Consider the following 144,179-nt stretch of genomic DNA (forward strand, 5'->3'; position numbering starts at 1 on the left):
TCTTTGTGAAAATGGTACGAACTTGTTCCTGATTGGGGTCGATGTGGTGCACTCACATAAAGTTGAACTTGGGGGGTCAGACCAGACGCGTTTCGGGGCTAGAGTATCCCCTTCCTCAGTGGCTATCTGACCACCCCAAAAGACCTTTCTTTTATACTCTACAAAGGAGCTTTTGCAAAACCCGGTTCGTACTTGGTTCCGGAAGTCCTATAGGGATAATTATCCTATCAAAGAAATGTTTTCATTATTTGTATAAAGAAGCGGCTTGTTTGTGTTTATTATAAAGTTCCATTTGTTTCAGCCATCGATGATATGAATCCACATCTTTAGATCGGTGGTATCATATAGTTACTAAAATAAAGTCAATATTCTTGCGGTTCCTTTGCGGTTTTTTGGGTGTGTGTTGTAACTACAAGAACGTCTAAACAGTTAAATGTCCGCATATCTACACCATATATAGAGAACATTCCATGAATATTACCAGTACATATATATATTTTCTTCTTGAATGATGAATTGGAAATGTTGTTGTAGGGAATTATTTATAAAAGTTTTTTGTAAAAATTTGTTAAAGTTTTTTCATACAAATTTTATCAAAAGTTATGGAAAATAGAATAGAACAAAAAAGGGTTACATGATCATACAAATAATTAAATAGCATAAAAAGTTCAAAACTTATGTTATGTATACATTGCAATGATAAAAGATACCCAGTAATATATCTAATAGAATGTGTGTCAGTATATTAATAAATTAATAAAGGTAAAAATAAAAATAAAAATAAATAAAAAGATATTAATATATTAGAAATAAAAATATATTTTTTATATTGCTCTATAATGAATTTTCTTTAAAATTCCAGAAACATTAGGTATTCCAATAGTTTATGTTAAATAGTGTCTAAAAATATTGAAAATACCTGAAAAGTATCTTAAAAATGTATAGATGTATTTAATTTCATATGAGTCTAAAAACAGTCCTATGGGAATACATGTCATAAAAATACATAAAAGTTGATAAATATTCATAACTTTGCCACTAGAAGACATTTTGTTGTTATTATTATTATTGATAGAAATAGAGGCAATATCATGTACAGTCGGTCGATGTAAATGTTAGGGGACTGCTATCAAGGGGGAGCCAGCCGCCCCGGCAAAGCCCACCCTCAAAGGCAGGCCCCAAACAAATATTTATAAAAAGCCAAAAAGTTCATATTCAGCATTTAAGCCATCGGGAATCATGGTTTCCATTTCAAAGATTCTCTGTGTTTCTAATCTTGACATTTTACTGATGTGGTTACCTTTTCTCCAGCTCTTTGGAACTTTATCTATGGCTGCAAATTTTAAATTGGATGGGTCACTATTATGCACAATTTTAAAATGTTTAGAGAGTGAGTGGGTGTCTACGCCTTTTTTGATATTCGATATGTCTTCGGAAAGGCGTTTCTTAAGGGTTCTTTTAGTCCTGCCTATGTATTGGCGTTTGCAGGGACATTCTATTATGTAGATCACATTTTCTGTGCTACAAGTTAAAAATTCTTTTATAGTATGTTTGTGTCCATTTGTAGTAGCAATTATTTCCTTTGTTTGTTTTGTAAAAGATGTTAATTTGCAAACGCCACATTGGCCGCATCTAAAGAAACCCTTAAGGTCCATCCATTTTTGTATTGACGGAGTGTTTTTACTTTGTTCGTCCTCCTTGACTGTAGGGGCTATTTTGTTTCCTAATGTTGGTGCTTTAGTAAAAACAATCAAGGGTTTTAATGGGATTATTGTACCTATAGTTTTTTCTTTTTTAATAATGTCCCAATGTTTATTGATAATGTTTTTTATTTTACCATGTTCGCTACTGTAAGGCAATATTATTTTAACTTGGTTATCTATTTTATCTTTGTGGTTTTTAATTTTATCTTTGAAAAACTCCTCTCTATCCATTTTAGTAACTTTATCCAATGCCGAATTTAGGATTTCTTCTGGATATTCTTTTTTTAAAAATTCTACTTTCATTTTTTCGGCCTCCATTTCGAATTGGTCTATCATTGTGCAATTGCGTCTCAACCTTTGGAACTGGCCCTGCGGAATATTAGTAAGCCAGCTTGGCAGGTGGCAACTGTTAAAAAGTATATAACTGTTCCGTGTTGAGGGCTTGATGAATGTACATGTTTTGAGTACGTTATCCTCTACGTAAATTTTTAAATCTAAAAATTCTAAAATTTCTTTACTATTTGTTCCTGAAAATTTAAGATTAAGATCATTATCATTAATATTCCAGACAGATATATGCAAGAACTTAGACAGAATAGAACAAGAAATAATAGAGAAAAAAGTAAAAAAATTGAACTTTAAAAGAAGAGGAAGAACTGATAGGGAAACTAACAATAGGGAAGGACATGATGAACATGTTCCAACAATAAGAGCAATCAGTAACACGATAAATGAAAGAGACACGATTGAACAAGAACCAATAACAAGTGAACACTTTAATATACCCACATATAATAGATTCGAAATGTTAGAAGAAACGAATCATTTTTTAGACCGCACTCCCCCACATCACCGTTCACGGATAAGACCAAGATCACCTCCACTGAAAGCACAAACTACACAGAAAAACACACATATAGATCACCAATACAATCTGAGAAACAAAAATCAGAATGCGTCACAGATACACAAGACCCCAAATACGAGGAGACACAATTCACAGAACGAGTACCACAACCACAATTACACACACAGGGTGAGACACTACGACACAGAAAGGGGAAGACACGAAGAGGAACAAGGAGAAAAAGGACACCATCACTACAGATATCACCCATAATCACAAATGACGCAATCATTAACCTAAGCTCAGTAACCCTATCAGATACACAGAAACAACTTCTCAATAAAGGCTTAAAATTCGCACCCACAAAACCACTCAACAAATTTGAAACTTTTATTGGAGTGGAAAAATTCATAAGGAAATTATGTCTAAAAAAGTATTTCCTAAAAAATCCAGTTAGCGGAGTATCTACTCCACCAACAAACAACGATCCAATCATACACACTTCTTTGAAAAATAAATCAAAAAAATATCCGAGAAATGAACTCAGTCAAGAACTGATCACATTCAAGGAATGTGTAATGAAGGACGTAAAAAAGATAAAAAGCAATTCGAAATACAAACGTAACAATTTGACACAAAAAGAAATTACAGCACTCAAACATTTACAAAAGGAGAACAATATAATAATCCGCCCAGCGGACAAAGGTGGTTCCATAGTGATTCAAGACATTGAAAAATACAATGCGGAATGCCTGCGTCAACTGGCGGATACCAGTACCTATCAACTTTTAAAAAAAGACCCAACAGATCAATTTTATATGAATTTAGGGAACCTTTGCAAAAAAGGAATAGACAGTGGAATTTTAAATAATGAAGAACACGATTTTATTTTAAACAAATACCCCCGAATTCCGGCTTTTTATTGCATTCCAAAAATACATAAGGATAAATCAAACCCACCTGGACGCCCCATTATCTCAGGGATTGAATCATTAACTGCAAATCTCTCAATGTATATTGACATTTTACTCCAAACTAAAGTTAAAAATACACCTTCTTATGTCAAGGACACCACGCAAATAATAAAGAAAATAGAAAATATGCAGTTTGAGAAAGACTGGATAATGGGGTCTTTGGACGTGCAATCCTTGTATACGGTCATCGACCATGTACAAGGTAAAAAAGCAATAAAAAAACAATTAACAACGGAAGGTAGATTAACAGATAAACAGATAAACTTTTTAATTGAGGGTATTGATTTTATTTTAAATCATAACTATTTCTATTTTAATGGATCCTTTTATCTGCAGATTCGGGGCACTGCCATGGGCACCAGGTTCGCCCCCAGCTATGCAAACTTGTTTATGGCCGACTGGGAAGAGCAATCTGTGGCCCCCAGACTGGGGACGGACCTGGTGCTCTGGCAAAGATACATAGATGATGTGTTTTTTATCTGGAAATCAGGCCCCGATTCACTCAACCAGTTTTTAGAAAATATTAATGATAATGATCTTAATCTTAAATTTTCAGGAACAAATAGTAAAGAAATTTTAGAATTTTTAGATTTAAAAATTTACGTAGAGGATAACGTACTCAAAACATGTACATTCATCAAGCCCTCAACACGGAACAGTTATATACTTTTTAACAGTTGCCACCTGCCAAGCTGGCTTACTAATATTCCGCAGGGCCAGTTCCAAAGGTTGAGACGCAATTGCACAATGATAGACCAATTCGAAATGGAGGCCGAAAAAATGAAAGTAGAATTTTTAAAAAAAGAATATCCAGAAGAAATCCTAAATTCGGCATTGGATAAAGTTACTAAAATGGATAGAGAGGAGTTTTTCAAAGATAAAATTAAAAACCACAAAGATAAAATAGATAACCAAGTTAAAATAATATTGCCTTACAGTAGCGAACATGGTAAAATAAAAAATATTATCAATAAACATTGGGACATTATTAAAAAAGAAAAAACTATAGGTACAATAATCCCATTAAAACCCTTGATTGTTTTTACTAAAGCACCAACATTAGGAAACAAAATAGCCCCTACAGTCAAGGAGGACGAACAAAGTAAAAACACTCCGTCAATACAAAAATGGATGGACCTTAAGGGTTTCTTTAGATGCGGCCAATGTGGCGTTTGCAAATTAACATCTTTTACAAAACAAACAAAGGAAATAATTGCTACTACAAATGGACACAAACATACTATAAAAGAATTTTTAACTTGTAGCACAGAAAATGTGATCTACATAATAGAATGTCCCTGCAAACGCCAATACATAGGCAGGACTAAAAGAACCCTTAAGAAACGCCTTTCCGAAGACATATCGAATATCGAAAAAGGCGTAGACACCCACTCACTCTCTAAACATTTTAAAATTGTGCATAATAGTGACCCATCCAATTTAAAATTTGCAGCCATAGATAAAGTTCCAAAGAGCTGGAGAAAAGGTAACCACATCAGTAAAATGTCAAGATTAGAAACACAGAGAATCTTTGAAATGGAAACCATGATTCCCGATGGCTTAAATGCTGAATATGAACTTTTTGGCTTTTTATAAATATTTGTTTGGGGCCTGCCTTTGAGGGTGGGCTTTGCCGGGGCGGCTGGCTCCCCCTTGATAGCAGTCCCCTAACATTTACATCGACCGACTGTACATGATATTGCCTCTATTTCTATCAATAATAATAATAACAACAAAATGTCTTCTAGTGGCAAAGTTATGAATATTTATCAACTTTTATGTATTTTTATGACATGTATTCCCATAGGACTGTTTTTAGACTCATATGAAATTAAATACATCTATACATTTTTAAGATACTTTTCAGGTATTTTCAATATTTTTAGACACTATTTAACATAAACTATTGGAATACCTAATGTTTCTGGAATTTTAAAGAAAATTCATTATAGAGCAATATAAAAAATATATTTTTATTTCTAATATATTAATATCTTTTTATTTATTTTTATTTTTATTTTTATTTTTACCTTTATTAATTTATTAATATACTGACACACATTCTATTAGATATATTACTGGGTATCTTTTATCATTGCAATGTATACATAACATAAGTTTTGAACTTTTTATGCTATTTAATTATTTGTATGATCATGTAACCCTTTTTTGTTCTATTCTATTTTCCATAACTTTTGATAAAATTTGTATGAAAAAACTTTAACAAATTTTTACAAAAAACTTTTATAAATAATTCCCTACAACAACATTTCCAATTCATCATTCAAGAAGAAAATATATATATGTACTGGTAATATTCATGGAATGTTCTCTATATATGGTGTAGATATGCGGACATTTAACTGCTTAGACGTTCTTGTAGTTACAACACACACCCAAAAAACCGCAAAGGAACCGCAAGAATATTGACTTTATTTTAGTAACTATATGATACCACCGATCTAAAGATGTGGATTCATATCATCGATGGCTGAAACAAATGGAACTTTATAATAAACACAAACAAGCCGCTTCTTTATACAAATAATGAAAACATTTCTTTGATAGGATAATTATCCCTATAGGACTTCCGGAACCAAGTACGAACCGGGTTTTGCAAAAGCTCCTTTGTAGAGTATAAAAGAAAGGTCTTTTGGGGTGGTCAGATAGCCACTGAGGAAGGGGATACTCTAGCCCCGAAACGCGTCTGGTCTGACCCCCCAAGTTCAACTTTATGTGAGTGCACCACATCGACCCCAATCAGGAACAAGTTCGTACCATTTTCACAAAGATAAGTCGGTCTGAAACTTTAGTCCGGAAGGCTGCGATACTGCAACCGCATTGAAACAAGCGGAACCACGTGCAGCAAGTCGAACGGGTAACAGGTGACCCAATTCATTTACTCATTGCGGGATTCACCTGACCGTAACGAAAAATCCGGGAATAAAGTTCCGAGAGACGGCTGAGGCTTCTTCTATATGAGAGAAACCCTCCAATACCGGTAAGACTGTTCCTTAATATATTTCTATCATATTGTCGGATCCTTCTCTGACTGAAAGCGGGACGCCGCCAAGTCAGCTACGGAGTAAGTCAAAACTTACAATTCCTGCACTTTTGCCATACCAAGGCTAGTTTACTATCCCTAACTAACATTTGTCTCATTTGGACTCCCATGACCACTACGGGGCATTGAATTCCTATGTCAAGTCGATTATTACATTTCATCACCTGACCGCGGCTTATATTTGCACATAGTTATATATCTACTAACTACTGTTTGCATTGAACTTTTATTGACACCAGATCGCTGTTTTGATATTAGTCCAATTATTTTGTATTTCAGCTGTCCATTTGTGTTTGAGGTGTAGCTAGCAGTCACGGGCGGTACCGCTACCATCTAGTGACTGGTCTGCACATTAACCACAAATGTACAGAACTTTTTACACAGATTTTTATATGAACCTTTTTATGAATCATTGTTCAAGTGCGTAAACTTTATTAATTTTATTAACTTTTTACCGCTCAATGTTTCTGCATTTATATATCTGATATTTCAATTACCGCAACTTACTTGTCTTTTTAACTTAATAAATTGTTGGTCACTAAATATCCTTAGGTGTGCCCAGTCATTTCCTTTTCAAAGTTTCAGCATAGCCTTTTAATAACAGGTCTTTCCCCATCTCAAACAATGGGGGCATTGTCTTATAGGTGTGTGTCCCAATGCTGGGACCTAGACCTATCCAGAGAACAGAGCCCTGAAATTGAACGACAGCACACTGCACATGCGCAGCCACCCTCCATTCATTTCTATGTGTCTGCGCTGGCTCAGCTATTGCCGTCTGCCCTATAGAAATGAATGGGAGCATGAGGCGCACATGGGCGGCACACTCCCATTCAACTTCTATATGGGAGAGGAGGGGATTAGCGCTTGGTGGTGGACGGTGGCCAGGAAATCTGGGCTCCTGCATTCCCAGCGCTCCCCGATCCTTATCGATATAGGTGCGGGTCCCAGCGGGGGGACCCACACCTATCAGACAATGGGGGCATATCCTTGCGATATGCCCCCATTGTCTAAGATGGGAATACCTCTTTAATACATTACTTTCTCGTATGTTCTAAATGTATAACTAAAATCAAAGCCAGAAGCTAGGTTTAATTTTTTTGTGTACAGTATAAATTACAAATATTACAAAATAAATATACTCACGTCCTCACATCCAGCACTGGCCTCAAGAAGTTCAGTTGCCGGGTGTATATATAGGGCTTCTTTCGGCGCCCACCCTTGCCACTATGTCCAAGGCTCTGCACGTGTTCCCGCCGGTACTGGTCTCGGCAGGACTGCCAGCGGGTCTTCACACGTTGGACTGTCGAAATATGACATAACAACCTTTCAATAGGATTATATACATACACAATGATAACGGCACATAGAAAAGACAAAATACTAAAACATATATTAGCAATGCATTTGAATATAAAGGGCTTTAGGCCAAAAGTCGTTAGGTATCATTTATTAAAGTATGGGACATTCATAAAAACAGTTTTTATAATATATGTTGTTTAAATAAATTACGCCATAATCTTGTTACCAACATTTTTTAAAATAGCGTCAAACAGTTATTGTCTCAATGGTTAAAATAAAACCATACAATCCATCTGCAGTGACCATGCTTGCACAGTACAGGTACATTAGCGGATTTATCCAAGCTATACTGTTACCAGCCAAATGATCGGGTGGCACGTTTTCACAATACTAACCAAGCATGTGCACTACTGATGTATCGCAGGGTTGGTGTAACCACGGACACGTGACAGGGATTTAAATGTTTATCCTACATTTTTATGTTTACATACAGGGACTAAATATATGCAGATATACTGCTGTTTATTAAGAATCTACAACACAAAGCATGTCCAGACATAATATAGCTACCTGCTTACAGCAGGCCATGATGGAAATGATACTATCCCTACAGCAGGACATACTACAGTGGTCAAGGCTGCTGTCATCAATCAGTAAGTGACCAGTAATAAAGCCTTTTCATTCCATACAGAAAAAAAGGTTGCTTTATATATGGAAAAAACAGTTATTGCATCAATCATTTACATGTGCTTTTTACAATGCATTAAAATATATTCGTAGTCCCCCAAAATATTACTAATAACGCATACAAGGACGGTGATTAAAACATTGTTTGAAACTTAATACATACTATTCTAAATTAATACACATATGCATGGGTTACCTTACCTAATTTTCGGCGTTTGGCAGAATTGCCCTTCTCCCACTCTCGGGCCAACATCTCCTGGGTCACCTCATCCCAGCCACGCTGCTTCAACATTTTATCATGGTATTGATCACACCGGGTGTCCCAGAGCTGGGGGCGCTCTTGGATCAAGGACAGAAGCTTTTCAACATCCATCTTTCCTCTTGGTTTGCAGCCAAGCCAGACAGGTTCAAACTGGTTTCAGCACCTGTACATGTGCTCAGCCAAAGTTTGGCAACAAGAAACACATGGCCACAGTGGGCTGGGCCTAGCATTTGTTAATTACGGATCCGCAAAAAATGGATGACATACGGATGCTTTCCGTATGCATTCCGTTTTTTTTGCGGACCGATTGACTTGAATGGAGCCACGGAACGTGATTTGCGGACAATAATAGGACATGTTCTATCTTTGAACGGAACGGAAATACGGAAATGGAATGCATACGGAGTACATTCCGTTTTTTTTGCGGAACCATTGAAATGAATGGTTCCGTATATGGACCGTATACGGAACGCTAAAAACGGACCGCAAAACGGAAATAAAAAACGGTAGTGTGAAAGAGGCCTTATATAATAGAAACCACTCAAAAATGACCCCATTCTAGAAACTACACCTCTCAAGGTATTCAAAACTGATTTTACAAACTTTGTTAACCCTTTAGGTGTTCCACAAGATTTAATGGAAAATAGAGATAACATTTCAAAATTTCACTTTTTTGGCAAATTTTCTATTTCATTAATTTTTTTCCAGTTACAAAGCAAGGGTTAACAGCCAAACAAAACTCTATATTTATGGCCCTGATTCTGTAGTTTACAGAAACACCCCATATGTGTGGTCGTAAACTGCTGTACTGGCACACGGCAGGAATGCCATACGGTTTTTGGAAGGCAGATGTCACAGCCACTATCTCTGGCTGTGACCTTTCGTCCTTGCTCGTTCGGCGCTCCTCGCTGAAGTTTCGTTTCTGTGTGTTATTTGTGGTTCTGTATGGGTTAACTCCCCTGTGTTCCTATTAGGAGTTAATCCTCTCTGTCTGCTCCATGGGTGTGGCTTCTCTGCTGCACCCATGGAACCTGTATATAAGGCTGAGGTTTCCTCAGTTCTGGGTCAGCTCTCCTGGTGTGTGTTGTCTTGTCCTGCTCCTTGTTTGCACCCACTCTCCCATGCTGCTGACCCATGGGATCTGTGTCTGTCTGTGCTCTGTAGGTTTCCTACTTGTTCATTCCCGTCCTCTTTGATGTCCTCTTTCCTGTGTTTCTGTTATCTGTTCTGCCAGTTATGTTTTAGTTACCTTGTGTGTATTCATGTCTCTGTTCAGCAGGCCCTTGCTGCACCTTTCTTTGCAGCAGAGTGCCATGGGTAAGGCCATGCAGTTTACTACTGGTGGAGCAAGTCCTTCTCTGCTCATTGTCACTCCTGCTTGTGTTATAAGTTGCCCTGTTTGTATTTGCCTGTCTGTTATGTATGCCTATGTGCCGTCGGTACCTTCTGGTACCTGTTGTCCATTCGTTCCTGCTGTCACTGTCTAGTTCACACTCCAGAGTGGACCCTGGAAATTTCCTGCTGCAAAGTCTAACCCTACCATCTGGGGCCCTAGTGAATACCAGGATTTGCTTAGTCACGCCCCTCTGGAGTATTACTAGACAGTGGCACAGTGGGGGTTATCTCCCACTGTGCTGACGGTACATAGAGCTCATGTTTTGTCTGTGCTGCCTTCCCTGGTTTTTGTTTGTGCAATAAACTATTATGTGTCTGTACCTGATTTCAGTTTGTTTATTGCTTGATGACGCGGTGGTCTCTCCTGGGACCTCCTACTCGTGACAGCAGATTTTGCTGCACTGGTTTTTTGACACCATGTCCCATTTGAAGCCCCCCTGATGCACCCCTAAAGTAGAAACTCCAAAAATGTGACCCCATTATAGAAACTACAGGATAGGGTGGCAGTTCTGTTGGTACTAGTTTAGGGTACATATGATTTTTGGTTGCTCTATATTACACTTTTTGTGAGGCAAGGTAACAAGAAATAGCTGTTTTGGCACCGTTTTTATTTTTTGATATTTATAACATTCATCTGACAGGTGAGATCATGTGGTATTTTTATAGAGCAGGTTGTCATGGACGTGGCAAAACCTAATATGTATACAATTTTTTTATTTATGTAAGTTTTACACAATGATTAAATTTTTGAAACAAAAAAAAATCATGTTTAGTGTCTTCATAGTCTGAGAGCCATAGTTTTTTCAGTTTTTGGGCGATTATCTTAAGTAGGGTATGATTTTTGCGGGATGAGATTACGGTTTTATTGGCACTATTTTGGGGTGCGTATAACTTTTTGATCGCTTGCTATTACACTTTTTATGATGTAAGGTGACAAAAAAATTGCTTTTTTTACACCGTTTTTTTTTATTTTACGGTATTTACCTGAGGGGTTAGGTCATATGATATTTTTATAGAGCAGGGAATTACGGACGCGGCGATATCTAATATGTATTTATTTATGTGAGTTTTACACAATAATATCATTTTTAAAACAAAAAAAAAATCATGTTTTAGTGTCTCCATAGTCTGCGAGCCATAGTTTTTTCAGTTTTTGGGCGATTATCTTGGGTAGGGTATGTTTTTTGCGGGATAAGATGACACTTTGATTGCCACTATTTTGGGGTGCGTATGACTTTTTGATCGCTTGCTATTACACTTTTTGTGATGTAAGGTGACATAAAATGGCTTTTTTTACACCATCTTTTTATTTTTTTTTACGGTATTTACCTGAGGGGTTAGGTCATGTGATCTTTTTATAAAGCAGGTTATTACGGACGCGGCGATACCTAATATGTATACTTTTTTTTATTTATGTAAGTTTTACACAATAATATCATTTTTGAAACAAAAAAAAAAATCATGTTTTAGTGTGTTCATATTCTGAGAGCCATAGTTTTTCAGTTTTTGGGCGATTATCTTAGGTAGGGTCTAATTTTTTGCAGGATGCGATGACGGTTTGATTGGCACTATTTTGCAGTGCATATGACTTTTTGATCGCTTGCTATTACACGTTTTGTGATGTAAAGTGTAAAAAAAATGGCTTATTTACACCGTTTTATTTTTATTTTTTTACGGTGTTCATCTGAGGGGTTAGGTCATGTGATATTTTTATAGTGCAGGTTATTACGGACATGGTGATACCTAATATGTATACTTTTTAAATTTACTTAAGTTTTACACAATAACAGCTTTTTTAAAACAAAAAAATGATGTTTTAGTGTCTCCATATTCTGAGCTATAGTTTTTTTTTAATTTTTTGGGTGATTGTCTTAGTTAGAGGCTCAATGTTTGACAGTTAGATTGGTACTATTTTGGTGGGCATACCCCTTTTTGACCGCTTGCTGTTGTACTTTTTGTGATGTATGGTGACAAAAAAATTGTTTATTTAGCACAGTTTTTATTTTTATTTTTTACTGTGTTCATCTGAGGGGTTAGGTCATATGATATGTTTATAGAGCCGGTCAATATGGACACGGCGATACCTAATATGTCTACTTTTTTCTTTTCCTATTTTTTACCAATTTTTTTTACTTTATTTGGGGGAAATTAATTAATTTATTTTTTCTTTAAACTTTTAATTTTTGGGGGGGAAAACTTTATTTTTTCTACTTTTTTTTTCACTTTTTTTTTTATCCAACTTTGGGACTTCAACTTTTGGGGGTCTGATACTTCTGTATTGGAATGCATTGGCTGTATGAGTAATACAGTGTGTATTACTCATACAGCTTCCTGCCTCACAATCCAGGGGGCTGGATCTCACAAGCTCTTCACCGGAAGACAGCGCCGATGCCTAAGGAAGGCATTGCGCTGCCTTCCATGCCATCGGGTCCCCATTACAGCAGCACGGGGACCAGATGGCACCGCCGATCCCCGCCGCAACGACCCCCTAAACGCCGCAAACCCCAGGTCTGAATTGACCTGCGGTTTGAGGCGATCGCTGACCCGCCCGCACCTTGTCCCAGGGTGCCAGCTGATTGATTTCAGCAGGCACCCAGTTTCGATCACCGCCCACCGCGCGGCGGTGATCGGAACTACACATGACGTACTTAACCCCTTCCCGACCGCAATCTGTATATATACGTGATAGCTGCACATACCCCGTGCAGCTATCACGTCTATAAACGTCAAGACAGTTCTTTAATCCAAGCGCTGCAAAACGCTTGGATTAAAGCTTCTGCCCGAGCCCTGCTGCTGTCACGGACAGCATACAGGCCAGTAATGCCGGCAAGGGACCAATCAGAGTGGCCCCTTGCCGACAATCGATCCGATTGGTTAGTCTGTACAGACTAACCAATCGGATCGCGGCAGTGAAAAAAATGCCGGTTTCATGCTCTGATCTGCGCTCTGCAGATCAGAGCATGAAATCAGGTAGGGTCCTCGTGATACCCCCCCCCCCCGATCTGTGCCCCCAATCTGTGGCTGTGCCCCCCCCTTGTGTCTGCCTGCAGCTCATCTCCAAGAGGCAGCTGCCCTGATGCGGTGCGGTCCGCCCCCTCCCCGCCCCCTCCCCGCCCCCTCCCCGCCCCACGCATTCAGTCTCACCCGCACCAGTCTCAGCCGTACCCCCCGACCCCCCCCCCCCTTTTCCAGTGCTGCCCCCGATCCCCGCTGCCCCCGATCCCCCTGCTGTGTGTGTGATGGCGGCGGCTCCATTACTGAGCCGCCGCCATCAGCAGAGAGTGTCAGCTCTATGCTGACACTCTCCAGTAACCCCATAGATGCTGCGGTTGCAGCATCCATGGGGTTAACAGAGGGAGGGAGCTCCCTCTCTCCACCATCGGGGCTGCAGCGCTGTGATTGCAGCACCCGATGGTTGCCATGGCAACCGGACGCTTTGCAAAAGCGTCCGGTTGCCATGGCAAAAGCGTCCAGTGCTGCCACCTACAGGACATCTGGAAGTATTATACTTTGGAATGCAAGAGCATTGCAAAGTATAGTACAACTATCAGCCCCACTGGATCTTCAAGATCCAAGAGGGAACTGATAAAAAAAAAAGTGAAAATAATAAAAGTAAAAATAAATAAATAAAAATGTAAATTCAAAAAAGAAATTGCCTTTTCCTATAAAAAAAATGAAAAAATAAAATACACATATTAGGTGTCACCGCGTCCGTAACGACCCTCTCTATAAATATATCACATGATAGACCTTGTCCGATAAACACCATAAAAATAAAATAAAAAAAACAGTGCCAAAAAAGCTATTTTTGTCACCTTACATCACAAAAAGTGCAACAGCAAGCGATCAAAAAGGCTTATGACCCCCAAAATAGTACCAATCAAACCGTCACCTCGTCCCGCAAAAAATGATACCCTATTTAAGACAATCGCCCAAAAAATAAAAAAGCTATGGCTCTCAGACTATAGAGACACTAAAACATCATTTTTTTGGTTTCAGAAATGCTATTATTGTGTACAACTTAAATAAGAAAAAGTATACATATTGGGTATTGCCACGTCCGTAACGATCTGCTCTATAAAACTGTCACATGACCTAACCCCTCAGATGAACGCTGTAAAAAAAAAAAAAAAAAAACTGTTCCAAAACAGCCAATTTTTTGGCCACCTTGTCCCATAAAGTGTAATAATGAATGATCAAAAAATCCTATGTACCCAAAAATGGTACCAAGAAAAACCTCAACTCTTTCTGCAAAAAATGAGCCCCTGCACAAGACGATCGGTAGAAAAATAAAAAACATATGGCGTTCAGAAAACCAATCCAGCAAAATCTGCCTTCCAAAAACCATACGGTGTTCCTTTCCTTCTGCGCCCTGCCGTGCGCCCTTACATCAGTTTACGACCACATGTGGGGTGTTTCTGTAAACCGCAGAATCAGAGTAATATATTGAGTTTTGTTTGGCTGTTAACCCTTAATGTGTTAAAGAAAAAAATGTAATAAAATAGAAAATCTGCTAAAAAAGTGAAATTTAGAAATTTCCTCTCCATTTTCCTTTAATTCTTGTGGAACACCTAAAGGGTTAATAACGTTTGTAAAATTGGTTTTAAGTAACTTGAGGAGTCTAGTTTCTACAATGGGGTCATTTATGGGGGTATCTACTATATAGGCCCCACAAAGTGACTTCAGACCTGAACTAGTCCTTAAAAAGTGGGTTTTGGAAATTTTCTTAAAAATTTTAAGAATTGCTTCTAAACTTCTAAGCCTTGTAACGTCCTAAAAAAATAAAATAACATTTCCAAAATGATGCCAACATATAGTAGACATATGAGGAATGTTATGTAATAAATATTTTATGAGGTATCACTTTCTGTTTTAGAAGCAGAGAAATTGAAATTTAGAAAATTGCAAATTTTTATTTATTTTTGGTAAATTTGGGATTTTTTCATAAATAAAGGTGATATATATTGACTCAAATTTATGACTGTCATGAAGTACAATGTGTCACGAGAAAACAATCTCAGAATGGCGTGGATAAGTAAAAGTGTTCCAAAGCTATTACCACTTAAAGTGACGCATGTCAGATTTGTAAATTTTGACCTGGACACTGGGGCATCAATGACCCTTGGTCATGAAAGGGTTAAGTACCAGGACATCATGACGTACCGGTACGTCATATGTCCCCAAGAGGTTGATACCAGAATAGAACAACAGTATCTAACACGTGTATTTCACACTGACAGATGCAGCAAAGGCTGCAAATTTATTATTTTGCCCAAAATGGCTGTTTTTTTTAAACCCAGAATATTATTGCAGTATTTCAAGCTTGTATCTCACACTGATAGATGCAGCAAAGGCTGCAAATTTAGTATTTTGCCCAAAATGGGTGTTTTTTTAATCCCAGAATATTATTGCAGTATTTCAAACTTGTATCTCACACTGACAGATGCAGCAAAGGCTGCAAATTTAGTATTTTGCCCAAAATGGGTGTTTTTTTTTTAATAACAGAATATTATTGCAGTATTTCAAGATTGTATCTCACACTGACAGATGCAGCCAAGGCCGCATATTTAGTATTTTGCCCAAAATGGGTGTTTTTTTTAATTACAGAATATGACAGCAGTATCTAACTCTTGAATTTCACACTGACAGATGCCACAAGGGCTGTGAAATTTAGTATTTTGCCCAAAAAGGGTGTTTTTTTAAATAACAGAATATGACAGCAGTATCTAGCGCTTGTATTTCACACTGAAAGATGCAACAAGGGCTGTTAAATTTAGTATTTTTCCCAAAAAGGGTGTTTTTTAAAACCCAGAAAATTATTGCAGTATTTCAAACTTAAACTTCACACTGACTAATGCTGCATAGGCCCCAGATGGAGGGTATTGCCAAAAATGGGTGATTTTTTGAAACCTAGAATATAATTGCAGTATTTCAAGCTTCTATTTGACTGTCGCAAATGCACATATGCTGTGCTGGTGCACAGAACTTGCATAAAATAGCCGCCGCCACCGACCTAACTAACAGACGGGCACTGCATCCACAAAACAAAATCTAGGTAGATCGCTGAGTTAACAAGCACTTCTGATTAAAGATTCTGTCCTATTCTCTCCCTCACAGCAGCAGCATCCTATCTCTACACTAATCAGAGCACAGTGACGTACAGTGCTACGTGACTCCAGTTTATATAGAGGATGGGTCACATGCTGCACTGGCCAATCACAGCCATGCCATTAGTAGGCATGGCTGTGATGGCTTCTAAGGGCACACGAGTTAAACGCTTGTTGATTGGCTGCTCTGCAGCCTTTCAAAAAGTGCCATTAACTTGCCGAACACCGAACCCGAAATTTCACTGAAAAGTTCGGGTCCGGAGTCCAAAAATCCTAAAGTTCGGTATAAACTCGAACTTTACAGTTCGGGTTCGCTCAACCCTACTTACAGCCACATCTAGTCTCTGCAGAGCTTGTCACACAGACATGAAATCAGAAATCATTGAGCCACCTGCAACGTCACCTGATAGACCACAGGCACTAGGTCTGAATCCTATTCGTGTGAACGGCAGGGCAGGAAGACATTGGCTCCCATGCCCCACCACGGCATTCAGCTATATCACTGTCCTGAGGATGGGAATACAATTAAATATTGAGAAGCCCTAGGAACCAGCAATGATGCTAGAGCACTCCTGCATACTCTTTGTGGTACTCGTACCACAGGTTGACAGTCAAAGGGATGCTATTACCGAATTAGTGTAACACATCCATTAACAGAAACTGAATTTGTATATTGATTTATATTGAATCACGGATGTGGACCAATTGTGCCAACCAACCGGAGTAGTTGGCTGCTGACCCACAGGGGTCAAAGAAACTGGAACAAGCAGTCAGTCTGTAGCCTGCAACGTGGGACAGGAGTCTGGCAGCCAGGCAGAGACTAGGTGAATGATGCGTTGATGTGGATAATGGGGTAGCAGCCGGCATAGAGCGCTGCCATGGCAGCTAATATGCTTGTTTAGTGATAGTCTATTGAACTGCGTATAATGCTTCTCAGGGAATAACCCTTTAACTTTGCCCAAAAGCATAGGGGTCAGAATTTATATATACAGTACAGACCAAAAGTTTGGATACACCTTCTCATTCAAAGAGTTTTCTTTACTTTCATGACTATGAAAATTGTAGATTCACAATGAAAGGAATCAAAACTATGAATTAACACATGTGGAATTATATACATAACAAACAAGTGTGAAACAACTGAAAATATGTCATATTCTAGGTTCTTCAAAGTAGCCACCTTTTGCTTTGATTACTGCTTTGCACACTCTTGGCATTCTCTTGATGAGCTTCAAGAGGTCGTACCCTGAAATGGTTTTCACTTCACAGGTTTGCCCTGTCAGGTTTAATAAGTGGGATTTCTTGCCTTATAAATGGGGTTGGGACCATCAGTTGCGTTGAGGAGAAGTCAGGTGGATACACAGCTGATAGTCCTACTGAATAGACTGTTAGAATTTGTATTATGGCAAGAAAAAAAGCAGCTAAGTAAAGAAAAACGAGTGGCCATCATTACTTTAAGAAATGAAGGTCAGTCAGTCAGCCGAAAAATTGGGAAAACTTTGAAAGTAAGGGCTATTTGACCATGAAGGAGAGTGATGGGGTGCTGCGCCAGATGACCTAGCCTCCACAGTCACCGGACCTGAACCCAATCGAGATTGTTTGGGGTGAGCTGGACCACAGAGTGAAGGCAGAAGGGCCAACAAGTGCTAAGCATCTCTGGGAACACCTTCAAGACTGTTGGAAGACCATTTCAGGGGACTACCTCTTGAAGCTCATCAAGAGAATGCCAAGGGTGTGCAAAGCAGTAATCAAAGCAAAAGGTGGCTACTTTGAAGAACCTAGAATATGACATATTTTCAGTTGTTTCACACTTGTTTCTTATGTATATAATTCCACATGTGTTAATTCATAGTTTTGATGCCTTCATAGTCATTAAAATAAAGAAAACTCTTTGAATGAGAAGGTGTGTCCAAACTTTTGGTCTGTACTGTATATATATAATTTATTTATTTATTTTTATTCTATATTACATAACAGTTTACCTTTGTAAGGTCATAGCCTGCACTTTAAATCAGAAGCACTGAAAAGTGGGACACAAATGTTCTATTGAGATCAAAAACATAGGCAGTCATTTATGAAAAAGAAATATGCCTGTATTAGGCATATTTCTGGCACAGATTATGGCAACTTTTCCCCACTCACGCCAGGTCCAAAAAAAGTGGGTGTGGCGTGGGCGGGGACAGGCTGGCAGGCCCTTATCATTTACCATTTTCTATGCCAGTTTTAGATGTAGAAAATGGTCTAAATTTAAGATGGCTAGGAAGTTGTCTTATATTTAGAAGCAGGGTGGATCTGCCAAAGTTATGTAGAGGCCTGCGCCTCTACATAACTGCGGCAAATCCACCGCCAGCTCTAGAGGTTATTAGGACCGGCGTCTAAAACGCTGGTCTTAATAATGGTGCCCCATATTTTCTTAACTCATAAACCACTGCTGCCACCCAATATTATTTTACATAATTTCTTTTTTTAATTTACAGCAAACGTATTTCTCATTGATATCACACTCTAGAATACACTCAACACTTTCATACCTATAGGATTCCAGAAGTCAGTGTAATAATGACTCAGTTACTGTCTCTGTTTCTACCTATTATGCCAAAGCCCATTGTTAAAAATGTTCCAAAAGATAATAATTGATAAGTAAGGTTTGCTTTATAAGCATCCCAACACCCCAGGATTCATTTTGCCCTCTATCCTTTCAACTCTGCAATAAATATATCCTCTGTTGTCCCTTAAAATGGATCCGAATTTTCATTCAATTTTTCCTCTTTATGAGTTACTTCACTCTTCCTTCAACACCTTCTTATTTCAAAAAATTTGTCTTTGTTCCTAATTATAATTGCTAACTGTAATTGACAGGTTATTAATCATGTTACATTAAAGTTCAAGTTATATGAAACCTTTTTTTTTTTTTTTACTTATGGATTTTTATGTAATATTTGTAATATGCCTCTAGGCAAATGAAAAATGAATAGAGATTTGAAAAGACGTATAGTTAAATGCTGCATCTGTAGTTACCAAGGAAAAGAGATAAATATCAGAACAAGATACTTCTGTGTCTAAATAGGTCAATACCCATTTAGAGTATGAATGTGGCCTTGTACTTCGACATGATTAGCATCTAAATAAGTGTAGTTCAGTTATTTACAAGAGGCAGCGCTAATTAGAACTTAAGCTTTTCTTGAAGACATCATTAGCAAAGCAAATGCAGAGGCAGCACATCTTATTATTTAGCTAGGAATAAAAATGCCATTGCAATTCTGCAGAGAAAGTTACATTTCCCTCAATATAGCAAAAAAAGAATGATGAGATTAATGATGATTTTTGAGCTAAGAAGAGATTAGAAGAAAATGTTCTTCATTAAAGAAAAACTGACTTCTCTGCAACTTCTCAACAGAAAAAAAACTTGCTCTCGAGATAAAGAGGACAAGAGCCTCCTTGTATATTTTTTTCCAGCAATTGAAAAAATGACTGTTTGAGATAAGAAATGAATACATACACAAATGCGCTTTGATAGAAAAATGAGTCATTAAGAATAGAATTGAAAGATTCTTGAGAACCTTGTGAATTGTAAGATCTGAAGATTCAGACACTGGAAAAGTACAAAATGGAAATTGCGATATCATGTTGAGCTGATGCACAACTGTGATTCCTTTACTGATAGTAAAAACTGACACCTACCAAATTTATTATATGCCCGGGAGAGATAAAATAATAATAGTAAGTATTTGAAAGCAATGCTAAAACTGAACATATTTTTCCATCTGTAACACAAGCAGAGCATATCAATAAATTAAACATTTAAATAGTAACTATGATTTATTTTTCCATTATCTGTAAAATAAGAAAAGATCGGAGCCTTTGTAATGTATTTTATCACAGAAAAGTGCACTTATCTCCTCTCCTCTTTTCCCTGTCTCATGCGGTAATCACTCACTTTCAAGTCACTGATACAATCTGTTCACAGAAGTTCATGCACTGAGAGATCAAGTTACTGTTGCTGCCCTGGAAGAGAGAGAGGCATGCAGACACACAGAGACATTGCTGCTTCTTCTAGTAAGTGTTCTATCTAACATCAATGCTGGATTACGGTAACTGCAAAACTGCTTATTACAGTTTAATGTCCTCAGTGTTACTGCTGCTTATGAGAGGATGCTACAGAGAGAACTGGGGTGGGATATCCTCTTCTAAGTGTGCAGTGTATGGAAGATGCACTCAAAACAATAGCCATAAGTTTATATTAATTCTGTTTAAGGTCTACATTCTTTATTTTGTCTCTTTTTTACACAAATAAAAAATTACTTTTATTGTCTCCATTTAGAAATCAGCACATACCTAAATCTAGTATCTTGAATGTTATGTTATTATCTTTTTCTGTGTTAGATAATTTACAATAAAGCCAATAGTGAAATTTAAAAACCCAAAATAACTATTAGTGTTTCTTTTATTACTTTTTTCTGAATATTGGCAATACTAGTAACTGGGTATGGGAAAATAGTAACAGTGGCTGTGTTCTTTCCAATACACCACTGCTACAATGTTATCAAGTAGCAAATAGGAGTGATTAACTTTCCATCAGCAACCCTTATGTTGCTACTATAGTATATTACATTGTTCTCGTATACCACTTACTTTATTTAAATGTGTCCCTACACTCATAGCTGCTATTATTTAAAGGTGTTGTCCGGGATTGGGAAGATTGGTGTGCGTGGACAACAGTGCCCTAAATGTTACACTCATGCCTCTCCTACCTTTACCAGACAATTATTATGCCACTTTTGCCATTGATAAAATCCCAGCCGGAAGTGCTGTTTTTCTTACAGTCAGTGACATACCGGGTCCCTTTCTGCCGATCGAAGCCTCTTCTTCCGCCCAGTAGTGAGCCCGGTGACGTCACCGGCACTGATGGGCAGGCTTTAGCGCTGCCCTACCCTGTAAAATGGCTATGGCAGAGCTAAAGCCCGCCCATCATAGCCAGTGACGTCACCGAACACATTGCTGGGCGGAAGCCTCCACCCGGCAGGGTGTTATGGTAAACAAAAGAGCCCTTGCCCTGCGCGATCCTGCTCAGGGCAAGGGAGAGCATCGGAGCAGGAACTGCTCCGATGCTAACCTCAGGTGGGCTGCCTGGATAAAATTATGGGTATGACTGGGTTCAGCTCTGAACTATAGGCACTATAGGCACATCCTCTGCAGATGCAATGTGCTGAGGCAAATTCACAGTGTTTCCATATGAGACACAGGTATCATGTGTTGTTCATTAAACAAAGCAGTGTGAAATCTTTGTTAATATATTTGGCAATTTATATACTATATGGTCCTCCTTCTCTTCTCATGTCAGAGGTTCGAAAATGAAGTGTATCATGGAGATGCAGTAGCGTGTTAAGCAGTAGTAGACTCAGAAGTTGCACTTTCATCATACATTTTTAACTTGGAAGTTTTTTTTATTCTGGAGCAGATCACTAAAAAGAAGTTATCAGTTCTAATATCCACTGCCTATTGTAGGTAGCACTTACAACTGACACCTCCTCATATTTTTCAAATACTTTACATCTTGAAGCAGGCCTTCTCTCTTTAAAATTATAACATGTATTAAAATGTTATAGCACCCCTGTAAACTTCCATGCTGTCATTCAACAAAGAAGAGGTAGCATCTGTGGCAATAGAGGACCCATGCTGTCTTAAAATTTTGTAGCTGCCTTAAAATTTTGTAGACACTATCAAATATGGTATCAACATTTGGAAAGTGATAATTACAAATGTTTTCTGCAACAAAATGAAAGTGATGCGGTGGAGGACTTGAGTGGTAGTGTAACTTTTAGAGCAGAGGTGGTAACTGTAGAGGAAGTAATACTACAGGGTGGGCCATTTATATGGATACACCTTAATAAAATGGGAATGGTTGGTGATATTAACTTCCTGTTTGTGGCACATTAGTATATGTGAGGGGGGAAACTTTTCAAGATGGGTGGTGACCATGGCGGCCATTTTGAAGTCGGCCATTTTGAATCCAACTTTTGTTTTTTCAATAGGAAGAGGTTCATGTGACACATCAAACTTATTGGGAATTTCACAAGAAAAACAATGGTGTGCTTGGTTTTAACGTAACTTTATTCTTTCATGAGTTATTTACAAGTTTCTGACCACTTATAAAATGTGTTCAATGTGCTGCCCATTGTGTTGGATTGTCAATGCAACCCTCTTCTCCCACTCTTCACACACTGATAGCAACACCGCAGGAGAAATGCTAGCACAGGCTTCCAGTATCCGTAGTTTCAGGTGCTGCACATCTCGTATCTTCACAGCATAGACAATTGCCTTCAAATGACCCCAAAGATAAAAGTCTAAGGGGGTCAGATCGGGAGACCTTGGGGGCCATTCAACTGGCCCACGATGACCAATCCACTTTCCAGGAAACTGTTCATCTAGGAATGCTCGGACCTGACACCCATAATGTGGTGGTGCACCATCTTGCTGGAAAAACTCAGGGAACGTGCCAGCTAGATGAACACCATTGTTTTTCTTGTGAAATTACCAATAAGTTTGATGTGTCACATGACCCTCTTCCTATTGAAAAAACAAAAGTTGGATTCAAAATGGCCGACTTCAAAATGGCCGCCATGGTCACCACCCATCTTGAAAAGTTTCCCCCCTCACATATACTAATGTGCCACAAACAGGAAGTTAATATCACCAACCATTCCCATTTTATTAAGGTGTATCCATATAAATGGCCCACCCTGTAGAATAGAGTGTGGTTGTGGTGATGATAATGATTTTTATTTGTTTTTAGTTAGCAAAAGTGATAATGGCGAGGGTGATGATAAAAAATAGCTAGTGTAGATAAGAGGATATAGGTTCTACTGCATAGATATTTGGGGATTATATCATGAAGAAACATTTGTTAATAAATGTGGTAGACTCAGCTTCTTATGTAGTAGGAGTTCAAGGAAATTTTGACAGCATTGATTCTGACTCTTAGAGTGCCAAACCTGCAGTTGCAAGAGCAAAAGTATGGAGAGTATTGTACCCATTGGCAACCCATTTTCATAACTTAACTACAGTAGATGATCTGTTGTGGCCATCTGCAAGTTGTTCAAGCAATATCTTAAAGTAGTGGAGCACACAATTTGATACATATGTCTTCTGAGTCATTTATCAAACTGATATAAAGTCGAAATGGCTTAGTTGCCCATAGCAACCAATCAGATTCCACTTTTACATTTTCACAGCTCCTTTGGAAAATGAAAGGTGGACTCTGATTGTTTGATATGGTCAACTAAGCCATTTCTACTTTATACCAATTTGATAAATCTCCCTCTTAGTTTTTATTCTTACAATAGGACCACTCAGAACTGTGCCTATAGTGGAGCCTGAGGAAAAGGTGGAGGATGAGGTAGAGGACAATATTGGTGCCAGAATAACAGCATGAGAACGCAGAGGCGGCATTTCCATTACCTGGCCAAGTTGCTAGTGTGTCTGGGCAGGAACCACATTTACCCAGTGGACCGTAAAAAAACATATATTGTCCTTGACCGTAGTTAAAGCTCCACACATCGGCGCTGCCTTTAACTGTACCAGACACTGACAGGCTCAAGGACTGGCCCACATTCTGCTGTACATACAGGGAGTGCAGAATTATTAGGCAAGTTGTATTTTTGAGGATTAATTTTATTATTGAACAACAACCATGTTCTCAATGAACCCAAAAAACTCATTAATATCAAAGCTGAATATTTTTGGAAGTAGTTTTTAGTTTGTTTTTAGTTTTAGCTATTTTAGGGGGATATCTGTGTGTGCAGGTGACTATTACTGTGCATAATTATTAGGCAACTTAACAAAAAACAAATATATACCCATTTCAATTATTTATTTTTACCAGTGAAACCAATATAACATCTCAACATTCACAAATATACATTTCTGACATTTAAAAACAAAACAAAAACAAATCAGTGACCAATATAGCCACCTTTCTTTGCAAGGACACTCAAAAGCCTGCCATCCATGGATTCTGTCAGTGTTTTGATCTGTTCACCATCAACATTGCGTGCAGCAGCAACCACAGCCTCCCAGACACTGTTCAGAGAGGTGTACTGTTTTCCCTCCTTGTAAATCTCACATTTGATGATGGACCACAGGTTCTCAATGGGGTTCAGATCAGGTGAACAAGGAGGCCATGTCATTAGATTTTCTTCTTTTATACCCTTTCTTGCCAGCCACGCTGTGGAGTACTTGGACGCGTGTGATGGAGCATTGTCCTGCATGAAAATCATGTTTTTCTTGAAGGATGCAGACTTCTTCCTGTACCACTGCTTGAAGAAGGTGTCTTCCAGAAACTGGCAGTAGGACTGGGAGTTGAGCTTGACTCCATCCTCAACCCGAAAAGGCCCCACAAGCTCATCTTTGATGATACCAGCCCAAACCAGTACTCCACCTCCACCTTGCTGGCGTCTGAGTCGGACTGGAGCTCTCTGCCCTTTACCAATCCAGCCATGGGCCCATCCATCTGACCCATCAAGACTCACTCTCATTTCATCAGTCCATAAAACCTTAGAAAAATCAGTCTTGAGATATTTCTTGGCCCAGTCTTGATGTTTCAGCTTGTGTGTCTTGTTCAGTGGTGGTCGTCTTTCAGCCTTTCTTACCTTGGCCATGTCTCTGAGTATTGCACACCTTGTGCTTTTGGGCACTCCAGTGATGTTGCAGCTCTGAAATATGGCCAAACTGGTGGCAAGTGGCATCTTGGCAGCTGCACGCTTGACTTTTCTCAGTTCATGGGCAGTTTTTTTGCGCCTTGGTTTTTCCACACGCTTCTTGCGACCCTGTTGACTATTTTGAATGAAATGCTTGATTGTTCGATGATCACGCTTCAGAAGCTTTGCAATTTTAAGAGTGCTGCATCCCTCTGCAAGATATCTCACTATTTTTTACTTTTCTGAGCCTGTCAAGTCCTTCTTTTGACCCATTTTGCCAAAGGAAAGGAAGTTGCCTAATAATTATGCACACCTAATATAGGGTGTTGATGTCATTAGACCACACCCCTTCTCATTACAGAGATGCACATCACCTAATATGCTTAATTGGTAGTAGGCTTTCGAGCCTATACAGCTTGGAGTAAGACAACATGCATAAAGAGGATGATGTGGTCAAAATACTCATTTGCCTAATAATTCTGCACGCAGTGTACATATGTAGAACTGGTACAGATTTTTTAGACAAGTAGTAATGGTTTGGGACTCTCCTCCTTGGCTCGGCGCAAGCCATCAGTTCTCTGAAATGTGCAGAGTCAACCACATGGAAAGGTAGGGACGGCACCACCAGAAATTTAGCCAGGAGTTGTCTTTTTGCAATCGCCTCTGTGATTGATTGCTGGTGAAATGAGTGACGAGAAGTAGGAGGAGGAGGAGGAGTAGCATCAGGACCAGTAGATGATGGGAAGGAAACAACTCCTTTCTGCAGAGATGGTGCAGCCTTGACTGCTGGAGAAGGGGAGTGGGCCAGTGGGAGATGCAGCGGTTGCTGCGGCACACTGTACCACTACATTAGCACTACGGTTTTCCCAGGCCACTTATGTGTTGATGCAGGGCCGTGGTGCCAACATCGGCACCCTGGCCACTCTTTAACTTCTGCCCACAGATCCTACATACAGCCACACTGATGTTCTCAAGTGATTTGATGAAAAATTCCCACATCAGCGAGTTTGGCATTTTACCCCCACCAATGCATGATGACTGCCTGACACTGCTTCTTTGAAGCCGTGCACCACTTGTTCTTTTCAGACAGGTAGGCTTCTGAGTAGCAGACAGTCTACCCTGGGAACATTTGGCTCCAGATCTCACACTGCTGCCACCGTGCTGGCTCACAACCACGCTTGCACCCTGCCGCTATCTAACGAGCAAGCTGCCACCCTCACCCCCTGATGATGGCGATGAAGCCACCTCTTCACCTGGCTCCTGCAATCGATCAGCTACATGATTATCCATTACTCTCTGCTCGTCACTTATGTCATCCTCATGGCTGCGTCCCTGACCGCTCGCAACATCTGCTACCATGCGACTGTCATTGTGGCTACCTGCACGCCTGCAGGAGGAAGCAGCGGACCTCTCCACCAAATCTGGGCTGGACAGTAGCTGCTGACTGTCCTCAATAATATCCTCCTCGCTGAAAAGGAAGGAATTTTTTTCCCCTAAAGTGAGGAAAATTGGCTTCTACCTCACTTTTTTTTTTTTGCCTTCCTCTGGATCAACTTGCAGGATAACAGTGAGAACTGGATAGACAGATGTCTTTTTTCAGCCTTATAAACTATGTTACTATGTTAAAAATGGAGCAGAGTCAGCTGCATTCATCACTTGCCTGTGGGAAGGAGAAGAAAAAGAAAGCAGCAGGTTCAGGACAGGTAAGGACGCAGAGCTTGTTTAATGGCCATTGCAACTAAGTGTGGTGTCAGAGGACAGTTCTGACCTGTTGCTGCAGCTGCTGCTACCCCCTCCCACCCCCCTTCTTCTGCTGCTACTTCTGCCAGCTACAGCAATATTTCTGACACTGCCTGTTCCTTTGAGAGCCCTGGCACCTCTTTGTTGGACATACTGTGCAGTAACAGTAAGTGTACAGTCGTGGCCAAAAGTTTTGAGAATGACACAAATATTAGTTTTCACAAAGTTTGCCGCTAAACTGCTTTTAGATCTTTGTGTCAGTTGTTTGTGTGATGTAGTGAAATATAATTACACGCACTTCATACGTTTCAAAGGCTTTTATCGACAATTACATGACATTTATGCAAAGAGGCAGTATTTGCAGTGTTGGTCCTTCTTTTTCAGGACCTCTGCAATTCGACTGGGCATGCTCCCAATAAACTTCTGGGCCAATTCCTGACTGATAGCAACCCATTCTTTCATAATCACTTCTTGGAGTTTGTCAGAATTAGTGGGTTTTTGTTTGTCCACCCGCCTCTTGAGGATTGACCACAAGTTCTCAATGGGATTAAGATCTGGAGAGTTTCCAGGCCATGGACCCAAAATGTCAATGTTTTGGTCCCCGAGCCACTTAGTTATCACTTTTGCCTTATGGCACGGTGCTCCATTGTGCTGGAAAATGCACTGTTCTTCACCAAACTGTTGTTGGATTGTTGGAAGAAGTTGCTGTTGGAGGGTGTTTTGGTACCATTCTTTATTTATGGCTGTGTTTTTGGGCAAAATTGTGAGTGAGCCCACTCCCTTGGATGAGAAGCAACCCCACACATGAATGGTCTCAGGATGCTTTACTTTTGGCATGACACAGGACTGATGGTAGCGCTCACCTTTTCTTCTCCGGACAAGCCTTTTTCCAGATGCCCCAAACAATCGGAAAGAGGCTTCATCGGAGAATATGACTTTGCCCCAGTCCTCAGCAGTCCATTCACCATACTTTCTGCAGAAGATCAATCTGTCCCTGATGTTTTTTTTGGAGAGAAGTGGCTTCTTTGCTGCCCTTCTTGACACCAGGCCATCTTCCAAAAGTCTTCGCCTCACTGTCCGTGCAGATGTGCTCACACCTGCCTTCTGCCATTCCTGAGCAAGCTCTGCACTGGTGGCACTTCGATCTCGCAGCTGAATCCTCTTTAGGAGACGATCCTGGCACTTGCTGGACTTTCTTGGACGCCCTGAAGCCTTCTTAACAAGAATTGAACCTCTTTCCTTGAAGTTCTTGATGATCCTATAAATTGTTGATTGAGGTGCAATCTTAGTAGCCACAATATCCTTGCCTGTGAAGCCATTTTCATGCAACGCAATGATGGCTACACACGTTTCTTTGCAGGTCACCATGGTTAACAATGGAAGAACAATGATTTCAAGCATCACCCTCCTTTTAACATATCAAGTCTGCCATTTTAACCCAATCAGCTTGACATAATGATCTCCAGCCTTGTGTTCGTCAACATTCTCACCTGAGTTAACAAGACGATTACTGAAATGATCTCAGCAGGTCCTTTAATGACAGCAATGAAATGCAGTGGAAAGTTTGTTTGGGGATTAAGTTAATTTTCCTGGCAAAGAAGGACTATGCAATTCATCTGATCACTCTTCATAACATTCTGGAGTATATGCAAATTGCTATTATAAAAACCTAAGCAGCAACTTTTCCAATTTCCAATATTTATGTAATTCTCAAAACTTTTGGCCACGACTGTATATGTAAAATAAGTTATTAAATATTCAATGTCAATATGGACACCCCAATAACAATAGTATTAGACAGCTTATTCACCTGATATGAGAATCAAGGTCTAATGGAATTGCTTATCTATGAAACAAAGTGGGCACTCTAATAACAGTAAAAATAGATAGCTTATTTACCCTAATTTGACAATCATGGCCTAATGGAATTGCTTAACTTTTAAACAAGGTTGGCATCTCAATAACAGTAAAAATAGCTTATCTACCCCAATTTGGGAATCAAGACCTAATGGAATTGCTTATCTATAAAACAAGGTGGGCACCCCAATAACAGTATAAATAACTTATTCATCCCTATTTGAGAAGCAAAGCCTAATGGAATGGCTTATCTCTTAAACAAGGTGAGCAGCCCAATAACAGTAAAAATAGATTTTTCACCCCAATTTAAGAATCAAGGCCTAATGGAATTGCTTATCTATGAAACAAGATGGGCACCCCAATAACAATTAAATTACGTAGCTTATGCACCTCAATTCGAGAATCAAGGCATGATAGAATTGTTTATCTATTAAACAAGGTGGACAGCCCAATAACAGTAGTATTAGACAGCTTATTCATCCTAATTTGAGAATCAAGGCCTAAATAGAACTGCCTAAATGTTCTGCCCAAGCTCAGATTGGGCTGTGGGAAAAGTACTTAACTGTTCTGCCTAAGCTGAGCTCAGGCAGAAGTGGAAGTGGGGGGTTGCTTTAGCTGCTGATATCTCCTATATTGTAGCAGCTAGAAGTATGGGACTGGTCTTGTTTGAAAGCTGGCATAGTATATAAAGCCAAAAAAAGACATTTGTCCATCCAGTTCGGCCTATTATCCGCAAGTTGATTCAGAGGATGGCAAAAAAAAACGTGAGGTAGAAGGCAATTTTCCCCACTTTAGGGGAAAAAAATTCCTTTCCGACTCCAATCAGGCAATCAGAATAACTCCCTGGATCAACGACCCATCTCTAGTAGCTATAGCCTGTATTACACTCCAGAAATACATCCAGGCCCCTCTTAAACTCTTTTAGTGAACTCACAATCACCACCTCCTCAGGCAGAGAGTTCCATAGTCTCACTGTTTTACCATAAAAAAATCCTCTTCTATGTTTGTGTACAAACCTTCTTTCCTCCAGACGCAGAGGATGTCCCCTTGTCACAGTCACAGTCCTGGCGATAAATAGATGATGGGAGAGATCTCTGTACTGACCCCTGATATATTTATACATAGTAATTAGATCTCCCCTCAGTCGTCTTTTTTCTAAAGTTATTAACCCTAATGTTGATAATCTTTCAGGGTACTGTAGTCCCCCCATTCCAGTTATTACTTTAGTTGCACTCCTCTGTACCCTCTCCAGCTCTGCTATGTCTGCCTTGTTCACAGGAGCCCAGAACTGTATACAGTACTCCATGTGTGGTCTGAATAGTGATTTGTAAAGTGGTAGGACTATGTTCTCATCACAGGCTTCTATGCCCCTTTTGATGCAACCCATTATCTTATTGGCCTTGGCAGCAGCTGCCCGACACTGGTTTTTACTTAGTTTGCTAGGTACTTTTCCATGTCAGTGTTACCCAGTGTTTTGACATTTAGTATATACGGGCGACTTGCATTATTTCTTCCCACTTGTGAGTGCAGCTCTCGGCCCATACTGAAGGTCCGCTCCTGACCAGACACGGTCTATCGGTTGGTTGAGTTGTTTATGCAGCAAGAGAACTCATAGGGAGGGAGGAAGGTTCACAGAGGACAGTCTTCTTTCCTCATACTCTGTCCTCTATGAGCCTCACACCTTGAGTCCTCAATGAGCCTCTATGAGTCCCCCCCAACCCCTAATGCCCCCCAAAATGCCCAGGGGGGAAGTTGGAGGAAAGCACATTGTCCTCTATGAGCCCCCCCCCTGAGTCCTCTATGAGCCCCCCAACCCCTAATGTCCCCCAAAATGCCCATGGGGGAGGAATAGGAGGAAAGCAAACTGTCCTCTATGAGCCTCCCCAAGTCCTCTATGAGCCTCCACAACCCCTAATGCCCCCCATTCCCCCAAAATGCCCAAGGGGGAGGAGTAGGAGGAAAGCACACTGTCCTCTATGAGCCCCCACAATTACTCTATGAGCCCCCCCCCCCAACCCCTAATGCCCTCCAAAATGCCCAGGGGGGAGAGGAGTAGGAGGAAAGCACACTGTCCTGAGCATTTTGGGGGACATTAGGGGTTGGGGGGTCATAGAGGACTCATGGGGGGGAGGCTCATAGATGACTCATGGAGGGGAGGGTCATAGAGGACAGTGTGCTTGTGGCGAAACCAACCTCGCCACTGGGTTTTGGAGGGGCCTGGCTGCTGGCCTCTTGCCTCAGGATTATGGCCCATACTAACTTTTAAACCCCTGAACCTATTCAAGTGAATTTTGGATAGGTTTGTCCCCAGGTTATAATGGTTAAATTGATGTAAGTTATATGTATGGACAATGTAAACTCACAAAGTTGTAACAATTTATAATAAGTATAACTTGTCAGCTTGGGAGATAGTTGAGTGGATAGACAGAGGGGAGGAATATGCTTGGTGTGTTTCCATTGTCCCATTGTGTGTTTAAATGGTGATGTCTGTCCTGTTGTTCCCACATGTGTATTGGCGATTTCCCTTTGTCCTGAGAGATAATTGGATTGCTCCTCGGTTGTCTCCAGGACAAAGAGGAGGAAACCATGATGCATTGTGGGGATGTGTTGTGTCTGTATCCTGAATTGCTACATATCTGTCCTGTGTCACAGTCTCCCTTCTGGTCCCCTAGGGGCATGAACGATTGGTTTCTGTACTTACATTGTATGTGTTGTAATATATTGATTGGTTGTATTTCAAAACCCTGTGGGCAGTACTATGTTTTTGGTTTGTGAATAAAAGAGGCTGTACGTGAAGTACAGTCAGACCACTGCTTGACCCTCAACACGGAGCCTTGTCTCGTTATTGGGGGGATCCACTGTATGCTGTTAGAGACCGATTGCCAGGAGTGTAAGCTGATTCCTGTTCGTCTGCTAGCAGCTATTCGTGAGGTTCCAGTTTGGAGTGCTATTTTGTATCCAGTTCGGGAGTTTGGTGTTCTGCAGTAGCTGTGCCTTTATCTCAGAAAGGGCCATATCGCCTAAACGGATTTTAACCCCTTGTCTGCTGAAACGGTCCGTTACATTGGTGGCAAGCAGCGGGATCGTTCCTACAGCCAGAAGGACAGCTACAGGAGACACCATTTCTGTGGATTCTACAATTTAAGGGCAACGCATGTCCCAGTACAGCGACCCTAAAAGCAACAGGATGGAACCAGCAGTGTTATACGAGGAGGAGGACCTGGATGGCCGGGATGCATTAAGGAAAGGCATCTGGTACCAGGCCCTGGATAATGTACAATACCAGCGGGGTGAGAGTCTCCCCAGTAAAGAGCAGCGGTTGCAGAAGCAAGTGGCCCTGCGGATGCCCTTCCTGGGAGAGCAGCCCCTGGAGGAATGGGTGAAGTAACTAGAGCACCGGGTATGGCAGGAGCTATGGCTGGAGGATGCCTACCAGGCGCTTTGGTGGTATATGGCACAGTATATACCCTGGACAGCTGAACATGACAAGCCAGAGGGAGAGGAGTTTGATGGTCCTGGCTTGTTATGGGAGTCCTTTGCAGAGCCTGTCTTTGGGAGCCCTGCGCAAACCAGACTTCAGGACATTTTCTATGAGAGGGAGGCTAGGCATGAGTGGGATGACCCCCATGAGGTAGAGCAAGACCTGGCTCACCTAGCAACCCTGGAGTGGGAACTGGAGCAGGACTACCGAGATCTCTTCCACTCCATTAGGAAGGCTCAGTAGGACAGTAAGGTGACAGACCCAGATCCAGACCCATTCAGCTGGGCATATATTGTAGAGTGTTACTGGGAAGGACCCCAGGTGGCCGGTAGAGATGGGACCGAGATCTCTCCACCGGTCCTGCAGGGAATTGGGAGCCCAGTCTCCATTCCCCAGCGGCAGTGTGAAGTGCAGGGAGAGGAGTGCAGCGTCCTCCCTCCCCAGCGGCAGGCTGAGTTACAGGGGGCAGAGGTAGTTGTTCCTGCCCCCCAGCAGCAGAGTGATATGCCGGGAAGGCAGTGTGAAAAGCAGGGAGAGGAGAGCAGCGTCCTCCCTCCCCAGCGGCAGGCTGAGTTACAGGGGGCAGAGGTAGTTGTTCCTGCCCCCCAGCAGCAGAGTGATATGCCTGGAAGGCAGTGTGAAATGCAGGGAGAGGAGAGCAGTGTCCTCCCTCCCCAGCGGCAGGCTGAGTTACAGGTGGCAGAGGTAGTTGTTCCTGCCCCCCAGCAGCAGCATGATGTTTTGGGAATTGGGAGCCCAGTCTCCATTCCCCAGCGGCCGTGTGATGTACAGGGAATTGGGAGCCCAGTCTCCATTCCCCAGCGGCCGTGTGATTTATTGGGAATTTGGAGCCCAGTCTCCATTCCCCAGCGGCAGGCGGAATTTCAGGGGGCAGAGACAGTCGGTCCTGTCCCCCAGCGGCAGAGTGTCCAGCAGGGAATAGTGAGCCCAGTCTCCTTTCCCCAGCAGCAGGACACTGTATTGGGAGCGGAGACAGTCGGTCGCCCTCCCCAGCGGCTGGAAGTATGTATGGGAGAGGAGCTCGTTACCCCTCTCCCCAGCGGCAGCGTAACGCACCAGGGAGAGACGGTAAGCCCCACAACAGTGCAGATGGGACCGTGGTCTCTGCACTTACAGCACAGGGGGTAGAGACAGTCGGTCTCCCCCTCCAACAACCAGGCTCCAACCAGGCTTCTTCCATGGTAACGCTGGCACCAGGGCAGAGTACCGCTGATACCTGCCCACAAAGCAACCTCCACTCCAAGACAGGGAGCAACACAGAGACCGGGAGTACCAGCTTCCAACATAACCTTAGTGGACTCACTGGACAGAGACAGGCTACCAAATTCAACAGGTCCAGTATTGGGTTGTGGATGGACTGCCAGACTAACTCAGGTATCTGGTTAGTCTTCCCTGGGAGGGGGAGATGTGTGGCGAAACCAACCTCGCCACTGGGTTTTGGAGGGGCCTGGCTTCTGGCCTCTTGCCTCAGGATTATGGCCCATACTAACTTTTAAACCCCTGAACCTATTCAAGTGAATTTTGGATAGGTTTGTCCCCAGGTTATACTGGTTAAATTGATGTAAGTTATACAGTACAGACCAAAAGTTTGGACACACCTTCTCATGAAAATTGTAGATTCACACTGAAGGCATCAAAACTATGAATTAACACATGTGGAATTATATACATAACAAACAAGTGTGAAACAACTGAAAATATGTCATATTCTAGGTTCTTCAAAGTAGACACCTTTTGCTTTGATTACTGCTTTGCACACGCTTGGCATTCTATTGATGAGCTTCAAGAGGTAGTCCCCTGAAATGATTTTCACTTCACAGGTGTGCCATGTCAGGTTTAATAAGTGGGATTTCTTGCCTTATAAATGGGGTTGGGACCATCAGTGGCGTTGAGGAGAAGTCAGGTGGTTACACAGCTGATATTCCTACTGAATAGACTGTTAGAATTTGTATTATGGCAAGAAAAAAGCAGCTAAGTAAAGAAAAACGAGTGGCCATTACTTTAAGAAATGAAGGTCAGTCAGTCAGCCGAAAAATTGGGTAAACTTTGAAAGTAAGGGCTATTTGACCATGAAGGAGAGTGATGAGGTGCTGCGCCAGATGACCTGGCATCCACAGTCACCGGACCTGAACCCAATCGAGATGGTTTGGGGTGAGCTGGACCGCAGAGTGAAGACAAAAGGGCCAACAAGTGCTAAGCATCTCTGGGAACTCCTTCAAGACTGTTGGAAGACCATTTCAGGGGACTACCTCTTGAAGCTCATCAAGAGAATGCCAAGAGTGTGCAAAGCAGTAATCAAAGCAAAAGGTGGCTACTTTGAAGAACCTAGAATATTACATATTTTCAGTTGTTTCACACTTGTTTGTTATGTACAGTACAGTCCAAAAGTTTGGACACACCTTCTCATTCAAAGAGTTTTCTTTAATTTCATGACTATGAAAATTGTAGATTCACACTGAAGGCATCAAAACTATGAATTAACACATGTGGAATTATATACATAACAAACAAGTGTGAAACAACTGAAAATATGTCATATTCTAGGTTCTTCAAAGTAGCCACCTTTTGCTTTGATTACTGCTTTGCACACTCTTGGCATTCTCTTGATGAACTTCAAGAGGTAGTCCCCTGAAATGGTTTTCACTTCACAGGTGTGCCCTGTCAGGTTTAATAAGTGGGATTTCTTGCCTTATAAATGGGGTTGGGACCATCAGTGGTGTTGAGGAGAAGTCAGGTGGATACACATCTGATAGTCCTACTGAATAGACTGTTAGAATTTGTATTATGGCAAGAAAAAAGCAGCTAAGTAAAGAAAAACGAGTGGCCATCATAACTTTAAGCAATGAAGGTCAGTCAGTCAGCCGAAAAATTGGGAAAACTTTGAAAGTAAGGGCTATATGACCATGAAGAAGAGTGATGGGGTGCTGCGCCAGATGACCTGGCCTCCACAGTCACCGGATCTGAACCCAATCGAGATGGTTTGGGGTGAGCTGGACCGCAGAGTGAAGGCAAAAGGGCCAACAAGTGCTAAGCATCTCTGGGAACTCCTTCAAGACTGTTGGAAGACCATTTCAGGGGACTACCTCTTGAAGCTCATCAAGAGAATGCCAAGAGTGTGCAAAGCAGTAATCAAAGCAAAAGGTGGCTACTTTGAAGAACCTAGAATATGACATATTTTCAGTTGTTTCACACTTGTTTGTTATGTATATAATTCCACATGTGTTAATTCATAGTTTTGATGCCTTCATAGTCATGAAAATAAAGAAAACTCTTTGAATGAGAAGGTGTGTCCAAACTTTTGGTCTGTACTGTATATAATTCCACATGTGTTAATTCATAGTTTTGATGCCTTCATAGTCATGAAAATAAAGAAAACTCTTTGAATGAGAAGGTGTGTCCAAACTTTTGGTCTGTACTGTATGTATGGACAATGTAAACTCACAAAGTTGTAACAATTTATAATTAGTATAACTTGTCAGCTTGGGAGATAGTTGAGTGGATAGACAGAGGGGAGGAATATGCTTGGTGTGTTTCCATTGTCCCATTGTGTGTTTAAATGGTGATGTCTGTCCTGTTGTTCCACATGTGTATTGGCAATTTCCCTTTGTCCTGAGAGATAATTGGATTGCTCCTCGGTTGTCTCCAGGACAGAGAGGAGGAAACCATGATGCATTGATGGGATGTGTTGTGTCTGTATCCTGAATTGCTACATATCTGTCCTGTGTCGCAGTCTCCCTTCTGGTCCCCTAGGGGCGTGAACGATTGGTTGCTGTACTTACGTTGTATGTGTTGTAATATATTGATTGGTTGTATTTCAAAACCTTGTGGGCAGTACTATGTTTTTGGTTTGTGAATAAAAGAGGCTGTAGGTGAAGTACAGTCAGACCACTGCTTGACCCTCAACACGGAGCCTTGTCTCGTTATTGGGGGGATCCACTGTATGCTGTTAGAGACCGATTGCCAGGAGTGTAAGCTGATTCCTGTTCGTCTGCTAGCAGCTATTCGTGAGGTTCCAGTTTGGAGTGCTATTTTGTATCCAGTTCGGGAGTTTGGTGTTCTGCAATAGCTGTGCCTTTCTCTCAGAAAGGGCCATATTGCCTAAACGGATTTTAACCCCTTGTCTGCTGAAACGGTCCGTTACAGTGCTTTACTCCTACTCCTCCCCCCCCTGGGCATTTTGGGGGCATTAGGGGTAGGATAACCCCTCTAACTCCTTGATGCTTATGCTGAGAGTGCGCATAGCCACCAATCATATTCCCCCAACCCTCCCACCCCCAACACATCAGTCACCTTTAGGGGAATATGATTGGTGGCTATGTGCACACTCAGCATCAGCAGCAAGGAGTAAAAGGGGTTTGGGCAGTGGCGTACTGCAACCATTTGGGGTAAGAAAAGTGATGACAAAATGGCACTGATAGCAAAGGGGTTAGGATGTGGGGAATGGGTTATGTCAGGCTTTAGCACAGTGGACACATGCAGGAGGAACTATGTGTATGCGGGCTCCTGCCCTGCACTCGTTCAGCTGTGCTCGCATACATATCGCGCCCTGTGTCCACTGTCCTGTGCCCACTCTGCTAAAGCCTGACATAGCCTATCTATGCCCGGCTTTACCAAAGCAGACAGGGAGGAGCAGTGAGGGGCTGTACATTGCTCACTGCAGCCCCAGTTAAATCCTTACTCCCATACAGCACTGTCATATCAGCGGTGTATGAGAGTACGGATTTTAAAGTGCTATAGGCACCTGAGTTCAGCACCTATTTCTTATAGAGAAAAAATAATAATTTGGATGCACTTACAATAGGATTTAATATTTTATTTTTTTTAAGTTTAGGTACACTTCAACATCAGAGCTTCAGTTGGTGCAAAACTAACTTGCAAAAACTTGCATGCCCTGCCTTGTAGTTGCAATAGGAGGGCTGCAGGTTGGATTAATCCATTAAACTGTGTTGCATGTGTCACCTGTATTCCACTAACACATCTTAACTTCCAGAGCATCTATTAGTGGTCAGTGAATAATGGACCAAACGCGGATGCAACATGGATGCTATCCATGTTGTGTACGTGTTTTACTCAGGGACCCATAGACTATAATGGGCTTGTTAGTTTCACATCTGTGATTTTTTACACTGACGACTGACCCAAGGTCAGTAAAAACTATTGTTCTGTGAACAAACACGTCAAAAGGGTAAAATGGAAATGTGGCCACATAATGAATATTTGACTGATGTGATTGTGTGTTTTGATGCTTCCTTAGACTTACATCTTGAATATACCCCTTTGAGCTCCACAGCATAGAGGAAGTTATTCAGAAAAGCAAGCAGAAAAGAGGGCGTCCTAGTGGTGACCTCAGCACAGACAGAAAAAGAAAAAGCTTGGCTTGTAAGTACAGCTGACTTCAGCACTGGGCGACCACATCTGTCCAACTACAACTTGCTGGATAAGAGGCAGAGGGAAGACCATGACTTCAAGAATAGGTAATAATTAAATTCTCAATTAAGTCATTCTGGATCATTTTTTCTCATAATTCACTATGACTTGTGTGGTTCCTCTGTTCTTTCTATTAGAAGGTTGTCGGATCAATGCCAACTGGATGTTACTGCTTGGGGTGAGTGGAGGGGGGGGGCGGTCCCTATACAATATGCCACTGGCAGCACTCATTGGAGAATGTCAACCCGCATAGGGAAACACCACTAGCTGATAACAACCAGTTGGCATTACATTTTCTAACTTTGAATAGGAATAATAGAGGCACAGCACAACATAGAGTAAAAGAAGTTCGAGAGTTATTTAATGGGAAATACATTTATTAAGGGTACTTTCACACTAGCGTTTCTCTTTTCCGGCACTGAGTTCCGTCATAGGGGGTCAATACCGGAAAATAACTAATAAGTTTCATCCCCATGCATTCTGAATGGAGAGAAATCCGTTTAGGATGCATCAGGATGTCTTCAGTTCAGTCACTGAACGGCGTTTTGGACGGTATTGCTGCGGTATTCTCTCCGTCCAAAATTCCGGATCAGTTGCCGGCATTAATTTACATTGAAATGTATTAGTGCCGGATCCGGCATTAAAAATACCGGCATGCCGGATCCATCCTTCCAGTAATAATGTGACATTTTTTTTAAACGGATCCGTTTGTCTGTATGACAAACAGAGAGACGGATCCGTTCTTGCAATGCATTTGTGAGACAGATCTGCATCCGAATCTGTCTACAAATGCTGTCCGTTTGCATGCAGATTGCCTGATCTGGCAGGCAGTTCCGGCGACGGAACTGCTTGCCGGATCACTCTGCCGCAAGTGTGAAAGTAGCCTAAAACAGACAAGTTAGGAGTAATGACTGACTGATTGCCTCCTTTGCTGGCTGGATTCATTTTCCCATTACAGTATACACTGCTCTTATCCAGGGGATATGACCACCCTGCAATACAACTGCGGTGGACAGGCTTGCACACTATAGAAAAAAAATGGTAGAAATTGTGTGCTCCCTCAGTCCTGGCCACCTGGGAAGCTGGTGCTTTTTCCTATATTGTGCAGGCTTGGCCACCGCTGCTGGAATGCAGGGTGGTCATAACCATGGAAGCAAAGTCCAGCCAGCAAAGGAAGCAATATGAACAATCACAATACATTAGTAAGTGGCTTATATTAACTTTACATGATAAATGCCATTTGCTAAAGTGAGACAACACCTTTAAAATTACTTTTCAGAGAAGCCTAGTAATGATTCTGTTTCCGGACATTATATGTATTGTATAGGGCATTTATTTATCATCCCTTCCGCAGTCTCTTTGTCAGATTATACGCAGGGGCGTAGCTATAGGGGGTGCAGAGGTAGCAGTTGCTACTGGGCCCAGCAGCCTGAGGGGGCCCAAAGACCCTTGTGCCGCATGTGAAGACAATGGTATTATAGAAAGTGCATGCTATTCAAGTTACACCTCTGGCTAGAGGTAAGGGGTTAGGTCAAGAATTTGCCATAGGGAGGAATGCCGTTTCAATTTTTGACTCAGGCAGCACAAAGGCTATGTGCTTCCCTGCCCTTGGCCACAAAGCACTGAGAGAAGGGGGGCCCAAGCTGAACTCTTGCACCAGGGCCCATGAGCCTTTAGCTACGCCCCTGATTTCACGGTGTGCCTGATCTGCTATATACATAAACTAAACACACAGAAAGTAGGAGAAATAGACTTCCTAAGGTTACTTTCATATGTGCGGCACAGCTCTCCTGCCGGCTGTCCTGGCAGATGATGCCAGGAATCGGCCAGTCAAAAACCGTAGCATGTAGCATTATTTGTTCTCCCAAATCCTACCATATTTGCCAGGTAGCACCTGGATCCCTTTATTGTCAAGTTAAAATTTGCTGTATAAGTAGGTTATAAGGAAGTTGAACAAGTTTAATTAAAACAACTTGGCAAGATATAAAACTATTTCTTGCTGTAGCCTTTATGTGTCTCACTCTGCCTATGACTGTTCACTCTATAGTTCACTCATGCTCCCTCACCTTTCCATAGTCCTCTATATTGCCTGTAATCTGACAACTCAATATTACCCCCAGCTGCCTTTGCAGAATGAAAACCAAATTAGGAGGTGATGGAAGGAAGAAAGGACCTGATAAATGGAGATAGGGGCATTTTTGCCTGATTATACAGAGTATATATTAAAAAGCGTCTTATATTTGCCTGTTCTATCACATTACCAAAAGTTATTAAATAGTAACCATTGAAAGTTATTTATACTGTTTCTACAGAGTGTCCTGATGTCAAGTTACCAACATCTCAGTGGCACTCAGAAGCGCAAAAAAAAAGAGAGAGGAAGCTAAAAAACTTGAAAACTTCCAAAATTACTAGTTTCTTTAATGCTCCTAGCTGTGGTGAAAGTTTTTTCTGTTACTGAAGCCACTCAGAATGTAGAAGGCATGCCAGAAAGTCTTACCCACTCAGCTGCTATAGTGCAGGAGTCTGTACAGGTCAGCGAACCCAGTACTTCAGCTGACTTGCACAGTATCCCTGAATTAAGTCCTACAGAACCTGGTGAAAGTGAGCCAAGTTGCTATGATGATGCTGAATTATCTAGCATTGATTTAGCTACTGGTGCTGATGCCACTGGTATAAATATAGATTTGGCTTCTGAAAAATATGTGATGGACAGAGCAAACTTCCCAGTAACTATTACTGATGCCAGTGTGAAGAGATTTGTTATTGCCAATGGTCCTTGTAGACCTCCAGGACCTTTCCCAAGAGATAAAGATGAGCTTTTCTGAGACCTACTATGAAAGAGTAACTAAGACTGGCCACAAATTTCCAATTACTTGGCTATGTTACACTCCCAAATTAAATGCAGCTTACTGTGAGCCATGTTGGCTGTTTGGTGATCGCAAGAAATTGGGGCTAAACCCAGTTTTGGCCAAAGGCATACAAATTGGAAAGGCTTATCCACCAAAATACAGCTTCATGAAAGTTCACAGACTCATATTGACGCTTGTGCTGTTTATGATCAGTGGCGAAGGGAGGGAACAATTGACCAGGAAAATGAAGGGAAAATTAGGAAAGAAAAAAAACTTCAGGAGGCAAGTTTTAAAACGAATAGTTAATGTCACCTTGACAATGGCAATGGCAAATATGGCATTTTGTGGTCACAGAGAAAAAGTTGGAAAAAGCAACAGTGGAAATTTCCTTGCAATCATAGAGTTGCTAGCAGAGTATGATCCTCTTCTTAAACAATTGCTACAATTACCAGAGCGCACAGCAAAATACATAAGCCCACAAATTCAAAATGAATGAATAGATATTTTATCGAAAACGGTTCAACATCAGATTTTATCGGATGTGAAGCAATCTCATTTTTATTCCCTGATTGTTGACACTTGGCTTTCAGGTAGTGCATGACCAGAGTGCTGCTGGTATAGAAAAATAAATCTTGGAATGTATTGATAGGCATGGTCTTTCTTTAGATAAGTGTCGTGGCCAGGGTTATGATGGAGCTGCCACAATGAGTGGGGTCAACTCTGGTGTGCAGACTCGCATTTTACAAAGAGAAGAAAATGCTCTCTATGTTCATTGTGCAGCCCATAATTTGAATTTAGTGCTGCAGGATGCAGTTTCGGAAATCAAGGAAATGTCCAGCTTTAATGATGTTCTACAAGCATTGTACAAATTTTTGGGGGAAAATATAAGGCGTTGGGAATTTCTTTCTTCATTTCAAAGCCAGTCTTCTGTAACTTTAAAGAAATTGTGCCTAACACGATGGTCATCTCGCTACATAACATTGCTTGCCCTTCGTTTTCGCGTTCCAGATGTTTTGAAATCATTGTCAAAATGTATTCTTACTTCCTCCAAAAAAAGTGAAAGAGGCAATGAGACTTAAAAAGAAAATGGAGTAATTTAACTTTGTTTTCCTGATTGTCCTTCAGACAAACGTTTTTCAGAGTGGTAATGCTCTGTCTATCATGCTCCAGGCTAAAAGCATGGATTTTTCGAAAGTAACAAATTTGATAAAGAATGTAACTGATGAACTTTTAAGCTACAGAAACAATTTTGAAATGGCCAAAGAAAGTGCTGTCTCACTAGCAAAGCTTGGAACATTTCTCCACATGTTGACAACAAAAGAACTCCCAAGGTAAAAAACTCAGTTTGATGAGATTTGTGTTGATCACAGATTGCGAAATCCAGAAGAGAGATTCAAAGTCACAGTTTTTTACAACTGCTTAGACATCATCACAAATCAACTAACTAACAGATTTAAAGGAATGAATAGGTTGTGGAGCACTTTAATATCATTCAGCCAGCAGCTTTGGCTGCCGTATCAGATGACACTTTGGTTGAAGCTGCGTCAAATCTGCATCAAATCTGCAGAAAAAATATGAAAAAGATCTGTCACCAGAATTTCCTAGTCAGCTCCTCAGCTTTAGGTCTGCACTTAAGGCCTCCTGCACACGACAGTATTTTTTAACGTCCCGCAAAACGTGGTTCCGTTGTTCCGTGATCCGTGCCCGTTTTTTCTTCCGTTGTGCTTCCGTGTGTCCGTGTTCCAGTTTTTTTTGCGGACCGTCAGAAAACATTGCATGGTGAAAAAAATTTTATTTTAATAACTCCACCCAGGATACTGGTATAAATGAGGGTCACCTGAGTATGCATTTGTGGCCATTTTCTGTAGTCTTCACAGAGTACAGAGATTAATTTGGCTGCTTCTCTTTGCTGTTTCACCATGTCTGATTCAGAGGAAGAGATCTTACTGCATTGGGTTGTTTCTCGGCAATGGGGACCGCACACTCCTTTGTTGAATGAGGAACCGAGTAGAAGGCAACGATTTTGGGTCCATCCGATTGTTTCCCAACGGTACCGGAAAGGACACTTTCATTCCCTCTACGAAGATCTGCGCCTGCATCCTGCGAAGTTCTATTCCTTCTGTCGGATGTCAGTGCCTACATTTGATCGCTTGCTGTCGTCTCTACGTACTGTCCTTACCTTCATGGACACCAATATGAGGCGCAGCATTACTCCTGAGGAAAGGTTCATCGTCACGTTGAGGTAAGCAGTATAGTACTTTTATAGTTAAAACAGTAATGAGCAGTGCTTCTGTCAGGAGGAACATGTGCTTGAAAATGACTGCTGTTAGACATGTGCTAATGTTTGCAGAAGTAACCTTTCTTTCCTCCTTTTTTTTTTTCATTTGTTTGTGGTTGTTTTTTTTATCCCGTTAATCCCTGGCACCTAACATCCCAATATTGTTATTTTTTGTTTGCTTTTGTGCAAGTTTCAAACTTGTGTTCAGCTAACGGCCTCCAGACAATCTATGAATCCTCTGCACTCGCCAGTAGTTTGTTTAAAATGTTGTTTGATTCAGTCAGTCAGCTATGTTACAGCAGGCTGTAACCTGCCTGTCTGAGTGAATAATTTAATATTTTTCTTGAATTACTGGCGAGTGCAGGGGATTTTTGTTGTTTCAGAAAGCATTTGGTCCCTCTGTCAGGATCTCTATCTGCGTGCACCACCCTGTTAGAAGTCTATATACCGGTCTGTACCCTATTTCGTAGGATTGTGCTGCTGCCAACCCCTGAGATTTCCATCAAACGTCCTCATCATGCCTAATGTTCACATAATTTCGAACTTGCACAACACTCTCAGCATTTTAAAGGGGCTAAACACAGTTTATGTAACTTAGTTGTGGTAGTACTGCCCACACCCCAATAGCTGTTAGTGTTTAGCTCAGATACTTATTTTTCAGTTTAATCAACCAAGGACATAGGGCAGTGATGGCGAGACGTTATCAAACTGAGTTGGCAATGTTGTTGCCAGATCCGTAGCATTTATTTCAAAATGTCAACACAGCAATTTGGCATGAATACTGTACTACAATATAGTTTAACGTCATTGCATTTTAGCATTTTGCTCTAATTTCAGGCTTAAATTCCGTGCTGCCTGTCGTTTTCATAGTGTGCCCTGTGCTGATAAATGCTTTGGAAACTCAAGGGTGTATATTTGTAAACCATAGTCTTTTCAATGGGTGTGGGTGCCCACAGAGTGGGCCTTGAGTGCCGCCTCTGGCACCCGTCCCATAGGTTCCCCACCACTAGACATAGGGTGTTTACAAACATGGAGTGTATACAACATTATACTTGAATCTTGAATCTGTTGTTCCCATTGATTTGCAGTTTACAGTTTTTTTTGTTTTTTTTTCTCAACAGATTCCTTGCAACTGGGAACTCTTTTGCATCACTGCATTTTGAGTTTCTTTTAGGAACCTCGACGATCTCGAGTATTGTACGACACACTTGCCATGTCATCTGGCAGCAACTCAAAAAGACGGTGATGCCGCAGCCCAAGGCGGACGATTGGGATCGGATTGTTGAGGGCTTCCAAAATTCTGGGCAGTTTCCAAACTGCATCGGGGCAATGGATGGCAGGCACATCCGTGTGAAGAAGCCGCCACACTCAGAGAGCCGTTTCTTTAATTATAAACAATATTTTTCGGTAGTGCTGATGGCAGTTGCTGACAGTAACTACCGGTTTATAATGGTTGATATCGAGGCCTATGGAAGCACTCCGGATGCTCGCATCTTTAGTGCTTCTAGAATGGGTGAGCGGCTTTGTGCCAACCAGCTTGCCCTGCCCGAGTCCAGAAGACTGCCCGGATATGCAGGTCCGCCGGCTCCATTTGTCATCGTGGCGGATGAAGGGTTTGCATTGACTCCACATTGACTCCACATGTTATGCGGCCCTTTCCAAAGCGTGGTTTGGATGTCAGGAGGCGTATATTCAACTACCGGTTGACTCGTGCCCGTCGGTATGTAGAGTGCGCTTTCAGGATACTTTCCAGCAAGTGGAGGGTGTTTTTGTCATCCATACAGATGGCTCCGGAGAATGCTACCCTGGTGATTAAAGCATGTGTTGTTCTACACAACTTCACCAGGATTCACGAGGCTTCCTCTTCTGTTGACATGGAAGATCTTCCTACGTCTTCAGATTTGGGTTTGGAAAGGACCCTGCATAGACCACCTGGGACTGCAGGCATTGCAGTTCGGGAACTCTATGCAGACTACTTTTACAGCCCAGAGGGGTCCGTGCCATGGCAGAGGGACGCTATTCGTGGCAGTTTTTGAAATCTTCTGGGCTCTTTAGCTTTTTTTTATTTTGTAGATAGAATACTAAAAATTATTGTGGTAGTTGAGTGTAGGGACTCGCAAGATAATGAGGACCCTTGACGTGGGCTTGATTTTTTGGACATCACATATTTAAATCTGCATATAACTTAACCCCTTAGGGACGCATGACGTATCGGTACGGCATGTTTCCCGAGTCCTTAAGGACCCATGACGTACCGGTACGTCATGTGTTGTTCCGATCACTGCCGTGCGGCTGGCAGTGATCGGAACCCGGTGCCTGCTCAAATCATTGAGCAGGCACCTCGGCTAAATGCACGGGGGCACCTCGGCTAAATGCACGTGACCCCCCCATGTCCGCGATCGCAACAAACCGCAGGTCAATTCAGACCTGCGGTTTGTTGCACTTTCTGCAGTTTCTGATCGCTGTGGTCCCTGACCGCGGCGATCAGAAACTTTAGTGTGGCAAAAATATATATTTATCACCCCCCTGCACCTCTGAACGATTTTAGCCCGGTGGGAGGTGCAGGGGGGGGTTGCGGGCGGTTGGGGCGGTGAATAATCGTTGGTGTACAGTGGGTATACCAGGTATAAACGGCTGACATCGGTGATGCGATGTCAGCCGTTTAACCCTTTCCATACAGCGGTCCGTACGGACCGCTGTATGAAAAAGGTTAACAGCTCAGGGAGCTCCCTCCCTCTCCGATTGGGGGGCTGCTGTGCCTTTGCAGCCCCCCGATGGAGAGGGAGAGAGCCCCCAGACAGCCCCCAGAGAGCCCTCCTCAGCCCTGTGCTTACCCTTCCCCATCTGCGAAGTTCTGAGCAGACGGGGAAGGTTCCCATGGCAACAGGACGCCTGCTCAGGCGTCCTGCTGTCCATGGTGCTGAACAGATCTGTGCTGAAGGCAGAGATCTGTTCAGTGTAAGTAAAATACAGTGCAGTACCCTATATAGAGTACAGTACTGTATTATACAGACATCAGACCCACTGGATCTTCAAGAACCAAGTGGGTCTGGGTAAAAAAAAAAGTAAAAAAAGTGAAAAATAAAGTAAAAATCAAAAAACACATTTATCACTGATTAAAAATGAAAAAAATAAAATTCCCTACACATGTTTGGTATCGCCGCGTCCGTAACGACCTGATCTATAAAACGGTCATGTTACTTTACCCGAACGGTGAACGCCATAAAAATAAAAAATAAAAAACTATGATGAAATTGAAATTTTGCCCACCTTACTTCCCAAAAAAAGGTAATAAAAGTGATCAAAAAAGTCGTATGTACACCAAAATTGTAACAATCAAATCGTCATCTCATCCCGCAAAAAATGAGACCCTACTCAAGATAATCGCCCAAAAACTGAAAAAATTGGGGCTCTTAGACTATGGAAACACTAAAACATGATTTTTTTGGTTTCAAAAATGAAATCATTGTGTAGAACTTACATTAATTAAAAAAAAGTATACATATTAGGTATCGCCGCGTCCGTATCGACTGCCTCTATAAAAATATCACATGACCTAACCCCTCAGGTGACCACCGTAAAAAAATAAAAATAAAAACGGTGTAAAAAAAGCCATTTTTTGTCATCTTACGTCACAAAAAGTGTAATAGCAAGCGATCAAAAAGTCATATGCACCCAAAAATAGTTCAAATCGAACCATCATCTCATCCCGCAAAAAATTAGACCCTATTTAAGATAATCGCCCAAAAACGGAAAAAACTATGGCTCTTAGACTATGGAGACACAAAAACTTTTTTTTTTTGTTTTAAAAATGAAATCATTGGGTAAAACTTACATAAATTAAAAAAATTGTATACATATTAGGTATCTCCGCGTCCGTGACAACCTTCTCTATGAAATTACCACATGATCTAACCTGTCAGATGAATGTTGTAAATAACAAAAAAAAAAAATGCCAAAAAAGCTATTTCTTGTTACCTTGCCGCACAAAAAGTGTAATATAGAGCAACCAAAAATCATATGTACCCTAAACTAGTACCAGCAATACTGCCACCCTATCCCGTAGTTTCTAAAATGGGGTCACTTTTCTGGAGTTTCTACTCTAGGGGTGCATCAGGGGGGCTTCAAATGGGACAAAAACAGTCCAGCAAAACCTGCCTTCCAAAAACCGTATGGCATTCCTTTCCTTCTGCGCCCTGCCGTGTGCCCGTACAGCGGTTTACGACCACATATGGGGTGTTTCTGTAAACTACAGAATCAGGGCCATAAATTATGAGTTTTGTTTGGCTGTTAACCCTTGCTTTGTAACTGGAAAAAAAATATTAAAATGGGAAATCTGCCAAAAAAGTGAAATTTTGAAATTGTATCTCTATTTTCCATTAAATCTTGTGCAACACCTAAAGGGTTAACAAAGTTTGTAAAATCAGTTTTGAATACCTTGAGGGGTGTAGTTTCTTAGATGGAGTCACTTTTATGGAGTTTCTACTCTAGGGGTGCATCAGGGGGCTTCAAATGGGACATGGTGTCAAAAAACCAGTCCAGCAAAATCTGTCTTCAAAAAACCAAACGGCGCACCTTTCACTGTACGCCCCGCTGTGTGGCCGTACAGTAGTTTACGGCCATATATTGGGTGTTTCTGTAAACGGCAGAGTCAGGGCAATAAAGATACAGTCTTGTTTGGCTGTTAACCCTTGCTTTGTTAGTGGAAAAAATGGGTTAAAATGGAAAATTAGGCAAAAAAATGAAATTCTCAAATTTCATCCCCATTTGCCAATAACTCTTGTGCAACACCTAAAGGGTTAACGAAGTTTGTAAAATCAGTTTTGAATACCTTGAGGGGTGGTTTCTATTATGTAAGCCTCGCAAAGTGACTTCAGACCTGAGCTGGTCCCTAAAAATTGAGTTTTTGTAAATTTCTGAAAAATTTCAAGATTTGCTTCTAAACTTCTAAGCCTTATAACATCCCCAAAAAATAAAATATCATTCCCAAAACAATTCAAACATGAAGTAGACATATGGGGAATGTAAAGTCATCACAATTTTTGAGGGTATTACTATGTATTACAGAAGTAGAGAAACTGAAACTTTGAAATTTGCTAATTTTTCATATTTTTTGGTAAATTAGGTATTATTTTGTGCAAAAAAAATAATTTTTTTGACTTCATTTTACCAGTGTCATGAAGTACAATATGTGATGAAAAAACAATCTCAAAACGGCCTGGATAAGTCAAAGCGTTTTAAAGTTATCAGCACTTAAAGTGACACTGGTCAGATTTGCAAAAAATGGCCAAGTCCTTAAGGTGAAATAGGGCTGAGTCCTTAAGGGGTTAATATAAATGATGATTTGGTCAAAATGTAAATTGACTTTAACATCTTTATATTTGTATTTTCTGGTCCAAAATTTTTTCTAATACCTCATCATGACAGTATCCAAAAATAAAGATGTTGCTCATCAAAATAAAGTGTTGCTTTGTGAGTTAAAGTGTGTGGGGTTTCTTTTTTATATAGAAATTTGAAATGTAAATGTTTTGTGGAGTGTGCGAAATAAAAAACAGTCGACTACTTTTTCGCCCAAACAACATTTATGTTGAATATTGAGATCAACGTGATCAAATGGAAGCCATGGGTCCAACATTAAGGCAAAAACATATAAAGTGCTCCAAACAAAAATAAAAAACATATTTACAAATTAAGAAGGTCCTGAGTGAAGGAAGCCGGTCCAAACGAGGACCGTGGCCTTATATGTGCCTGTTGAGGTGCCACAGATGTGAAACTGCCCGGGTAAAGGGGCTGACCCGCTTGTGGCATTGGGCCCTGGGGTAGTCCGTACTGGGGTTGTTGTTGGAAAGAAGGCCCTTGGGATGTTTGGGACTCAAACTCGAAGGGTCCTGGCCTTTGCTGCTGTCCGGCATTCTCAATGTCTAGTTTCATGCCATTTAGTTTCCCCAGAATGTCGCCATGGTTGGGTATTGAAAACATTTTTATAACGACCGCTAATGAAGCAAGGCACTCATGATGCTCCAAAGGAGTGACGTGCTTCATTAGTGCCCCTAAGCCCCGTAACATTTTCTCCTCAACACCATCACTCCTCCTCTGGGCAAGAAAATCGATGACGCGGGCGTCAATAACTTCCCGACACTATTGCCCAGAGGTAGAGGGACTTGGCGGCGACGTCTGGGCTGGGGCTGGACTGGCCAGTGGTAGGGGGTCGGGGCCAGTGTGGAGTCCTCCGGGTCCTCAGCCGGCGTTGGAGCAGGACTTGTTTGGGGGGAGAAAACCGCAGGGGTTTCACTCCCCGACGTGTCCGATTCTTGGGACGGATCCAGACTGTCCACAGTACTGTATTTGAAATAAACAAAAATAAACATTAGATCATTTGATTTCAACATTACAAAAGTACATTGATTATATTAGTTGAAAACAGCCGTGTGTATACAATATATACACTCACCTAAAGAATTATTAGGAACACCATACTAATACGGTGTTGGACCCCCTTTTGCCTTCAGAACTGCCTTAATTCTACATGGCATTGATTCAACAAGGTGCTGATAGCATTCTTTAAAAATGTTGGCCCATATTGATAGGATAGCATCTTGCAGTTGATGGAGATTTGAGGGATGCACATCTAGGGCACGAAGCTCCCGTTCCACCACATCCCAAAGATGCTCTATTGGGTTGAGATCTGGTGATTGTGGGGGCCATTTTAGTACAGTAAACTCATTTTCATGTTCAAGAAACCAATTTGAAATGATTCGAGCTATGTGACATGGTGCATTATACTGCTGGAAGTAGCCATCAGAGGATGGATACATGTTCTCATTCTGTTTACGCCAAATTCGGACTCTACCATTTGAATGTCTCAACAGAAATCGAGACTCATCAGACCAGGCAACATTTTTCCAGTCTTCAACAGTCTAATTTTGGTGAGCTCGTGCAAATTGTAGCCTCTTTTTCCTATTTGTAGTGGAAATGAGTGGTACCCGGTGGAGTCTTCTGCTGTTGTAGCCCATCCGCCTCAAGGTTGTGCGTGTTGTGGCTTCACAAATGCTTTGCTGCATACCTCGGTTGTAACGAGTGGTTATTTCAGTCAACGTTGCTCTTCTATCAGCTTGAATCAGTCGGCCCATTCTCCTCTGACCTCTAGCATCCACAAGGCATTTTTGCCCACAGGACTGCCGCATACTGGATGTTTTTCCCTTTTCACACCATTCTTTGTAAACCCTAGAAATGGTTGTGCGTGAAAATCCCAGTAACTGAGCAGATTGTGAAATACTCAGACAGGCCCGTCTGGCACCAACAACCATGCCACGCTCAAAATTGCTTAAATCACCTTTCTTTCCCATTCTGACATTCAGTTTAGAGTTCAGGAGATTGTCTTCACCAGGACCACACCCCTAAATGCATTGAAGCAACTGCCATGTGATTGGTTGACTAGATAATTGCATTAATGAGAAATAGAACAGGTGTTCCTAATAATTCTTTAGGTGAGTGCATACGGAGTGGCAGCATACATCAGAGATTTGATTTTACACAATGAATAACAGCTTCTATGTGAAAATTGCAAAATCCGATTTTGATTGCATTTAAAATCTATCGATGGGATAAGTCTTGTAAAGGCCTAATGTTACTGTAATGGGAAAACATTGTTTGCTGTTTGGAGCTGTCCAGCCCTGAAGAGGATTCCTCATTCAAGGACCAAAACCAGTGCTGATATTCAGGCCATCTCATCTGTATGTGCCCTGCTACCACCATCCAAAGATACAAGATCTAATTTTAACCTAGTAGAACATCATTTACAGAGAAACAACATGCTTGTCAAGCGTAGTTGGAACATCATTATTATCCATTTTCATAGGATCTGGTTATTGTCATTTTATATGAGCAATGTAAGGAATCCATGTTGTGTTTGGTGCAATACCATTTAAGCAATATAAATGACAATGCCAATACCAAAAGGGTAACCATTTCCAAAACATCAAAAAGTAATATAATAGGTCTCTATGGTATAAATCTCACGTCGCCCAAAAAAATTTAAAATAAAAACACTATTCAGGGCTCCCATTAAAACGGGAGGCTTTCTAAAAGCTTTTTAAAATATTAGTGTGTGACTAAGAGCCGGCAAACACGATGATCTACTGTATGAGGAAATAATGCGTGCAGTGCGCACGTGTCATCTCCATTCTCTTTTCTTGTTCCGATTGCAAACATCTATGTTCCAGGAGGGTCAATAAATTGCTTCTACACGAACAAAACATCTGCACACTACACGTGTCGTCTCATCATTCAGCTCATAAGCGGTGGCCCCTGGTTTGACTCCACCACAAAACTGATGTAGACAACCAACACCAGGCATGTACAAACTTTTGCCCACCAGCTGATGCCCAACTACAACTCCAAGCAGGACTGGTTAGCTTACAGCTATTCTGCCATGCTGGGAGTTTCAGTTGGTAAAGAGCTGAATGTAGTCAGTTATGACATGGCTGCCCTACAGAAAGTATAGGTCTTCAATACAAGAACACAACTGTATCCATTAGTTTCTTGGACACTTTAGCGCGTCAAAATTTAAACGTAAGTGTGAAAATATTTAACCTTTAGAAAAAAACATTAAAAATACTTACGGCTTCAATTCCATTACTGGCCTTAAAAAATGCAACTGGGCAGTATAAATGTAGGCCCGTTTCCTGGAGGTTCCCTCCCCACTCCGGCCTTTGCTGGTCATCTCCCAACTCGGCAGCTCGCCCAGCGGGTTTTGGTTTGTTTTACTGTTTTGAAATGACATAATAGACAATTGTGAGGTAAAAAATTTATAAAGGGGAAAAATAGACGTCTCTTTAATAAACCATGTACAGGCCTTTATGCAAAAAGAGGCTGGACCACAAAAAAAACACTATTGTGACCTCAGGGAATTTAAAACTACATTTTTTGGCCACACAGAGGGCAAGGACAGCACAACTACATTGCTATCACTTACCTAATTCTGCCCGGCCTCGGCTATCAGCTTTGGCCCATTCACTTTTGCCCATGCTCCGTGCCACTTGCTCCCACGAAGCATCCTTTTTTACTCGGTCACTATAGGAATTTGCTCGGGTATCCCATAGCTCGGGCCTCTCCTGGACCAGGGTTATAAGTTTTTCAACATTCCATCGCGGCATGGTGGATGAAAATAAAAAGCTGAAATGGCTGCCTCACCACACACAAGCTGTTTGGTACAGATGGCTAGAAATTAGCATATCCTGTGACCTTAAACTTCCTGTATATATATATTTTTTATTTTATTGCCACAAGTTTTGCCAGACAATTTTCCAATGCTATAAGTATGAAATAAATAGGCGCGGACGCGGGCGCGGATGTCAATCGGGTATACAACCGCGTTTTTCACGGCCCCATTGACTTAAATGGGGCCGCGAACCGTTAGCTGTGAAATAAATAGGACAGGTTATAAATTTTTGCGCAATCGCTTAAACTGCGCAAAAATTTTCGACTTTTTTCTGCTCTGCACTATGCTCGCCAGTTTTCTGAAAGTAGGCTTGTTTTCTTATGTAAATGAATCTCTAGACAGATTTACTATTGCGACTATTTAAAAAGTCGCAAAAAGTCACAAGAAAATGTACAATTTCACTCCAGTGAGGACCATGCTTATTTTATGAGACTTTTTAATAGAACATGCGACTTTTTCGTAAAGATGTGCGACTTTTGTAAAGCTGCTTACTGACGGATAAACTACTACCGTCAAACCACATTTATTACAGTTTTAAAGGGCCAATCATAAATCTGACTTGGCTAAAACTGACTTTGTAAAACAAAATGGGATCCGCTCACCTCTAAATCCCTCAGGACAGGTGCTCCAATCCAAAGTTTGAGTCACCCCTCAAAGGTTTTAGATAAGTATATAAAGAAGATGGATTGGTCACTCTTATATGGAAATATAGGATGTTTTATTTATCATGTACTTAAAATGGATAAAAGTGAATAAATAAAATACATATAATAATCTTAACATGAATATATTCTCAACATAAAACACTTTGTATGTAATGTTCAATATGCTATCCTGTATCTAACAAATATCACTAAAATGATAGCAGCCCCAAAGGTGAGTACTGACAGCGTCAAATGTCTCTCTCTGCTTCCAGCCGGGCTGTTCAGTCTTGATTGTGCTGTCAGCAGGTTAAATTGGAGAGATACATTGGCGCAAACAGTATCCACCTGAGGTCTTTGACACAAAATCAATTACGGAAACAATGTAACATCCAATGTTTAAAATATAAGACAACCATATGGTGGGTAAAAAAACGTCTTCTTTTTATCCTGTAAATATGTCCAAAGTCTATGTTTGGCACAGAAAATTTGCAACTTTTGTGGGTAAGTAGCAAGGTATGTCAGCTTTTTACTACTATTTTGCCCAGCAGTTTGGCGTTTGGCCAAGGTGACCAGTATGATACTTTTATGTCCCAGACAAACGATATCAGAAGTGACACTTTGGCCGCCACAAATTGATAATGTGCTGCATCCGACTGCTGTGATTGTGGCCGCGATACAAACGGATGCTTCAGTTGAAAAAGCAATTCCTTCAGTTGTTGTTTTTCCAGGGGTAATTTAGGTTATAATACCCACTACTTGTGGGCTTACCTTTGGTTGCACCGTTGAGTGAGTCGGGACTTGAGTTCGAGCTCTTGCTCTGATACAGCAGCCGGCGTCTCGGCTATAGAGCCGCTCGCGTCCCACGTGTCTTCCACAGATGGTTTAGATTGAATGTGAAGATCACTGACTTCTCTCCGTCGGCGCTGATAGATGACGTATTCGTTGCAGTTTAACACTGAATCCAAAGGGTTCTTTCTTTTCTTTATAGTGCACTTTATGGAACGATGGGGTATTTGTCCAAGGTTATGACGCCAGACGCGTTTCGGGGAGACGCTTTCCCCTTCCTCAGTGGCATACCCCAATTTTGTGAATCAGTGAAATTTATACTACTGCCAATCATTAGCAAAAATCGGGCTGGATCTTGGAAAGTCTCTTTCAGGATCAGGCTAGCAATTCGACATGCTGTTTGCACCCATGATTTCACTGTGTTTTTTCTCCAAGTGTAGTTCTATGTCAGATTTATAGTTGTCTTATTTCAAAATGTTTAATCCACAGAAAAACGGATCTCATATTCGATAAACTCTGTCTCCTCATGTATTTGTTTATTAAGGCTAAAAACTTATAACTTATACTTTAAAATCATAAATACATAAAATTATGCATACTCAAGGCTGTTTTCCCAAGCTTTTTTAGGAGGACTATTTGCCCCTTCACTCAGGTTTTTTGTTAAAACGCCTTTTGGCTTAAGACACACACTTTGCTGCAAAAAACGCAGATGCGGTTTTACTGCGTTTTTTCAATAGTTTGGTGCGATTTTCTTCTCATTCACTTTCTATCAGAAATGAGAAGAAAAACGCACCAAACTATTGAAAAAACGCAGTAAAACCGCATCTGCGTTTTTTGCAGCAAAGTGTGTGTCTTAAGCCAAAAGGCGTTTTAACAAAAAACCTGAGTGAAGGGGCAAATAGTCCTCCTAAAAAAGCTTGGGAAAACAGCCTTGAGTATGCATAATTTTATGTATTTATGATTTTAAAGTTAAGTTATAAGTTTTTAGCCTTAATAAACAAATACATGAGGAGTCAGAGTTTATCGAATATGAGATCCGTTTTTCTGTGGATAAAACATTTTGAAATAAGACAACTATAAATCTGACATAAAACTACACTTGGAGAAAAAACACAGTGAAATCATGGGTACAAACAGCATGTCGAATTGCTAGCCTGATCCTGAAAGAGACTTTCCAAGATCCAGCCCGATTTTTGCTAATGATTGGCACTAGTATAAATTTCACTGATTCACAAAATTGGGGTATGCCACTGAGGAAGGGGAAAGCGTCTCCCCGAAACGCGTCTGGCGTCATAACCTTGGACAAATACCCCATCGTTCCATAAAGTGCACTATAAAGAAAAGAAAGAACCCTTTGGATTCAGTGTTAAACTGCAACGAATACGTCATCTATTAGCGCCAACGGAGAGAAGTCAGTGATCTTCACATTCAATCTAAATCATCTGTGGAAGACACGTGGGACGCGAGCGGCTCCATAGCCGGGACGCCGGCTGCTGTATCAGAGCAAGAGCTCGAACTCAAGTCCCGACTCACTCAATGGTGCAACCAAAGGTAAGCCCACAAGTAGTGGGTATTATAACCTAAATTACCCCTGGGAAAACAACAAATGAAGGAATTGCTTTTTCAACTGAAGCATCCGTTTGTATCGCGGCCACAATCACAGCAGTCGGATGCAACACATTATCAATTTGTGGTGGCCAAAGTGTCACTTCTGATATCGTTTGTCTGGGACATAAAAGTATCATACTGGTCACCTTGGCCAAACGCCAAACTACTGGGCAAAATAGTAGTAAAAAGCTGACATACCTTGCTACTTACCCACAAAAGTTGCAAATTTTCTGTGCCAAACATAGACTTTGGACATATTTACAGGATTAAAGGAAGACGTTTTTTTACCCACCATATGGTTGTCTTATATTTTAAACATTGGATGTTACATTGTTTCCGTAATTGATTTTGTGTCAAAGACCTCAGGTGGATACTGTTTGCGCCAATGTATCTCTCCAATTTAACCTGCTGACAGCACAATCAAGACTGAACAGCCCGGCTGGAAGCAGAGAGAGACATTTGACGCTGTCAGTACTCACCTTTGGGGCTGCTATCATTTTAGTGATATTTGTTAGATACAGGATAGCATATTGAACATTACATACAAAGTGTTTTATGTTGAGAATATATTCATGTTAAGATTATTATATGTATTTTATTTATTCACTTTTATCCATTTTAAGTACATGATAAATAAAACATCCTATATTTCCATATAAGAGTGACCAATCCATCTTCTTTACAGGGAGTGCAGAATTATTAGGCAAGTTGTATTTTTGAGGATTCATTTTATTATTGAACAACAACCATGTTCTCAATGAACCCAAAAAACTCATTAATATCAAAGCTGAATATTTTTGGAAGTAGTTTTTAGTTTGTTTTTAGTTTTAGCTATTTTAGGGGGATATCTGTGTGTGCAGGTGACTATTACTGTGCATAATTATTAGGCAACTTAATAAAAAACAAATATATACCCATTTCAATTATTTATTTTTACCAGTGAAACCAATATAACATCTCAACATTCACAAATATACATTTCTGACATTCAAAAACAAAACAAAAACAAATCAGTGACCAATATAGCCACCTTTCTTTGCAAGGACACTCAAAAGCCTGCCATCCATGGATTCTGTCAGTGTTTTGATCTGTTCACCATCAACATTGCGTGCAGCAGCAACCACAGCCTCCCAGACACTGTTCAGAGAGGTGTACTGTTTTCCCTCCTTGTAAATCTCACATTTGATGATGGACCACAGGTTCTCAATGGGGTTCAGATCAGGTGAACAAGGAGGCCATGTCATTAGATTTTCTTCTTTTATACCCTTTCTTGCCAGCCACGCTGTGGAGTACTTGGATGCGTGTGATGGAGCATTGTCCTGCATGAAAATCATGTTTTTCTTGAAGGATGCAGACTTCTTCCTGTACCACTGCTTGAAGAAGGTGTCTTCCAGAAACTGGCAGTAGGACTGGGAGTTGAGCTTGACTCCATCCTCAACCCGAAAAGGCCCCACAAGCTCATCTTTGATTATACCAGCCCAAACCAGTACTCCACCTCCACCTTGCTGGCGTCTGAGTCGGACTGGAGCTCTCTGCCCTTTACCAATCCAGCCACGGGCCCATCCATCTGGCCCATCAAGACTCACTCTCATTTCATCAGTCCATAAAACCTTAGAAAAATCAGTCTTGAGATATTTCTTGGCCCAGTCTTGACGTTTCAGCTTGTGTGTCTTGTTCAGTGGTGGTCGTCTTTCAGCCTTTCTTACCTTGGCCATGTCTCTGAGTATTGCACACCTTGTGCTTTTGGGCACTCCAGTGATGTTGCAGCTCTGAAATATGGCCAAACTGGTGGCAAGTGGCATCTTGGCAGCTGCACGCTTGACTTTTCTCAGTTCATGGGCAGTTATTTTGCGCCTTGGTTTTTCCACACGCTTCTTGCGACCCTGTTGACTATTTTGAATGAAACGCTTGATTGTTCGATGATCACGCTTCAGAAGCTTTGCAATTTTAAGAGTGCTGCATCCCTCTGCAAGATATCTCACTATTTTTGACTTTTCTGAGCCTGTCAAGTCCTTCTTTTGACCCATTTTGCCAAAGGAAAAGAAGTTGCCTGATAATTATGCACACCTAATATAGGGTGTTGATGTCATTAGACCACACCCCTTCTCATTACAGAGATGCACATCACCTAATATGCTTAATTGGTAGTAGGCTTTCGAGCCTATACAGCTTGGAGTAAGAAAACATGCATAAAGAGGATGATGTGGTCAAAATACTCATTTGCCTAATAATTCTGCACGCAGTGTATATACTTATCTAAAACTGACTTTAGCCATATGTGAAAGTGGAGTGAGCTGTCAGAGGAATGATAAATCTGGCCCATAGTATGTTAGAAAAAGCGGAAAGAAAAATCCTGCATGCAGGACTTTTTTCTCCAGTAAAAAACAGGATACTGAATGGAAACGATAGTCAATGGAATCTGTTCAGCTTTGTTTGTGTCCCTTATGTGCCCAATCCAGCATTTCCATTATTTTCGTTGTTCTGCTCCTTGCAGCCCTTAAACATTATATTTTTTCCAGATATGTATACAGCTGATGTATGCTCTATTTCATATAACTGTATGCCCTTCATAAATTTAAGAGCTAGATTTATGTACATTACTTTATTTTCCATTGTTGTTTCTCATGCTACAAGCAAGGGCCCCTTGCTTGTAGAATGCAAAATAACAATGGAAAATAAAGTTATTCACATAAATCTAGCTCTTTTCAATTTATGATTCTGTAGATACCACTAATTACATTGATTAGTACAATTTGTTTTATATTAGTATATTACACACAAAAAAAAATGTCAAGCCTGTTAATTAAAAATGAGTTGTTGATTTTCAGGCCGAACTAAAATGTATTCACAAATTTATCAGTGTAAAATCTAAAAGAATAGTATGGCAATAATACCTGTCAATATTAAAGTTTTTGATGATAGGGTATAAAGCAGCCGTACATATAACATGTGAACAGAAATACGAACCTGAGAAAAGAACCTAATATATCTTATTTATGTTATTGGTTGGCCATTCATTTTACTGTTTGGAAGTTTGAAAGTTATCAAAGTTTGTTGAATTTGGAAACCTGAAGCTCTACTGTTGGTTCTGGATGAAAAATGTCACTAAGGGTGCATTCATACAACCCTATGTATTTTGCAGTCTATTTGACATCCACATTTTGATGTGGACCCATTGACATGTTCTATCCTTTGCGGAACGGACATATAGATGCGGACAGCACACCTATATCATTCGTATTTTGTAGAACTACAATTTGCTGTGTGCAAAACAGATATGGTTGTGTAAATGGTCACAAATGGAATAGATATCCTGTGTAAAATTTGTAGTTCAGAAAATCTTTTTTTAGGTTTTAAACTTTTTACTTTGCACAAAACTTGACAGGGTCATCTGTTTTGGCTAATATAACAGGAGGTAAATCCAGTATTACTATTGACAACCAGGGCCGGACTGGCCTGCCGGGATACCGGGAAATTTCCCGGTGGGCCGGCAAGCCTGAGTGCCGCAAGGCCGCGGCCCTGGTGACAAGTGGGGGCGGCCGCGGCCGGCGGCAGGGCAGAGCAGGAGATGAGCGCTTCCATTGCGGAAGCGCTCATCTCCATAGTCATCTGTATTGCCGTCCTCAGGACGGCAATACAGATGCCTGTGCTGCGGCAGAGGAGGGAGAGGTGTGTCCCCTCCTGTTCCTCTGATAGGCTGCCGGCCTAGTGCTGGCAGCCTATCAGAGGCCGGTGCAGGCGGCGCGATGACGTCATCGCGTCGCCTAACTGCCGTATAGCGAGGGACACAGACGGAAGAGGCGGTCTGCATCGCATCACATTGCTAGAGGTAAGTATAAGTGTATTTTTTTTTTTTTTAACCACCTCCGGACCGCCTAACGCAGGATCGCGTTCCGGAGGTGGCAGCGCTGCGCACAGTCACGCATATACGCGTCATCTCGCGAGACGCGAGATTTCCTGTGAACGCGCGCACACAGGCGCGCGCGCTCACAGGAACGGAAGGTAAGAGAGTTGATCTCCAGCCTGCCAGCGGCGATCGTTCGCTGGCAGGCTGGAGATGTGTTTTTTTTAACCCCTAACAGGTATATTAGACGCTGTTTTGATAACAGCGTCTAATATACCTGCTACCTGGTCCTCTGGTGGTCCCCTTTGTTTGGATCGACCACCAGAGGACACAGGTAGCTCAGTAAAGTAGCACCAAGCACCACTACACTACACTACACCCCCCCCCCATCACTTATTAACCCCTTATTAGCCCCTGATCACCCCTAATCACCCCTGATCACCCCATATAGACTCCCTGATCACCCCCCTGTCATTGATTACCCCCCTGTCATTGATCAACCCCCTGTAAAGCTCCATTCAGACGTCCGCATGATTTTTACGGATCCACTGATAGATGGATCGGATCCGCAAAACGCATCCGGACGTCTGAATGAAGCCTTACAGGGGCATGATCAATGACTGTGGTGATCACCCCATATAGACTCCCTGATCACCCCCCTGTCATTGATTACCCCCCTGTCATTGATTACCCCCCTGTAAAGCTCCATTCAGATGTCCGCATGATTTTTACGGATGCACTGATACATGGATCGGATCCGCAAAACGCATCCGGTCGTCTGAATGAAGCCTTACAGGGGCATGATCAATGACTGTGGTGATCACCCCCCTGTCATTGATTACCCCCCTGTAAAGCTCCATTCAGATGTCCGCATGATTTTTACGGATGCACTGATAGATGGATCGGATCCGCAAAACGCATCCGGACGTCTGAATGAAGCCTTACAGGGGCATGATCAATGACTGTGGTGATCACCCCATATAGACTCCCTGATCACCCCCCTGTCATTGATTACCCCCCTGTCATTGATTACCCCCCTGTAAAGCTCCATTCAGATGTCCGCATGATTTTTACGGATGCACTGATAGATGGATCGGATCCGCAAAACGCATCCGGACGTCTGAATGAAGCCTTACAGGGGCATGATCAATGACTGTGGTGATCACCCCATATAGACTCCCTGATCACCCCCCTGTAAAGCTCCATTCAGATGTCCGCATGATTTTTACGGATGCACTGATACATGGATCGGATCCGCAAAACGCATCCGGTCGTCTGAATGAAGCCTTACAGGGGCATGATCAATGACTGTGGTGATCACCCCCCTGTCATTGATTACCCCCCTGTAAAGCTCCATTCAGATGTCCGCATGATTTTTACGGATGCACTGATAGATGGATCCGATCCGCAAAACGCATCCGGACGTCTGAATGAAGCCTTACAGGGGCATGATCAATGACTGTGGTGATCACCCCATATAGACTCCCTGATCACCCCCCTGTCATTGATCACCCCCCTGTCATTGATTACCCCCCTGTAAAGCTCCATTCAGATGTCCGCATGATTTTTACGGATGCACTGATAGATGGATCGGATCCGCAAAACGCATCCGGACGTCTGAATGAAGCCTTACAGGGGCATGATCAATGACTGTGGTGATCACCCCATATAGACTCCCTGATCACCCCCCTGTCATTGATCACCCCCCTGTCATTGATTACCCCCCTGTAAAGCTCCATTCAGATGTCCGCATGATTTTTACGGATGCACTGATAGATGGATCGGATCCGCAAAACGCATCCGGACGTCTGAATGAAGCCTTACACGGGCGTGATCAATGACTGTGGTTATCACCCCATATAGACTCCCTGATCACCCCCCTGTCATTGATCACCCCCCTGTCATTGATCACCCCCCTGTCATTGATCACCCCCCTGTCATTGATCACCCCCCTGTCATTGATCACCCCCCTGTCATTGATCACCCCTCTGTAAGGCTCCATTCAGATATTTTTTTGGCCCAAGTTAGCAGAATTTATTTTTTTTTTTCTTACAAAGTCTCATATTCCACTAACTTGTGTCAAAAAATAAAATCTCACATGAACTCACCATACCCCTCACGGAATCCAAATGCGTAAAATTTTTTAGACATTTATATTCCAGACTTCTTCTCACGCTTTAGGGCCCCTAGAATGCCAGGGCAGTATAAATACCCCACATGTGACCCCATTTCGGAAAGAAGACACCCCCAGGTATTCCGTGAGGGGCATATTGAGTCCATGAAAGATTGAAATTTTTGTCCCAAGTTAGCGGAACGGGAGACTTTGTGAGAAAAAAATAAAAAATATCAATTTCCGCTAACTTGTGCCAAAAAAAAAAAAATTTCTATGAACTCGCCATGCCCCTCATTGAATACCTTGGGGTGTCTTCTTTCCAAAATGGGGTCACATGTGGGGTATTTATACTGCCCTGGCATTCTAGGGGCCCCAAAGCGTGAGAAGAAGTCTGGTATCCAAATGTCTAAAAATGCCCTCCTAAAAGGAATTTGGGCACCTTTGCGCATCTAGGCTGCAAAAAAGTGTCACACATCTGGTATCGCCGTACTCAGGAGAAGTTGGGGAATGTGTTTTGGGGTGTCATTTTACATATACCCATGCTGGGTGAGAGAAATATCTTGGTCAAATGCCAACTTTGTATAAAAAAATGGGAAAAGTTGTCTTTTGTCAAGATATTTCTCTCACCCAGCATGGGTATATGTAAAATGACACCCCAAAACACATTCCCCAACTTCTCCTGAATACGGCGATACCACATGTGTGACACTTTTTTGCAGCCTAGGTGGGCAAAGGGGCCCATATTCCAAAGAGCACCTTTAGGATTTCACAGGTCATTTACCTACTTACCACACATTAGGGCCCCTGGAAAATGCCAGGGCAGTATAACTACCCCACAAGTGACCCCATTTTGGAAAGAAGACACCCCAAGGTATTCCGTGAGGGGCATGGCGAGTTCCTAGAATTTTTTATTTTTTGTCACAAGTTAGTGGAAAATGCTTATTTTTTATTTTTTTTTTCATACAAAGTCTCATATTCCACTAACTTGTGACAAAAAATAAAAACTTCCATGAACTCACTTTGCCCATCAGCGAATACCTTGGGGTCTCTTCTTTCCAAAATGGGGTCACTTGTGGGGTAGTTATACTGCCCTGGCATTCTAGGGGCCCAAATGTGTGGTAAGGAGTTTGAAATCAAATTCTGTAAAAAATGACCTGTGAAATCCGAAAGGTGCTCTTTTGAATATGGGCCCCTTTGCCCACCTCGGCTGCAAAAAAGTGTCACACATCTGGTATCTCCGTAATCGGGAGAAGTTGGGGAATGTGTTTTGGGGTGTCATTTTACATATACCCATGCTGGGTGAGAGAAATATCTTGGCAAAAGACAACTTTTCCCATTTTTTTATACAAAGTTGGCATTTGACCAAGATATTTATCTCACCCAGCATGGGTATATGTAAAAAGACACCCCAAAACACATTCCTCAACTTCTCCTGAATACAGAGATACCAGATGTGTGACACTTTTTTGCAGCCTAGGTGGGCAAAGGGGCCCACATTCCAAAGAGCACCTTTCGGATTTCACAGGTCATTTACCTACTTACCACACATTTGGGCCCCTAGAATGCCAGGGCAGTATAACTACCCCACAAGTGACCCCATTTTGGAAAGAAGAGACCCCAAGGTATTCGCTGATGGGCATAGTGAGTTCATGGAAGTTTTTATTTTTTGTCACAAGTTTGTGGAATATGAGACTTTGTATGAAAAAAAAAAAAAAAAAAAAAAATCATCATTTTCCACTAACTTGTGACAAAAAATAAAAAATTCTAGGAACTCGCCATGCCCCTCACGGAATACCTTGGGGTGTCTTCTTTCCAAAATGGGGTCACTTGTGGGGTAGTTATACTGCCCTGGTATTCTAGGGGCCCAAATGTGTGGTAAGGAGTTTGAAATCAAATTCAGGAAAAAATGAGGAGTGAAATCCGAAAGGTGCTCTTTGGAATATGGGCCCCTTTGCCCACCTAGGCTGCAAAAAAGTGTCACACATCTGGTATCCCCGTACTCAGGAGAAGTTGAGGAATGTGTTTTGGGGTGTCTTTTTACATATACCCATGCTGGGTGAGATAAATATCTTGGTCAAATGACAACTTTGTATAAAAAAATGGGAAAAGTTGTCTTTTGCCAAGATATTTCTCTCACCCAGCATGGGTATATATAAAATGACACCCCAAAACACATTCCCCACCTTCTCCTGAGTACGGAGATACCAGATGTGTGACACTTTTTTGCAGCCTAGGTGGGCAAAGGGGCCCATATTCCAAAGAGCACCTTTCGGATTTCACAGGTCATTTTTTACAGAATTTGATTTCAAACTCCTTACCACACATTTGGGCCCCTAGAATGCCAGGGCAGTATAACTACCCCACAAGTGACCCCATTTTGGAAAGAAGAGACCCCAAGGTATTCGCTGATGGGCATAGTGAGTTCATAGAAGTTTTTATTTTTTGTCACAAGTTAGTGGAATATGAGACTTTGTAAGGAAAAAAAAAAAAAAAAAAAAAATCATCATTTTCCGCTAACTTGTGACAAAAAATAAAAAGTTCTATGAACTCACTATGCCCATCAGCGAATACCTTAGGGTGTGTACTTTCAGAAATGGGGTCATTTGTGGGGTGTTTGTACTGTCTGGGCATTGTAGAACCTCAGGAAACATGACAGGTGCTCAGAAAGTCAGAGCTGCTTCAAAAAGCGGAAATTCACATTTTTGTACCATAGTTTGTAAACGCTATAACTTTTACCCAAACCATTTTTTTTTTACCCAAACATTTTTTTTTTATCAAAGACATGTAGAACTATAAATTTAGAGCAAAATTTCTATATGGATGTCGTTTTTTTTGCAAAATTTTACAACTGAAAGTGAAAAATGTCATTTTTTTGCAAAAAAATCGTTAAATTTCGATTAATAACAAAAAAAGTAAAAATGTCAGCAGCAATGAAATACCACCAAATGAAAGCTCTATTAGTGAGAAGAAAAGGAGGTAAAATTCATTTGGGTGGTAAGTTGCATGACCGAGCAATAAACGGTGAAAGTAGTGTAGTGCAGAATTGTAAAAAGTGGCCTGGTCTTTCAGGGTGTTTAAGCACTGGGGGCTGAGGTGGTTAATATAGGTACAATACTGGGCAGGCACATGATAATGGGGGGACGGCTGGGCTGGCACATGATAAGGGGGGCTACTGGGCTGGGCTGGCACATGATAAGGGGGGCTACTGGGCTGGGCTGGCACATGATAAGGGGGGCTACTGGGCTGGCACATGATAAGGGGGGACTACTGGGCTGGCACATGATAAGGGGGGCTACTGGCACATGATATGGGGGGGCTACTGGCACATGATATGGGGGGGCTACTGGCACATGATATGGGGGGGCTACTGGCATATGATATGGGGGGCTACTGGCACATGATATGGGGGCACTCTGGCTACTGGCACATGATGATATGGGGGCACTCTGGCTACTGGCACTTGATGATATGGGGGCACTCTGGCTACTGGCACATGATGATATGGGGGCACTCTGGCTACTGGCACATAATGATATGGGGGCACTCTGGCTACTGGCACATGATAATGGGGGGGCTCTGGCTACTGGCACATGATATGGGGGGGCTACTGGCACATGATATGGGGGGGCTACTGGCACATGATATGGGGGGGCTACTGGCACATGATATGGGGGGGCTACTGGCACATGATATGGGGGGGCTACTGGCACATGATATGGGGGGGCTACTGGCACATGATATGGGGGGGCTACTGGCACATGATATGGGGGCACTCTGGCTACTGGCACATGATGATATGGGGGCACTCTGGCTACTGGCACATGATGATATGGGGGCACTCTGGCTACTGGCATATGATGATATGGGGGCACTCTGGCTACTGGCACATGATGATATGGGGGCACTCTGGCTACTGGCACATGATAATGGGGGGGCTCTGGCTACTGGCACATGATATGGGGGGGCTCTGGCTACTGACACATGATATGGGGGGGCTCTGGCTACTGGCACATGATATGGGGGGCTCTGGCTACTGGCACATGATGATGGGGGGGCTACTGGCACATGATAAGAGGGGCTACTGGCACATGATAAGGGGGGCTACTGGCACATGATATGGGGGGGCTACTGGCACATGATATGGGGGCACTCTGGCTACTGGCACATGATATGGGGGGGCTCTGGCTACTGGCACATGATATGGGGGGGGGGCTCTGGCTACTGGCACATGATATGGGGGGCTCTGGCTACTGGCACATGATGGTGGGGGGGCTCTTATTTCTGGCACATGATTGGGGGCACTCTGGTTACTGGCACATGATATGGGGGGCTCTGGCTACTGACACATGATATGGGGGGGCTCTGGCTACTGGCACATGATGGTGGGGGGGCTCTTATTACTGGCACATGATTTGGGGCATCTATGGGGGCACATCTTACTGCAGATTATTGGGGGGCACTATAGGGGCATCTACTGAGGCTAAAAAGAAGATATTTTATATGGGGGGCTCTGTATAGGGGCATTTTATACTGGGACACATTATGGTGGGTACTATGGGGAAGAGGGGGAGCACTATGGGGGTCATCTACGGGGGCACTGAGAAGGGGTATTTTATATTGGCACATTATGGGAACATTAGCTCAACTGGGGGCATTACAAAGGGGTATGTTTTGCATATTATAAGGAGAATTATTACTACTGGTGGGGCATTATGGTGGGCTTTATTACTCCCCCATGGTATGACCCCCTAGTAGCAGCACCAGCCTCTCTCTGCTCTGCTATCCCTCTGCCCCTTCTCCAAATCCTTATTATGAAATCTTTCTCATTAGGATAAAGCACAACATCAGCTCCGCCGAGCCCCCGGCCAAGTGTTGAAGTGGCGTCCGAGATCCCCAAGGGCCAAGTCAAGTAATTGTAAGTTTTTATGGGGGTTCTACAAAAGAGCTATCGTGGGGCAAAGTTCATATTCGTGTTTACACACGTGTTTTAAAATTAATGCTTTCTCCTATTATAAACAGGTAAATAATGACGCAATGCTGTGGGGCTGGTGTGCAACTTTTTCCAGGGCTGGTTTTTATCCCCAGTCCGGCCCTGTTGACAACAAATGTATTGAATACGCTGTAACAGCTCAACTTAAAGGGATTCTGTCACCAGGTTTTACCCCTGTCAGCTAAACATATGCTGATGTTCAGGGCGTCTTCACGATTCCTAATGTGGGCTTATAAATGTCATCTGTGGGCTTAGTTAGCTAAAAAACAGCTATTACCGTACTAACCTGTCAGTCAAACAAATAAGGTGCCCAAGGGGATGTTAATGGATGCAAGGTGCCGGCCGCACCCGCCGCCGTTCGTGCCCAGCGCCGCCTTTCCAGACTTCTCGCTCTCCCTCCCTCCCCCCTCCTCCTGCTGTAAGATCTCGCGCATACAGGTGTTAAGCGAAGTGCCGGCGCATGCGCACTTCACTGTAGGAAGCTAAATGGAGAAGTCCGCACGGGCGCATCAGGCAGAGCCCTGTGCGCAAGCGCGAGATCTTACAGCAGAAGGAGGGGGGAGGGAGGGAGAGCGAAAGGCGGCACAGAGGATTAGGAGGCGGCGCAGAAGTCTGGAAAGGCGGCGCTGGGCACGAACGGCGGCGGGTGCGGACGGCACCTTGCATCCATTAACATCCCCTTAATCACCTTATTTGTTTGACTGACAGGTTAGTAATAGCTGTTTTTTAGCTAAATAAGCCCACAGATGACATTTATAAGCCCACATTAGGAATCGTGAAGACGCCCTGAACATCAGCATATGTTTATCTGACAGGGGTCAAACCTGGTGACAGAATTCCTTTAACATGTGATATGCATTATGTTTTACTCTTTCAGGTTTATTTTCTGATCCCTGCCATGCTACCGTATTTCTTTTGACTTGGACATTCAGATGCAGAACCATGTCATCTTCAAAGTAAGTAAATCATTTTATTTTTTTATTTTTATGGGAATATTTTAAATATAGCTTATCTATAATATTTGATTTCTGTTTTATTTTACAGAACAAATCCTTATTGGAAAATATGCATACATTTTTTAAGTTACTGCAACAAAGTTGGTTAATAATAAAAAATTCAAAAAAAAGAAGATGTATCCCTAACGGTTTCAGTAGGTCATGTATACATTTCTTTAATGGGGGTGTGGCATGGGAGGAGCCAGGACAGGAGGTTGGATGGGCCAGGGGTGGGTGTTGGGCGGGGTTAGGGGGCCCAATTTAGATTCTTGCTATGGGGACCAGTGATTTCTATTTACACCCCTGTGCATAACCTTACATTTGTCAGTGTTAAACCTCATCTGCCACTTTTCTGCCCAAGCCTCCAATCTATCCAGATCTATCTGTAGCAGTATACTGTCCTCTTCAGTGTCAATCACTTTACACAGTTTATAAATATATTGAAGAGAATGGGGCCCAAAACTGACCCCTGAGGTACCCCACTAGTGACAGTGACCCAATCTGAGTGTGTACCATTAATAACCACCCTCTGTTTACTATCACTGAGCCAGTTACTTGCCCACTTTATAGCACCCGATGACGCATGTTTGGCTCATTCTTAGTCAGGGAGAGCTGTGCTGAGGAAGAGACAGACAGTGTAGGGAGTGATTTAAGAATATTTTTACCACCAAAACTTTTCAGAGACCCAAAAGTCATTTTAAGGACTATGGTGTGTGGCAGCAATATCTATTTTTAGGTACGCTAAATAGCATACAATACAGTTGTGTTCAAAAGTATTCAACCCCCACTGAAATTGAGTGTTTTGGCCAGTTTGACATTGATTTTGATCATTTCAGTCATCTTGTTTACAATAAAATCAAAGAGGCACTTGTAAGTCAGACAAATATAACATAACATTTATAATGAAATAACCACAAATGTCTTTTCTGTGCTCACATCATTATCAGTTTTATTCAACCCCCAAGTGACATTCAATCTTAGTACTTAGTACAACATCCTTTTCCAGTTATAACAGCTTTTAAACGTGAAGCATAGCTTGACACAAGTGTCTTGCAGCGATCTACGGGTATCTTCGCCCATTCTTCATGGGCAAAAGCCTCCAGTTCAGTCACATTCTTAGGCTTGCGCGCTGCAACTGCCTTCTTTAAGTCCCACCAGAGGTTCTCAATCGGATTTAAGTCTGGTGACTGCGATGGCCACTTCAAAATGTTCAGGCCTTTAATCTGCAACCATGCTCTAGTGGACTTGGAGGTATGCTTGGGATCATTGTCCTGTTGAAAGGTCCAACGTCTCCCAAGCCTCAGGTTTGTGACGGACTGCATCACATTTTCATCCAATATCTCCTGGTACTGAAGAGAATTCATGGTACCTTGCACACGCTGAAGCTTCCCTGTACCTGTAGAAGCAAAACAGCCCCAAAGCATGATTGACCCCCCGCCATGCTTCACAGTAGGCAAGGTGTTCTTTTCTTCATAGGCCTTGTTCTTCCTCCTCCAAACATAGCGTTGATCCATGGGCCCAAACTGTTCTAATTTTGTTTCATCAGTCCACAGAAAACTTTTGTGGTTTGTCCACATGACTTTTGGCATACTGCAGTCGACTCTTCTTATTCTTTGGAGACAGCAAGGGGGTGCGCCTGGGAGTTCTGGCATGGAGGCCTTCATTATGCAGTGTGCGCCTTATTGTCTGAGCTGAAACTTCAGTACCCACATCTGACAAATCTTTTTTCAGTTCCTCAGCAGTCACACGGGGACTTTTCTCCACTTTGCGCTTCAGGTAGCGCACAGCAGTCGAAGTCAGCATCTTCTTTCTGCCACGACCAGGTAGCGTTTCAACAGTGCCCTTTGCCTTGAATTTGCGAATGATGCTTCCTATGGTGTCTCTTGGTATGCTTAACATCTTTGCAATCTTCTTATAGCCATTGCCCTTCCTGTGAAGAGAAATCACCTCTTCTCTTGTCTTCCTGGACCATTCTCTTGACTTCACCATGTTTGTAAACACACCAGTAAATGTCTAGAAGGAGCTGAGTATCACAGTCCTTTTAAATCTGCCCAATTAGTGCTTATTATGCTTGATTGCTGCTCCTTGACATCCACAGGTGTTTTCAATACCTGATCGAAAACACTTGAATGAACCTCTGTTCTTAAGAGTGGTAGTCTTTAAGGGGTTGAATAATTGTGTCAATGAAGAAATCACAAAAAAAACATTTAATACTGTATTACAAAAACAATTTATGTCATTTTAGTTGCATTTGGTTCTTTAAAAAGTCCTTGTAAGATTTCATTCTGAACACAATTACAAATGTACACTAAATTCCCTGAAACCCTTTACAGCATTGGGGGTTGAATAATTTTGAACACAACTGTAGTTAGGTCAATGCAGACAGCGACATTAGCTGCGCCACATCTCCAGTGTAAAGTGTGCGTATCCCCAAAAAAATCTGTGACATCCACTGTACTTTTTCTGTAGACGGTGTCTGCTGCGGACAGTGACATTAGCTGCATCACATCTCCAGTGTAAAGTGTGCGCATCCAAAAAATATCTCTGACATCTAGTGTACTTTTTCAATAGATGGTGTCTGCTGCGGACAGTGATATTAGCTGCGCCACATCTCCAGTGTAAAGTGTGTGCATCCAAAATATATCTGACATCCAGAGTACTTTTTCCGTAGACGGTGTCCGCTGCGGACAGTGATATTAGCTGCGCTACAACTCCTGTGTAAAGTGTGCGCTTTAAAAAAAATATCTGTGACATACAGTGTACTTTTTCAATAGATGGTGTCCGCTTCTGACAGTGACATTACCAGAGCCACACCTGCAGTGTAACGTGTTCGCTTCAAAAATGTATCTGTGACATACAGTGTACTTTGTCAATAGACGGTGTCCGCTTCTGACAGTGACATTACCAGGGCCACGTCTACAGTGTAACGTGTGCGCTGAAAAATTATCTGTGACATACAGTGTACTTTTTTGTGTAGACGCTGCTGACAGTGACATTACCGGTGGTACCTCTCTCATATAACGTTTCCTTATCCCAAATACCTGTGACATTCCCTGTCATTTTTATTATTCGCTGATGATAGCATTGACATTATCTGAGGGATATCTCCTGTGTGACGTTTCCACATACCAAAGACCTTTTTAAATTTGTTTGCACATACATTTTCCAAATCCTACGCTACTGTACGTGTGACAGACTTTCAATCATATATAACATTTAACATGAAGAAGGCGAGCAGTAAGGGACGGGGCAGTGGCGTGATGCTGATGGTGCACGCAGAGGCCGTGGCCCTAGGCGCTGTGAAACTGTGCCTGCTGCCAAAGCACAAGAAAAACAATCATCCACGATACCTAGCTTCATGTCCCAGTTTGCAGGGCGGCGCAGGACACCACTCTTGAAGTCAGACCAGTGCGAGCAGGTGGTCGGTTGGATTGCAACAGATAATGCTTCCACCAAGTCCAGTCTCAGTAGCCAAGAGTCTGCTCAACCCAATCCTCACCCTGATCCTCCTTCCTCCCACCATGGAGAGTGGGGGCAAACAAGTGATCCCACACTCGGATATTCCGAGGAGCTCTTTTCAGAGCCATTCCTTGATCTGGCCCTCTCGCCAAGGACGCTTGAAGAGGGACAGATCTTGTGCCCGGATTTCCAAACTCTTGAGCATCCACAATCACAAGAAGATGACAGTGGGGAACAGAAATTACTGTTTATTGAGGTGGATGATGATGTGTCACAGCCAGACAGCTGAGAAGCGCTCACAGGAGCTTCTCAGATCCTCCTCCTTGAATTTCATTGTTTAGTTTCTCATCTCGTTAGTCTATCTCAGCTGTCATGCAGTTGGACTGATTGCTACCCTTTAAGTTCCTCCCCATAATGCAGTAGTGTGCGGCTGATACAACTTCCTGGAGTGTGTGTGCATGCTGTTCCCAGTTCCCAGTTCTCAGTTCCCAGTCCTCAGTCGTCAGCAAGATAAGTGCTGTTTATGTATTTATGATTTTGTCTTTTCTGGATCCAGGTGACCCTGACTCCCTCCGTGTCAGTGTAGGGAGCCGGTGGTCGTGTCCCTTCACTATTGTAGGGTCTTCAGGTAATAGATAGCCGAGGAACGTGGATATGCGGCCATCCACCTTTGGGGTGTTCGCATAGGCTGAGCAGTGAGGGAGAGCGGCAGGTCTATTGCAGGGGTCTCCCTTTGTTCCTTAGTTGTGGATCCAGAGAGACATTGTTTATATGGTATTGTCTTGTTTCCTGTACACCATCCGTGACATTATCAGCCGCCAAAACCGTCTCAAGCATGGATCCGGTTTCACTTTTGCCTGAACGCTTTCAGGGTCTTTCTTTGGAGGTAGCTGATCTCCGTAAGACTTTTTCTCAGTTTCAAGTGACCGGTTCAGCTTGCGTTCATGGAGTTTGTGCTGAGCCTAAGATCTCGCTCCCGGATACGTTCTCTGGGGGTAGTGAGAATTTTGTGCGTTTTAGAGAGGCTTGCAAACTCCATTTTCGCCTTCTTCCCCATTCTTCTGGTGATGAAGAACGGAGGGTGGGGATCATTATATCGCTGCTCAGGGGTAACGCTCAGTCCTGGGCCTTTTCGCTGCCGGAGGGGGCACGGCCCCTTCGTTCAGTGGATGAATTATTTTTAGCCCTGGATCAGATATATGATGATCCGGATCGTATTGCTCTGGCTGAGTCTAGACTACGTCTGTTATGCCAGAGTAAACAATCCGCAGAGATATACTGTTCAGAATTTCGGAGATGGGCAGCAGATACGGGTTGGAATGATGCTGCACTCCGAAGTCAATTTTGCTATGGTCTTTCAGAGGGATTGAAAGATGCATTTGCCTTTCATGAAAGACCTACCTCCTTGGATTCTGCTATGTCTCAGGCTGTTCGTATTGACAGGCGTCTTAGAGAGAGAGGAGAGATCTCTCCTTCCTGTCATACTCAGTCCCGCGACAGTGCAGCAGTCTCATTCTGTGCACAGGGGTCTCAGTCGCTGTCAGCCCCTTCTGAGCAGGAGTCCATGCAGCTGGGGTTGATTGCCTCTGACAATAGAAGATTCAGCCCGCAGGGGAGGGTTTGTTTTTGTTGTGGAGGTATAAATCATCTGGCAAATGTTTGTCCCTCTAGGAGATTCAGGCAGTTTTCTGGGAGTAATAAAGAGACAAAAAGGAAAAAATCTTTTAAAAATGTTCCGTCTGTTACTATTGGCAGGGTTGAGGCGGAAATTGAAGGTTTTCCGTTTGCTTGTAGTTCCCGTTTTGTCCTGCCTGCTAGGGTGGCGCTAGAGAGCAAGAGCATTTTTTGTGAGATTTTTGTGGATAGTGGAGCAGCTGTCAACCTCATTGATAATCAATTTGCAATAACTCATGGTTTCCAGGTATGCACTTTGGGAAAGGATATTCCTGTTTTTGCTATTGATTCAGCTCCACTTTCTCAGAAATCATTAAAGGGCATAGTTCACAATATCCGTTTAATTGTGAGTGATGCTCATGTTGAGGATGTGTCATGTTTCGTCCTTAGCGGTTTGCCTACTCCTCTAGTGTTGGGGCTACCCTGGCTCACTAAACATAACCCCACCATTGATTGGCAAGCGAGGCAAATACATGGTTGGAGTAACTTTTGCAGAGAGAATTGCCTCATAACATCTGTTTCTGAGGTTTCTACTAAGACTGTACCACCTTTCCTCTCTGAATTTTTGGATGTCTTCTCTGAGAGTGGAGTTCAGGGTTTACCTCCGCACAGGGAGTATGATTGCCCTATTAATCTCATCCCAGGCGCCAAGCTGCCTAAATCTTGTTTATACAATCTCTCCCAACCTGAGAGGGTCGCTATGCGGGCTTATATCTCTGAGAGTCTGAGAAAAGGACACATACGACCCTCGAAGTCACCTGTTGCCGCTGGTTTTTTCTTTGTTAAGAAAAAAGATGGTTCTTTAAGACCTTGTCTGGATTTCAGGGAGCTGAACAGTATCACTATTCGTGATCCTTATCCACTTCCTCTGATCCCGGACCTGTTTAACCACCTCAGCCCCCAGTGCTTAAACACCCTGAAAGACCAGGCCACTTTTTACACTTCTGACCTACACTACTTTCACCGTTTATTGCTCGGTCATGCAACTTACCACCCAAATGAATTTTACCTCCTTTTCTTCTCACTAATAGAGCTTTCATTTGGTGGTATTTCTTTGCTGCTGACATTTTTACTTTTTTTGTTATTAATCGAAATTTAACGATTTTTTTGCAAAAAAATGACATTTTTCACTTTCAGTTGTAAAATTTTGCAAAAAAAACGACATCCATATATAAATTTTGCTCTAAATTTATTGTTCTACATGTCTTTGATAAAAAAAAAATGTTTGGGTAAAAAAAAAATGGTTTGGGTAAAAGTTATAGCGTTTACAAACTATGGTACAAAAATGTGAATTTCCGCTTTTTGAAGCAGCTCTGACTTTCTGAGCACCTGTCATGTTTCCTGAGGTTCTACAATGCCCAGACAGTACAAACACCCCACAAATGACCCCATTTCGGAAAGTACACACCCTAAGGTATTCGCTGTTGGGCATAGTGAGTTCATTTTATTTTTTGTCACAAGTTAGTGGAAAATGATGATTTTTTTTTTTTTTTTTTCCATACAAAGTCTCATATTCCACTAACTTGTGACAAAAAATAAAAACTTCCATGAACTCACTATGCCCATCAGCGAATACCTTGGGGTCTCTTCTTTCCAAAATGGGGTCACTTGTGGGGTAGTTATACTGCCCTGGCATTCTAGGGGCCCAAATGTGTGGTAAGGAGTTTGAAATCAAATTCTGTAAAAAATGACCTGTGAAATCCGAAAGGTGCTCTTTGGAATGTGGGCCCCTTTGCCCACCTAGGCTGCAAAAAAGTGTCACACATCTGGTATATCTGTATTCAGGAGAAGTTGAGGAATGTGTTTTGGGGTGTCTTTTTACATATACCCATGCTGGGTGAGATAAATATCTTGGTCAAATGCCAACTTTGTATAAAAAAATGGGAAAAGTTGTCTTTTGCCAAGATATTTCTCTCACCCAGCATGGGTATATATAAAATGACACCCCAAAACACATTCCCCACCTTCTCCTGAGTACGGAGATACCAGATGTGTGACACTTTTTTGCAGCCTAGGTGGGCAAAGGGGCCCATATTACAAAGAGCACCTTTCGGATTTCACAGGTCATTTTTTACAGAATTTGATTTCAAACTCCTTACCACACATTTGGGCCCCTAGAATGCCAGGGCAGTATAACTACCCCACAAGTGACCCCATTTTGGAAAGAAGAGACCCCAAGGTATTCGCTGATGGGCATAGTGAGTTCATGAAAGTTTTTATTTTTTGTCACAAGTTAGTGGAATATGAGACTTTGTATGAAAAAAAAATAAAATAAAAATCATCATTTTCCACTAACTTGTGACTAAAAATTAAAAATTCTAGGAACTTGCCATGCCCCTCACGGAATACCTTGGGGTGTCTTCTTTCCAAAATGGGGTCACTTGTGGGGTTGTTATACTGCCCTGGCATTTTACAGGGGCCCTAATGTGTGGTAAGTAGGTAAATGACCTGTGAAATCCGAAAGGTGCTCTTTGGAATGTTGGCCCCTTTGCCCACCTAGGCTGCAAAAAAATGTCACACATCTGGTATCTCCGTACTCAGGAGAAGGTGGGGAATGTGTTTTGGGGTGTCATTTTACATATACCCATGCTGGGTGAGAGAAATATCTTGGCAAAAGACAACTTTTCCCATTTTTTTATACAAAGTTGGCATTTGACCAAGATATTTATCTCACCCAGCATGGGTATATGTAAAAAGACACCCCAAAACACATTCCTCAACTTCTCCTGAGTACGGAGATACCAGATGTGTGACACTTTTTTGCAGCCTAGGTGGGCAAAGGGGCCCAAATTCCTTTTAGGAGGGCATTTTTAGACATTTGGATACCAGACTTCTTCTCACGCTTTGGGGCCCCTAAAATGCCAGGGCAGTATAAATACCCCACATGTGACCCCATTTTGGAAAGAAGACACCCCAAGGTATTCAATGAGGGGCATGGCGAGTTCATTGAAAAAAAAAATTTTTGGCACAAGTTAGCGGAAATTGATTTTTTTGATTTTGTTCTCACAAAGTCTCCCTTTCCGCTAACTTGGGACAAAAATTTCAATCTTTCATGGACTCAATATGCCCCTCAGCGAATACCTTGGGGTGTCTTCTTTCCAAAATGGTGTTATTTGTGGGGTGTTTGTACTGCCCTGGCATTTGAGGGTCTCCGCAATCATTACATGTATGCCCAGCATTAGGAGTTTCTGCTATTCTCCTTATATTGAGCATACAGGTAATGAGATTTTTTTTTTCCGTTCAGCCTCTGGGCTGAAAGAAAAAAATGAACGGCACAGATTTCTTCATTCGCATCGATCAATGTGGATGAAAAAATCTCTGCCAAAAAAAGAAAAAGGAGGGGAAAGGCGTCTGCCAGGACATAGGAGCTCCGCCCAACATCCATACCTACTTCAGCTCGTATGCCCTGGCAAACCAGATTTCTCCATTCACATCAATCGATGTGGATGAATAAATCATTGCCGGGATTTTTTTTTTTATATATACAAAGTGTTTGCCAAAGTATATGAACACCGCCACCTCCTCAGCTCATATGCCTCGGCAAACATATCTTTTACTGCAGAGGAGAAATCTCGTCTTGCAGCGCCGCATACACCGACTTGCGTGTAATCTGACAGCAGCGCAATGCTTCTGTCCGAATGCACATCAGTGCTGCAGCTGGTCGATCGGTTGGTCCACCTGGAAGGTAAAAAAAACAAGACAAAAAAGAAAAAACCAGGCCGCAAAGCAATAACTTTATTAACTTTAGAACAGAACATATTAACTTTTTAAAACTTTTTTAACTTTTTTACTTACCGGTAATTTTTTTTTTTTTTTTTACCTTTATAGAACAAACCTCTCCTTCCCCATGGGACAATGTGCAAAGCGCAAATCGCCCAAAGATGTGGCGAAGTACGTTATGCACTTTATCCCAGGTGAAAGGAGAGGTTTGCAGCAGCTGTGAGAGAAAGGGCCCTAATAGCCCTGTGTGCCTGTCCTGGTGAGATGTGATCCCTATGCTAGGTGTACCTGTGTGTGGTACTTCCGGAAACACTCTCCTAAGCATAGGGCAGGGTGGTCCGGACAGTCAGGACAGAAATAGCGGGTGTCACGCCTTATTCCACTCCTGCTACAGACACGACATTTTTTTCGGGGTGGCGGTTGGGTTGAGGTACCAGCAACGACACTGGGGAAATGTCGCTCGTGTAGACGGCTAACTACACTGGTGGATGGGGCCACGGAACCTCCTGGGTAAAGGAGGTTCTCGATGATCTCTTCCTGGAATTTGAGGAAGGATCGTGTTCTCCCAGCCTTACTGTAGAGAACAAAACTATTGTAGAGCGCCAATTGAATTAAATATACAGACACCTTCTTATACCAGCGTCTGGTTCTGCGGGAAACTAAATAGGGAGCCAACATCTGGTCATTGAAGTCCACCCCTCCCATGAGCAAATTATAGTCGTGGACTGAGAGGGGCTTTTCAATGACACGGGTTGCCCTTTCAATTTGGATTGTCGTGTCTGCGTGAATGGAGGAGAGCATGTAAACGTCACGCTTGTCTCTCCATTTCACCGCGAGCAGTTCTTCGTTACACAAGGCAGCCCTCTCCCCCCTTGCAAGACGGGTGGTTACAAGCCGTTGGGGGAAGCCCACGCGACTAGTTCGCGCGGTGCCACAGGCGCAAATCCGTTCTAGAAACAAATGCCTAAAGAGGGCCACACTTGTGTAAAAATTGTCCACATAAAGATGGTACCCCTTGCCGAATAAGGGTGACACCAAGTCCCAGACTGTCTTCCCACTGCTCCCCAGGTAGTCAGGGCAACCGACCGGCTCCAGGGTCTGATCTTTTCCCTCATAGATCCGAAATTTGTGGGTATAGCCTGTAGCCGTTTCACAGAGCTTATACAATTTGACCCCATACCGGGCACGCTTGCTTGGGATGTATTGTTTGAAGCCAAGGCGCCCGGTAAAATGTATTAGGGACTCGTCTACGCAGATGTTTTGCTCAGGGGTGTTCAAATCTGCAAATTTCTGGTTGAAATGGTCTATGAGGGGCCGAATTTTGTGGAGCCGGTCAAAAGCTGGGTGGCCTCTGGGACGGGAGGTGGTGTTGTCGCTAAAGTGCAGGAAACGCAGGATGGCCTCAAATCGTGTCCTGGACATAGCAGCAGAGAACATGGGCATGTGATGAATTGGGTGCGTTGACCAATATGACCGCAATTCATGCTTTTTTGTCAGGCCCATGTTGAGGAGAAGGCCCAGAAAAATTTTAAGTTCGGAAACTTGGACTGGTTTCCACCGGAAAGGCTGGGCATAAAAGCTTCCCGGGTTTGCGGTTATAAATTGTGTGGCATATTGGTTGGTCTCTGCCACGACTAAGTCCAAGAGCTCCGCAGTCAAGAACAGCTCAAAAAATCCCAGGGCCATACTGATCTGAGCCGTCTCAACCCGAACTCCAGACTGGGCGGTGAAAGGGGGAACTACTGGTGCGGCTGAAGTTGGTGACTGCCAATCAGGGTTTGCCAGCACCTCAGGGATTCTAGGGGCTCTACGGGCCTGTCTGTGCGGTGGCTGCGACGGGGTAACTAGTGCACGTGCCACCGTACCAGCTTCAACTGCCCTTCTGGTGCTCGCTACTTCACCAGGTTGTACGGCAGTGCTGGTACTAGGTCCAGGAAGGGCTGCGCTGCTGGTGTATGCCTCACCACGTGATCCGGCAGCGACAGCCCCACTCTGCTGCTCTTGAAGCGGATCCTGCATAACCTGTGGTCTAGCGACACGGGGCCGGGTACGCCTGGTGCTGCCAGGGACCTCAACCTCCTCGTCCGAACTTTGGGTCAGAGAGCCACTGCTTTCTACAGGTTCATATTCTGACCCGCTAGATTCGTCAGATGAGGGTTCCCACTCCTCATCCGACTGGGTCAGAATCCTGTAGGCCTCTTCAGAAGAATACCCCCTGTTTGACATTTGGACTACTAAATTTAGGGGTATTCCCTGAGACTACCCAAGAAAAAAAGCAAGCCTGTCTTACAAAGGGGAGGCTAGCGAAGTACCGGAGGCCGCTGCGGTTGATAAAAAATATCAAAACTGATTTTTTTTATCGCCGCAGAGCGTGTAAAGTGAATGTGCAGTGAACAAAAAATAATCATTTTTTGTCACTGCGGTGGGGCGGGCGTGGGTGAACGCACGTGTGGGCGACCGATCAGGCCTGATCGGGCAAACACTGCGTTTTGGGTGGAGGGGAAACTAAAGTGACACTAATACTATTATAGATCTGACCGTGATCAGTTTTGATCACTTACAGATACTATAAAAGTACAAATGCTGATTAGCGATACGCTAAACAGCGAATAAAAGTGACTGCGGTGCGGTGGGGTGGGCGCTAACTGATGCTAACTACCTAACCAAGGGGCCTAAACTATCCCTAAAACCTAACAGCCAATACTAGTGAAAAAAAAAAGTGTCAGTTTACACTGATCACTTTTTGTCTTTCACTAAGTGATTGACAGGGGGCGATCAAGGGGTTAATTTGGATGATGGGGGTGATGGATGGTGATCAGGGGCTAAGGGCAGTGTTTGGTGTGTACTCACAGTGATGTCTGCTTCTCTGCTGGATCCAACCGACGAAAAGGACCAGCAGAGGAGCAGAGAAGCCATATAACAGATCATATTTACTAATATGATCTGTTATATGGCTTGTGATTGGATTTTTTAAAAATCGCCAGCCTGCCAGCCAATGATCATTGCTGGCAGGCTGGTGACGAACTTGTTCTTTAACTTTTGCCGGCCCGCGATGCGCATGCGCGGGCCGGCTTGGAGCGAAATCTCGCGTCTCGCGAGAGGACGCGCCGGCGCGTCCAGGAGGAATTAAACAACCACCTCCAGGACGCGTCTGTGCGTACAGCGGTCCGGAGGTGGTTAACCAGGTTGTTGGGGCTAAAGTATTTTCCAAATTAGACCTAAGAGGGGCATACAACCTGGTTAGGGTCAGAGAAGGAGACGAATGGAAGACGGCTTTCAATACCCCTGAGGGCCATTTTGAGAATTTGGTTATGCCTTTTGGTTTGATGAATGCCCCAGCCGTTTTTCAGCATTTCGTCAACAGCATTTTTTATCATTTAATGGGAAAATTTGTATTAGTGTATTTGGATGACATTTTGATTTTTTCTCCTGATTTCAAGACTCATAAGGAACACTTACGTCAGGTCTTGCTCATCCTGCGGGAGAATAAATTATACGCGAAACTGGAAAAATGTGTGTTTGCGGTTCCAGAAATCCAATTTCTGGGGTTTCTTGTCTCCGCTTCTGGTTTTCGCATGGACCACGAGAAGGTCCGCGCTGTGCTTGAGTGGGAGCTTCCTGAGAATCAGAAGGCGCTGATGTGTTTTTTGGGCTTTGCCAATTATTACAGGAAATTTATTTTGAATTATTCCTCTGTTGTTAAACCACTCACTGATATGACCAGAAAGGGGGTAGATTTTTCTTCCTGGTCGGTAGAGGCGCGTAAGGCCTTTTCTAATATCAAGGAGAGTTTTGCTTCCGCTCCCATCCTAGTACAACCTGATATTTCGTTACCCTTCATAGTTGAGGTTGATGCTTCTGAGGTAGGGGTGGGTGCGGTCTTGTCTCAGGGTTCCTCTCCTGCCAAATGGCAACCGTGTGCCTTTTTCTCAAAGAAACTCTCCTCCGCAGAGAGAAATTATGATGTGGGAGATAGTGAATTGTTGGCCATCAAGTTGGCTTTTGAGGAATGGCGCCATTGGCTAGAGGGAGCCAGACACCCTATTACCGTGTTTACTGACTATAAAAATCTGGCCTACTTGGAGTCAGCCAAGCGTCTGAACCCGAGACAGGCCAGATGGTCTTTGTTCTTTTCAAGGTTTAATTTTGTTGTTACGTTCCGCCCTGGGGTTAAGAATGTGAAGGCAGATGCCCTGTCACGTTGTTTTCCGGGAGGTGGGAATTTTGAAGACCCGGGTCCCATTTTGGCTAAAGGTGTGGTGGTCTCTGCTCTTTTTCCTGAATTGGAGGCAGAGGTGCAGGCAGCCCAGTCAGAAGCTCCTGATCTTTGTCCTCCTGGGAGGTTGTTTGTGCCTCTCGCTTTGAGACACAAGATTTTTAAAGAACACCACGACACGGTCCTTGCTGGGCACCCGGGGGCAAGAGCCACACTGGATCTCATCGCTCGGAGATTCTGGTGGCCTGCGCTTCGTAAGTCGGTTGAGGGTTTTGTGGCAGCTTGCGAGACTTGCGCTCGTGCCAAGGTCCCTCATTCACGGCCATCAGGTCCTCTCCTTCCTTTGCCCATTCCTTCCCGTCCTTGGACACATCTGTCCATGGACTTCATAACGGACTTGCCTCGTTCCTCGGGGAAGACTGTGATTCTGGTGGTGGTGGACCGTTTTAGCAAAATGGTGCATTTTATCCCTTTTCCTGGTTTGCCCAATGCTAAGACGCTGGCGCAGGCATTTATTGACCACATTGTCAAATTGCATGGGATTCCTTCAGACATAGTCTCTGATAGGGGCACGCAGTTTGTTTCCAGATTCTGGAAGGCTTTCTGTTCTCGCTTGGGGGTTCGGTTGTCATTCTCTTCTGCTTTCCATCCGCAGTCGAATGGCCAGACAGAGCGCGTCAATCAGAATCTGGAGACATATCTGCGCTGTTTTGTGGCGGAGAATCAGGAGGATTGGTGTTCTTTTTTGTCCCTTGCTGAGTTTGCTTTAAATAACCGTCGTCAGGAGTCCTCTGATAAGTCACCATTTTTTGGTGCATATGGGTTCCATCCGCAGTTTGGGACTTTCTCGGGAGAGGGCTCTTCTGGTTTGCCTGATGAGGACAGATTCTCCTCGTCTTTGTCATCTATTTGGCAAAAGATTCAGGATAATCTAAAGAGCATGAGTGAGAGATATAAGCGTGTGGCGGATAAGAGACGTGTGCCTGGTCCGGACCTGAATGTTGGTGATCTGGTGTGGTTGTCTACCAAGAATATCAAATTGAAGGTTCCCTCCTGGAAGTTGGGTCCTAGGTTTATTGGGCCTTACAAGATCCTGTCTGTCATCAATCCTGTTGCCTATCGTCTTGATCTTCCTCAGACTTGGAAAATCCATAATGTTTTTCATAAGTCCTTATTGAAACCTTATGTTCAACCTATTGTACCCTCGCCTTTGCCTCCTCCTCCGATTGTGGTTGATGGAAGTCTTGAATTTCAGGTCTCTAGGATTGTGGATTCTCGTCTTGTCCGCGGTTCCCTCCAGTACCTCGTTCATTGGGAGGGTTATGGTCCTGAGGAGAGGATGTGGGTCCCAGCGACGGACATTAAGGCCTCTCGTCTCATCAGGGCTTTCCATAGGTCCCATCCTGAGAAGGTGGGCTCTGAGTGTCCGGAGTCCACTCCTAGAGGGAGGGGTACTGTCACAGCCAGACAGCTGAGAAGCGCTCACAGGAGCTTCTCAGATCCTCCTCCTTGAATTTCTTTGTTTTGGTTTAGTTTCTCATCTCGTTAGTCTATCTCAGCTGTCATGCAGTTGGACTGATTGCTACCCTTTAAGTTCCTCCCCATAATGCAGTAGTGTGCGGCTGATACAACTTTCTGGAGTGTGTGTGCGTGCTGTTCCCAGTTCCCAGTTCTCAGTTCCCAGTCCTCAGTCGTCAGCAAGATAAGTGCTGTTTATGTATTTATGATTTTGTCTTTTCTGGATCCAGGTGACCCTGACTCCCTCCGTGTCAGTGTAGGGAGCCGGTGGTCGTGTCCCTTCACTATTGTAGGGTCTTCAGGTAATAGATAGCCGAGGAACGTGGATATGCGGCCATCCACCTTTGGGGTGTTCGCATAGGCTGAGCAGTGAGGGAGAGCGGCAGGTCTATTGCAGGGGTCTACCTTTGTTCCTTAGTTGTGGATCCAGAGAGACATTGTTTATATGGTATTGTCTTGTTTCCTGTACACCATCCGTGACATGATGAGACACAGTTGCCAATAATGCAATTACTGTCTCAAGAGGTTGATGAAGAGGATGAGACACAGTTGTTAATCACTGAGGTAGTGGTTTGGCAAACAAGTCAGTAGTATGAGCAGAGTGAGGAAGTGGAAGAGGAGGTGGTGGACGATGAAGTCACTGACCCAACCTGGGAAGGTGGAAAGTCGAGCGAGGACAGCAGTACAGAGGGGTAGGGATCTGCTACACTGCAACAAGCTGGACGAGGCAGTGGGGTGGCAAAAGGGAGAAGGTGGGCCACACCAAACAGGCTGGCAACTGTTCCCTGGAGCACCCCCTTGCAGAAATCTCCCTTGTCAAGAAGTAGGTGTTCCACAGTCTGGCGCTTTTTTGAGGAAAGTGCGGACAACAAAAGAATAGTAATTTGCTACCTGTGCCATACAAAAATGAGCAGGGGCGTGAACACTAGCAATCTCTCCACCACCAGCATGATCCGCCACATGGCATCAAAGCACCCTAATAGGTGGGCCGAACGCCTGGGTCCACAATCTGTGTCTGTGGGTTACACCACTGCCTCCTCTTCCCCTGTGTTATGTGCTGGCCAATCCCCTGTCAAAGGTGCAGGCCCGGATGCCTCCCACCCTGCACCTGGACCTTCGCAAGCACCATCAGCGACCACATCCACTTCCGTGTCCCAGCGCAGCGTAAAAATGTACTTAACCCAGGCATTTTAACGCAAGCACAAATACCCAGCCACCCACCCACAGGCCATAGCACTAAATGCGCAGCTTTCCAAATTACTGGCCCTGGAAATATTGTGATTTAGGCTTGTGGACACTGAGGCCTTCCGCAGCCTGATGTTGGCGGCCGTCCCTCGTTACGCAGTACCCAGCCGACACTATTTTTCAAGGTGTACCCGACTTACACCAACATGTCTACTGTAACATCACACGTGCCCAGACCAACGGAGTTACTGTCCACTTAACCACGGACACATGGACAATTGCATTTGGCCAGGGACGCTACCATTCCCTGACGGCACACTGGGTGAATGTTGTGGCAGCCAGGAGCGAGTCGTACCCTGGGATGGCAGGGGTGCTACCGACGCATCCTCCTCCACTTCTACATCTGAATTATCCGCGTGCAGCACCAGTCAGTCATCAGTCGGTAGCTGGAAGCAGTGTAGCACTGCAGTGTGGAAGCTGCAACAGGCCGTGCTGAAGCTAATATGCTTAGGGGACAAACAGCAGACCGCTGCAGAGCTGTGGCAGGGAATAAGAGACCAGACTGAGCTGTTGCTCTCGCCACTCAACCTGGAACCAAGCATGGTTGTGTCTGATAATGGCCGTAACTTGGTGGTGGCTTTGGAGCTCGTCAAGCTCACACACATCCCATGCCTAGCCCTCATCTTAAACTTAGTGGTTCAGTGGTATCTCAAAACCTACCCTAATTTGCCTGAGCTACTGGTGAAGGTGCGTGCACATTTGCTCAAGTCATTGACAGCTTCAGCTGGTCTGTAAACGCTGCAGCAGCGCTACAAATTGCAAGCTCCCCGCCTGTTGTGCGACGTGAGCACGCGCTGGAACTAAACGTTCCACATGTTGGCCAGGCTTTGTGAGCAGCAGAGGGCAGTAGTGGAATGCCAGCTGAAACATGGTCATCACCTTTCCAGTCAGCTTTCGCTAATCAGAAGCGAGGAATGGGCATGGATGTCTGAACTCTGTGACGTTTTAATTGAAGCTATTATCAGCGTAACTATCCCACTTCTGTGTCTATTTAAACGCTCGCTGCTCACAATTAAGGAAGATGCTTTGCATGTGGAAGAGGTGGAAATGGTGGAAGACATTACCCAGGGTGATAGCCAGACCACCCTCAGTTCGTCTTCTCAGCGCGATTTGGACGATGAAGAGGAGGAGGAGCATGAGACGTTGCCTCCGCTACAGAGGGTAGTACCCATGGAAGTTTTATTCCATCTGTTCAGCGTGGGAGGGCAGAAGAGGAGGAAGAGGATGAGGATATTGAGAGTGATCGTCCTGATGACGACAGCAAAGTCTTGCCTGTTGGTACTCTGGCACACATGGCTGACTTCATGATAGGCTGCCTTTTCTGCAATCCGCACGTGATACGCATTTTAGACAACACAAATTACTGGCTGTTCACCCTTCTCGATCCAAGCTACAAAGAGAACTTCTCTTCTCTCATTTCTATGATGGAGAGGATGAGCAAAACGGTGCAATACCAGAAGATACTTGTTAAAAATTGCTCCAAAAATTTACATCAGACAACGCTGGCGGCACAGTCCGTAGTTATTTGGCCAACCAAGGAGGGGGAAAAATGGGAACACACAGCAGTTTCAACAGAGGCAGAGCAACACTCTACAAAGCCTGGGACAGTTTCTTGACACCCCGCCAGCACCCTCACCCTGATGAGTGGCCTATTGTCAAAAGGAGGGAAAAATTTTGGAAGATGGTGAAGGAGTACATAGCATGTAGCATGTGACCCAGCCTCTATATAAGCTGGAGTCACGTAGCGCTGCACGTCACTTTGCTGTGCTTAGTGTAGGGAGAGGATGCTGCTGTTGATTGAACCTTTGCTCAAAACATAAATCTAACTCAGCAATCTACATACATTGTGTTGTGTGGGTGCAGGGCACAATTTTTTTATCCTGCCCTGAGCCCAGTTACCGAAAAAAAAAAAACTTTTATAAGTCAGTTAGGTGGGCGGCGGCCATTTTATGCAAGCTCAGTGCACTAGCACTGCATCTGAGCTTTTGAGATATTGAAATCAAAGCTTTAGAAACTAATAATCAGTTTTTAAAAAAACTAATAATAATCAGTTTTTAAAAACTAATAATAACCAGTTTTTAAAAAAATCTGGCCAATTTACAAAATCTGGTGCATTTGCAGGCTTAGTGTGCAATTTAAGCTAGAAATAGAGGCATAATTTTCTGGGTTTTTAAAAACACACTTTTTTGCCAGAAACCACTATTTTCCAGATCTGCAAGTGTTAAATTCAAGTTTAATATATACAGCTTTCATATTCTGTTACCAAAAAAAACACTTTTTTGGCAATATACAACATCTGGATTAGAGAGTGTTCAATTTAAGCTAGAAATATAGCCATAATTTTATGGATTTTAAAAAACACACTTTTTTGCCAGATTCCACTATTTTTATGGCCTTGCAGCATCAGCACATGAGAAATTCCAGGGTTATATACTGCTGTCAAATTCAGTCATTAAACAAACATGCGTTTGGGCAAAAAAAAGCTGCAGGCCCTCACATATAATTTTTTAGAGGGTCAGCTCACCAGCAGGCCTTTAACTACAATCTTTTACAGGGCTAGCTCAGCTGCAGGCCCTCACCTACCATCTTTTACAGGGTCAACTCTCCTGCAGGCCCTCGCATATAATGTTTTACAGGGTCAGCTCACCAGCAGGCCATCAATCATAATTTTTCAAGGGTGTATGATGCCCGATTTTATGTGAAATAAAGGGTGTATTGGAGCGTCTGTTCCTTGTAATTTTTGGCAGCCCTTTTACTTAGTGCATAGGCATTATGAGTGTAGGAGTCCCACTACCTGAACAATTGTACCACAATGTGAATAAGGCCATCCTTTATGTGATATACAGGTTGTATCAGAGTGCCTCTTCCTTGTAATTTTTTCCAGCACTTACACTTTATATACAAATAAATATACAGGAAAAAATGTTTCCTAAAATTTTTTCCTCTAAAATCAATTTTATCTTTGGTTTTGTGCGTATTATTGTCAGTCTGTAAAAGTGCCGTACTACTCAGACAACATCGCTCTCAGCAGCGACCTGGGTGTCGAAGATGCATTCAGACGTCCTCCTCATGCTGTTCCTGAACCATTTCGGTGGTGTTTCCATCAATTTCTGACCTTTTTCTATGAACCAGACATCCTCCCCTCTTCAGAGCAGGGGGTGCCTGGTTTAATGCTTGGGTTCTCCCATTGACTTCCATTGTGCTCGTTAGTGCGCCAGAGCATCCCGAGCTGCTCGATCAAACACAGCTGCCCCTTCCCCATTGAGGTGCAGCCCATCCCTATGATAGAGCCTGTGGCCAACAGAGAAGTCGGCCCAGTTCTCCAGGAACCCAAACCACTCCTTCCTACACCAGTACTTGAGCCACTTGTTAACCTCCCTAATCTCCCGCTGCCTTTTTTGTGTGGCTCGTGGTACCAGTAGTATTTCGGAAAATACCTAAATCCCTAGAATCTTTTTTAAGAACGCTCCACATACCTCTAACTTTGTCATTGGTTCCGATATGGACCATGACCGCTGAATCCTCTCCAGCCCCTTCCAGCCCCTTCCAGATGTGTAGAACTTGAGCACCAGAAAGACAACACACTAGTATTTTTGACAGATTTCCCTATCTGTACCCCTAATAATTGAGTCTCCCACTACCAGCAACTGTCTGTCCTGCCCTGCTCTCCTGGTCCCCTGCTAACTGGAGCTGACATTCCCCTGACTGGCAGAGGAAGTGTCTGCCTGCAGCAGTGCTCTCCCTGAACTGACATCCCCTCATCTGCCAACCGTGCAAACTTGTTGGGGTGTGTCAGATCAGGGCTAGCCTCCCTGGCACTCTTCCCTCTACCCCGCTTTCTAACTGTTACCCAGCTAGCTACCTCACTTTTTCTGAGCCTCCTCGCTACCACCCTGCCCCACATCTACCCCATAGAGTGCTTGCTCATACTAGACCAATTTTACTTACATTTTTAGCTTCATTCACTGCTTCCCGATTTCTAACAGTGATATATTCCCATGTACTGAAGATAATGCTGTCATTCTGGTCTTGTTTGAGTTTGGGAGGGTTTTTCCAATTTTAATGTAACTGTTAGGAGGTTAAACAAGGTGGACACTGTTCAATTAGATAGATCTTTGCCCTACACAGGGATTGATGCAAAGTGAGCTGTCTTTTTTTAATTCCTTCAGCTTCAGATTGCATTCTGTCCCAACACTGTTCCCTTCAGTCTCCCTATGCTCACCGTACAGTGTGTAAAAACTTTCTCTATATGATCTCCCTACACTGTCTCTGCACTGTCTTTGCAGTCTCCCTATCCAATATTCCACAATTAAAGGCTTCTTGAATACTGTCCTTAGTGATTGTCACGTCTCTCCCAATTAACAGATACGGTAAAATGGTGGAGACAATGCGGGATGAGGATTTTAAAAGGCTGTGACATCACAGGGAATGGCTACCTTCTGATTGGCTGGATGCATAAAATTATGGGTCATCTTACGTTCCCGGTCTTCTTACTTTGTAACACGTCTTAGCCTCCGGTTTAGCAAAAAAATTCTATTCACACCGAAGCCAAATTTCCTCACGATTCGTAGTAACGAATCACATTTTTTCCTAAAATGGCTGCTGCATGTGTGAGGACATGGAGCAAAGAACTCTGGTAAGGCGGGATCACCCATCAGCCAATCAGCAGCCAGCCAGCCCTATGATGTCACAGCCCTATAAATAGCCTCATCCATCTTGGATTCTGCCATTTTCCAGTGTACTTAGTGCAGGGAGAGATGTCAGTAGGCTCTAGGGACAGTGATAGAAATAAATTCATTGTGCTAAAAAAAACAATTTAAAAGTGCAGGGAAAGATTATTCAAGGTGTAGGGAAAGGATAGGGAGGAATCATTCCAAAGCATTTATGTTGAATAGAGTTCAGTAGGGGAGGTTACAGCCTGGGTAGTAGGAACAATCCTATTACACCTTTCTGCACTGACTGGGCACCCAAATTGCCATTATACAGCTCTGTAATTCCAGCAAACCGTTCCTTTTATTGGGGTGTTATTTCAATGTCTTATTTGCCCCTGTGTGGTGCAGTTATATGTTCTAAAGCATTTTTTGGCTTGTATTAGTGGGAAAAGAAAGGGCTAATTAGCCATTGTGTGGTTAAGTGCTAAAATTACAGCCCTTTTTATCGTGTATTAGTGACAAAAGTAAAATATATTTGCCGTTCAGTGGTGCAGTTATATGGTCTAAAGCCTTTTGTGGCATGTATTAGTGGAAAAAGAAAAAATGTATTTGCCGTTCAGCGGTGCAGTTATATGTTCTAAAGCCTTTTGTGGCATGTATTAGTGGAAAAAGAAAAAATATAATTTCTGGTCAGTGGTGCAGTTATATGTTCCAAAGCCTTTTGTGACTTGTATTAGTGGAAAAAGAAAAAATATATTTGCCGTTCAGCGGTGCAGTTTTATGTTCGAAAGCCTTTGTGACGTGTATTAGTGGAAAAAGAAAAAATATATTTGCCATTCAGCTTTGAAGTTATATGTTCTAAAGTCTTTTGTGGTGTCAATTAGTGGCAAAATAAAAATATATTTGCCATTCAGCGGTGCAGTTATATGTTTTAAAGCCCTTTTTTGTGTGTATTAGTTGGGGAGGGGGGGAGGGCTTATTAGCCATTGCGTGGTGAAGTGAGAAAATTGCAGATTTTTTTTTTGTGTTTTCATTTCCTTTTTATTTATTTATTTGATCTAACTGTATGTCAGACAGAGAAGTGCCAGGCCCTGCACTGGGGGGTAGCAGAGGCCTAAATGTTTCTGGGGCAGGCACAGGTCACAGCAGAGTAAGGCTACTTTCACACTCGCGTTTTGTGCGGATCCGTCATGGACGGATCTGTTCAGATAATACACCCGTCTTCCTCCGTTCAGAACGGATCAGTTTGTATTATCTTTAACATAGCCAAGACGTTTCCGTCTTGAACACCATTTAAAGTCAATTTTCTATTGTGCCAGATTGTGTCAGTGAAAACGGATTCGTCCCCATCCGTCCCCGTTTGGCTCAGTTTCATCAGACGGACACCAAAACACTGCAAGCAGCGTTTTGGTGTCCGTCTCCAAAGCAGAATGAAGACTAAACTGATACATTCTGAGTGGATCCTTTTCCATTCAGAATGCATTAGAATGCAAACTGATCCATTTTGGACCTCTTGTGAGAGCCCCGAACGGATCTCACAAACGGAAAGCCAAAAAGCGAGTGTGAAAGTAGACTAAGGGGGTATGGCAGCAGGAGTCGCAGGGAGAGGCCTGAGCTCCCGGTGTTATCTAGTGGTTGTGTCTTGACCAGCAACCCAGCTGTTCTTGAATGGTTGACTCGGTTATCCACTTCGTCCAAAGTGACATCAGACACCGCCAGCGAAGAGTCGGTGGATTCGTCAGACACAACCTTTAGTTGGCAAGGCTAGGGAGAAGGCTCTGTGCCCTCACCTGTCCTCATCCTGCCTGCCATTAGTGACCTGTAAACAGTACTCGATGATAATGATGTAGCTGATCGCACTTGGGAGCCGGGTGAATTTGGAGCTTCATCATTATAGGAAGAAGAGGGTGGCAGCTTGCCCGTGAGGCAGCGGCGGAGCCAGCAAATCGCTAGCGTGGCCGGGAGTCAGCGGGGTGGCAGCAGTGGGAGGTTGGGAGTCAAACATACCCGGGGTAGACCACCCGCTTCGCAGGAGCCTACCTGCCAGGGAAGCAGCGGTGCATGGATTCGAGGAGGCAGCGGTGGTAGAAATCAGTCAGTGCATAGTGTTGGGGGTAAAATTAATTACTCGGCGGTGTGGCAGTTTTTTGTTAAGCTTCCGGAGGTGACAATGGCCATATGTAGAATCAGTGGGCAGAAGGTGAAGCATGGCCAAGGTGTCAGTGTTGACACCACGGCCTTGCGTCAACATATGCAGCATCAACATAAAGTGGCGTGGGAGAACCGTGGCTCCGATGTGGTGGTCCAGCCTGCAGCAGCAACCACTGCATCACCCAGTGGCACGCACCCGATTTCAGGCAGTCAAGGCTCCACCATCTCAGCCGAAGGGAGCTGTCTGTCCTTCCCAACATCTACTGGTCCTGATGCTCCTGCTCCTCGCCTTCGTACTCCTCGTCAGTCATTCCATCAGCAATCGTTGACCGAAGCAATTGCCAAGAAACAACTGTATTCGTGTACTCATCCAATGGCACAGAAGCTGAACGTGCTTCTGTCCAAGTTGCTGGTGCTGCAGTCCCTCCCTTTCCAGGTGGTGGACTCTGCACCTTTCAGAGTACTGATGTCTTGTGGCGAGCCGAGGTGGAGAGTCCTGAGCCGTCATTTCTTTGCCAAAAAGGCAGTACCAACCCTGCACACACGTAAAACAGAAGGTGGGCCAGTCGTTGAGCCTATCGGTTTCTGCCAAAGTGCACGGCAGCGCTGACGTGTGGAGCTGTAACTACGGTCAGGGACAATACATTTCTTTTACGGCCCACTGGGTCAGGGGCGTAGCTAAAGGCTCATGGGCCCTGGTGCAAGAGTTAGGCTTGGGCCCCCTTCCCTCAGTGATTTGTGTGTCTTCTTATGCAGCACAAGGGTCTTTGAGCCCCCTCAGGCTCCTGGGCCCGGTAGCGACTGCTACCTCTGCACCCCCTAAAGCTACGCCCCTGCACTGGGTAAATGTGGTTCCTGCACAGCCACACCAGCAACTTGGCCAGGTGATGCCACATCCGCCTCCACATTCTCACGGCTTTGGTCCTGCGACAATATCCACCTCTGCCTCCTCATCCTCCATAGAGTCCTCAGCCTCCACTGCAGGGACAATTCACAGTGCCCCTCCAGCATACCACATGAGCAGGGAACGGTTGTATCACGCTGTTCTGCAACTCCTTTGCCTGGGCGAACTGAGTCACACAGGGGAGGAACTTCTCTGTGTCCTTCATCAATAAATCAAATCCTGGCTTTCTCTGCGACAACTGAACATCATAACCATGGTGAACGACAAAGGGAAGAACATGGTGTTGGTACTGAATCAAGGAGGACTGAGCCATGTGCCCTGAATGGCACTCGTGTTCAATCTGGTTGTCAAGTGGTTCCTGAAGTCTTCCACCCAACTGCAAGACATCCTAAAAATGACCAGGAAACTTTGCATGCACTTCAGCCACTCGTACACCACAAAGCACACCCTCCTTGAGCTGCAGCGGCAGAACGACATCCCCCAACATAGGCCGATATGCGATGTTTCCACCCATTGAAATTACACCCTCCATATTTTGGATCGACTGTACGAAACAGATAAAGGCCATAAACGATTTCTTGATGATCCAAGCGGACAGGAGTACTCCCCTTTGTAACTTCAATGTCAGCCTGTGGCAGCTCATGCGTGACACCTGCCATTTGCTCAGGCCCTTTGAGGCCAAATTATTTGTCAGTCGCCAGGACTACGGGATGAACAACGTCATTCTACTGCTTCATGTCCTGGAAAATATGCTGGTAAATCTGGCTGGTCAGGGGACTGGAGATGCGGTGCCTAGGTCTCACGGCCACATGAGCCCTGTGGGGCCTGAACTGGAGGAGGAGGAATAGGAGGGGGACATTGGAGCACAAGCAATGTGTACCAACATGGGTGGTTTTTCTACACAGGTGACAAGAGAGGAGGAGCAGGAGCAGCCATAGGAGCTACAGGGTGATGAGGAAGAGGAGGCAGAGAACCCAGACACACCGTGGCAGTATGCAGTGGAGATCGAGGCATGGAGTCCCTCCGAGTCACTTGCACAAAGGGCCCGATGTATGCTGACTTGCTTGCGTACTGACAGCCGAATTGTCACCATTCGGCAGAGGAATGACTTCTGGCTCTCCACCTTGTTGGACCCTCGCTACCGGTCCAAAATGGGGGCCTTTTTTACACCCGCTGAGAGGGAGGATAAACTGAACTGCTATAGAGACATCCTATGTAGTCAGTTGATCACTTCACTGCCTATCTGCGCCATCGTCCATCCTCTCACAGGTCTGACTGGGGAGACCCTCTGCGCTCACTTTCCACTGCCATGGCTTCTGGGGAAGGGTGGGCTGGCAGGAGCAGTACCAGCTCTATAAGCAGCAGCCTGAGTCTAGAGTCGCTGATCGTGAAGACACTACTCACCAGCAGCTAGACATAGAGCAGAACCTGAACTAGCAGGTGGTGGCATACTTGGAGTGCACCCTGCCAGCCGTCATTGAAGATCCGCTGGCCTACTGGGCAGCCAAACTGGTTTTCTGGCCGCAACTGGCCGAGTTTGCCCTGGAAAAGTTGTCCTGCCCGGCCAGTAGTGTGCTATTAGAGCGGGGGTTTAGTGCGGCGGTGGCCATAGTTACCCCAAGGAAAACTCGCCTGTCCACCCAAAATATGGAGAGACTGACCTTTCTCAAGATGAGTCAGGCGTAGATAAGCCAGGATTTCCACCCACCAATGCCTGATGCATCAGACTAGATCATCCATGGTGCCACACCAACACTTTGAAAAAAAGAGACCGTTTTCTTCTGGCTACCTGCCTCAGCAACTATTCTGATGCTGCCACCCACCTTATGTCACACATATGATGCCAAATGCTCCTTCTTTCACCCACCATCTTCAGCTGGTACTGGTATTGCCACCCACCTCCACACTATGTCACCTTGCCACGCTGAGGCTTCCTGATGCTGCTGTTACCTCCACAGTTTCTCACCTTGCCACTCTGTGGTCTCCTGATGCTGCTGCCACCTCCACGCTATGTCACCTTGCCACTCTGTGGTCTCTTCGTGCTGCTGCCACCCTGCCACACTGTCATTGCACCACTCTGTGGCCTCCTCCTGTTGCTGCTGCTGCCACCTCCACACTGTCATTGTGCCACTTGGTGGCCTCCTCATGCTGCTTCTACCTCACCACTGTCATAGGGGCAGTTTGTGGACTTCTCATGCTGTTCCCACCCTCCCCACTTCATGACTGGGCCACTATTTTGCCTTTTTGCCTGGCTGATGTCATCATTTATTTGACCTGTCTCTGATCTGTCAGAAGGAAGGAAAAATGAGATGCACAACGGATCCTCTCTGTGTAGCAGCTGTAAGGCCTGTATGGTCCCATCAGATTTGGCTTGTGATTTGGTAGCCAAAAGCAGGAGTGGGTACAAAACACAGATGAAATGCAAATATCCCATTCACGTGCCATCTCTGTTTTGAACCCACTCCTGTTTTGTTTGGCATTAGCAATACTGATGGATTACTGACCAAATGCTGACCGAGTGAAGGCGGATGCTCAACAGACAGGATACATTTTTTGAGGGGTTATTGTTCTGACGGATCAGAGGAAGGGAAAAATAATCAGTAACGTCAACACAAACTTACTGCTGACACCCTTTCCACTCTATCGGGGGGCTCTACTTGTATATGCGTTTAATAGAACAGGTTTTCTTGACATCTATGTGGAATCAGCTGACAACAGTGTAAAAGGAGTGCCCTTCTTCTTGGCGCTAATATCAACCTGTAAGGCTGAGTTCATACTTGAGTTAATTGGTCAGTTTTGGCCCTGTAACTGCCCAAAAAAGTGAAGTGTGCAGTGATTCAAAGAGAGACCCCTGTCATCGGCATGTTATACTGTCTCACAGTATTATTTCACTACCAAAGCAGACTCCCTATGTGTGTTACTGCAAGGCACAGTGTTCTACACCACTATAAAGGCTCTCTGCAACCAGGAAATAGACGTTTTGTAAACGCGATTTGCCACAAATCAATTTGGATCGAACCAAATTTTTGTTGAAAATTGGCATCAGCACAGGGAGTGAACTATGCATGCGCTAGCTCGCGCATCGCGAGATTTCGGCGCTCCAGCTCTGTGACGTCAGCCAGCAAGGAGGAGATTCGGAGGATGTGGGGCGGTGCTGGGCTCCTTTCCGCTGGACTCATCTCCGGACACAGGACACATATCAGGTTCATTTGCATATGGATCAAAACGGTTTTTTAACACATTAAAAGCACAGAGAGCTATGGGGACTGGGTATTGCAGATGTGCTAGCGGCCATCTAGCAGCCCATGTCCCCAGCTCTATGCACAAAATCCTGGTGACAGGTTCCCTTTAAATTCAATCAAATGAATCACATATTCACATCACTTACTTTTAGAGTCACTGTAGTCGCACAGACTGGAGTGGCACGACCGACGGCAGGACTGTCACTGGACTGGAGACTGGAGTGGGGAATCCTCTCTGTCACTCTCTCTGAGTCTGAGCTGCGCCTGCTCTGCTCAGCCTCAGACTGGTTTTGGGCAGTCAGAATCAGATAGATAGCGCCGAATCTGACTGGCGCCAGTGCGGGACCACTCCCTCCATAGTCCCTCCACAACAGGTACCCCCCCAGGCCCTCTCAACCCCCCTGGCCTGGCCCCGCCCCCTCCACTGCCTGAGTCCGCCTCCTGAGTCCTCCCTCTAGTTACTAGGAGGCGGAGCCGGAGGAAATCTTTCATTCTATTTCCTGCACTGCGGTCTGCGGCGCTGGTGCCAATCTGGCTCCGCCTCCGCTATGCCCCCGTTCCGGCCCCCTCCACCGGCACCGCCTACCTCATGTTCTCCTTGTGCGGCAGCCGGCAGTGTGCCCCGGGCCCGCCTGCTCCAGGCCTACAGTACGTACTCCTACAGTCCTTCTACTACTACTCCTCCTTCCTTGGCTTCTGCCTTCCCCCCAGCCAGGCCCGAGCCGCGGACTGCCCGCGGCCCGCCCACTACACTGGGCGGGTGGTCGGGCCTGGCTGCCTGTGTGTATTAATAAAAAAAAATTAAAAAAAATTAAAATTATGCGGTCCAGACAGGCCCCCAGTGGCGTAGGGCCCCATAGCCACTGCTATGGTTGCTATGGCGATCCCTACGCCACTGATTTCTGCCACTATTACCCCTACACAGCTTACCCTTTCCACACTCACACTGTACTGATGCTACTTCTAAATAAAAGGGAGAAGTTTTCCAGGCTTTTTCATCCCAAGAACAAGCTACTGTTTCTTCTGACCATTAACACTTGTATTTACAAATACAGGCAGGCATACTGCCACGGTTATCACATAATGTTTGGATGCTTATGCAGGACAAGGCACTGTTTCTTAAGACATTAACATGTCTGTGTATAAACAGGGGCAGGCATCTGCCACCATTAAAGCATACTTTTTGGACACTTGTGTAAATAGCAGCAGGGAGCTGCCCCTGTTGAGACATAATTTTGGATGCTTGGTCCCAACAATCTACTATTTTTTCCCCATAACACTATGTGTGTTTAAACATCATCTGTCCCATTAAGGGACTTTTTTAGAAGGTTTCAAACATTAAATAGACTAACAAATGCCACGGTGCAGTGTATTTTTACACAAATTGTCTAACACCATCAACAATGCATTTACTCATAGCTATACAGAACATGCCAGTATTACATTGACTCTTCTATTGCTGTCATTTTGTTAAAGAGCTTAAGGGGGGGAGAGAAAGAGCACAAATTCATAAAAATTGTGGGAGGGGTGGCAGCAGCCTTCATTAACCTCACAGGTGTTCCCCTCTGGGCTCAGCATCGGTTGTGTAGTAGTAGTGTGCTGCCAGAGCCTCGGTGCAGCACATGTGCAGGACCAGCTACATCGGTATCGACTTTGCGCAGCACCATCTTCTTGCAGTCCGGTCGGCAGTGTGGCGGCTCCTTAGGTGAGGAGGAGCAGCATCGCACCGGAACGGTCTGCCTGGCAGCCCACGATTGGCTCCCCCACAGCAGGACCATTAGGGTGCAGGGAAGGGGGGGCTGAGACGGGGAAGGTTTTCAGCCCGTGTTGCAGTGGTTCCGCTTCTGCGTCACCTAGCGGCACCAGCTGTTTTAGGTTATGGCGGTATGGTCCATGCTTATGCCCGGGCTCGCCGCCATGGCCCATGCCGCCTCCCCCCCCCATTTGCTGGGGGATACAAACTTATAGCTTACCCAACTACAGCAGCATTGGTCCATGTTATATGTAAGCTTTGTGGTCACATACGGTTTCTGTCGAGGTCTGCATGCACCAGAGCTAAGGTGGTAATAGTAGTCGTCTTTATTTTCAGGTCAGCGCTCCATTTTCAGTTGATTGTCAAATACGCCTTTGGATCAGGTAGAAGAGGAGGGGAAAAAAAGTGTGGGGGTGGGGTGGGGTATATTTGATGTTATTAGCTAACACGTTTTCTTCTTATGGGTGGGTTGTCTCTATGGCTGGCCTACTTACAATTTTCTTCAGGTTAGTTTACGTCAGGTTCCTGGTAAGTCTCATTTAGTTTTACTTACGGTGTCACAAGTTCGACCTGTCACGTCACGCCTGTCACTGCAGATTCGTCATTTGCATGTTTCTCGGCAGCTCCGCTGCGCTCTCCAATGGCCGTTGGTAATTCACTTATGGTGGGTCACAGGTTTGCTCACTCGTGCCCGGATTAAAAATAAATAAATTAAATATAAAAGCATATGCTCAGTGGTAGACAAGGGGTCAGTCTGGTTTGTCACTACACCCCCACCATATTCAGTGAATATGCACGTCTCACTTCCACAGTATAAACCGAGCCAGTGAGTAATGGTCACGGGGGTCCCCTGCAGTCGGGGTCGTGTTACTTCAGGGCTTTCCTCTGCTTCCATCAGTCAGCTTTCCTGGTGGCAAGTAGCACGTCAGGATGTAGGAGGGTGGCAGTGTTTCGTCGCTCCGAAGCTGGACCATTCCCAAGCTCACGTCGGAGTTGTTGAAAAGGGGTATGCCTTTCTAGGCCACTGCTAGGAAGCCTCAATTCCCTCATTCCGTCAGAGGAAGTCAGCATGAAGTATTCTACGATAGATCAGGCCATAGCAACCATCATGCAGTTAGGGCCTGGGACCTACTTGTCTAAGGCAGATATATCCGATGCTTTAAAACTCCTTCCCATCATGCCTGCGCTCTGGCAATGGCATGGTATAAAATGGAGGAGTTTGTACTATTTCGCCACAAAGCTAATGTTTGGCTCCAAGAGTAGCCCTTGGTTGTTTGCTGATTGAACGTCCGGGACGTACACCTCAGGGGCTCGAAACCTTACGAGTAGGGATGAGCGAACCCGAACTGTATAGTTCGGGTTCGTACCGAATTTTGGGGTGTCCGTGACACGGACCCGAACCCGAGCATTTTCGTAAAAGTCCGGGTTCGGGTTCAGTGTTCGGCGCTTTCTTGGCGCTTTTTGAAAGGCTGCAAAGCAGCCAATCAACAAGCGTCATACTACTTGCCCCAAGAGGCCATCACAGCCTTGCCTACTATTGGCATGGCTGTGATTGGCCAGTGCAGCATGTGACCCAGCCTCTATATAAGCTTGGGTCACATTGTGCTGCACGTCACTTTGCTGATTCAAGCATAGGGAGAGGTTGCAGCTGTGACGTTAGGGCGAGATTAGGCAGATTAACTCCTCCAAAAGACTTCATTCTGTGATCGATCTGCAGCTGTGGATCATTGAAGTGCTAATATTGACTTGCTCACTTTTTTGAGGCTGCCCAGAGCGTTTTCAGATCACTTTTTTTCTGGGGTGATCGGCGGCCATTTTGTGACTTGTGGTGCGCCAGCACAAGCTATCACCAAGTGTATTTAACCATCAATAGTGTGGTTATTTTGTGCTATATCCTACATTAGCTGCAGGCTGAGCCTGTGTCACCGAAGTGTATTTAACCATCAACAGTCTGGTTATTTTTTGGCCATACACTACATCAGCTGCAGACGGAGCCTGTGTCACCGAAGTGCATTTAACCATCAACAGTCTGGTTATTTTTTGGCCATATACTACATCTGGTGCAGGCTGAGCCTGTGTCACCCAAGTGCATTTAACCATCAACAATGTGGTTATTTTTTGACCATATACTACATCAGGGGCAAGTTGAGCCTGTCACCCAGCGCCTAAAAAATAGACCTGACATTTCTATTCAACCAAATCTGTACTGTTTTAGCTGGTCAAGTTATTTGTAGTGACCGTAAAAGCACATTTTTTGTTCTGGGTTGAAAAACTATTCCCAAATTTGCCATTCTCAAAATAACTAGTTTCTGCTATATGAGGCCAACTTGAAATCTATCCCAAAAAGGATATCTGACATTGAAGGTGCTGATAGTGTCATTCAGAAAAACCTAAGACACACGCTACCGTGCAGATAGAAGTCTGATTCTGTGATTAAACCTATACCTGTCACACAGCGCAAAAAAAACCAGGCCTCACATTTCTATTCAACCAAATCTGTACTGTTTTAGCTGGTCAAGTTATTTGTAGTGACCGTAAAAGCACATTTTTTGTTCTGGGTTGAAAAACTATTCCCAAATTTGCCATTCTCAAAATAACTAGTTTCTGCTATATGAGGCCTACTTGAAATCTATAACAAAAAGGATATCTTACATTGAAGGTGCTGATAGTGTCATTCAGAAAAACCTAAGACACACGCTACCGTGCAGATAGAAGTCTGATTCTGTGATTAAACCTATACCTGTCACACAGCGCAAAAAAAAACAGGCCTCACATTTCTATTCAACCAAATCTGTACTGTTTTAGCTGGTCAAGTTATTTGTAGTGACCGTAAAAGCACATTTTTTGTTCTGGATGGAAAAACTATTCCCAAATTTGCCATTCTCAAAATAACTAGTTTCTGCTATATGAGGCCAACTTGAAATCTATCCCAAAATGGATATCTGACATTGAAGGTGCTGATAGTGTCATTCAGAAAAAGCTAAGACACACGCTACCGTGCAGATAGAAGTCTAATTCTGTGATTAAACCTATACCTGTCACACAGTGCAAAAAAAAAACAGGCCTGACATTTCTATTCAACCAAATCTGTACTGTTTTAGCTGGTCAAGTTATTTGTAGTGACCGTAAAAGCAGACTTTTTGTTCTGGGTTGAAAAACTATTCCCAAATTTGCCATTCTCAAAATAACTAGTTTCTGGTATATGAGGCCTACTTGAAATCTATCCCAAAAAGGATATCTTACATTGAAGGTGCTGATAGTATCATTCAGAAAAACCTAAGACACACGCTACCGTGCAGATAGAAGTCTAATTTTGTGATTAAACCTATACCTGTCACACAGCGCAAAAAAAAAAACAGGCCTCACATTTCTATTCAACCAAATCTGTACTGTTTTAGCTGGTCAAGTTATTTGTAGTGACCGTAAAAGCACCTTTTTTGTTCTGGGTTGAAAAACTATTCCCAAATTTGCCATTCTCAAAATAACTAGTTTCTGGTATATGAGGCCTACTTGAAATCTATCCCAAAAAGGATATCTTACATTGAAGGTGCTGATAGTGTCATTCAGAAAAACCTAAGACACACGCTACCGTGCAGATAGAAGTCTAATTCTATGATTAAACCTATACCTGTCACACAACGCAAAAAAAAAACAGGCCTCACATTTCTATTCAACCAAATCTGTACTGTTTTAGCTGGTCAAGTTATTTGTAGTGACCGTTAAAGCACATTTTTTGTTCTGGGTTGAAAAACTATTCCCTAATTTGCCATTCTCAAAATTGTGGTGAACGGGAACAATGAGGAAAACATCTAATAAGGGAAGCGGACGCGGACGTGGACATGGTCGTGGTGGTGTTAGTGGACCCTCTTGTGCTGGGAGAGGACGTGGCCATTCTGCCACAGCCACACGTCCTAGTGTACCAACTACCTCAGGTCCCAGTAGCCGCCAGAATTTACAGCCATATTTGGTGGGGCCCAATGCCGTTCTAAGGATGGTAAGGCCTGAGCAGGTACAGGCATTAATCAATTGGGTGGCCGACAGTGCATCCAGCACGTTCACATTATCTCCCACCCAGTCTTCTGCAGAAAGCGCACAGATGGCGCATGAAAACCAAGCCCATCAGTCTGTCACATCACCCCCATGCATATCAGGGAAACTGTCTAAGCCTCAAGTTATGCAGCAGTCTCTTATGCTGTTTGAAGACTCTGCTGCCAGGGTTTCCCAAGGGCATCCACGTAGCTCTTCCCCAGGGGTGGAAGAGATAGAATGCACTAACGCACAACCACTTATGTTTCCTGATGATGAGGACATGGGAATACCACCTCAGCACGTCTCTGATGATGATGAAACACAGGTGCCAACTGCTGCGTCTTTCTGCAGTGTGCAGACTGAACAGGAGGTCAGGGATCAAGACTGGGTGGAAGATGATGCAGGGGACGATGAGGTCCTAGACCCCACATGGAATGAAGGTCGTGCCACTGACTTTCACAGTTCGGAGGAAGAGGCAGTGGTGAGACCGAGCCAACAGCGTAACAAAAGAGGGAGCAGTGGGCAAAATCAGAACACCCGCCGCCAAGAGACTCCGCCTGCTACTGACCGCCGCCATCTGGGATCGAGCACCCCAAAGGCAGCTTCAAGGAGTTCCCTGGCATGGCACTTCTTCAAACAATGTGCTGACGACAAGACCCGAGTGGTTTGCACGCTGTGCGTTCAGAGCCTGAAGCGAGGCATTAACGTTCTGAACCTTAGCACAACCTGCATGACCAGGCACCTGCATGCAAAGTATGAACTGCAGTGGAGTTAACACCTTAAAAACAAGGAAGTCACTCAGGCTCCCCCTGCTACCTCTTCTGCTGCTGCCTCCTCTGCCTCTTCTGCTGCTGCCGCCGCCTCGGCCTCTTCTGCTGCTGCCGCCGCCTCGGCCTCTTCTGCTGCTGCTGCCGCCGCCTCGGCCTCTTCCTCTGCCTCTGAAGGAACGTTGGCACCTGCCGCCTAGCAAACATGGGATGTACCACCAACACCACCACCTGCGTCACCAAGCATCTCAACCATGTCACACGGCAGCGTTCAGCTCTCCATCTCACAAACATTTGAGAGAAAGTGTAAATTCCCACCTAGCCACCCTCGATCCCTGGCCCTGAATGCCAGCATTTCTAAACTACTGGCCTATGAAATGCTGTCATTTAGGCTGGTGGACACACACAGCTTCAAACAGTATGTTGTTCCCAGCCGCCACTACTTCTCCAAGAGAGCCGTGCCTTCCCTGCACAAACAAGTGTCCGATAAAATCAAGTGTGCACTGCGCAACGCCATCTGTGGCAAGGTCCACCTAACCACAGATACGTGGACCAGTAAGCACGGCCAGGGACGCTTTATCTCCCTAACTGCACACTGGGTAAATGTAGTGGCGGCTGGGCCCCAGGCGGAGAGCTGTTTGGCGCACGTCCTTCCGCCTGGCGCATGTGCTGAATTTGGTGGTGCAGAAGTTCATTCGCAACTACCCCGACATGTCAGAGCTGCTGCATAAAGTGCGGGCCGTCTGTTCGCGCTTCCGGCGTTCACACCCTGCCGCTGCTCGCCTGTCTGCTCTGCAGCGTAACTTCCGCCTTCCCGCTCACCGCCTCATATGCGACGTACCCACCAGGTGGAACTCCACCTTGCATATGCTGGACAGACTGTGCGAGCAGCAGCAGGCCATAGTGGAGTTTCAGCTGCAGCATGCACGGGTCAGTCGCACTGTGGATCAGACACACTTCATCACCAATGACTGGGCCTTCATGCAAGACCTGTGTGCCCTGTTGCGTTGTTTCGAGTACTCCACCAACATGGCCAGTGGCGATGACGCCGTTATCAGCATTACAATACCACTTCTATGTCTCCTTGAGAAAACACTTAGGGAGATGATGGAAGAGGAGGTGGCCCAGGAGGAAGAGGAGGAAGTGGGGTCATTTTTAGCACTTTCAGGCCAGTCTCTTCGAAGTGACTCAGAGGGAGGTTTTTTGCAACACCAGAGGCCAGGTACAAATGTGGCCAGACAGGGCCCACTACTGGAGGACGAGGAGGACGAGGATGAGGAGGATGTGGAGGTGGATGAGGATGAAGCATGTTCACAGCGGAGTGGCACCCAAAGCAGCTCGGGCCCATCACTGGTGCGTGGCTGGGGGGAAACACAGGACGATGGCGATACGCCTCCCACAGAGGACAGCTTGTCCTTACCTCTGGGCAGCCTGGCACACATGAGCGACTACATGCTGCAGTGCCTGCGCAACGACAGCAGAGTTGCCCACATTTTAACGTGTTTGGACTACTGGGTTGCCACCCTGCTGGATCCCCGGTACAAAGACAAAGTGCCCACCTTACTTCCTACACTGGAGCGTGATAGAAAGATGTGCGAGTACAAGCGCACGTTGGTAGACGCGCTACTGAGAGCATTCCCAAATGTCACAGGGGATCCAGTGGAAGCCCAAGGCGAAGGCAGAGGAGGAGCAAGAGGTCGCCAACGCAGCTGTGTCACGGCCAGCTCCTCTGAGGGCAGGGTTAGCATGGCAGAGATGTGGAAAAGTTTTGTCACCACGCCACAGCTAACTGCACCACCACCTGATACAGAACGTGTTAGCAGGAGGCAACATTTCACTAACATGGTGGAACAGTACCTGTGCACACCCCTCCACGTACTGACTGATGGTTCGGCCCCATTCAACTTCTGGGTCTCCAAATTGTCCACTTGGCCAGAGCTAGCCTTTTATGCCTTGGAGGTGCTGGCCTGCCCGGCGGCCAGCGTTTTGTCTGAACGTGTATTCAGCACGGCAGGGGGCGTCATTACAGACAAACGCAGCCGCCTGTCTACAGCCAATGTGGACAAGCTGATGTTCATAAAAATGAACCAAGCATGGATCCCACGGGACCTGTCCATCCCTTGTGCAGATTAGATATTAACTACCTCCCCCTAACAATATATTATTCTACTCCAGGGCACTTCCTCATTCAATCCTATTTTTATTTTCATTTTACCATTATATTAGAAGATGTTCTAAGTTTGCTGTCTAAGGTGAAGACAAATAAGTCACAGGGGCCTGATGAGATACACCCAAAATTATTAAAAGAGCTTAGTGGTGAGCTGGCAAAACCGTTAACAGATTTATTTAACCAATCATTAGTAACAGGAGTCGTCCCGGAAGATTGGAAATTGTCAAATGTCGTGCCCATTCACAAGAAAGGTAGTAGGGAGGAATCGAGCAACTATAGACCAGTGAGTCTGACATCAATAGTAGGCAAATTAATGGAAACCCTATTAAAGGATAGGATTGTGGAACATCTAAAATCCCATGGATTGCAAGATGAAAAACAACATGGGTTTACTTCAGGGAGATCATGTCAAACAAATCTTATAAATTTTTTTGACTGGGTGACTAAAATAATAGACGGTAGAGGTGCAGTAGACATCGCATATCTAGATTTTAGTAAGGCTTTTGACACTGTCCCACATAGAAGACTTATCAATAAACTGCAGTCATTGAGCATGGACTCCCATATTGTTGAGTGGATTAGGCAGTGGCTGAGTGACAGACAACAGAGGGTTGTAGTCAATGGAGAACATTCAAAACAAGGTCATGTTACCAGTGGGGTGCCAAGGTTTAAAAGTAATATAAGGAAGTATTACTTTACTGAGAGAGTAGTGGATGCATGGAATAGCCTTCCTGCAGAAGTGGTAGCTGCAAATACAGTGAAGGAGTTTAAGCATGCATGGGATAGGCATAAGGCCATCCTTCATATAAGATAGGGCCAGGGACTATTCATAGGATTCAGATATATTGGGCAGACTAGATGGGCCAAATGGTTCTTATCTGCCGACACATTCTATGTTTCTATGTTTCTATGAACCTCTCCTCTGTCTGGGTGCCGGGGCCTAAATGTGTGACAGTGGCCTGTTCCAGTGGTGGGTGACGTGAAGCCTGATTCTCTGCTATGACATGAAGACAGATTCTGCGCTGACATAAGGCCAGATTCTCGGTTACGGGACCTCTCTCCTCTGCCTGGGTGCCTGGGCCTAAATGTGTGACAGTGGCCTGTTTTAGTGGTGGCTGACGTGAAGCCTGATTCTCTGCTATGACATGAAGACAGATTCTGCGCTGACAAAAGGCCAGATTCTCTGTTACAGGACCTCTCTCCTCTGCCTGGGTGCCTGGGCCTAAATGTGTGACAGTGGCCTGTTCCAGTGGTGGGTGACGTGAAGCCTGATTCTCTGCTATGACATGAATACAGATTCTGCGCTGACATAAGGCCAGATTCTCTGTTACGGGACCTCTATCCTCTGCCTGGGTGCCTGGGCCTAAATGTGTGACAATGGCCTGTTCCAGTGGTGGGTGACGTGAAGCCTGATTCTCTGCTATGACATGAAGACAGATTCTGTGCTGACATAAGGCCAGATTCTCTGTTACGGGACCTCTCTCCTCTGCCTGGGTGCCTGGGCCTAAATGTGTGACAGTGGCCTGTTCCAGTGGTGGGTGACGTGAAGCCTGATTCTCTGCTATGACATGAAGACAGATTCTGTGCTGACATAAGGCCAGATTCTCTGTTACAGGACCTCTCTCCTCTGCCTGGGTGCCTGGGCCTAAATGTGTGACAGTGGCCTGTTCCAGTGGTGGGTGACGTGAATCCTGATTCTCTGCTATGACATGAAGACAGATTCTGCGCTGACATAAGGCCAGATTCTCTGTTACGGGACCTCTCTCCTCTGCCTGGGTGCCTGGGCCTAAATGTGTGACAGTGGCCTGTTCCAGTGGTGGGTGACATGAAGCCTGATTCTCTGCTATGACATGAAGACAGATTCTGTGCTGACATAAGGCCAGATTCTCTGTTACGGGACCTCTCTCCTCTGCCTGGGTGCCTGGGCCTAAATGTGTGACAGTGGCCTGTTCCAGTGGTGGGTGACGTGAAGCCTGATTCTCTGCTATGACATGAAGACAGATTCTGCGCTGACATAAGGCCAGATTCTCTGTTACAGGACCGCTCTCCTCTGTCTGGGTGCCGGGGCCTAAATATGTAACAGAGGCCTCTTCCAGTGGTGGGTGACATGAAGCCAGATTCTCTGCTATGGCATGAAGAGACTGATTCTCTGCTGACATGAAGCCAGATTCTTTGCTATGGCATGAAGAGACTGATTCTCTGCTGATGTGAAGCCAGATTCTCTTCTATGGGACCTCTGTCCAATTGATATTGGGTCATTTTTATTTTTTTAATTTTTATTTTAATTCATTTACCTATCCACATTTGTTTGCAGGGGATTTACCTACATGTTGCTGCCTTTTGCAGCCCTCTAGCTCTTTCCTGGGCTGTTTTACAGCCTTTTTAGTGCCCAAAAGTTCGGGTCCCCTTTGACTTCAATGGGGTTCGGGTTCGGGACGAAGTTCGGTTCGGGTTTGGATGCCGAACCCGAACATTTCCGGGAAGTTCGGCCGAACTTCTCGAACCCGAACATCCAGGTGTTCGCTCAAATCTATTTACGAGCAGTTTTCTCCCAGGAAGATTAAGGGCCCATCCACTGTTATCACATTCCTGGGCATCGTGCTAGATTCAGGGAACATGTTAGCCAGACTGCCTGAAGACAAACTGGTGAGGATTAAGGAAGTAATCCACAAGTTCACAGTAGTGAGGGTGGCGACAAAGGCGGACTTACAGTCGTTATTGGGATTTTTAAACTTTTCTATGCGTATTATTCCACAGGGTAGGTCATTCGTTTCCCCGTCTGTTGGCTCTTCTTCCCACGGCACCACATCAGGATAGCCCAGTACAGCTAGATGGCCAGGCAGTGGCAGATCTACTCATGTGGGACCAGTTCCTGAGTCAGTGGAACAGGATTTCTTTTTTCATCCCTGCTGCTTCTAGTTCGTCTCCCATGGTCTTTTCTGAAGCTTCTGCTGGCACTGGTTTTGCAGCCATTTTTGGCACCCACTGGATGGCCGGGACATGGCCCGCAGAATTTAGACAGATCCCGGATTTTCTACAGACTTCAGCCTTGTTTGAACTGTACCCCATAGTGGCTGCTGCATACGTTTGGGGTAGCTCATGGGCCAATTCCATGGTTGTGTTCATTTCAAATTATTCGGCTTCAGTGGAAATTTTAACAAAAGGTAGATTTAAATCCCCACACGTTATGTCACGTTAAATCCCCACACGTTATGTGGGCAACTTCCAACTGATGAGGTACACAGAACGTGGTGGCTGACGCGTTGTCATGGGCTAACTTATCCCTATTTTCACAGGTCATGCCAGAAGCGGACGTCATAGGGGCTTTGATTCCTCCTTACTCAGCGTTAGTTCTGGACTAGCAAACCATCTGGTTACTGCACACAGCCTGGTAGCAAGGTCACTGTCATGTAACACGTCTAGGAGTTACAACACAGGTTGGGATCTGTTCAGCAGGTTTCAGGAGAGATACCCCCAGGGAAATACTAGCTTTATAGATTATATTATGACGTTCATAGGATACTGACACTCGGAATTGAAGTTGACCCACAACACTGTTCGATCCTACCTGGTTGGAGTACAACATTTCTCCGCCATAAGTCATCCGGAGCGGGTGGTCCCTGTTTTCTGCTCATGTTATCAAAGCCGCCTTGAGAGGTTTGGGTAAATGTAGTACGGAAGGCCAGCCTCGCAGACAGGCCATCCCTGGTAAGATCTTTTGGAACTTGTCTGACATGTTGGATAGAGCCCCTTTTGGTGTACTCCCCAGTTTAATGCTGAAAGCCGCCATCTACTTAGCACTCTACTGGTTCATGAGGCCGGGCAAGTTCACGTGCACTTCCACCAATAGCAGGTTTGTCAGCCTCAACCAGTTGAGCCTGAGCCCCGACGGTTACACGCTGTCCTTACCCATCACCAAGACATCTCAGACAGGACCCCTCACTCAGGTCATTTTCTTTCCGGTGTCTCATTTATGGTGCCCGGTAGAGATGTTGCGAACATAAAATTTTCCGTTCGCGAACGGCTAACGCAAGTTTACGCAAATGTTTGCGAACGGGCAAACCGGGCAAACCGCCATAGACTTCAATAGGCAGGCGAATTTTAAAACCCACAGGGACTCTTTCTGGCCACAATAGTGATGGAAAAGTTGTTTCAAGGGGACTAACACCTGGACTGTGGCATGCCGGAAGGGGATCCATGGCAAAACTCCCATGGAAAATACGTAGTTGACGCAGAGTCAGGTTTTAATCCATAAAAGGCATAAATCACCTAACATTCCTGAATTGTTTGGAATAACGTGCTTTAAAACATCCAGTGTGTGTACACGATCAGGTATGATGTTGTATCGATCAGGTAGTGTAAGGGTTACGCCCGCTTCACAGTGACAGACCAAACTCCCCGTTTAACGCACCACAAACAACCGCAAAGAGTTGTCAATAGTTGACACACTAATGACATAAATTTTATTTCTCTATGCGTCAATCTTGGTGTAGTGAGGACTGTGCTCGTGCGCACGTTTGGGAGATTGCAGGCGATGGCGGTTTTTCAAAGCCTATGGTCGTGCTGAGGTAGTTCAGTGACAGTTATGTGACCCAGAAAACAATGATTCTGCAGTGTGGGCCCATTGTTGGCCTAGTAGGCTTTAATGATCACCTTAGATGATCACAAAGAAAATTTATGTTTTTTCTATGAAAAATTATCCAGCCGATCGCTTTTGGTCTGTTCACAATGAAGCAACGACCTTATCATCTGGGGTGTGCCAACATTGCCAACACACTCATAGAGGTGATCGCTTCATTGTGATACGCAAGCCCCTTCACCACAACAAGGTAATGATCACGAAGGGGAATTGACACATGTATGTGCCTTTTTTTTGTTTTGTTTTTGCAGCAACAGTCCAGCACCAGAGGCCAGAAAAATTAGGCATGTACACATGCCTGAAAAACTAGGTAATGTACTAAAACATTGCGGCTTGAACCCTAGTTGGTGGCGGAGAAGTCACTCAAGTCATCCGGCATTCAGAGATTAAATACAGCAGCATGGGGACCATTTTTAGCCCAAGGCCTTTTTTAGTCAAATGCATCCCCCACTGTCAGTCCCTTCGGGATCCATGCCTCATTCATCTTAATAAAGGTGAGGTAATCTAGACTTTTTTGATCTAGGCGACTTCTATTCTCAGTGACAATACCTCCTGCTGTGCTGAAGTTCCTTTCTGACAGGACACTTGAAGCGGGGCAGGCCAGAAGTTCTATCGCAAATTTGGATAGCTCAGGCCACAGGTCAAGCCTGCACACCCAGTATTCAAGGGGTTCATCGCTCCTCAGAGTGTCGATATCTGCAGTTAAGGCGAGGTAGTCTGCTACCTGTCGGTCGAGTCGTTCTCTGAGGGTGGACCTCGAAGGGCTGTGGCGATGCGTAGGACTTAAAAAGCTCTGCATATCCTCCATCAACAAAACGTCTGTAAAGCGTCCTGTCCTTGCTGGCGTGGTCGTGGTAGGAGGAGGATTACTTTCACCTCTTCCCCTGTTAGATTCCCGTTGTGCTGTGACATCACCCTTATACGCTGTGTAAAGCATACCTTTTAACTTGTTTTGGAACTGCTGCATCCTTTCCGACTTCCGGTAACATTTCAGGCACTTTCTGCTTATACCGGGGGTCTAGTAGCGTGGCCACCCAGTACAGGTCGTTCTCCTTCAGCCTTTTTATACGAGGGTCCCTCAACAGGCATGACAGCATGAAAGACCCCAGGTTGGATGCCGAGTTACTCATGTCCCGTTCCTCGTACTCACTGATCTCATTGAAGGTCTGTACTTCCCCCGAGCCACGTACAACACCACGGGTCCCAGATAGGTGACAACGAGCACCCTGGGATGCCTGCTGTGGTTGGTCTTCCTCCTCCTCAAAGCCACATTCCTCCTCTTACTCCTCAGACTCCTCTTCCAGCGTTGCCGCAGGTCTAGCAAGCGATGATGATAAGGCTGTGTCTGGTGGTGATGGTGACCACATCTCTTCCTCTTAGTCTTCACGCTCATCCACGGCCTGGTCCAGCACTCTTCGCAGGGCATGCTCCAGGAAGAAAACAAATGGGTTGAGGTCGCTGATGGTGCCTTTGGTGCGACTGACTAGGTTTGTCACCTCCTCAAAAGGACGCATGAGCCTACAGGCATTGTGCATGAGCGTCCAGTAACGTGGCAAAAAAAATACTCAGCTCCGCAGAGGCTGCCCTTGCACCCCGGTCATACAAAAACTCGTTGACAGCGTTTTCTTGTTGGAGCAGGCGGTCAAACATTAGGAGTGTTGAATTCCAACGTGTCGGGCTGTCGCAAATCAAGCCCCTCACTGGCATGTTGTTTCGCCGCTGAATATCGTAAAAGTGCACCATGGCCGTGTAGGAACGCCGGAAATGGCCACACACCTTCCTGGCCTGCTTGAGGACGTCCTGTAAGCCTGGGTACTTATACACAAAGCGTTGTACGATCAGATTCAACACATGTGTCATGCACGGCACATGTGTCAACTTGCCCAAATTCAATGCCGCCAACAGATTGCTTCCGTTGTCACACACCACTTTTTACCGATCTCCAGTTGGTGCAGGGTCAGCCACTAATCCACCTGTGCAGTCAGGGCGGACAGGAGTGCTGGTCTGGTGTGACTCTCTGCTTTCAAGCAAGTCAACCCCAAGACGGCGTGACACTGTCATATCCGGGATGTGGAATAGCCCCTGGGGAGCTGGGGGGGTGCAATTGATGTAGAGCAAGACGCAGCAGCAGAAGAGGACTCAGCCGAGGAGGTTGGCGAAGAGGATGGAGTAGGAGGAGTAGAGGAGGTCGCAGCAGGCCTGCCTGCAAGTCGTGGCGGTGTCACCAACTCCACTGCAGAGCCACGCATTCCGTGCTTGGCAGCCGTCAGCATGTTTACCCAATGCGCAGTATAGGTGATATACCTGCCCTGAACGTGCTTTGCAGACCAGGTATCAGTGGTCAGATGGACCCTTGCCCCAACACTGTGTGCCCTGACATGCCATGACTTCCTTTTCCACAATAGAGTACAGGTTGGGGATTGCCTTTTGTGAAAAAAAAATTCGGCCGGGTACCTTCCACTGCGGTGTCCCAATAGCAAAAGTTTTTTTGAAGGCCTCAGACTCCTCCAGCTTGTATAGTAAAAGCTGGCGGGCTAAGAGTTCCGACAAGCCAGCTGTCAGACGCCGGACAAGGGGGTGACTCTGTGACATTGGCTTCTTACGCTCAAACATTTCCTTGACAGACCCCTGACTGTGGGCAGATGAGCAGGAACTGCTGAAGGTGAGAGGCGTAGTGGCGGGTGGTTGAGAGGGAGCAAGGAGGACAGCAGTGGTTGACGTGGCTGAAGATGCTGGACCAGGAGGAGGATGGTGGCTTTGAGTTTGTGTGCTGCTTGTATTTATGTGTTGATCCCATAGGCGTTTGTGATGTGAGATCATGTGCCTTCGCAAAGCAGTTGTACCTAGGTGGGTGTTGGACTTCCCACGACTCAGTTTCTTTTGGCACAGGTTGCAAATGGTATCGCTGTTATCAGAGGCAGACACACAAAAAAAATGCCACACTGCTGAGCTTTGCAATGACGGCATTCTGGTGGTGGCAACAGCATGCATTGATTGGCGTGCTGTCTGGCTGACCCAGAGTGCCGATACATGCTGTCTGACTGTGCCACTAGCTCCTTGCGACGACCTCCCCCTGCTTCCAACTCCTCTCCTCATCCTCTCTGTCTCCCCATCTGAACTTTCCCCCTGTTCTTCTTCTCTTTGAGCGGGCACCCACGTGACATCCACGGACACATCGTCATCATCAACCGCTTCACTTGTATCTGACAACTCAGCAAAGGAAGCAGCAGCGGGTACAACATCATCATCATTACACCATACGTCCATGTGTGTAATGCTGCCTGACTGAGACATATCCCTGATATCTAAATCCTCTGGCAATAATGGTTGCACATTACTCATTTCTTCCAACTGATGTGTAAATAACTCCTCTGACAGATCAAGTGAAGCGGCTGTGGTGCTAGTGTTGGTGGTGGCGGCGGGCGGGTGAGTGGTATGAGCTGGAGGAGGATGGTGCGTCAAGGTTCCGAGCGGAAGCTGTAGAAGATTGGGTGTCCTGTGTAAGCCAGTCAACTATGTCCTCAGAATTTTTTGTTTTCTGAACACTGGGCATTATTCTAGGGCCGAATGAAAATCACAGCACCATGACCACGACGGCCCCTGCGGGTGGCCTGCCTCTGGCTGTCATTTTTTTTTTGATTAGTGGTACTATGCGTGCAAGGTACTGTGCCAGAGGAAAAATTTTATGACTTTTTTATTTGCAAGGTACTGTGCTACCCTATATGAGTGGTGGGCAGTAGTCACAGTACAGTCTGTGGACCTGACACTCACTGGCAGGCAACTGCAATTATATTACAGAGGGAAAATTAAATGACTTTTTTATCTGCAAGGTACTGTGCCACCCTATATGAGTGGTGGGCAGTGGGCACAGTACAGTCAGTGGGCCTGACACTCACTGGCAGGCAATTGCAATTATATTACAGAGGTAAAATTAAATGACTTTTTTATCTGCAAGGTACTGTGCCACCCTATATGAGTGGTAGGCAGTGGGCACAGTACAGTCTGTGGGCCTGACACACACTGGCAGGCAACTGCAATTATATTACAGAGGAAAAATTAAATGACTTTTTTATCTGCAAGGTACTGTGCCACCCTATATGAGTGGAGGGCAGTGGGCACAGTACAGTCAGTGGGCTTGACACTTACTGGCAGGCAACTGCAATTATGTTACAGAGGAAAAATTTAATGACTTTTTTTTATCTGCAAGTTACTGTGCCACCCTATATGAGTGGTGTGCACACAGTACAGTCTGTGGGCCTGTGGCCTCTCACACACGGGCAGGCAACTGCAATATATATATATATATATACAGTACAGACCAAAAGTTTGGACACACCTTCTCATTCAAAGAGTTTTCTTTATTTTCATGACTATGAAAATTGTAGATTCACACTGAAGGCATCAAAACTATGAATTAACACATGTGGAATTATATACATAACAAACAAGTGTGAAACAACAGAAAATATGTCATATTCTAGGTTCTTCAAAGTAGCCACCTTTTGCTTTGATTACTGCTTTGCACACTCTTGGCATTCTCTTGATGAGCTTCAAGAGGTAGTCCCCTGAAATTGTCTTCCAACAGTCTTGAAGGAGTTTCCAGAGATGCTTAGCACTAATTGGCCCTTTTGCCTACACTCTGCGGTCCAGCTCACCCCAAACCATCTCGATTGGGTTCAGGTCCGGTGACTGTGGAGGCCAGGTCATCTGGCGCAGCACCCCATCACTCTCCTTCATGGTCAAATAGCCCTTACTTTCAAAGTTTTCCCAATTTTTCGGCTGACTGACGGACCTTCATTTCTTAAAGTAATGATGGCCACTCGTTTTTCTTTACTTAGCTGCTTTTTTCTTGCCATAATACAAATTCTAACAGTCTTTTCAGTAGGACTATCAGCTGTGTATCCACCTGACTTCTCCTGATGGTCCCAACCCCATTTATAAGGCAAGAAATCCTACTTATTAAACCTGACAGGGCACACCTGTGAAGTAAAAACCATTTCAGGGGACTACCTCTTGAAACTCATCAAGAGAATGCCAAGAGTGTGCAAAGCAGTAATCAAAGCAAAAGGTGGCTACTTTGAAGAACCTAGAATATGACATATTTTCTGTTGTTTCACACTTGTTTGTTATGTATATAATTCCACATGTGTTAATTCATAGTTTTGATGCCTTCAGTGTGAATCTACAATTTTCATAGTCATGAAAATAAAGAAAACTCTTTGAATGAGAAGGTGTGTCCAAACTTTTGGTCTGTACTGTATATATATATATATATAAATAAAAAAAAGCAGACTGATGTACCAGCCCTAAAAAGGCCGGGAACTGTTCGCCGGCGAATAGTTCGGGAAATCTCTAGTGCCCGTTTCAGGTCTTTCAGCAGTTACTGACAGCCTTAGCAGACCGAGACCCAGACAGTCCTCTTTTGCCATTTCCCACAGCACCACTCACCACCTCTCAGTTTGTATGTCATGTCCGTATGCTGATGTCCGTATGCTGCCTCCAGGAACAGAGTGCCGGCCCATATTATCCGCAAACTAGGTCATTGGCGCTCTTCGTGTTTTAATAGGTATATACAGTGGCGGATTACAATAGGGACGTTCGGGTCGGCAGCCCCGGGCCCAGCACCGCTGGGGGGCCCAACGCTGACCCGAATGCCCACATACTGCGGCGGGGCACGGGAGCGCATAGCTCCCTGTTCCGTCCGCGATCACCGCCGTAGGCTTCAGGCCTTGTAGGCCTGAGGCCTATGCGGTAGAGAAATCCCGGCGCAGGCGTGCGTGATGACGTCATCGCACGCCTGTGCCGGGACGCAGCACTGTGACGCGCCTGACTCATCCCGCCTTCCTCTGCGAGCAAGCGCCTGGCCCTGGACATAAGTGAGTATTTATCTTTTAATTTTTTTGTTCATTTTTTATTTCATGTGCCTACTTTGGGGGGGGGGGGGGCACACAGGAGGACATATTAGGGAAGTTAAATCGAGTACATGGGGGCTGTGTGGGGCCAAATTATTATGGGAGGGACTACTATGTGGGGGCTAATTGCTATGTGGGGGCAGTGTGGGGGCAAATTGCTATGTGGGGGCAGTGTGGGGGCAAATTGCAGTGTGGGGGCAAATTGCAGTGTGGGGGCAAATTATTATGAGAGGGACTACTATGTGGGGGCAAATTGCTATGTGGGGGCAGTGTGGGGGCAAATTATTATGAGAGGGACTACTATGTGGGGGCAAATTGCTATGTGGGGGCAGTGTGGGGGCAAATTGCTATGTGGGGGCAGTGTGGGGGCAAATTGCAGTGTGGGGGCAAATTGCTATGTGGCGGCAGTGTGGGGACAAATTACTATGTGGGGCAGTGTGGGGACAAATTACTATGTGGGGGCAGTGTGGGGGCAAATTGCTATGTGGGGGCAGTGTGGGGGCAAATTATTATGAGAGGGACTACTATGTGGGGGCAAATTTCTATGTGGGGGCAAATTGCTATGTGGGGGCAGTGTGGGGGCAAATTGCAGTGTGGGGGAAAATTGCTGTGTGGGGGCAAATTATTATGGGAGGGACTACTATGTGGGGGCAAATTTCTATATGGGGGCAGTGAGGGGGAAACTATTTTGTGTGGGGAAATTGCTATGTGGGGACAAATTACTATATGGGGCAGTGTGAGGGCAAATTACTATGTGGGGCAGTGTGGGGACAAATTACTATGTGGGGCAGTGTGGGGACAAATTACTATGTGGGGTAGTGTGGGGACAAATTACTATGTGGGGCAGTGTGGGGACAAATTACTATATGGGGCAGTGTGGGGGCAAATTACTATGTGGGGGAAACTATTGTGTGGGGGCAGTGTGGGGGAAATTGCCAAGTGGGGACAGTGTGGGGTAATTTCTATGTGGGGAAATTGCTATGTGTGGGCAAATTACTATGTGGGGAAAACTATTGTGTGGGGGCAGGGTGGGGAAATTGCTATGTGGGAACAGTGTGGGGAAATTGCTATGTGGGGGCAAATTACTATGTGGGGGCAGTGTGGTGAAAATTACTATGTGGGGGCAGTGTGGTGGAAATTACTATGTGGGGGCAGTGTAGGGCAAATTACTGTGTGGGGGCAAACTACTATATGGGGGCAGTTTGGGGGAAATTACTGTGTGGGGGCAAATTACTATGGGGGGATTACTATGTGGGGGCAGTGTGGTGGAAATTACTATATGGGGGTGTTGCTATTGGGGAGGCACTGTAGGGGCAATTCTATTATTTCTGGGGACACTATACAGGGATTATTGCCTGGAGAACAATATAGAGTGCTATTATTACTGGGGGCACTCTAGGGGACATTATAGCTGCTGTGGACACTATAGGAACATTTGGGGTAATTTATCAAACTGGTGTAACGCAGAACTGGCTTAGTTGCCCATAGCAGCCAATCAGATTCCACCTTGGCTATTTTTTCAGCAGTATAGTTCCTGCGGCATTGGGAAGCACAACGGGCACAGTATTGGGGGTGGCAGGATGACGCTGTGGGGACACCAGGATGAGGAGGTTGATGGAAAAATTTAGAAATCTAACGTGTCTGTGTTACAAACTGTAGAGACGAGATGCGGCTGAAAGAATTTGCCATGGTGGTCTGGGTCAAATGGAGGAGAAGAGGAAAGAGAAGGTCTACATGACAGGAGATGTCACTGGATGTAAGAGGTATGTGGTGCTCTATTCTCCTCCATGTCTTTTTTATTACAATTATATGTATTTTAAATTTGGTGACCAAATTTTTCAGTTTAGGACCCAGTTTGGGGTATTTTTTTTTTTGTCTGAAGATGTCATATGGCCTAAGAAGAGACTGTGGCGCTCATGAAGCACCGCAGCCTCTTCATACAAAAAAAAAATACTAAACTAAAATGGGGGGGGGGGGGGGGGGGCCCAAGTTGGTTAGACAGACCCGGGCCTATCATGCACTTAATCCGCCCCTGGGTATATACCTCAGCCCAATCATGAGATGTTGCTTGCATTTCACGATTTGGTTATGTAGTGTTGGTTTGTAATAAAGTATTGCTAATCATTGAGTTGTGGTGTTTTGCCCTCTTTCAGGCGTCCCTCCTACGCAGCGGTTATGGCACAATTCAATCTGCTTAGATCTAGTTAGTTAGGCAGGTTGATGGTCACGTCTCTAGTTGCCTTCGTCACACAGGTAGCCGTGACCACAAGTATGAAGGCCGATTTATTGGCCTGTATTCGTGGGAGGGACGGCAGCAGCCTTCATTAACCTCACAGGTGTTCCCCTCCGGGCTCAGCGTCGGTGCTGTGTACCTTCCCAAACTGCCCTTTTTCATGTTGCATCTTACAGGGTATGCCCTTTTTTTAGGCGTCCCTCCTACGAAGCAGTTATGGCACGATTCAAGCTGCTTATATCTAGTTAGTTAGGCAGGTTGATGGTCACGTCTCTAGTTGCCTTCGTCACACAGGTAGCCGTGACCATATATATATATATATATATATATATATATATATTATGAATCATAGGAGACCTCAAAGTGTTATTTACAAATTTTCAGGCCAATTGGAGCATGAATATTAGATTTCTGTAAAATTGATTCAAACACAAATCAAATTTTTTGGAAAATTGGTCAAAAATTTTTTTTAAGCTGTATTGAGTGTCCTTGCTCTCTTTCTGACACATACATCCTGCTTCATAATTGTACAAGCTCGTAAATGAAGAGGGATTAATTGATTGGGATCTTATATAGTGCTTATGACACAGCCACACACAATAGCTTTAGTACTCCATGGCATAATGGTCAAGTCAGCCAGGTAGGGGCACTGTCCAGGTTCTTGTAATCTTATTTTTTTGATCTTCCAAAGACAGTCATGGGGCAGGGAACTATAAAGGTGAACGCCATTTTGAGCCCGAATGAAGGAGCAAAAGATTCTAATTTGTTTATTTAGAATCATTTCACATGTAGAAACTTTTGCCTTCATTTACACTACCTATTAGCTAACTTACAGTGTGACAAAACGTTGGTGCAATATTGGCTCGCGGTGTCACATCTTAGGCCCCTTTCACACGAGCATAAGGGATTAGGTCCGGATGCGTTCAGGGAAACTCGCGCTATTTTGCAAGCAAGCTCAGTCAGTTTTGTCTGCGATTGGGTTCAGTTGCTTCTGATTGGGTGCAATGCGTTTTGATGCGTTTTTCACGTGCGTGATAAAAAAAAATTAAGGTTTACAAACAACATCTCTTAGCAACCATCAGTGAAAAATGCATCACACCCGCACTTGCTTGTGGATGCAATGCATTTTTCATGCAGCCCCATTCACTTCTATTGGGCCAGGGCTGCGTGAAAAACGCAGAATATTGAACATGCTGCGACCTTCACGTAATGCCGAAGTGATACGTGAAAAACATAGACCCATTGAAATGAATTGGTCAGGATTCAGTGCGGGTGCTAGGCGTTCACGTCACACATTGCACCCATGCGGAAAACTCGCTCGTGAAAAAGGAGCCTTAGTCTATACTCTTTCTGTGAAGCCACACCCCCATTCCTATAAACCATGCTATTGTTTAAAAAAATAAACTAAAAATTTGGTGCAAGGTATGTACAATAGTTTTTTGGCACAAATTGACCAAGAATTCTGGCTCATTTAGATTAGTAGCTCTCTGTCACTATCTTTAGAAAACCTTTATGTTTTATTCATTACATTTTCTTTCTGCCTCTTGTTCAATTTTTAAAACCGAGAAAATAATTTGTTTCTCTTAACCTGATATTTTGGAAAAATTTGCTACATATCCATTTCTTATTAATGGGTACACATTCCATCTTCTGCCTACTAGGGGCAATTACTTTTAAATCCTTTAAATCCTTCATTAGATTGTTTAGAGAGGTGTGTAAATTGATGATGCACCTGTTTATTACAGTCACTTTTTATAATCTGCGTGCTAAAGATATGCATTTCTCATAGTAATAGTGCTAGAAGCAGAGTATAACTATAGTTTTAACTGCATTGTGTTTTTATCACCTTGAGAGAAATAGGGTGATTAACTTAAAAAAGGGATGATTTTCATTAGCTTTTCAGCTATAAATTACAGTCATAGTAAATGGATAAAAGTCGCTCTGCATGCTGATTAGAAGTGCCCAAGTCCATTCCCTTTCACAGAAAAATATGTTAATATTCATTTATTCATAGGATTCAAACTTGCGGACTTTAGGAGCAAAACATTTCTATTTTCATCTCTTTTGTATGTTATTTTTGGTGGCTAAAATGGCTTTGGAAGTTTAAAATTCTGTCAAATGAATTATTTACATTTTCTTCTTCTTAATTATATTAGGCAGGCTGGGCATCTTGAAAATGTTTTATAGAAGTTGATGGACCAAGGAATTTTTATCCCTTAAAGTGGGGAAAATTGGCTTCTACCTCACAGTTGTTGTTTTTTTGCCTTCTATTTTTATAAACTATTTTTTTTTCTAAGAAACATGGTTATTTTCTGATTATTTCACATAAGTAGGTCAATGTGATATATTGTAAGAACATAGGAAAAGATATGGAACAGATGTGCAAACTGTGCCCTGTGAGTCGTGTTATACCATGATGTAACAGTTATTTTCTTTAAAGGGATTCTGTCATGACATTTTAGGCCTATAACCTAAACATATGGCCAGGTCTGTCCAAATAGCATGAATCCGAAACTGTACTTATTAAATGTGCCTGTGGCTCTATTTGCACATAAAACAGTTTTTTATAACCTGTCATTCACCTACCTAAGGTGTCCAAGGGGACGTCGCTTCATACAGTGTGCCTGGCTGCAGCCATCTCCGTCTGGTGCCCAGCACCGCCTTCCCAGTTGAAATCGCCGCCTTCCTCACCTCAGCCCCGCTTCCTCAATCGTCCGGACCCTCAGGTTATGCCTAGTGCGCACGCGCGGGATCTGGCTGAGGAGAGCAGACGATTTCGGAGGCGGCACTGAGGTGAGGGAGGCGGCGATGAGGTGAGGTAGGCGGCTCTATTGACCTACATGGTGAGACGTCCCCTTGGACACATTAGGTACGTGAATGACAGGTTATAAAAACCTGTTCTATATGCTAATAGAGCCACAGGCACATTTCGGATTCAGGGTATTAGTAGGGACCTAGCCATATGTTTAGGTCATAGGCCTCAAATCTCATGACAGAATCCCTTTAAGCAAATGTTTACAATTCTAGACTTTTATACATTTGTATAAGCAGTTCTTATGACATTTAAGAGATAGGGCTTTAACGTTACTAACTTTTTTAGCTTTTTAACTTCATTAACATTTTATAGACTTTTAAAAATATGAAAATATTATATGAGAAAATAAAAAAAATGGATTGCATCTGGTGAAGCACCTTTGCCTCCATTCAGTTTAATGAGAACGGCTCCAATTCCAAGTACAGCCATTGGACAAAAGTTTATAAAATTTTATTAATATATATTTTTAATGTATGTATGCTGGTCGTACTAGGGGAAGGGGGGGTATAGCATTATATTTACTACAGAGGGGGGCCATATCAAGGAGGGAGCGATTCCACAGAGCGGACCATTTTACACATGGGGCCATTCCACAGACTGGAAGTTATTCTACAGATGGGGCCATTCTACAAAGGGGACTATCCTACAAAAGGGGGCCAATATACAGAAGAGGCAATTCTACAGAGGACAGCATTTTATATACTAGAGAGGGGGGAAATTCTACGGGGGCATTATATACTCTCAATACAAAGGGGATTTTATACTACAGGGGGATGAGATCATTATACAAATGGAACCTACAGAGAGCCTTATAATTCAGGTGGCATTATACATATTGGCAATACAGGGATCTGTCACGGCGCAGTGTTGGTAGTAAACTCCACACTGAACACAGGAGGGAAGGGAAAAGGTCACCACCTAGTGAATCCCTAAACCGAGCCCTGACTACTATCAGTTTGAACAGACCTCGATGGTAGGAATGTTCATACACCAGAACCTAGAGCCCTATATGACCCTAAAGGGCCCTGGAGATAGTGTCAGGACAAAAGATGACCTGTTCCTTCCTAGCTGAAGGAACAAGAGACTTCCTCAGGCCTAATACCAAAAGATAAAGGAATACAACAAACTAGAAAATAGGAAAAGGAACTTAACTCCAAAGTATGCGGACGAGCAGTAACTCAGTGGAGAAATGAACACCAGCACTTCCAAAACCAGAAAGGAGCTATCAACCACGTAGCATGATGGGTAAGACCAGACTAAATAGAGGAGTTGGGAATGACCATTTAAGCTACACCTGAGACAAGAGGTGTGGTCATAAGCAGAAACAACACAGAAACAAGTTAAACCAAAGAGGCTGTCAGATGACATCACGTACAGCCAGTCTCTTAAATCTTCTAAACCCTTTCACGGGAGAGACCGTGACAGGATCATTATAACATAGGGGGCACTGCAGTGGGGCTTTATAAATATTAGGGCTCCTACTGGAGGCCTTATAAATTTCGGGCCACTATAGGAGGCATTATACACACTGGGGGCACTATGGGGGTAATTTATTTCTACTGTAGGCTTTATGGGAGTGCTTTATAGATCGGCCTTATTACTACTGTGTGCTCTAAAGGGGTGCTTTATACAGTGGCCATGTTACTGCTGGGGGCACAATAGGGGTCTTTTTTTCTACTAGAGTCCCTATGGGGATACTTTAGAGGCATTATTATTTGGCATAATATAGAACAGAATGTTTTTTTCTGTTCTTAGAAGCTAACACATATTACTGGTGTCTTCGTAATCATATATTCATATATTGTGCTTGTGAATAAAGCAGTAATATATTTGTTAGCTAGAGATGGCCTTGCGGATCGCCCGGTGGTTGTTCTGCGGCAAACTTTACGCATTTGTGATTCGCCGAACATGCGACCATATGGCGATATCCGCCAGCGCCATATTTTTTTGCATTGTGTCGAACTTTGACCCATGACACATCCATAAGGTGGGACAGGACAGCCAATTGAGACATTTCAGCACATGGACACACCCCCACACTATCACAGAACCCGATCTGGCAGCCATTTTACATTCTGTGTTTTGCCAGTGTAGGGAAAGGTTGCTTTGTGAAGCAGGGAAAGGCTGTTAGGGACAACAAACACTAGCTAATAGGGCCACAAAAGTCCTTTTAAGGACTGGTATAGGTGTGCTATCGATAGGTGTGATATACTGAGGGGTTTGATATACTTATAATATACTTTTTAACATAGAAAGTATATTATACTGCATTTGCATTGTGCAGCAGTTGTGTGCTGTTCTGCTGCGATACCGCAGCTACAGTATATAGAGGGACAAACACTATTGGAATAAATAATTGCAACTGGAGTGATATACCTGTTGCCCAACAAAAAAATGATTGAGAAGTGTGATATACCTATAATATACTTTCTAATATAGAAATTATATTATAGTGCATTTGTATTGTGCAGCAGTTGTGTGCGGTTCTGCGGCGTTATCGCAGTTATATAGAGGGACAAGCGCTATTGGAACAACTATTTGCAACGGGTATGATATACATGTTGCCCCCCCCCAAAAAAACTGATTGAGGGGTGTGATATACCCTCTTCTAGAAAATATTGATTGAGGGATGCAATATACCTGTTGCACAAAATAAACAGGGTGGTGATGTATAACTGTTGTGACAAAAAAAATATATTGAGGGGTGTGATATACCTGCTTCCACAAAATAATGATTAAGGGGTTTGATATACCTGCTTCTACAAAATATTGATTGAGGGGTGCAATATACCTGCTTCCACGAAATACTGATTAAGGGGTTTGATATAACTGCTTCCAACAAATATTGATTGAGGCCTGCAATATACCTGCTTCCACAAAATACTGATTAAGGGGGTTTGATATGCCTGCTTCCACAAAATACTGATTGAGGGCTGCGATATATACCTGCTTCCACAAAATACTGATTAAGGGGTTTGATATGCCTGCTTCCGCAAAATACTGATTGAGGGCTGCAATATACCTGCTTCCCCAAAATACTGATTAAGGGGTTTGATATACCTGCTTCCACCAAATATTGATTGAGGCCTGCAATATACCTGCTTCCAGAAAATACTGATTAAGGGGTTTAATATACCTGCTTCCACAAAACACTGATTAAGTGGAATTGATATACCTGCTTCCACCAAATAATAATTGAGGCCTGCGAGATACCTGCTCCACAAAATACAGATTAAGGGGTTTGATATACCTGCCTCCACAAAATATTGATTGAGGCCTGCGATATACAGTACAGACCAAAAGTTTGGACACACCTTCTCATTCAAAGAGTTTTCTTTATTTTCATGACTATAAAAATTGTAGATTCACACTAAAGGCATCAAAACTATGAATTAACACATGTGGAATTATATACATAACAAACAAGTGTGAAACAACTGAAAATATGTCATATTCTAGGTTCTTCAAAGTAGCCACCTTTTGCTTTGATTACTGCTTTGCACACTCTTGGCATTCTCTTGATGAGCTTCAAGAGGTAGTCCCCTGAAATGGTTTTCACTTCACAGGTGTGCCCTGTCAGGTTTAATAAGTGGGATTTATTGCCTTATAAATGGGGTTGGGACCATCAGTTGTGTTGAGGAGAAGTCAGATGGATACACAGCTGATAGTCCTACTGAATAGACTGTTAGAATTTGTATTATGGCAAGAAAAAAGCAGCTAAGTAAAGAAAAACGAGTGGCCATCATTACTTTAAGAAATGAAGGTAAGTCAGACGAAAAATTGGGAAAACTTTGAAAGTAAGGGCTATTTGACCATGAAGGAGAGTGATGGGGTGCTGCGCCAGATGACCTGGCTTCCACAGTCACCGGACCTGAACCCAATTGAGATGGTTTGGGGTGAACTGGACCGCAGAGTGAAGGCAAAAGGGCCAACAAGTGGTAAGCATCTCTGGGAACTCCGTCAAGACTGTTGGAAGACCATTTCAGGGGACTACCTCTTGAAGCTCATCAAGAGAATACTAAGAGTGTGCAAAGCAGTAATCAAAGCAAAAGGTGGCTACTTTGAAGAACCTAGAATATGACATATTTTCAGTTGTTTCACACTTGTTTGTTATGTATATAATTCCACATGTGTTAATTCATAGTTTTGATGCCTTCATAGTCATGAAAATAAAGAAAGCTCTTTGAATGAGAAGGTGTGTGCAAACTTTTGGTCTGTACTGTACCTGCTTCCACAAAATAATGATTAAGGGGATTGATATACCTGCTTTCACAAAATACTGATTAAGTGGTTCGATATGCCTGCTTCCGCAAAATACTGATTGAGGGCTGCAATATACCTGCTTCCACAAATACTGCTCTTCTCTAAGGACTTAGGCACATGGTCAGTTTGAAAATGACAGGAAGAGGAAGGGGCAGGCCGTTCCGCAGGGGTGGTAGGGGTCAGGCAGGTGCACCAGGTCGGAGCCTAAGTGGGAAGTTGGAGAAGGCGTGTGTGATTACTTCAAAAGTGGCTTATACAGCCTTCCGCTTCTGCACCCTCCTCATCCTCTGTATCTGCACTCTCCTCACTCTCTGCTGTGTGCACCTCCAAACACCCCTCCACTCCTGTCAGAGGAATTATTTTCCCATCCATTCTCAGACCTTACCGATGCGCAGCCATTCTTGATATTTAATGAGGAAGAGGAGATAGCAGCGGCCGCCACCCAGCGGTTTGACGACAGTATCCAGATCAGCCCAAGGAGGGAGGTCCCCGCTGTTGCTGCCTACTCCGAGATCTGAAATGTCAGTGGTGGTGAAGGTGACAATGATGACGTGTCGATGGACATCACGTGGGTGCCCACAAGAGAGGAAAAAGAGGGGAGTTCAGAGGGAGAGACTGAGCAGCAGAGAGAGAGGAGAAGGAGGAGAAGCAGGGAGAGTTGGCAGGGCACAGGAGGCAAAAAGCAGACTGCAAATGTATCTGGAGTGAGCCATTCACCATGCACGGTCATATCTAGCGCTCCCAGGATGCCGGCACATGGCTCCGCAGTGTGGGCTTTTTTTAACGTGTCAGCTGCTAACAATAGTGTTGCCATCTTCAGCCTGTGCTGTCAACGCATAAGTCGCGGTAAGCCCAGTACTCACCTAGGCACGACCGCCTTAAGAAGGCACCTGGCCTCCAATGACCGAGCCCAGTGGGAGCGACGCCATCAGAAACCACAAAGCCACACTCCCGGTGCTCCACATCCTGCCTCTTCTCCTTCTATTTCTCCTCTCTCCTCCCTCCGGCACAGTGGAAGGTGGAGTACCTTCCACTGTGCCGTCATCGCGTTCATCTGGCAGAAGGCAGGCTTCCGTGGCCCAAATGTTCGAGCATAAAAAGTTGATGACGCCGGTTAACCCTCTTGCCCAACGGCTGACCACTGGCTTGTCGGAACTGCTAGCCCGCCAACTACTGCAATATAAACTGGCCATTGGCAAACCGCAATGGAAGATCCCCAGAAGGAAATATTTCTCCCAGAAGGGCATCCCAGAGCTATATGGCCACGTTCAGCGGCAAGTGAATATATCTATGGCACACAGTGTTGGTGCCAAGATTCATCTGACCACAGACACGTGGTCTAGCAAACACGGGCAGAGAAGGTACATAACTTTTACTGACCACTGGGTGAACCTTCTGACTCCCGTGGGGATTTGGTGTTACCGCCACGCATTGCATGCAGGCCTGCCTCTTCTTCTCCTCCTCCTACTCCATCCTCCGTTTCCTCCTCAGCTGACTCCTCTTTTTCCACTGCTTCCGCCTCTTCTGCTGCGCCCCCCAAGCTCCCCAGAACCTATGCGACGTGCCAGGTGAGACGTTGCCATGCTGCGGTTGTTGTGCCTGAAAGTCAAGAGCCACACCGGTCCTGCACTGCTTTCAGCTCTGCAGTCACTGGTCCATCAGTGGCTTACCCCGCTCAATTTGACAGTTAGTAAAGTGGTGTGTGACAACGGTGCCAATCTGCTGAGCGCGCTGAAACAGGGCAAAATGACACATGTGCCGTGCATGGCACACATCTTGAACTTAGTCATGCAGCAATTTGTTGACAAATACCCCGGGGTCCAGGACGTCTTGCGGCAGAAGATCTTACATGGCCATGGCTCGCCTTGCTGACCTTCAGCGGCGACACCACTTGCCTGTCAGACGTCTGATTTGTGACAGCCCGATGCGCTGGAACTCCACCTTGTATATGCTTGATAGGCTGCTCCAGCAGCAACGTGTCGTTAACGACTACCTGTATGAACTCTGTAGCTGGACAGGTTCTGGGGAGCTTGGTTTCTTTCCACCGCGCCAGTGGCTGCTCATGCGCGATGTATTCAGACTTCTGCGGCCATTTGATGAGATCACCAAACTGGACAGTCGTAGCCAGGTCGCCATCAGTGACATCGTAGCTTGCACCTTCTTTCTGGAGCGTGCATTGCATCGTGTCATTGATCAAGCCATCAAGGAGCAGGAGCTAGAAGATGAGGAAGTCCCAATGCTGAATGAATTTCCATGGGGAGCTACTCCATCTGAGACAAGTCAGCAGGAGTCTGAAGAGGAGTCAGAGGAGGATGGTGGCTGGGGGGAGGAGGAGAAACAAGAAGAGCAGGCTTTGAGGGGGACTTTAAACTTTTCGGGGATCCCAGGTGTTGTCTGTGGCTGGGGGAGGAGACCGGGGACGATCTTCTCCTGGGCAATGAGGAGGATCCAGGGTGCTCCATCGCTTCCAATTTAGTGCACATGTGTTTAAAGAGGGACCCCCGTATAAAAAGCATAAAGGGAAAGGACCAGTACTGGGTGGCAACGCACTTAGACCCCCGGTACAAACACAAAATGTCGGACATGTTACCAACATCACAGAGGGCTGGCAGAATGCAGCATTTCCAGGCCTTGAGGCAAGAGATGCTGCATTCTTCTGTTAAGGGCGCTGGCAGAGCAATTTACACTCACAGTGAAACAGGTGCGGGTATCAATCCTACTGCGCCTGCAAGAAGAGGACGGTTTGAAGATGTGTTGGTCACTTTGGATATGAGATCATTCGTGCACCCAACCCATCAACAGCCGCCCTCTGGATTTAGCCTCACGGAAGACCTAGACCGACAGGTGTCCGACTACATCGGGTTAACGGCCGATGTGGACGCTCTGAGAAGAGAGGAACCCCTGGACTACTGGGTGTGCATGCTTGAACTGTGGCCAGAGCTGGCACAATTTGCCATGGAACTCTTGTCTTGTCCCTCGTCGAGTGTCCTGTCCGAAAGGACGTTCAGCGCAGCAGGGGGGATCGTGACCGATAAGCGCACTCGCCTAGCTCACGACAGTGTGGACTACCTCCTATTTCTAAAAATTTATGAGGCATGGATCTCGGAGAAATTCAACACTTGTAACGACCACATGTAATTGAATTTCCTCATGCCAGCCCACACATATCCGCCACCACCCAGAACAAAATATGGTCCTTGTCTTATGTATATACAGCGGCATAAAAGGCCTTTTATGTCATGTGAATGCCTAATTTTTGGGGTCTTTACTGGCAAACAGTAAACTTTGTATCCATTGACCGCCTAATGTACCTCCAGCCACATAATCACAAGTTATTTTCTGTCAAGTGGATGCCTAATTTTTGGGGCCTGTACTGACCTACAGAAAAACTTGTATCCAGTGACCGCCTAATGTACCTCCAGCCACATCATCACAAGTTATTTTCTGTCAGATGAATGCCTAATTTTTGGGGTCTGTACTCCAGTGGCCTACAGTAAAATTTGTATCCAGTGACCACCTAATGTACCTGCAGCCACATAAACACAAGTTAATTTCTGTCAGGTGAATGCCTAATTTTTGGGGCTTGAACTGGCCTACAGTAAAAAAAAATGCCGGTGACCCCCAATTGTACCACCAGCCACATCATCAAAAGTGCTTATCTGTCAGGTGAATGCCTAATTTTTGGGGCCTGTACTGGACTACAGTAAAATTTGTATCCAGTGACCGCCTAATGTACCTCCAGCCACATAATCACAAGTTATTTTCTGTCAGGTGGATGCCTAATTTTTGGGGCCTGTATTCAGTGGCCTACAGTAAAATTTTTATCCAGTGACCACCTAATATACCTCCAGCCACATCATCACATCATTAGCCCTGCTGCGGGCAAGTAGTGATATCCGATATCGTTCTTTTGAATCGATTCATTTCACTGAACCGGAGGAGTCGATTCATCTGACTGAGCTGATCCGTTTGAAACATCTCAGTCAGATAGCATAACAATAGCACTGGCAGCAGGGAGGAGTGTAATCTCTCCGCCCTGCCCTGCAACCAATCAGAGCTAAGGCACAAGCACTGAGTCACAAACAGTACAGGGAGTTGTACACTGAGTTTAAGAATCAAATGATCCTTTAGTTAGTAGACTCATTTGATTCTTTGAGTTAAAAGAATCGTGTGTCACTAGAACAATACACTGAGTCTAATGACCAGGTTGCAGCAGTATAAAGCCCTTCGAGTGCCCTCTCATACAATAGAACGCCTCCAGAAGTGCCCTCCACTCAGTATAATGCCCCTAAGCACCCATCCATATAATAGAAAGCCTCCAGAAGTTCCCCTCTACTCAGTATAATGCCCAAATCAGTGCCCCCAGCTCCCCCTTCCTGTTCTAGTCGTCAGTCAGGTCACTACTGATGTAACACTTATTACCTATCCGGCTCCTGAGCTTCGGTTCACTTGCTTGTCAGCCCGAGTCATCCGAGAGCCGACTCAGCAAGTAAATCGAAGATTTGATCAACTGTGCATGCGCATTGCACACCACCTAAACTTTGGTTCACTTGCTTGTCAGCCGACTCAGCGAGTAAACCGAAGATTCGATTCATGAATCGGTTCTTTTAAATGAACTGATTCAAATGAACCGATTCATGTAAAAGATCCGAACTTCCCATCTCTACGGGCAAGTAGCAGGGCTGAGGTGGCTTTGTTTACCGAAGCAGTGGAGACAGTGGATCGGCGACGAGATGGGGGCGTGGAGCGGCGGTGACCGAGCAGTGGGCATAGAGCAGTGATCGAAAGGGCCATTATGCCTGCAGTCCAGGCCAAACAAAATGCTGCAAGCAACATTTTGACCGGACCTCAGGCATAATTGTGCCTTGCGATCCCGTGCATCCGATCGCCTGCGGCTGTGGCTACGGTGCCATTCACTGCAATGGATTGTCACATCCCCTCCTGCCCCACAACATAGTGAACCGGCCGCGATGTACTGCATTCTGGACAGAATCATCTGGTGTGAACGAGGACTAAACTTAGAGTCATTTCACACCACAAAGATTGGAACGCAAGCCAGCCACCTCCCTGTATAAGGAAGCGTGGCGGTGCATTGAAATATGGTTTTGATTTAAAATTATTTTTTTGTATCAGGACAAGTAGATTGTCATGATGGACAAGTAGATCGAGCCCCCGCTTTAGTCCTTCGACAAGTATTTATTTTTTTTACTTCCGGAGCAGTGGAGGCAGTGGATCGGCGACCAGATGGGGGCGTGGAGCGGCGGTGACCGTGCAGTGGGCATAGAGCAGTGACGCAGCCTCGGTGACAGAGCAGGGGGGGGCGTGGTGTAGTGACAGCGTGGGGAAGAAGAAATTACATAGCTGGAAGGGTGGAGCAAGGAAAGGTTCTGTCACGTCTCCGGCTCGGGGGGAGGAGCAGTGACAGAGCCGTTACAGAGCCAGGGGCATTGACAGAACTCTCAACTCTGCCAGCATCCCTCAGAGGACCCCCTTTCAGCAGGTGTTGTCAAACTGGGAAGGTGAGGGGGGTCCTTTCCATGCCACATCAGCAGCTAATTTGCCTAAACCACCTAGAGGTATGGGTAGTAATGTGCTAAGAGCAAGAGTGTGCACTAAACTAATTGCTGTGATCACATTAAGGCCTCGTTCACACCAGGCAGTGTGTTCCGGCCTGATTCTGTCCAGAATGCACTGCACCGCATTGCGGCTGGCTAACTATATTGTGGGGCAGGAGGGGGCGTAGTGGTCTGTTGAAGTGATTGGCACCATAACCATGCCCAAACGGCTGCAATGCAATCGGCTGCACTGGATCGCAAGGCCCATTATGCCTGCAGTCCAGTCCAAACAAAATGCTGCAAGCAACATTTTGACCGGACCTCAGGCATAATTGTGCCTTGCGATCCCGTGCATCCGATCGCCTGCGGCTGTGGCTACGGTGCCATTCACTTCAATGGATTGTCACATCCCCTCCTGCCCCACAACATAGTGAGCCGGCCGCGATGTACTGCATTCTGGACAGAATCATCTGGTGTGAACGAGGACTAAACTTAGAGTTATTTCACACCACAAAGATTGGAACGCAAGCCAGCCACCTCCCTGTATAAGGAAGCGTGGCGGTGCATTGAAATGTGGTTTTGATTTAAAATTATTTTTTGTATCAGGACAAGTAGATTGTAATGATGGACAAGTAGATCGAGCACCCGCTTTAGTCCTTCGACAAGTAGTTTTTTATTTCCACACCCCTGTGGGGCCTGTACAGGAAAATTTTTAGCCAGTGACCGCCTAATGTACCTCAAGCCACATAATCACAAGTTCTTTTCTGTCAGGTGAATGCCTAATTTTTGGGGCCTGTACTCCCGTAGCCTAAAATAATTTTTTTCTAGGCTCCAGCAAGGAACATTTTTGAGAGTTTCCTTTTAAGATGTAAAAAAAAAGGGCCCCTGATTAAAATACATATTTTTTGTGGAAATTTTTGCCAATGATCCCCCTCTGGTATGTCACTGTCCATGTTGTGGGACTATTTGTTCACTTCTAGTAAGTATGTGGTTGCTGAAAATATGACCTGAAGGTTTTTCAGGTTAGCCTGCCATTAAATTCAATGGGGCCTGCGACGAACGCACAGTTAGTGAACATTTGATCGCGAACACGTGTTCGCAAAACGTCCCGCCGATGTTTGTCCATTACTAATGTTAGCTTTCTGAGCACATCTCAATATGGTAAAACTACAGAAAGCAGTGTATATAATATGCACATGCTAAGACAAAGCTCTAGTACACAGCTCTGACCTCGGCATGGTGATATCTATCCCTGTCAATCAAAGGGAGGAGGGAGTGTGCAGAGAACAGAAGGTATTACAAAGCAGTGCTTAAAGGATTCAGCCCTACCTCCTGGTGCTCCAACTTGCTCATTTGAATGTGAATAAAAACATAGCTACTGTATCTCTGCAGATGTTTAGCATACAAACAAAAGAGGTAACAAAAAGTATTGTTTTAATCAACTAAATTAACCCTACCAGGCAGTATGCCTGGTTTATTAGATTTGATCATGCTGACAGAGCCTCTTTAGCTATGTAAAAATTTAACTTGTATACTATGGTAGAATTTTGTTTGGTTTTCAATCTGACACCGTTTTGCTTTTTTTTCCAGCTTTCCACTACATCATATGCAACATGAAATGGTGCCACTAGAAAATTCAAGCTCATATGGCTCATATGTAAACGGAACTATAAAGTTATAGACTAATGAAATTATGTAGTAAAAAATCTAAATAAAAAAGCGGGGGTGGGTGGGGGGAAAGGTTACTTGTGCAATCTTGTGTCCATTTATGTAGAGATCTTTAACACCTCAGATTTGGAAATTTTGATTTTAAAATTGGAAAAATATACATTTCTCAAAAATATCCAATATGTGTTTAAATGCAAGTTTTGGATTTTGAACCAGAATCAGTACGCCATCAGTAAATATTTTGTTTTAATGGACTTGGTCACCATTTATAATTGCATTAATTGCCAGGTGGTCTCTGATTGCATGCAGTAAGCTTTCCATTACCAGAACAAAGGCCTCTTTCACACGGGCGTTGCGGGAAAAGGTGCGGGTGCGTTGCGGGAACATGCACGATTTTTCAGTGCGAGTGCAAAACATTGTAATGCGTTTTGCACTCGCGTGAGAAAAACCGCGCATGTTTGGTACCCAAACCCCACTGTTCTGTAGATTGTATTATTTTCCCTTATAACATGGTTATAAGGGAAAATAATAGCATTCTTAATACAGAATGCATAGTACAATAGAGCTGGAGGGGTTAAAAAAATAATAATAATTAAACTCACCTTAATCCACTTGCTCGCGCAGCCCGGCATCTCTTCTGTCTTCTTTTTTTGCTGTGTGCAGGAAAAGGACCTGTGGTGACGTCACTCCAGTCATCACATGGTCCATCTCATGATCCATCACCATGGTAAAAGATCATGTGACGGACCATGTGATGTTTCCTGCACACAGCAAAAAAGTGGATTAAGGTGAGTTTAATTATTTTTTTTATTTTTTTAACCCCTCCAGCCCTATTGTACTATGCATTCTGCATTCAGAATGCTATTATTTTCCCTTATAACCATGTTATTAGGGAAAATAATAATGATCGGGTCCCCATCCCGATCGTCTCCTAGCAACCTTGCGCGAAAATCGCACCGCATCCGCACTTGCTGCGATTTTCACGCAACCCCATTCTATCTATGGGGCCTGCGTTACGTGAAAAACGCACAAAGAGGAGCATGCTGCGATTTTCACGCAACGCACAAGTGATGCGTGAAAATCACTGCTTGTGTGCACAGCCCCATAGAAATGAATGGGTCAGGATTCAGTGCGGGTGCAATGCATTCAACTCACGGAATACTCGCCCGTGTGAAAGGGGCCAAAGAGGTTTGGTGACATTGGGAAGACTTTTCTAGCTTGTTTTGAAAATTAACTTTCCATTGACAACCTTATGGAGGTGATTCATTTATGGGAAGGCCAAAACTAATGAGGACACATTTTATTATATTTAGTTGATTCTATCAAAAGCCTCATCAACATCAGTGCTGAGAGAAATTAGCAGGATTTGGTGCTTAACAGCATACTTAATAGAATGCATGATTCTAATTGATTTTGTTTGTCTTCCTTGCCTAGGGGAAATTTCTTACTTAGAGTGCCAAGTTTTATTGACAATACTATATGTCGTGTGATCCTACTTGTGCACCAATGTAACCTAGAGTGTCATATCTTGCCTTTCAATTGCATTATACTATTTGTATAAGGTGAAGTGAAATTGAGGTGGGGGTGTAGTTGACCTAGGAGGAGGAAAAACAGATCTTTACATCAGTGCATTTTTTACTTAGGCTAGTTTCACACTAGTATTCAGAGATCCATCAGGGTCTTTTGGCCAGGAACAGCCCGCTGGAGCTCTCTGGTACCAGTATTGCCGGACACTGCCTGAATGACTGCCAATTCCATTAACTATAATTAGTGTTGACCGTGAATATTCGAAACGCGAATAGCGGCACTTCGAGAAATCGTGAAAATCTAGAATATAGAGCTCTATATACGTAATCGCGAATATTCTAGCTTTTTTTTCATCAGTACCCTCACTGCTTCTTGCTTGTGGGCCAATGAGAATGCTGCAATATCTTTGTCAGAGCTTATCAACATCCATAGCAACTATAAAAGAAACTCCCCAGCAGCCATTTTTTGCAGGTTTTTTTTTCAGTTCTGAGAGAGAGAGAGCAGTGACATTGCTGTGCTCTGTGCTTTCATCTGGATCCTATTCCTTATTCAATTACATTAGATAGTTAGCTCATATATATACACTGCCTGTCCAAAAAAAAAGTTACCACCAAAAAAAAAAAGGTCACACACTCTAATATTTCGTTGGACCGCCTTTAGCTTTCATTATGCCAAGCATTCGCTGTGTCATTGTTTCGATAAGCTTCTGCAATGTCACAAGATTTATTTCCATCCAGTGTTGCAAGATCTTGCATTGATGATGGTAGAGTCTGACTGCTGCGCAAAGCCTTCTCCAGCACATTCCAAAGATTCTAAATTGGGTTAAGGTCTGGACTCTGTGGTGGCCAATCCATGTGTGAAAATGTTGTCTCATGCTCCCTGAACCACTCTTTCACAAATTGAGCCCGATGAATCCTGGCATTGTCATCTTGGAATATGCCCGTGCCATCAGGGAAGAAAAAATCCTTTGATGGAATAACCTGGTCATTCAGTATGTTCAGGTAGTCAGCTGACCTCATTCTTGGAGCACATACTGTTGCTGAACCTAGACCTGACCAACTGCAGCAACCCGAGATCATAGCACTGCCCCACAGGCTTGTCCAGTAGGCACTAGGCAAGCTGGGTGCATCACTTCATCTGCCTCTCTTCTTACCCTGATGCGCCTATCACTCTGAAACAGGGTAAATCTAGACTCATCAGACCACATGACCTTCTTCCATTGCTCCAGAGTCCAATCTTTATGCTCCCTAGCAAATTGAAGCCTTTTTTCTGGTTTGCCTTACTGATTAGTGATTTTCTTACGGCTACACAGCTGTTCAGTCCCAATCCCTTGAGTTCCCTTCGCATTGTGCGTGTGGAAATGCTCTTACTTTCACTATTAAACATAGCCCTGAGTTCTACTGTTGTTTTTCTTTGATTTGATTTCACCAAACGTTTAAGTGATCGCCGCATTTCTTTCTCGAATACGATGGGTCCCCACTATCCTTCCAGTCTTTAATAATGCGTTGGACAGTTCTTAACCCAATTTTAGTAGTTTCTGCAATCTCCTTAGATGTTTTCTCTGCTTGATGCATGCCAATGATTTGACCCTTCTCAAACAGACTAACATTTTTTCCACGACCACAAGATGTGTTTTTCGACATGGTTGTTTAATAAATGAGAAGCAACTCATTGCACCAGTTGAGGTTAAACAACTTGTTGCCAGCTGAAAGATAATCACCCATGCAGTAATTATCCAATAGGAGGCTCATAACTATTTGCTTAGTTAAATCTAGGTGGCGACTTTTCTTTTTTGGACAAGCAGTGTATAATACAGATAGTTAGTGTGAGATAGTCAGTGTAGGTTAGATAGTGATATAGTGCAGCTGATAGGTTCCAGTGCAGGGTGTTATGTAGTGTAATAGGAATGCTAAAATGTGAAGTTTCATGTATTGCAAAAAAAATATGAGCATCATTAGTCACGATTTGCGTAATCGTGAATATATTCAAGCACTCTATCTGCATATAAAGCTATTTTTCCGCCATGCATGCAAAATGTAATCAAAAACAGTGCTGTAATGTAATGTAAAATTACTTACAGTGATCAGGAGTTCTTCCTCACACTCACAAAAGTTGCTGCCAACCATTTTCTCCAGTCTCAGGAAACTTCTAGCAGCTTCATAAATGTAGCAAAAGTGAGCCACGCCTGTATTGCGAGCGCAACACACGCAAACCACATTGACGATTTTCGTAATCAAGAAAAATAATGACTGGAGATATTAACCCATAAATTCATAAAATATTGCAAAAACGAATATTGCCTATGCTGCTCATCACTAACTATAATGGGGATCAGCAGAGATCATGCTACAACACAGCAAGTATGATCAGAATCGGCCGGACAAGCCAATCAATAGCTGATCTTGGGGAGACAGCTACAAAAAACACAGCAGTGTCTCATTTAAGAATCTCAACACAGCAATTCAAAGTGCAATACTCCCTGGGAAATAGTAATATGCGAAATATCCGTTGAGCCCCAGATATGGGTCTTCAACACAGTGAAAGCCAGAAATCCCTATAGGGAAGGAAAACCAAGCAAAGGGGAGTCCCCGTTATAGAGACCAGCTATAAAAAACACTGCATCCAGCATTGTCGGATGCTGACTGAATTGCCGCTGGCTCCATTAACTGTAATGGGGACCGGCAGATTCCTGGCCACAACCCAACAAATATGCCGAGAAACGGCCAGACAAATAACGTTATACATAGCTATTTGAGACAAAACCTTTAATATTTGTCGTATGTTTAATTTTTAAAAAAAAATTATGAATTGGTTATGTTTGACTATGTGGTAGACAAAAAATTAATATCAGTAAAGTGTGATGAGGAATATTGCTTGTCTCTCTTTAACTGCTTTTACTAATTTTTCTGTCATATTTTGCAATATTTAATTTTAGTGGCATTTTTTGCACCTGCATTTTTTAAGGCATTTTTTGCTGTAAAAACAGTAGCTGTTGAATGAAGTTCTATGGTGAAAAAAGCAAAGGACACACAAGCGTTATTGTTTAATACTGGTGTTATTGTTAATTATAATTATTATATATTTTTTTAAAACTGCACTATCCTGTAGCTCTTGGTGGTTTTACAGGCATTTCGACAACACCTTTTCTATAGCGGGAAAACACCATGAGAAAAATGCCAGTGGGCCCAGACATGGTTTGAAAAAAATTATTGAAAAAATGCTTCAAAAAAAGGAAGCAAAAAGGCAGGCAGCCAAATACAAAAGCCTGGCCCTCTCTTATTCTCACATTTTTTAACTAAATGCCAGCGGAAAATTCATGTGTGGAGGGAACCTTTATATCCATTTATTTTTCATGCCTTATGTACAGTAGATTTACTTCTTAAAAGTCTGTGTATTAATCCATATGTTACATCTCTCTAGGAAAAGATTAGCTCTATATTATATTAGCTCTATATTAGATGCATATGTTTTGGTTTTCCATAAAGTCTTGCCTTATTGGTCCACTCCTCTTAGGCTGAACTCACACGTCCGTGGAACACGGTCCGTGAAATAACGGACTGGTATCCTGCTCAGTGCAGGAGCTCACAACTAGGGATGAGCGAACCCGAACTGTATAGTTCGGGTTCGTACCGAATTTTGGGGTGTCCGTGACACGGACCCGAACATTTTCATAAAAGTCCTGGTTCGAGTTCGGTGTTCGGCGCTTTCTTGGCGCTTTTTGAAAGGCTGCAAAGCAGCCAATCAACAAGCATCATACTACTTGCCCCAAGAGGCCATCACAGCCATGCCTACTATTGGCATGGCTGTGATTGGCCAGTGCAACATGTGACCCAGCCTCTATATAAGCTTGGGTCACGTAGCGCTGCACGTCACTCTGCTGATACAAAAGTAGGGAAAGGTTGCAGCTGCGACGTTAGGGCGAGATTAGGCAGTGATTAACTCCTCCAAAAGACTTCATTCAGTGATCGATCTACAGCTGTGGATCATTGAACTGCTGCTATTCAATTGCTCAGTGTTTTTAGGCTGCCCAGAGCGTTTTTCAGTCACTTTTTTCTGGGGTGATCGGCGGCCATTTTGTGGCTTGTGGTGCGCCAGCACAAGCTGCCACCAAGTACATTTAACCATCAATAGTGTGGTTATTTTTTGCTATATCCTACATCAGGGTCAAGCTGTCATCAAGTGCATTTAACCATCAATAGTGAGGTTATTTTTTGGCCATATACTACATCAGGGGCAAGCTGAGCCTGTCCCCCAAGTGCATTTAACCATCAATAGTGTGGTTATTTTTTGCTATATCCTACATCAGGGTCAAGCTTTCATCAAGTGCATTTAACCATCAATAGTGTGGTTATTTTTTGGCCATATACTACATCAGGGGAAAGTTGAGCCTGTCCCCCAAGTGCATTTAACCATCAATCGTGTGGTTATTTTTTGCTGTATCCTACATCAGGGTCAAGCTTTCATCAAGTGCATTTAACCATCAATAGTGTGGTTATTTTTTGGCCATATACTACATCAGGGGCAAGCTGAGCCTGTCCCCCAAGTGCATTTAACCATCAATAGTGTGGTTATTTTTTGCTATATCCTACATCAGGGTCAAGCTTTCATCAAGTGCATTTAACCATCAATAGTGTGGTTATTTTTTGGCCATATACTACATCAGGGGCAAGCTGAGCCTGTCCCCCAAGTGCATTTAACCATCAATAGTGTGGTTATTTTTTGCTATATTTTACATCAGGGTCAAGCTTTCATCAAGTGCATTTAACCATCAATAGTGTGGTTATTTTTTGGCCATATACTACATCAGGGGCAAGCTGAGCCTGTCCCCCAAGTGCATTTAACCATCAATAGTGTGGTTATTTTTTGCTATATTTTACATCAGGGTCAAGCTTTCATCAAGTGCATTTAACCATCAATAGTGTGGTTATTTTTTGGCCATATACTACATCAGGGGCAAGTTGAGCCTGTCACAGAGTGCATTTAACCATCAATAGTGTGGTTATTTTTTGGCAATATACTACATCAGGGGCAAGTTGAGCCTGTCACCCAGCGCCTAAAAAATAGGCCTCACATTTATATTCATCCAAATCTGTCATTACTGTTTTAGCTGGTCAAGTTATTTAGTGTCCGTCAAAGCACAGTTTTTGTTCTGGGTTGAAAAACAATTCCGAATTTTGCAATTCTCAAAATTAGTGGTTTCTGCTGTATCAGGCCTACCTTAAATCTATCCCTAGAAGGGTATATTAGATTCAAGGTGCTGATAAGGTCATTCTCAAGAACTTCACACACACGCTACAGTGCAGATCCAAGTCTAATTCTGTGATTGTCATGGTCTTACCTTCTTGCTGTTCTCCTTTGTTTGACATGTGCTGGCGGCCATCTTGGTTTCTGGGTTTCTTGTAGCCTTCCACCCTGCGGCTCCTCCTTCCCACTGGGAGGAGCTGGATGCCTAGCTCATATATATAGGAGGTCTGTGGCTTCAGTTCCTTGCTTGGTCCTCTTGTGTTCACATGCTTCTAAGACTGCTGCTGCTTCTGGTTCCTGATCCTGGCTTCGTCTGACTACCCTGCTGGTTCCTGATCCTGGCTTCGTCTGACTACCCTGCTGGTTCCTGATCCTGGCTTCGTCTGACTACCCTTCTGGTTCCTGACCTCTGGCTTCGCAAAGACTCTGCTCGGTTTCACCATCCGTTTGGACTTTTGCTTTACAGCTTTATTTTCAATAAAGCCTTCTTATTTTCACTTATCTCTTGTTGTACGTCTGGTTCATGGTTCCGTGACATTAGGACCAAGCCATGAATTCTGACGGTACAGGGCCATCCTCGCTACCCACGCTGGTTGCCAGACTTGATCAGCAGGATCACCTGTTGGGTCGGTTCGCTGTGGCGTTGCAAACCCTGCTTGAACGCACGGCTCATTTCGCTCCCGTTGCCGATGGGTCGGTTGTCGCTCCTGGGCTCGCTCCTACTGCCGGTTGTTGTGCCAGAGTCTACCCCGACACCTGTTGTTGCGCCTGCGGTGTTTCGGGGTATGACCGGTTCTGCCCCTCTTCCACAGCGCTTTGGGGGAGAGCCAACTCAGTGCCGAGGTTTCCTTAACCAGGTGGGCATTTATTTCGAGTTGCTGCCACATGCCTTTCCCACTGAGAGATCAAAGGTGGGCTTCTTGATCTCGCTGCTCTCGGACAAGGCCTTGGCCTGGGCCAGCCCTTTATGGGAGAACAACAATCCGGTGGTTGCCGAGTTTTCCGGTTTTGTTGCTTCTCTTCGGAAGGTATTCGATGTGCCGGCTCGTGCTGCCTCTGCTGCGAAGCTCCTTATGTCCATCAGACAGGGTTCACGATCCGTAGCTGAATACGCCATTGAGTTTCGTACCCTGGCAGCAGAGGTGGGCTGGAATAATGAGGCTCTGGTCGCTGCTTTCTCTCATGGTCTCTCGGATGCCTTGAAGGATGAGGTTGCAGCTAAGGACCTACCAGTTGAGCTCGAGTCTCTTATTTCTTTCCTGATTTTGATTGACACCAGACTCAGGGAGAGACCTTCCTTTAAGGAGAACCTGCGGAGGTCTTCTAACAGATTGGTGCCTACGTTTGCTGTCCCACCCGTGCCTCCCTCTCCTCCCACGCCTCCTGGGGATGACTTGTCTGGGGGTGAACCCATGCAGCTGGGGTTGCTCGCCTGTCCAAGGGGGAGAGGGCACTCCGGAGACGCGAGGGCCGATGCATGTACTGTGGTCTCGGTGGGCATTTTCGGTTGGCATGTCCGAACCGTCCGGGAAAACGCTCGTACCTGAGATCCTGTCAGGGGCAGATCTTGGGTGGAGTCTCCTCGTCCCCGGTTTCCCGTGTTGACAAACCACTGATCACTGTTGTCCTTTCCTGGGTCGGGGGCTCGGTGACGACCCAGGCGTTGGTGGACTCTGGTGCTGGTGGTTTGTTCATTGATAGTGTGTTCGCTGCCGCCAATTCCATTCCTCTGCAGGCTCGAGGTTCCCCACTGGCTCTTGAGGCGATAGACGGCAGACCCCTTCTGCCGCCACACGTGACTCATGAGACCCTTCCAGTGGGGATAGCCATTGGTGCCGTTCACAGAGAGTCGGTCTGCCTCCAGGTTATTTCGTCTCCACACTACTCGGTGGTCTTGGGGTACCCCTGGCTCCAGAAGCATAATCCGACTTTCGATTGGAGATCGGTCGAGATCCTCTCGTGGTCACCGCAGTGTGGGGCTAGTTGCATCCATGGGTCTGTCAAGTTGCTGTGTACTTCCTCGGACTCTCTGTTGCCTCCTGAATACGAGGAGTACCGGGATGTATTCGATAAGGTGCGCGCGGTTGCCCTACCTCCGCACCGCCCATACGATTGTGCCATAGAGTTACAATCTGGTGCCGTTCCTCCTCGTGGCAAAGTCTATCCACTGTCGGTAGCGGAGAATGAGGCCATGGAGGAGTACGTGAGGGAGGCGCTTTCACGCGGACACATTCGCAAATCTTCGTCCCCGGCAGGGGCTGGATTTTTCTTTGTGAAAAAGAAGGGCGGTGAGTTGAGGCCTTGCATCGATTACAGGGGTCTCAATCGCATCACGATCAAGAACGCTTACCCGATACCCTTGATTTCCGAGCTGTTCGATCGCCTTAAAGGGGCCACGGTCTTTACCAAACTCGACCTGAGGGCGGCATATAACCTGGTAAGGATTAAGGCGGGCGATGAGTGGAAGTCCGCATTTAACACCAGGACCGGTCATTACGAATCCTTGGTTATGCCCTTTGGGTTGTGCAATGCGCCCGCAGTCTTTCAGGAATTCATCAACGATGTTTTCCGTGACCTGTTGCAGCAGTGTGTGGTGGTCTATTTGGATGACATCTTGGTATATTCTGAATCCATGGAGGCCCACATTCTGGATGTCAGACGAGTGTTGCAACGGTTACGAGAGAACAAGCTGTTCGGTAAGCTTGAGAAATGCGAATTTCACCGATCCCAGGTAACCTTCTTAGGTTACATCATTTCCGCTGAGGGGTTCTCCATGGATCCTGAGAAGGTTTCGGCTGTCTTACAGTGGCCCCAGCCCAGTGGTCTTCGTTCCCTGCAGCGCTTTTTGGGCTTCGCCAATTATTATCGGAAGTTCATCAGGGACTTTTCCATGCTGGCCAAGCCTCTCACGGATCTGACCAGGAAGGGCAGTAATTCCCAGGTCTGGCCGCTCGAGGCCATCCGAGCTTTTGAGGCCCTAAAGTCCGCCTTTGTGTCGGCTCCGATTCTGTCGCATCCCAACCCTGGGTTGCCCTTTGTCCTCGAGGTGGACGCGTCTGAGACGGGAGTAGGCGCCCTTCTGTCTCAGCGTAGAACACCAGAGGGTCCTCTGCTTCCTTGTGGGTTTTACTCCCGGAAACTGTCTTCCGCGGAGTGCAACTATCAGATTGGTGACAGGGAGTTATTGGCCATCGTGCAGGCCCTTAAAGAATGGAGGCACTTGCTCGAGGGTTCGGTGGTTCCGGTTCTCATCATGACGGACCACAAGAATCTGACCTACCTTTCTGAGGCCAAGAGATTGACACCACGTCAGGCCAGATGGGCTCTGTTCTTGTCACGTTTTAATTACGTGGTCTCCTACCTACCCGGTTCCAAGAACATCAGGGCGGATGCCTTATCACGGCAGTACTCCGAGCTGTCCAGGGAGGAGTCGATTCCGACTTCGGTCATACCTCCGAATCAGATCCTGGCCGCCATTCGCACCAGCCTGACCTCTCCCCTGGGTGAGCAGATTTTGGCGGCTCAATCTGGTGCTCCCTCTGGGAGACCCAACGGCAGATGTTTTGTGCCTGAGGAGTTGCGCACTCGGTTGTTGCGAACCTACCATAACTCCAAGACCGCGGGGCATCCTGGAAAGAATCAGCTGTCCTGGGCTGTTTCACGTCTGTTCTGGTGGCCTTCCCTACGTTCCGACATCGCCGAATATGTAGCGGCATGCTCCGTTTGTGCCCAGAGTAAGTCCCCTCGGCACCTTCCGTTGGGCCTTCTGCAACCCATAGCCACCGGGGAGCGCCCATGGTCACACCTGGGGATGGATTTCATTGTGGACCTCCCTGCATCCCGAGGCCATACGGTCATTCTCATGATTGTGGATCGGTTTTCCAAAATGTGCCACTGTGTTCCTCTCAAGAAGTTACCCTCTGCACAAGAGTTGGCCACGATTTTTGCCAGGGAGGTCTTCCGGTTGCACGGTTTGCCCAAGGAGATTGTGTCGGATCGGGGGAGTCAGTTTGTGTCCAGGTTCTGGCGCGCCTTTTGCTCCCAGTTGGGGATTAATCTCTCCTTCTCCTCGGCCTACCACCCTCAGTCCAATGGGGCCACAGAACGATCCAATCAGGCCTTGGAGCAATTCCTTCGTTGCTATGTCTCCGATCACCAAGACAATTGGGTTGACCTCCTGCCTTGGGCTGAGTTTGCCAGGAACAGGGCGGTGAACTCTTCCTCTGGGACGTCTCCCTTCATGGCCAATTATGGGTTCCAACCTGCCGTGTTACCGGAGGTATTCTCTCCCCAGGATATTCCGGCTGTGGAGGATCACCTTTCCGTCCTACGTGCTTCTTGGGTACAGATCCAGAAGTCCCTTGAGGTCTCTGCGCAGCGCCAGAGACTCCAGGCTGATCGCAGACGAGCGCCTGCTCCTTCCTACCAGGTCGGAGACCGTGTATGGTTGTCCACCCGCAACCTCAACCTTCGAGTGCCCACTCCCAAGCTGGCGCCTCGCTTTGTTGGTCCCTTCCGAGTGCTTCGCAGGGTAAACCCGGTAGCCTATGCCCTTGCGCTTCCTCCTGGCATGCGGATCTCCAACGTGTTTCATGTCTCCCTGTTGAAGCCACTGGTGTGTAATCGTTTCACTTCCTCGGTTCCTCGGCCTCGTCCGGTCCAAGTGGGCAATCGTGAGGAATATGAGGTGAGCAATATCCTGGACTCACGCCTGGTCCGCGGTCGGTTGCAGTTTTTGGTCCATTGGCGTGGTTATGGTCCAGAGGAGCGTTCCTGGGTTCCCTCCGCAGATGTCCATGCTCCTGCCTTGCTCCGAGCCTTCCACGCACGCTTCCCTCAGAAACCGTTTTGTGCTCCGCGGAGGAGGGGCCCTTGAGGGGGAGGTACTGTCATGGTCTTACCTTCTTGCTGTTCTCCTTCGTTTGACATGTGCTGGCGGCCATCTTGGTTTCTGGGTTTCTTGTAGCCTTCCACCCTGCGGCTCCTCCTTCCCACTGGGAGGAGCTGGATGCCTAGCTCATATATATAGGAGGTCTGTGGCTTCAGTTCCTTGCTTGGTCCTCTTGTGTTCACATGCTTCTAAGACTGCTGCTGCTCCTGGTTCCTGATCCTGGCTTCGTCTGACTACCCTGCTGGTTCCTGATCCTGGCTTCGTCTGACTACCCTGCTGGTTCCTGATCCTGGCTTCGTCTGACTACCCTTCTGGTTCCTGACCTCTGGCTTCGCAAAGACTCTGCTCGGTTTCACCATCCGTTTGGACTTTTGCTTTACAGCTTTATTTTCAATAAAGCCTTCTTATTTTCACTTATCTCTTGTTGTACGTCTGGTTCATGGTTCCGTGACAGTGATTAAACGTATACCTGTCACCCAGCGCCTAAAAAATAGGCCTCACATTTATATTCATCCAAATCTGTCATTACTGTTTTAGCTGGTCAAGTTATTTAGTGTCCGTCAAAGCACAGTTTTTGTTCTGGGTTGAAAAACAATTCCCAATTTTGCAATTCTCAAAATTAGTGGTTTCTGCTGTATCAGGCCTACTTTAAATCTATCCCTAAAAGGGTAGATTAGATTCAAGGTGCTGATAGGATCATTCTCAAGAACTTCACACACACGCTACAGTGCAGATCCAAGTCTAATTCTGTGATTAAACGTATACCTGTCACCCAGCGCCTAAAAAATAGGCCTCACATTTATATTCATCCAAATCTGTCATTACTGTTTTAGCTGGTCAAGTTATTTAGTGTCCGTCAAAGCACAGTTTTTGTTCTGGGTTGAAAAACAATTCCCAATTTTGCAATTCTCAAAATTAGTGGTTTCTGCTGTATCAGGCCTACTTTAAATCTATCCTTAAAAGGGTAGATTGGATTCAAGGTGCTTATAGGGTCATTCTCAAGAACTTCACACACACGCTACAGTGCAGATCCAAGTCTAATTCTGTGATTAAATGTATACCTGTCACCCAGCGCCTAAAAAATAGGCCTCACATTTATATTCATCCAAATCTGTCATTACTGTTTTAGCTGGTCAAGTTATTTAATGTCCAACAAAGCACAGTTTTTGTTCTGGGTTGAAAAACAATTCCCAATTTTGCAATTCTCAAAATTAGTGGTTTCTGCTGTATCAGGCCTACTTTAAATCTATCCCTAAAAGGGTAGATTAGATTCAAGGTGCTGATAGGGTCATTCTCAAGAACTTCACACACACGCTACAGTGCAGATACAAGTCTAATTCTGTCCGTAAACGTATACCTGTCACCCAGCGCCTAAATAATAGGCCTCAAATTTGTATTCAGCTAAACCTTCATTACTGGTGTGCCTGTATTAGTGTAATACGGTACCTAAATAGATAGCCAGATAGTGTTAGGTGTCTGTAAAAAAAAGGCCTGAATTTTAATTCAATACATTGGCCCGAATAATATTTTTCTTATTTTGGTGAACGGTAACAATGAGGAAAACATCTAGTAAGGGACGCGAACGCGGACATGGTCGTGGTGGTGTTAGTGGACCCTCTGGTGCTGGGAGAGGAAGTGGCCGTTCTGCCACAGCCACACATCCTAGTGTACCAACTACCTCAGGTCCCAGTAGCCGCCAGAATTTACAGGGATATTTGGTGGGGCCCAATGCCGTTCTAAGGATGGTAAGGCCTGAGCAGGTACAGGCATTAGTCAATTGGGTGGCCGACAGTGCATCCAGCACGTTCACATTATCTCCCACCCAGTCTTCTGCAGAAAGCGCACAGATGGCGCATGAAAACCAAGCCCATCAGTCTGTCACATCACCCCCATGCAAATCAGGGAAACTGTCTGAGCCTCAAGTTATGCAGCAGTCTCTTATGCTGTTTGAAGACTCTGCTGGCAGAGTTTCCCAAGGGCATCCACCTAGCCCTTCCCCAGGGGTGGAAGAGATAGAATGCACTAACGCACAACCACTTATGTTTCCTGATGATGAGGACATGGGAATACCACCTCAGCACGTCTCTGATGATGACGAAACACAGGTGCCAACTGCTGCGTCTTTCTGCAGTGTGCAGACTTAACAGGAGGTCAGGGATCAAGACTGGGTGGAAAACGATTCAGGGGACGATGAGGTTCTAGACCCCACATGGAATGAAGGTCGTGCCACTGACTTTCACAGTTCGGAGGAAGAGGCAGTGGTGAGACCGAGCCAACAGCGTAGCAAAAGACAAAGAGGGAGCAGTGGCCAAAAGCAGAACACCCGCCGCCAAGAGACTCCGCCTGCTACTGACCGCCGCCATCTGGGACCGAGCACCCCAAAGGCAGCTTCAAGGAGTTCCCTGGCATGGCACTTCTTCAAACAATGTGCTGACGACAAGACCCGAGTGGTTTGCACGCTGTGCCATCAGAGCCTGAAGCAAGGCATTAACGTTCTGAACCTTAGCACAACCTGCATGACCAGGCACCTGCATGCAAAGCATGAACTGCAGTGGAGTAAACACCTTAAAAACAAGGAAGTCACTCAGGCTCCCCCTGCTACCTCTTCTGCTGCTGCCGCCTCGGCCTCTTCTGCTGCTGCCGCCGCCTCGGCCTCTTCCTCCGCCTCTGGAGGAACGTTGGCACCTGCCGCCCAGCAAACATGGGATGTACCACCAACACCACCACCTGCGTCACCAAGCATCTCAACCATGTCACACGGCAGCGTTCAGCTCTCCATCTCACAAACATTTGAGAGAAAGCGTAAATTCCCACCTAGCTACCCTCGATCCCTGGCCCTGAATGCCAGCATTTCTAAACTACTGGCCTATGAAATGCAGTCATTTAGGCTGGTGGACACAGACAGCTTCAAACAGCTCATGTCGCTTGCTGTCCCACAGTATGTTGTTCCCAGCCGGCACTACTTCTCCAAGAGAGCCGTGCCTTCCCTGCACAACCAAGTATCCGATAAAATCAAGTGTGCACTGCGTAAAGCCATTTGTGGCA

Source organism: Bufo bufo, chromosome 3 (assembly GCF_905171765.1).
Source record: "Bufo bufo chromosome 3, aBufBuf1.1, whole genome shotgun sequence".
Taxonomy (NCBI): Eukaryota; Metazoa; Chordata; class Amphibia; order Anura; family Bufonidae; genus Bufo; species Bufo bufo.